The sequence below is a fragment of the Oryctolagus cuniculus genome, chromosome 9, assembly GCF_051225735.1.
Source record: "Oryctolagus cuniculus isolate XC-2025 breed Fujian yellow rabbit chromosome 9, ASM5122573v1, whole genome shotgun sequence".
In the NCBI taxonomy this organism is placed as follows: Eukaryota; Metazoa; Chordata; class Mammalia; order Lagomorpha; family Leporidae; genus Oryctolagus; species Oryctolagus cuniculus.
Genome location: NC_142875.1, coordinates 7,250,739 through 7,394,917, shown reverse-complemented (window position 1 = coordinate 7,394,917; position 144,179 = coordinate 7,250,739).

Here is a 144,179-nt window from a genome sequence, read left to right as displayed (position 1 = left end):
GCAATAGTGAAAAAAATGCCACAAAAAATTTTTCCCTATTACCCATGAAGATTTTTTTTTCCTAATTTTGGGTCCCAGCCTACAGTGATGTGGGAATAAGTCCCATTTATTTCCATTTTAGGCTATTAAACATTATAACTTTGCATTTAGAGTTCCTTCATCAAATATGTATGCTTTTAGCAATCTGATTCTTAATATATACCACAAACATTGTGCACTAACAGCAGTTCTGTTCCTCCTAATGGGTCTGTAACAGTGATACCACCAAGGAGAGGGCTGGAGGAGGTATAGGCTGCTAAAAATAGCAGTGTACCAGATTCTGTGAAGTGAGAGTCTAATAACTTACATGTGGAAAAGCTACTAGAGTTCTAGCATGTGACACTAGATTAGGCAAGCAAGTGAAATGTTGAAATTTATCTTCATTTGAGCACCAAAAAAAGCAGCAAGCTGTAGCAAGATCACTGTATTAGGTCACTGCAATGTCATTGTCCCTGAGACTCCGACTTTTGTCCCACCTGCGGTTATGCTTAGATCTTGATGGTGAACTTGTTCTTTATAGAAATCTATTTTTGTGGAAAATATAATTAACAGGTATGTTCAGTGCAAAAAATGTCGAAATCTTGGAGTTTTTTTCTTATAGTACACATTACATTTTCCATGAACTTTTTGAAGCACATTCATGTAGCTGTCAATGTGTGTATGTGTGTGTTACCGTAAATGCAAATCTCAGGGAAGACATAACTTCCATGCCCCAAATAAGTTTCCCCTGTGTCTGATGCATTTATGTTGACAATAATAACTGCGTGCTACCTACTGTTTTGGGAACCAGGATGTGCAGGTCAAGAAAAACAAGTGCAAGTTTCAGAGGGTTTTGTTAGCTTCCTGCTCTCCTGTCTTTGTATTTGAATCATTGAACTTTTCGACGTGTCACAAGCTGCCAGAAGCTACCTCTCGTGTCAGGATTGATTTTGACAGAATTTCTGCATCATCACGGGCAATACTCTGCGATGTCTAATATACAGTGAGGATTCACATCATCAGTAAATAAAAGGTAAATATATTTCATTAGAATCATAGAAATTACTCACTGGTACTTCAGCATCATGGACAACAGAAACATCATTACACACAAAGCAATTTTTCTCTTTATAAGGAAAAGTTCATTCTGTAGGTCATTGATTTGAAGGAAAATATAAGAAAAGCATAACTGAAACATTTCCATTAGGTCAATTTCTGCATTTGCCTTAAACATTATAGAAAGACCAGTTATTTCAGCCATTTTATTGTTAGCCTTTTAACCTTTAAAAAATGAAATACTGTACAAAAGGGGTCAAGATTCTGATTCTAGTACTTTCATTGACAACACTTGTAACTTTGCACACCTGTATAGCTTGAGTTTCCTACGTACAAAACAAGTGTTTTAAAATTGATTTACCATTTATTCTTTTAAACTGAATAACAAATAACTAAAACGGATGCAGCAAACACATCAAACAATCAGAATCATTTTTTAGAAAGGAAGGCTAGAGGTGTTCATTACCCTGCTAGCGTACTCCATCTCTCATTGTGAGCTGTATGGAGTTCTCATGGATAATTGAAGATCTACAACGCTCTTTCCAGCTCCTCAGTTGTGATTCTCACATTTTTGCACATAGTCCCCGGCCTCCATTAAAGTGCAGAGCTAATTAAAACTATTTTCTGATATATTTATTTTATATATGTAGATGCATTTTATAAACCTGGATTATTTCTAAAAAAAATGAATTAGACAAAAGTATCTGAAATATAATGTGTCATAAAGTATAATTTCTCTTTAAGGAAACCAAGGTTTTAAATGTTTAAATAATTTACCAAAATACTATTTTGCAGTGGTGAGTTATATAATTATATGAATAATTTTATTAAGTCAGCCTATCCAACTATAAACTTATACTACTTTTATTTTTAGGAATTTTATTAATCATTTTATGTTTTCTTAAATTTTCAGCCATATTAAAAAGATGGAACAAATGTAATTAAGATCATACATATCACAAATAATTCATTAATCCAAACACAACAAAGTAGGGAAATATCTAGCTATCATAAAACCTTACTAAAATAAACACTTATGTTATCATCGACAAAGATCTTTTTGAAAGAAGATTGTGTTTCCTTTTATAAATTAACTTTTACTTCATAAAGAATAGTTCTAAATTTATAAAACAAAAATTGTAAGTATTACAAGTTCCCATATAATTCAAATCCAGCTTCCCTTTTATTAGCATTTCATATTATTATGATACACTTATTAATGAACCACCCCCAGAATCTTCTTTTTTAATCCTAATTCTCTCTATTTCTCTCCCCCTTCTCAACCTCTAGTAATTTCCATTTTGTATTTGAAGGAGTTTGTTTTATTTTGTTTTAGAGTTCCTTTAGCTCCCACACACGAGTGAGAAGATGAGCATTTGTCTTTCTGCATCTAGCTGATTTCACTGTACATAATTACTTCCAGTTCCATTGCTTTTGCTGCAAATGGCAGGATTTCATTCTTTTTTTATGGTGAAACATATTCCATTATGTAAGTACATCACATTCTCTTCATCCATTCATCCTCCATGAACACCTTGGTTGATTCCATATGTTGGTCATTGTGTACAATGTTACAAAAAACACAGTGGAGCAAGTATCTTTTGAAACAATGGTTTATTTCATGCTTTTTTCATTAGTACTTAATAGTGAAGACTGCTGGATCACATGGCAATTTTAAAGAAACTTCCATAGTCTTTCCCGCAGTGGCTGTAATAATTTACATCCCCACCAACAGTATATTAAGTTCCCCTTTCTCCACTTCCTTGTCAGCATTTGTCACTCTCTGTCTTTTTGGTCATTGCTATTCTCACATGGGTGAGGGGAAATCTCATAGTGGTTTTGATATGCGTTTCTCTGAAGGCCAGTAATGTTGGGCATTTTTTCACACATTTGTTGATCATTTGGATTTCTGAGAAATTTATATTTAGGTTCTTCTCTCATTTGTTAACTAGATTAGGTTTTTGTTGTTGCTGTTGTTGATTGAGTTTCTGATATATACCAAATATTAATGCTTTGTTAGATAATAGGTTGCAATATTTTTTTTATTTTTTCAAATGTCTTTTTACTTTATTAATTGTTTCCTTTGCTTTGTAGAAGCTGAGTTGACATAACACTATTTGCCTAGTTTTGCTTTTGTTGCCTGTCTTTTGGGGTCTTATTCAAGAAGCTGTTGCATACACCAATGCTTTAAAATAGTCCCCCTATATTTTCTTCAAGTAGTTTCATATTTTAAAGTCTTCATTTAGGTCTTTGATCCACCTTGAGTTGACTTTTACACTAGAATGCAAGAAGATTACTTGTAAAATCGGCTTGATTTTCAATTATTATGGGTCTACTTTTAATAGTTAAACATGCAGTATTTTATTTAAGAAAAAAGAAAATTAAAAAAAAATGGATGCAGTGATTTTCGTGAATTTGGAAATCAGTTGATATCTGAATGAAGAAATTAGGGCAACTTTTGGTTTCCTTAGAAAGTCAAGCAGGCCATCTACTGCACATTACTTGTTCTGTTTTAAATATCTATGTGCTAAAAGAATATATTAGTCCTGCCTGTGAAAGCATATCAGAGAATGTCACCATCATTGCCAACCATAAATCTCTCCTTGCTTCTCAAAAAGCATTATATATGAACCTCTGAATGCTACCAGGAGTCCTGTAACCTATGTATTCATATTATAGCATAACTGCTATGATATTTTTGATGCTTTTGTCCATATGTAAATAAGAACCCAAAGTGAGAAATTTAGAATGTTGGATGTGTGTTATAAAGTGTGTGGATGATAAGGCATAGGGAAATAACACCTGGATTAGATGAGATATTTCCATTTACCTCAATTGCTTTGCATTTCTTTACCACCCTCCCCCCCAAAGGCTTCATATCATCTTTAAACAAGGAAATTTCTCTGTGTGCTCTGTTTCTGGATCTTGTAACACCCTTGAGTGATGCAGCACTGGCAGTGGTCCCTGCACTGCCACACTGTTTACAGTTTAGAACAGATGAGACCCCATGTGTCCCTCTTAGCAATTTAAATTCACAGCCTACCCCTATGTCACACTGACAGCCCATGAAGAGAAACCAAGATGTCTTCTGTTCTTTGGAAAGCTGGAACTCATTTCTGAGAAGGCATATGCTTTGATTGAGAATGTTCTTGCTCTTTTTATTCATAGTGGAAGAAAATGCAGCTTGCTTAGATCATTAAAAATAAAGTAAAACAAAACAAACACAGGAACAATTAAGCCTTTTCAATAGAATAAAGTTGATCAGCATTTCACTCAGAAAGATTGACTCTTCCAAACATGGTTGGTGTGTGGGTGAGCCTACAACTCTGACATTGATTTGGGTATTTAATTTGCCCAGCTGCAGTCCACTTTTGTCACTTTTGGCTATTCAAATAAATATAAAAGTGAAGAATATGCTATGTTTCCACTCTTAGCTGTCACTGTTCCCTCTTTAACCCTCTTGACTTCAGTGAGTGGCTCCTCATAGAAAATGTCACATGTACAACTAAATCCAGTCACATAGATTCATCAATCTTGATTCCATTAACTTAGACAGTCTCTGTCCGTTCTCCTGTAGTTGACTCCTGCGTTGTGGGCACAGTTCTGAAGAAGCTAATTCTCCAGACTCCTCAGAATGCCATACGTTTGTATTTGTTCCTATGGAATCAATTTCCATTACATTGCGTCCCCTGAGCGTCTCTCCATGCGGAGCACCAAGCTCTGTGAGATTCACCGTCTCTCAGCCAATTTGTGCGATTGCTTCAGCTCTTCCGAGTCTCTTGATTATCCAGTTGGGTAGGTTTTCTCTGACCTCTCCTCTCTGTTCACCTCTGGTGGCCTAGATTTTGGTCCATTTTCTGTTTTTGTGTTAATAAAAGGTAGATGAATTCAGTCTGAACCTCTCAGGATCAATTCCATGTCGGTGATCTGACTTTGGATAATTGCATACAGGTCCACAAAGAACTATGCCTAGTTTTACAATTGTGGGTCTTCTTAGACTGTGAAATATCTCATTAATTGACCAACTTCATAACATTCTTCATATCATCTCCCTAGCCTTGTCTAAAGGCTAAGAATTCTAGCTCTCTGCTTGAAAACTAATGCAAGGGGCCAGCACTATGGGTAGTAGGCTAAGCCTCCATCTGCAGCACCAGCATCCCATATAGGTGCCAATTTGCATCCAGCTGCTCTGCTTCTGATCCAGCTCTCTGGTATGGCCTGGGAAAGCAGCAGCAGATGACCCAAGTGCTTAGGTCCCTATACACACATGGGAGACCCAGAAGAAGCTCCTGGCTCCTGACTTCAGATCAGCCCAGCTCTGGCTGTTGCAGCCATTTGGAAACTGAAACAGTGGATGGAAGAGCTTTCTCTCTTTCTCTCTCTGTAAACCTACCTCTCAAGTAAATAAATACAATCTTTAAAAAAAAAGAAAAGTAATACACATTAAAAGCTATAAATTAAATATTGATAATTTTAGTGTGATTAATTAACCAGTAATATATTTAGAAAAAATACACAGCAAGCACATATTGAGAGCTAACCATACTCTAGTCTCTGAACTGCATACTAGAAAGAGACACGATATATAAAAGATAAACAATTCTGTTACACTTTCCTACACATAACTTCATAATTGTTCATGTTTTGCAATGCAAATAATTCACATTTGTAAAGCTTCATAGCTTGTTAAAACATAGAGAATAAGACTTGGTCACTTTCTGCAACTCATCTGTATAATTCCAAGATCTGGCTCGTTGGTATAGTGGATTAAGGCATCTGAGATGACAGCGTCCCACATGAATGCTGATTGGAGTTCTGACTGTTCTATTTCAGATCCAGCTCCTTGCTGATAAGCAGCAGAAGATACCCCGAGTGCTTGAACCCCTGCCACATACTCTATATGGCATTCCAGGCTCCTGTCTTCAGCCTTCCAACTTCCAACAGTGTGGCCATTTGGGGAGCGAACCCGCATATGAAACCTCTCTCTCTTTCTCTCTCTCTCTCTCTCTCTCTCTCTGTCTCTGTGTGCGTGTGTGTTACTCTGCCTTTCAAATAACTAACTAAATAAATAATGCTTTAAATAGAGAATTAACCCCATGGATTGCTGCAGTTGATTTCTCAACAATGTTGCAGTGGATTCGTTTCTGAGAGGAGGAGCGCGATGGGGGCAAGAGGCGCAGTGTCACCACACAGACCCTGGAAGTCAGGTGAAAGCGGGCTTGAGGCAAGCAGCCCACAGGCTCATTTATTTCAGTTAGTACAACAGCTAATATAGCCAAGACCAGCCAATCCGGTCAAGGGGTGGTCTATGCCCTAACCAATTACAGCCTGTTGCCAGGCAGTTTCCAAAGCCATCCAATCACAGCCTGTTGCCAGGCAGGCTCCGTTGCCAGGTGGGTTTCAAAGTCATTCCTGAGTAACTGACCCTTGCTTACCAGCAGCCTTCTTGGTATGGCCTTCTCATTCCGCCACAATGGATGAATGTATATCATATGTTGTCTTTTCATTCTTAAGTGTTTCTAACAGAAATGGAACAGTAGATGTGAAAGATCCCATGTCTTCATTTGGAATCAGCCACTTTTAATTAAAGACACTAAGGCATGATGAAAGACTTATTCAGTCAGTTATATGATGAAGAAAAGATTACACCAAATAATGATGGTGTCATCCAAACATGTGGATTTGGCTCTGTCAATAGTCTATAAAATGTATTGGCACAGTTTCCCTAAAAATAATTCTGCAGTTACTAGGAAATTTTATACTCGTCTTTATGAAACAAATATTTGAAATAAAACAATTATTTAGCTTTGATTTAAGAGCCATTGTTGGATTGTTACCTCTCTGCCTCTTTCATCAAGGCGGCAAACTTTACTGCGTGGTAATGATTTAGGGAGGTGAAGAGAAAGACAAAGTTAAATGGAGAGTAGAGGATTAGTCTCAACAGGCTTTCCAAGAATTTCATATGCTATTTAATGGAAAATGAAAATAATTGAAGACTTGAATAAGGAATTTGTAACAAAAGGAGCTTAGATATAACCACTGTGAGAGGTTTCTATTATCCCTATTTTACTATTTACAATATTAAGGTTTAAGTGTATGTCATATAGCCAAAGTCACACAGACAGTAATTGTAGAGTCAGATTTAAATCTAGGACCATCTGATATTTTTATTCCTCCTGCCCAAAGCTCCAATGGGACACAGATGGTGAGTGATGGACATGGATGAAGAGATATTTTAAAAATATATGTGGATCACCATTGTATTGATACATCACTTAACAAGAAGAGAGGAAAAAATAAAAAAAAATTATATTTTGAAACCAGGGAAATGCATTGTTGATAGGAGTGGGGAGATAAATTATCATTACAGAAACAAAGTCTAAACTGACAATCAATCTTGCACAGAGATATTTTAAATTATTAAACAGGAATGATGCAGAACATAATGTTGACTGAAGATGCTCACTATATTAGAAGAGACTAACCTTTATATTCAACATCTCTTTTCTATAATTTACAAAGTCTTTCATATGCATTATTGTATTTGATTCTTACACTTCCTGAAATAGATTCTACTAGTACAAATGAGAAATTAAGGCTTAGAGAGGATAGAGGACTTCCTCGATGTTAGTGCATGCGTGATGAGGCTGAGGCATAAATTTATGTTTGCTGATTCCAAATCCTGAACACCAGGAGGTTCTTAGAATGTGATAAATAGTCATAAGCACTTTTAACTTCCTCAAATCAAATAGAATACACATAAATTCCAAACTAAATAGAGCTAGTTATCAATCTATTGAAGTGCAGCAAGGGAGACCTAGATAAGCTTCAGGCATGATTTCTAGTTCAGCAGAGACATAAATACCTTCCTAATGCAAAGGTGGAAGCTCTTATCTTCTTAAATATGAATAAGGCAGATAACCCTCTGCCTTGGCAAGATGACCCATGGCCCCTTTGAAAGCTGTGTAGGTGGTCTAATGACCTTGGAGGTCCCATTCCATATTCCAAGGAAGTAACATAAAAGAGAAATTTTAATTATAGTCTTCAAATTGATCATCATTAAAGAAAAAAAGAAGCTTTGATGCTGAAAAAAGTAAAAAGTCTAAATTTTGAAATGCACGAGGGGCTCTTTCCTATGGGTTTCCATTTGATTTGAGATTTGAAGTTTTCCTTGTCCCTGCAATTTCTTATTCCCATCTTATCCTTTCTGATATCTTACTTTTGAGTACCCATGAAACTCTATAAGGACTTTCCCTGTAGCACACATGTAACAATAGGTATCTATTACACCCAGAAAACCCAAGCTTGTGTATGCGTGCACACAACTAGCATTGAAACAGACATGTCTGGGGGAAAAGAAGTTCTGGTTCTCTGAGAGGAAGTTTTTTGAGAATCTCAATTAATTTGATCTTTTACCTTCAAGGTTAATGAATTAAAGACATTTAAAAGTGCAAAAAAATCGCAAAATTTTACTTAACAATTACTCTAATGATAATCACTATTGTTTTATACTAGTGTTTTATTTTTTCATTTCCAAATAAAACAGCAAAAGATATTTTGACAATCAACATTAATAATCTTAGTAGAAAGATAAATCCATACAATCCACTTTATCCTGCATAGGATTTTGTAGAACAAAAAGAGAAATATTCAAATTCCAGGGAATCCATGAGCTTTTCCATGGGCTGTGTGTTGGGAGTGATACTTATTTATGATGGCAGATTACTGAGGATTTAACTCAGTGGTAGTTGTTAAGTATGGAGTTAAAGGGGAAGTGTTCAGCATCACTAACACAGGTATTTTTTTAATTTATTTTTATTATTTATTTGAAAGAGTTACAGTGCAGGGAGGAAGCGGGGGTTGGTCTTCCATTCACTAGTTCACTCCCTAATTGGCTGCAACAGCCAGAGCTGTGCCGATCCAAAGCCAGGAGCCAGGAGTTTCTTCTGGGTCTCTCGTGTGGGTGCAAGGGCCCAAGGACTTGGGCTGTCTTCTACTGCTTTCCCAGGCCATAGCAGAGAGAGAGCTGGATAGGAAGTGGAGCAGCTGGGACTCGAACAGGCACCAGTATGGGATGCCGGCACTGCAGGCAGCGGCTTTACCCGCTATGCCACAGCACCAGCCCCAACACAGGTATTCTTAAAGGAGGAATAGAGCAGTTCATAAAACTTCCTGTCACTTGAATGAGTAGGAATTATTTGCCACGTCAAAGATGACTGGCATCAACTGTCTTTCAGAGAAAAATCGGAGGTGATATACTGATAGTTCAGTATCCCATACATTTGGAGTACCCACTGGAAAAACATGAGACAACTGTTCCTTCCCAGAATTCCAGCAAGTTGCTAAGCAGAGCACAGAAAATGCTTATTCATTCAAGAGTGAATTAGTTACAAATTTAAAATGTAGGTTTCCTCAATAGACATGAGGCCCATGGAAGTTACATACATTATCTCTATTTCTCAAATAATCTGTAATTTGGGACTGTTGTTCCCATTTTAATTATGAGGAATTTGAGAAGTCACATAAGAAATATGCTCATAAATTTTGTTAAAGTCACAGAAAGTGTGCAGAAGACATAAAAACTAATTACTTCAAAATATATTGACAGGTCTTAGTACCTAGATGTAGGAATCAGCAAAATAAATTTACAATAGAGATGGGGAGTCCAAAATTTGTTTGTTTTTAAAAATGCCTGGGGGGCCAGCATTGTGGTGTGGTGGGTAAAGCTGCTGCCTGCAGTGCCAGTATCCCATATGGGCTCCAGTACAAGTCCCGGCAACTCCACTTACAATCCAGCTCTCTGTTTTGTCCTGGGAAAGCAGTGGAAGATGGCCCAAGTTCCTGGAACCCTGCCCCCAGTGGGAGGACCCAGAGGAAGCTCCTGGCTCCTGACTTCAGATTGATGCAGCTCTGGTCATTGCAGGCAACTGGGGAGTGAACCAGTGGATGGAAGACCTCTCTCTCTGCCTCTCCTTCTCTCTCTATGTAACCTGATTTTCAAATAAATAAATAAACTTTTAAAAATAAATAAAAAATTAAAAAATAAAAATTCCTTGTATATCACTTTGTCACATGTATAAATACATGTCTTTCTTTATACATTGCTAACCTGATGAGAAAATCATTGCCTATTAAAAAAAGGAATAAACATCATCAATTCATCATAATTTATAAATATCTAACCATTGATTCCATGGGTCAAATTTTATATATGATTTATTGAAATTTCACTTGTACCCTTAATATGTATGTAGCACAATCATTGTAAATGAATACCAGTCCCTTTAATGTGTGATAATTTAGATTATATACTACTTGTACATTACATGTAAATTGTCCTTAGAGTAAAATGCTGAAAGTATAATTTGGTTTCAAATACACACCTTGTAAAAACTTTTGATGCCAGGTTGGCACTATGGCCTAGTAGGGTAAGCCTCTGCCTGTGGCACTGGCATCCCATAGGGACACTAGTTCAAGTCCTGGCTGCTTCACTTCCAATCCAACTCCCTGCTAATGGCCTGGGAAAGCTGCAGAAGATGACTCAAGTGTTTGGGCCCCTCACCCACACAAGAGACTCGGATGAAGCTCCTGGTTCTTAGTTTTGGACCTTACCAGCTCTGGCCGTTGCAGCCATTTGGGAAGTAAACCCATGGATGGAAGACTTCTCTCTTTCTTTTCTTCTTCTGTCTATAACTCTGCCTCTTAAAAAAAATTTTTTTGATGCATTTGTCAAGTTTCCCATCACAAATAACCAATTTTGCTTTCCTTTTAATATCCTTACATGTTTATTAGAGTTAGAAAGGAGGTGAGGCCAGGCAAGACACAAAGAACATTCACATCCACTCATTCACTAGTTCAGTCCCTCCTCAAACACCAAATGCTCAATTGTCTCAGAATGACTGGGACTCTGGGCTGAAGCCAACACTAGGACCAGCAGAGGAACTCAATCGAGGTATCCCACTTGGGTGGTAGGAACCCCGTCACATGAGCCATCACTGCTGCCTCCCCAGGTCTACATTAGAAGGAAGCTTGAATCAGGAGTTGGAACCAGGAATAGAATCCAGTACTCTTTTGTAGGACATAGGCATCTTAACCTCTAACGTAAGTGCCCACCCTAAGTGCCAATTTAAAACCCAAAATTATATCTTTGCAAAAATTAATGAAAAAAGAGAGGTAAGGAAGAATATTGGGGGAAGCAGATGGGAAGAGGAAGGGAGTATGGCTATCTTCTTAGAACTGTACTCATTTAATACATGAAATCTGTTCTCATTATATTAAGAAAAAAATATGGCTTTAAAAGAGGTTGCATTTAACACCACCGTGTAGGTCATGCAAAATGCATTTAATTTTCCATTTTATAGGTAAAATTAAATTTGATTGTTTATGCGACACTTTTTTTGCTTATTTGTCTGCAATTTCATTTTGTAGATGTTGGCATTTATTCCCTAGTTCTTAGTACCAATTAAGTGCATGTGCATTTTTCCACAGGTGAATTTGATTATTTATTTAAAATTAATATTCAGGTTAAATGGTACAAAATATTTATTTTCCAATAATTTTATTTTTATTCTCTATAGGAAGGTTATGATAAGTAATCAAATTTATTGTTCTTTCTCACATGTCTTTGCCTTTGCCTCCTTGATGCCAACATTTTTTCTTTCAGTAGTTCTGTAGTTCTAGTCTCTACATTTCAAAGCTTAACGCATCTGGATTTTATTAAGGTACACGTTGTGAGGTAGGGGTTTAACCTTATGTTTCTTTTCCAGATGGTGAGACAACTGGCCCAGTATCGTGTATTAAATAACTTATCCTTTCTTTCCTCTGATATTTAATGTCATCTTTATCATGCTCCTTTCAACTAAGTGCACAATAGATATTTGGCCTGCTGATGCGCTTCCTTTCCTGGGTCATTTTTTGGTCTGCATAGTCCTATAAATATGCCTGACATCGTAACCACAGGGGAGGTTGGAAAATGCCTGACACAGGGGTTTCTCAGGAGTTGAGGGCTGTAGGCAGAACAGGAGGAGGCTGGAGATTGATAACAGGAAATACTGCAGGATTTTAGTCTGAAGAGTGAGAATAAGAAAAATCTTGAAGAAGTCCACAAATTTCCCTTCCCCTATACACAAATTTCAACAAAATAAATTCATGGGCAGAAGCGCACACCAGGAGAAAAAAATGATGACCAGAGAAAGAAATAAATTTCTAGCTGCTAACTTCTTTCACCTCCCCATTGTCACCTATACACAATGTGATTTGCAGAGTAAGGGACAGAAGCCAGTACACAGTAAAGCAGACAGTATATCGAGAAGCAGGAAGAGAATTCAGAAGTGCTCCTAGACATGGAGCACATCACACTCAACAGGAAGATTCCTCATTTTCTTTCATCCTCCTCACGGCATGGGAAATAGTTTCCTATTATAGCCACTGAAAATGTGGCTATATTGTTGCATGAACATATCATATAAACATATGTATATTTTAAAATTAATGTCTATGATATATATTGCCAAAAATGTTTGATGATATAATAAGTGCTGTCAAGTTGAAGAATTGTGGGAAAAATAATTTATTTCTATGTAATAAACTTTCTCATCTGTACCTTAAATTAAATTACAAAGCCCATAAGAAAAATTACCTGGACCTTTTAGGCTGTGCTAGTGAGCACGACTCTTTGAAATAGAATTGAATGTGATATAACCCCAAGCATGCTATACCAAGAGCCTAACGCAATGTGGATACTCACTCTAAGGTCAAGATCATCCCAGGTCTTCATAGGTTTACCTTATACCTGAATACCCTACCTGAATCTCTCTACTGCTGTATTACTTGTGTGGTTGGAGCCTTGGAATAGGCTGCCTATGCAAAAATAGAAACACTAAGTGTAAGAAAGAAATAAGAAAGTATAAACAATGTGCACTTTTGTAAAGTATTAGAAGTGGGGTTGTTGTGTATAGGTACCATCTGTTTAGGTAAGTTAAATAAAAATATTATAACACAAGAAGAATGTTGGGGTGAATGTTTATCAGCAACAATGTTGAATCCATAAAGAACTCATAAAAATGAGTGAGGCTTCACACTGCCTCTGAAAGTCATCTTCACAAAGCAGCGCTTATTATTATTGTTACTATTATGTGGTTTTCACATGGGGTACAAAACACTTGGCCTCATGCCAAGGCCTGTCCACAGTTACAAGGGGGAAGAGGCTGGGGCTCAGGGAGCAAGTGCCATACCTTGACTTCACCTAAGCTTCTACAGGGAGAGGTGCAAAGCTGACCCCAGGGCACCTTGCAAGGCACAGTGTGAGGATGGTTTAATTCCTGTGGAGTAAATTACCTCCCCTCTCTCAGGATTTATAGCCTGAAGGTTTGGTTGTCCCCTTAGAAATCTTTTCTTTCTGTGATCAAAACCATAGCTTTGCTTTGTCTTTCTTTTTTTTTTTTTTTTAAAGATTTATTTATTTATTTGGAAAGCCGAGTAACAGAGACAGAAGAAAAAAAAGACCTTTCATATACCAAGTCACACCCCAAATGGTCACAAATGGCCAGGGCTGGGTCAGGCCAAAGCTATGAGCTAGGAGTTTCTTCCTGGTCTCCAACATGGGTGCAGGACCCCAAGTGCTTTGGCTATTCATTGCTGCTTTCGCAGGTGCATATGCAGGATGCTGGATGGGAAGTGGAACAACTGGGATACCCACCTCCAGCTTTGCTTTTCTAGTACTGTTTCTTTGACAAAGTTCCTGACCATGGGGTATATGTTCATGAAATTATTTCAAGAGGGTTATGTACATAAAGTATTACTTATGTATATACTTTTAACTTGATATCTTCCCTCTGAGTTAAATGATGGGATATAGATTTCTAAATAATAATGCAGCAGAATTATTCATTCTTATTCAATTTACAATAAAAACATTTTGATTTATATAATTTCACATTTACTTACTATATGTTTAGTATTCTATTAGAAACATACTACAGAACAGTTAAATGGTTTCACAAGAGAATCATTTAGGTGAGAAAATCATTTTTGACAAACATCCCAGTAGTCCGAAGATATTAGGAAAGATTTCCCCACATTCCACATAATACTGAGTATTATGACTGGAAAAAAGACACAGAAATAAGAAATTTGTTCTTAAGGGTTAGATTGGAAAGATTTAATAGTGTAAAAAACACACACATTGTTTCTCTGGCTGCTTTTTTCACCCCATTAATTTAATGGGCACTCATCTAATTACATTAGAATGAAAGCCTGCGCAAACATATTTTACTGTTTCATGAGCAACTACCTACTAAGACACGTACCTGCATCCCAGGAGACGTACCTGTGTCCCAGCTTCTTCCTGCTCACAGTCAGTGAAGCAGCAGCACCAGCACTAAGAAAAACTTGATCAGGAACAGAATTTGGGAGCCCTGCCCTAAATCAGCTAATTCAAACACTGCATTTTTTACCACATTTCCTATCAGAGAAGCCAGACATTTCATGTTCTCTGTGAAGAATCCCAAAGGAACTGGTGTTGGGATAGCTCATGTAAGTGACATGGAAGACGGGAGCCTGTGAGGGAAGGCAGGGAGGCCTTGTGGCCTGTCCTAGGTTATCCTTCCCCATAAAACCCACATCTGCAGTGAAAACTTCTGCCTCACAGGAAAGCTCTGCATTCTGGGGAATTTAATACAGCAGGAACGCAAGGCTTTAGGTGTGAATTTTAAAGAAAATGAACATTGCGGAAACAGAAAGAGAGTGTGGAGTAGAACTCAAGGTGCCAGGAATGAGATGAGCTAAACTAGGATTGACCTCAGAGTGGAGGTGAACCTGGAGAGAGGTGAGTTCAGAAACATCTGCACTGTGGCAGTTCCAAGGACCCGGTACTTCTGAGTCAGTGTTGGTTAGATCTTAACGGCCAAGGAAACCTCGCTGGGAAATTGGATTTGACATGCATAATTAATATGAACCAAACTTTTATTTTGAATTAAACTTCAAATACAAAAAAAAACCAGCTCTTTAAATATTAGTATTTTTGGAGAGTTAACATTGAATGAAGGCAATTTTCAGAAAGTTTATACCATCATTTGGGGATTTTAAAGTGAGGTTTCGTGATACTTTATTGGTGAAAGGGGAAGTATTAAAAGGAAGGGAAGGGGTGGGCATTTGGCATGGTAAAGACTTGCCTTGGGTTCCCACATCCCTTATTGAAACCTGGTGCTGTTTTTCCATTTTCCTGCTAATGCACACCATGGGAGGCAGCAAGTGACAGAGCCTGTCCTCTTCCCCCTGGATCCTCATTACATGCTATACACATGCCACAACATGTTGAACCTCCTCGAAGTGTTTGCTCACATCTGTCTCTGGCCATTAGGGTAAGGGTCCTTTAATTCACAAACCTCATTTCGTGCCTCCACATGTGAGTGCCTGCCAATGAATGGTGAATGAGTGAGTAAACAGTACCCCTTGCTTAAGAAGGATGTTGTTAGGAGAACAAATCAACAACAGCAAAAGAAGAAAGATGGACTCGCATGCCCTGCATGCTGGGTGTGGAGTCTGACACTAAGTAGTGTTTGATTTTGTCAACTGATTAGTAAAGAGCAGAGGCAAATCCTCTTACAAATATTTAAATTCCATGTGCAAATACCAGGAGACCAGGAGAACACCTTAGGCCAGCATGAGAGTTCTTAACTCATATAACAGGAGGTAGTTAGGAAAATAAACATTTAGGCAAAATGAATAGAGATATTCCAGAAAGACGGACATGTAAGGTCAAGGGCAGACAACTTCAGTTACATATTTTAGCCAGTGTGAATACATTTATTTTACATATACTTTCTGAAGTAAACACCATATGCTAAGCAATGATCTGATTATCTCTAAAGCTGTTGTAATTATGAGAAGGATAATTTTATTCAAAATCACATATATTTCTGTATCTATGTAAATGAGCATGGGTTACAGCTGAGCTTTTTAACAAAATTTCTACACTTTAAGCATCTAAATTGATTCATATCAACTTAGCAACTTGAATTTATAGACCCAGAAACTTTGTCTGAATTTATCAATATTTGTTTTATGTATGTTTTCATGCATTTGTTACATTAAAGATGACTTCAAAAGTTTTGTGGGAACTAAATATAATGGTATGTTCTCCATAAAACTAACATATTATCCTCAAAACCAAAATCGTGCATATACCTCACTCTACTAGTTTTGTTATTGGGTCTCAGTAATTCCATGTCCAACATTTATAGAAAACAAAACATGAAAGACTTCAGTAGCTCTTGATTAATTCAGTTCTTGTTATTTAGATGTCACGTTGTACATACATAGGAAAGACATAATACTTTACAATGAACATGGTTTGTATGATGAAGAATGATTTTGATTAGCAAGACTTTGACTTTATCCCTCCTCTGAAATACTCCCTACTCTGTTCCAGCAAGAACGACTTTCATGATCACAACCTTAACTCACTGTCTCATTCTGCTTCGTTCCACATTAAACGACAAAACAAACTAAAGTAAGAAGGCTTATTCCCACCTGCTGTCTTTCATAAATTCTGCTCATCTTCTACAGCCTTTGACCTCTTCCCTAAGACACCATAGCCTGAGCTGCTTGTCAGGAATTCTCTGTTGAACTAATGCTTGACACCCCCAAACCCAATCTCTAACCATTTCCAGAACAAATCCCTGGGAGACTCTGATCAAGGTGGTAGAATCAATGGAAGAGATCTTTCCAAACTATGGCTGTGATATGTTACGAGTGGGCTTACATTGCTTTAATTCTATATATTCTATTATAAATTCACCTGTGTGATATGAATTTCTTACAATTTGAAGCATTTTGCTGTTTTTACAGTATCTATAGCAACAACCTGATCAGATATTACATTATTGTATAAATTAATGTGAAATTTTGACCATAAGAATTAAATATCATCTATTATATAGCTGATGGTTGTAACCTCATTTTTTAAACAAATGAAAAATGTCTTAAATATTTTGGTCCAAATTTATTCTACTAAAAATTGATATTGTTAGTAGAAGGAAAAAATAATTGAGTTCTATTTTCAATATTGTACTGATTAGTCTCCCAGTATCAAGCTGTAAAGAGAATAGACTATATTCTTGCTGTCGTGAGATTCAGGTTTAGTGGGAAGCAACAGAAATCTAAAAAATAATCAAGTGTGCATCATCTCAAATTATGTTAAGTGCTATGAAGGAAAATACAAGGGAATTTCAAAAAAGTACATGAGAAAAGTAGCTAAAAGCTGCTTCTTTTGGTGTAAAAGTCATTGAAACCCTTGCAGAGTTTTGGCAGAATTAGTATTTTCTGCTAACTTTTTAAAGTATCTTTGAGTAGCAGAGTGAGGGAGAGGGCAAGCAAGTGGTGAGAACGGGAAGGATATTTGAGCGGAAGAGCACATGCTAAGAATGGAGGTGAGCCAGGAACAGCATCCCAATATTCCTGGCAGGCTGGAGGGAGAGAGAGGAGAATGGAAAGTCTCAGGAAAAAAGGTATAGATTAGACAAAGAGGCAAAGGACTTGGCGAAATTTTGTAGGAACTGCCTCTGGGCAAACTGGGTGACCATCTGGAAGTGATGGCCAAAACAGAGATCTACAGCTAAGGAAACTCCCTGGGTTGAGATTATAAGAAATGGCAGAACTGTGATGGGCAAGTGAAGGAAAGGAAAGGAACAAATATAGAGTTTATTCATTGTCAGCATACCATTCAGGGGTATCAGAATTATATCCTACTAGAACCCATGGTTTGTGATATATCCCACCTTCTGAGCAGTCTCAATTTCTCTACGTGGTCAAGGGTATATCGCAGGACATATACTTTTCCTACTCTTCCAGTAGGACCTCTCAGTTCAGAGTTGTTTCTGCAGTCAGAGGAAGTATTCAGGAAAATAACCATGTGTGCTTTCTTTCCTAGATTGAGTTCCCGAGGGAGGGGGTGATAAGGAAATGGGGGCAGAGACTACACCTTGACTTCATCCTGGTAGGAGAGGGGTATGAGAACAGGGGCTGCATAAGCAGATGATTTGCGTTTTTACAGATCACTTCTGCTACTTTGTGAAAACAGATTATAGGCAGATGGGGCGAGGTGACATGAGCAATAAAGAAGAATTCATTAGGAAACTACTGTAGTCATCCTGGTAAGAGAAACTTGGACTTGAAGTGATCAAATAACAATAATGATGGTGCAAAAGGAGCAGGTTGTTAAACAGCAGACAGGATTTGTTGATGGCTTGATTGTGGAGTGTAGAGAATAAAACATTAAAGTTGTCTGTAAGGATTTTAACCAAAGGAAGGAGAACAATGGAGATGTCATTTATTGAGATGAGAAAAACTGCAGTATGATTTTTTGAGGGACAAAGTGTAAAAACAAGAACCTTAAGCCTTAAAATGTCCCTTCAAAGCCAAAAACTATTACCACTTTGGAGATTAGGGAAATGTGCCTAGAATAGCCAAAAGGTACTTGGGAGATCTTAAACATTAGTGCTGCCTAGTGAGGGCAATTATACTTATTTATTAGATGTTGAACAATATATTACATGTCCGGTACATAGTGTGTATACAGTGTGTGGTGGTAATCTTAGGTATAGCAAATTAACTGTGTTATCTATGAATATATACATAGAATGTATGCCCATTTCTAATCACAATGTTTAATACTCAGCAAGTTTCTCAAAGTGAAACAGCATCCAACAAAATGATTGAGATTGACAACTACCAGAAGGATAAGAGATCAGTTACAGTAATTAGAATTTTATATGCGATGAAATAAAATTTCTAATAAGAATATATTTTTGTATTAAAACAAATTAAGTTTCTTGAAGACATTCAACCAAAATATAAATGGGTCACATTTTATAAAGGATACATAAGTAAGTGATTGTTAACCACTTTCCAAGAAAATGAAATTACTGAGTGGTATTAGTAGTTTCAATGTCTTAATAATTCCAAATATATGTAAAATTAATTATTTAGTGCCAGATTAGTCAGAATTTACGTTATTCGGCCTCTCCATTCTCTATTTTATTTTTCTGAGTTCTTAAGCACTAAGTCTATACCTAAAGATTTTACTAGCTGCACGCAGAAGGAGATTGTGTTGAGAAATCTAATTATAATTGATTTATTTAGAAATGTGTAACAACAGAGATGGCACAGGATTGTCATAAGATGGTTGAGGGTATTTTACAAATTATGGACAAACAACAAGCTTTAGTAAAAATATGAATTAAAATACAATGGCATTTCAAAAAGTATGCAGGAAAAACATTAAAAGGATTTTATACACTATATATAAATTACTTTATAAAAATACATGTTCATTTGGGAAAATTTTGTACCAAAATTAACTTTTAATTCAATTTTCCATGAATGTTTTGAAGAAACAATTTTTTGAAGACCAGACACATATGATGAAATGAATTATAAAGTATTCTGTATCTCACTGACTTTACTCAAAATAATTATTTTGAATTATTTTGTGTTAACTTACAGATATCCATTTATTTAAAATCACTTACAGGATAGATATTGTGCAGCTAATTTGTCCTTTGGTTGTGACATGGATTTCTCACTCTCTCTTTCCCTCTCTCCCTCTCTCTCTCTCTCTTCCTGCCTCCCTCATTTCTATTCCCTTTCATTGGTATCTACATTTAACTGAACAGCCATTGATTCCATCCATTCAAACTGTATTTGGTGGGGAAATATTTTTGCCAATAAGTGACTTTGAGGAAACTAGCTGGGTTGGGTATGGTATCTCTTTGGGGGAGTTGCAGTGGCTTGGTCTCTGTGCAGCTAAGTCAATTGAAGCCAACATCAGCAAATACTGTGAAAGCCCTCGCTGGCCAAAGCAGGTGTTTGTGGCAGCTGTAGAATGAGGGGGTTGAAGTTCTTGGAGGTAAAGGCAGCTAGATTTCTCTAGCCCTTCTTTTCGTACATTGGGAAAAGTTCTGGCAGAGAGAATCACTCTTGGCACCAGGTCTAGATGACTAGCATGCACATAGATTCAGTAGTCCTGGAAATCATGGTGCGGGCCAGTTGTCAGTAGCAGCCATGCCAGTGCTCAAAAGGGTATATACCTTTTTGAACAGATAAAAAGCTATCCTCAATGAGTACAGAGGTAAACATTCTAAACAAAATAGTAATAAACTGAAAGAACCATATGCTATGATCAAGTGAAATTTATACCTGGCATGAAGTACAGTTTCACACGCACAAATCAATAAACATATTATACTGCTTGAAAAATATGGGAAAAAACACATAACTTCAATAGATGCATAAAAAGCATTTGAAAAAATTCAACATCCTTTTATGAAAAAATTCGATAGATTATATATAGAAGGAATGTGTTTCAAAAATAAAAGCCATATATGCAAACCCACAGCTAACCTCAAAGTCAGTAATGAAAAGACATGGAATAAGAAAAGAATGCTCAAACTTGTCAATTGTTTCCAACATAGTTCTAGAAATCCTACACAAAAAAATGGGCAAGAAAAATAAAATTTCAAATTTAGAGGAAGCCTCCATTTGCAGATCATGTGATCTTTTAAGAACTACCTAAAGACTTCACCACAAAAAAAATATCTGTTAAAATTAACCAATGCATTCAGGTAAGCTGCAATAAAAGCAAAATAGGCAAATGGGATTATATCAAACTGAGAATCTTCTGCCCTGAGTAAGAGACACTAAGCGAACTGAAGAGGTAAAAAAGGATAAAATATTTGAAAGCCATGAAACTGATAGAGGGTTGATTTCCAGAATCTATAAGGAGCTCAATAAACTCAACAACAACAAAACAAACAATTCAGCTAAAAAATGTGCAAAGGCCTTGAACAGGCATTTTTCAAGAGAGAAAAATCAAACAGCCAACAGACTTTTGAAAAAAGTGCTCAGGATCACTAACCATCAGGGAAATGCAAATCAAAACCACAATGTGGTTTCACCTCACCCCAGTTAGAACCCTTCTCATACAAACACCAGCATACAATAAATTCTGGTGAATGTGGGAAAAAAAGTATCCTAATCCACTGTTAGTGGGAATGTGAACTGGTGCAGCCATTGTGGGAGACAATATGGTGATACCTCAGAAATCTGAATAGCCATCTCACTTTTGGGAATTTATCCAAAAAATTAAATCAGATTATGACAGACGTATCTTTACCTGCATGTTCACTGTAGCTCAATTTACAATAGCTAAGATATGGAATGAATCCAGTTGGCAATCAACTGATGACTGTTAACAGAAGTTGTGGTATAAATATATATATATATATATATATATATATATATATCACAATGAAATCCTGTCTTTTGCAACAAAATGGATGCAACTGGAAATCATTATACTTACTGAAATAAACCAGTCCCAAAAAGAAAAAAAAAATGTTTTTCCTGATCTAATCTTAGGTAACTAATAGAATACCTAAAATATATAATGTATAAGAGTGTAATTGATGTTTTGAATTTTGATGATAGTTCATAATAAACCCTTATCTCTACTGTTAAGAAACAGTGTTTTTTTCTTCATACTATGTGTTGAACTCTTTACTTAGCTTAGGGTTAATCTTATGAGTGTAAAAGAAACAAAATATCTTTGTAAAATTTAGGAGTGGGAACCTGAAAGAGATGAGGAAGAAGGGGTGTGTGTGTGCACAGGAGGGAGGGTAGGGTGGGCAGTATCATTATGTTCCTAAATCTATATGTATGAAATACATGAAATCTGTACCTTAAATAAAATTTTTAAATAATAAATAAACTTGCTCACTAAAAAACTGAAAACCAAACAAAGCAACTAGGTGAAGTGGAAGAAATGTAAACTACCTTGAGTATGTTAATCTATTCTCAATATATATGTAAATCAAATCATTGTGTTGCACACTTTAATTTATACAGTTGCATTTGTCAATTAAACTGCAGTAAAGCTGTGTGACAATACCAAGTATATATACATATATATATATACATATATACATGTCCATATATATAAATCATAAGGAATAAATGATAAATTTTAGAATTCATAGATTTCCCTGAATGTCAAATAGTCAATAGGGTAAAATTAAAATATCTTTAGACTCTCAGATTTCAAAAACGATTTAAATGATTTTCTAGTTAAATAATGGCATTAAACAAGTATTCGCACAGTTGAAGTCCTTAAACAAAAAGCTGTTTTAGCCACCATGTACATTAGAAACTTTCTTAAGCATCTAGCACATGGAGCTACAGCAGAAACTTTGTAAACTTTAATTTACTTACCACTCCTTGTGCTGTGTCCCATTTATCCTTCTCTCCTAATTCACCCACATTTCTTAATAGACTAACTTCCAAATTGCATTTAAATAGAAAACTCAGGTGTATAATTTTCCTTTCACACCAGAACCAGAGAACTCAAATATTAGTGAGATCCTGTATGAGAATTAGTCTTATAAAAATGTTTGCAGTGTCTCCTTCTAAAAATTGAGATGGTATTTTTGTTATCAAAACTTGGGGAAAAATAACTTGAAAATAGTACCTTCACAGGTTCTATAAACACATTTTATTCTATATAACAATTATATAATTTAAATGAAAAGTGTTTCATATTTTCCATTAATATAACAAAGTAATTGAAAACAAGACTTTAATGAATTATATTTTACTGTCATAATTTTCTTGAATCACATGTACATATTCACACATTTGTTTGAAGTAGGTTACATATTAATGGGGCAATTGGCAAGAAACCCGGGTTTTCTAACATTCATTCTCAATGTGCTCAGATAGAATTTTGTTTATGGTCCCTAAACATTTCTACTTAGGAAACGTGGTTTTCAGAGATTTCTCACACACCTCAGTAAGTGTGTCTGAGAAAATGAGAAACACTGGGAGAAAGCAAGTCATCCCCGGTGCCCTAGGTACGTATGTGTGTGAGAGGGCACAAAACGATGAAAGATGCACATCAATTTGATAAATAGACTGTTTATTTTAAATACCTCTCTTATTACCATAAAGTAAATTAGGAAACGTTGAATTGAACTAAGCTAGCTGTTCTAATATCCTGCTCATCTTAATGTATTGTCTCAATATCACTTCCAAATAAAGATGTTTGAAATAGTATCTGCAATCTACATTTTTGATCTGCCTAAATAGCTGCTGGCTTCAGCAGAACATTAATGCAAATCTAATGTACCTGCTGGTATGATTAGCTGAATCAAATGATGGCATTTAAGTAACACCTAAATAATCTTAATTAGGATCTTCAACTCATCTTAGCACTTAGAACTCTACAGATGGATAGTCTTAATTATCAGCCTTTTGATTAGGATAACAGCCCTAATCAAGATGATGTAGGCCTGATAGACAGCGTATCAGTAAATTAATGACTGCTGTTAAGTGGGAGCATAAGCAAAAAAAATATTGAGCTGTTTTGTATAAGAGACAGGATGATCTATGCAAAAATTAATATTGTTTGGAAAAGATTAAAGAATCACAGATTGAGATTAATGCTATTATATCCAGATATATTTAAATACTGATACTCAATATGACTATAGTGCATGATTACATTAGTTAGCATTTACTTGAAGACAACTTAGTAATTCAGGTTATATTACAATTGTTTCTAAATCCTATGTTGATAACTTAGTATAACTTACTATTTGGTTGTATGAATCAAAACAAGTGTAAATGCCTCTATTATGACTAAAATTATGAGATCATAACATAAGATATGAGGGAAATTTAGAATATTTTTGCTTGCTCTTTTCTCCAGAAATGCTATCTTTTCTGAATTTTAACTTACCAAATCACCAACTGCCTGATTAATTACGCATACAGCAATGTGAATACAAGTGTTTTATTGTAGTTGGACATGAACTCCTGGATTCCAAAGCATGCTTATTATTTAATAAAGAGAAAACAACGTAGTGCTGTATTTATATACTTTGTATGGCACCATGAATAAATTTTCAGTTGACTACAGAAGGGCCTTAATTACTCTCATTCTGTACTCACTCTGTATTCCGTGTGATGTGTGCTATGTAATGTTGGCCAGGGCCTGGAAGGCTCCTCAGGACTGTTCCCCAGGCCTCCTTGTCCAGACCCCCACCTAGCTTTCATCTCATATCCCACCTCACCCTCCACTCCCCCCCTTCTTTTGCTGACAGTTCCTCTTTTTTATATTGCATTATCTCTCAATCTAGCCAGGAACCCTATTGGAACACTCACGAATCTTCACGGGCACCCTTGTGGCTTATTCAATAAACATTTGAGTTTAATATCAGAATACATATTTAGGAACTGGAAGTGTTGATGTAGGTAACATCAGAAATCAGGTGCAAGCATGTTCAAAAATTTGTGGAAAATGGAATTTAAAAAACTTTATTTGGGTTCAAAATTTTTGTGAGCCATGCATTATTTTTTAATAATACACCTTTCCATTAAAATTTGAAGACTGTACTCTAGTTTCCTTGATCAAAAGCACATGACCCTGATGATTTGGGTGTGAGTTAGTGGAGATAGCATGAACGATCTTCAGCTAAGAGGAAAATCAAGACATCCATCGCTGTTTGTCATTATAGATGGTAGAAACTCACTGTGTTGTTTGGGCAATTAGGAATTTACCCGGGGTTTGCAAATGATATAAATGATGAAAGTTTCAAAGAATTGTATTTAACGTTTTGTGCTTAAACATCTTACCCTAATAATAATGCTATGTACAATAATTACATGCAGCCCCTCCTCTTCACACAAATATGAACAGTGCGAGACCTCTTCATGCAAAACCAGAAACACCTCCGTTGATAATTTATTCGCTGCTTTATTCCAGCCAGTGGGAGAGCAGAGCTGTGGAAAACCCCTAAAGACACCTGTGTTGCTGCACTGTCTGCACCGACAGTGCAGAGAGCCAGCTGCTCCTCTGACAGTCTCTTCTATTCCACGTGCAGGATTCTCTTCATACTCTAGCCCCTGAATGTACGTCCAACTGTGGTGCAGTGCCATTTTCCCACCAGAACACTCTGCTTTCATAATCTCATCCACTCATGATAGTAAACAATCACTTCTTTGTATCTTGGTATCTTCGAATATGGTTCCTTAAAGTTTTCTTGACCTATAAACCCTAATGTCTTGCAGATATTCCTAGTGGGTGCAGCATCAGGGCTGTAAATAGAAAACACAGGGGCCAGCACTGTGGTGCAGTGGGTTAAAACCCTGGCCTGCAGTGCTGGCATCCCATATGGGTGCTGGTTCAAGTCCCAGCTGCTCCATTTCTTATCCAGCTTTCTGCTACAGTCTGGGAAAACAATGGAATATGGCCCAAGTCCTTGGGTCCCTGCACCCCCGTGGGAGACTCAGAAGAGGCTCCTGGTTTTGGATCAGCTCAGTTCTGGATGTTGTGGCCATCTGGGGAGTGAACCAGCACATGGAAGATCTTTCTCTCTCTTTCTCTACCTCTCTCTGTAACTCTGTCTTTGAAATAAATAAAACAAATAGCTAAAAATAAATAAATAAATAAGTGAATACATGGAAAATGTGCCTGAATCTCAATGGAGTATCTTCCTTCCTGTCTCCAGGTTTCCAGCTCCAAATCTCCCTATCTTGTTTCTGTCTTCCTCTCACTTTGACCTACAGTAATTTATCACCGGCTCCTCAATCTGCTTACAAATGTTTCTAGAGTCTGTTTACTTCACATTGTCCCAGTTGCCGCCGGCTGTACTGAGCCTTTTTTTTTTTTTTTTTTTTTTTTGGACAGGCAGAGAGGCAGAGTGGACAGTGGGGAGAGAGAGAGACAGAGAGAAAGGTCTTCCTTTTTCCATTGGTTCACCCTCCAATGGCGGCAGCAGCTGGCGTGCTGCAGCTGGCGCACAGCACTGATCCGAAGGCAGGAGCCAGGTACTTATCCTGGTCTCCCATGGGGTGCAGTGCCCAAGCACTTGGGCCATCCTCCACTGCACTCCCTGGCCACAGCAGAGAGCTGGCCTGGAAGAGGGGCAACCGGGACAGAATCCGGCGCCCCGACCAGGACTAGAACCCGGTGTGCCAGCGCCGCAAGGCGGAGGATTAGCCTAGTGAGCCGCGGCGCCGACCTGTACTGAGTCTTTTCTCCTGTCTTCTTCATCTCATCTCTGAGCAGCTCTTCCACAATCATTTCTTCCTTAACCCAGCTGTTCTGCATACAAATTCAATTGGCACAAGTTGAAGCCACGAGAAAGAAGGACTGAAGAGACAAATGTAAATTTGACTCAATCCACCTGAGCACTATCTGGAGACACTCAGCCACAATAGGCCTGCCTATTGGGAAAACTTCTCCCCCACTTCCCTGTCCCCACTTCTCTGGCTCGTCCTTGTCCTTTATTCTTACTCAGTTTATGTTCTTCAGTTTGACTCCACTTGGCTGCTTTTTGAAGTCATTCCAATCCGTGCAGTGTTCCCAAGCTTTTAGGCACATTTCTGACCATCCACCGTAACACATGGACTTCATTTGATACTACAAAGTTTCTTCTCAATGCTCTCATTTCTGCCTACTGTCTTTCTCTCAACAAAAGGCAGAAACATTCCCTAATGATATGCTGACTCAATTCTGAGAGTACGTTAGTCATTACGATTGGAGAAGTTGTATGTAATTGTGGTCTAAGTGTTAGGAGATCAAGCTCTGATTTTAACACAGTCATCCATCACTATCCACATGGGACTCAATCCAGTACCCCCACGAGAACAAAATGTTCAAGTGTTTTTATATAAAATGGCATAGTACTTGCATGAAACTTGCTCATTCTCTTGTATACACTTAATTAACCCTATATTACTTATAATACCAATTGTAATATAAATGCTAGAGTTATAGTGTGTCGTTTAGTGAATAGTGGTAACAAGAAGTCTGTATACGTTCAGTGTACACAGCTGGCTAAATCTGCAGGTGCAGAACCATCAGATAAAGAGAACACACCAACATGTTACTGACATGCTTCTTCACTATTGGCATTTATCATCTACTCATGAGTAGTATAAAAGTAATATAAAAATAAAATAATAATGGGTCATCAAAGAAGGAGGTACCTTTCTCTGAAAGGAGGAGAGAACTTCCACTTTGAAAATGGCCTTGTCTAAATATGATCAGAGTCGGTGAACTCAGGGGGCTTCCATAGCCTTGGCAGCTCATGACAAGAGCCTAGGGTGATTACTGAAGCCATAAACAAGAGTGTCAATTTGTTAAGTCAACAACAGGAGTCACTGTGCACTTACTCCTCATGTAGGATCTTTGTCCTTAGTGTGCTGTACATTGAGATTTAATGCTATAACTAGTACTCAAACAGTATTTTTCACTTTATGTTTCTGTGTGGGAGCAAACTGTTGAAATCTTTACTTAATGTATGCTAAACTGATCTTCTGAATATAAAGAGAATTGAAAATGAATCTTGATGTGAATGGAAAGGGAGAGGGAGTGGGAAAGGGGAGGGTTGCGGGTGGGAGGGACGTTATGGGGGGGGAAGCCATTGTAATCCTTAAGCTGTACTTTGGAAATTTATATTCATTAAATAAAAGTTAAAAACAAATAAAATAAAATAATAAATCTTGAGTAATTAACGGGAGGTCAGTATCCTAGTTGGTACCTGCATTTCCTTGGTATTTCTCACTATTACCTATCAGCTATTACATATCCAATCACTAAAGGGTAATTCATATTTTTAGGAAGAGCAATATGACATATAGATCCCTAGCTCACAAAATAATCAAATCGAATACTGCTTTTAGACGTAAGATTAAATTAGGAATAAAAATCACTGCACAACATTTGTGAAATAAACTACTAATTTTTTTTCTGTTAATTGTCTCCTCTTATTTTAGATTCTAAAAAAATCATATATATTCAAAATGATAATCAAATTATGATAGCTCTATTTTTCTTCATTGCATTTGGAAGGCAGAGAAATAGATTCAAGGACAGTCAGAGAGAGATTCTCCATCACTGATTCACTCTCTAAATGCCTATAACAGCCAGTAGTGTGTCGGGTTGAAGTCAGGAACCAGAAACTGAGACTAGTTCTCCCACATAAGTAAGGATCCAAGGGCCTGCACCATCATTTTTGCCTACCAGAGTGCACGCTAGTGGACAGCTGGATTGGAAGCAGATGAACTAAGTTGATCTAAAATCACTCCTTTGTGGAATGCAGACACCTCAACTGCTGTGCCAATTGCCCACCCTAGGATGGCTGTACTTTCAAGGAGGAAATGTGCAATGCTTTTTTGCACTACAATATTTTAGCATCAAAATCTCTTTTGACATTTGTCATGGTTTAAGTCTTAGCTAGTTATTACCACGGTAAACACACTACTTTCAATGTACAATATCCATCTGAGTTATGTGACACATACATCTTCTATATCATAAAAGCATTCATGAGATTATTTGTTATTATTATTGCATTATTTGGTCCAAGATTGATAGCCAATGTGAAAACACTGACTGTTCCATTTTGTTTTTAAATTTTATCTACGAATGTCCTTCACATCTGTTTGGTTTGAATTAAGATACCCATCTCTACTTACAACAAAAAGGACTTATGGTTATTAGCAAACATCCCAAATGTCACATGACACCAGTCCATGTCTTATGATTTCCTAGGAGCCTACATAGGCCTTGTGAGTTACTGAGTGATTGACATCAGTCTTAATTAATAATATGATCATATCAACATCCCTGTCAAAAGCCTTTTATGATTTCCAATTCAGTAATTAATTAAACTTGAGCTCAATCTGGCCTTTGTAATAAGATTCAAAGCTCTGTCCCCAGATTTTCTTTTAAGCTTCCTCTCGTACTGATTCCTCAGAGCACAGACCCCGATTTGCAGTTGTTTGGTTACTAAGAACATATCTGATATTTTCCTTGTTTTCAGTCTTTTATACCATTTTCTTCATCCAGAGGCTCTTCTCTCCTTTGAATTGTCATTTTCTACCTAAATTTCATGATCCACATTAAATATTTTATTAATATGAATCATTTCCTTATGTAATCAAGAAGTATAATTTTCATTGACTCTGAATTTCAATATTAATTATTTATATTGCTCTTGAACTGTTAATGATCCCTTGGCTCATATCAATCAAATGAATATTTGCCTTAGACAATAGAGATCACACTATTCTTATCTGTATGACTCCGTCTTCACCAAGCACAAAGCTTACCATGCTATTTGAGTACAGAAAGCATTCCTTATGTTTATTGGAAAAAAGACTGAATAAACACTACACAGTAAATGTAAAAGAATGCTCTTAATTTTTGGATAGAAAAGTATTCTGAGAAAATTCTTATAAAAACCATATATGAAATTCCAAAAATTATACTATATTCATGATTCTTCCAAAATTCTTTTTTTTTGTTTTGAAGAAAAATATAAATTAATAAAAACCACTGGGTTAGAAATGTAGAACCCCTGCCACTGGGAATATATTTAGGAATACACTCTATTCAAATAATTTCCTATTATTTTAAACTCAGGTATTCTTGGTTTCTGAGCACAAATACTCAGTATCGCCCTAAATTACTTCTTTCACATGCATACTTCAGTTAGCCTGGCTTTGCTTCCTAAAGTAGACTTTCAAAAGCAACGGACACAGGTCCTATTCATGCTCCGTAGTAGCTTTCTTGGGAGAACAATGCATTGGTAATTATACCAATAAGAGAACTTGCAAGAATAAGCTGGTTCAGAATTAGAAATACATTAGCAAACTATTTTTTCCACTGACATTACTAATGTTTGTGCATTCTAAGAAGCACATATGCACAGGCAAAAGCAAACGTTGAAAATATCTCCCTATTTATGCAAAAAGCACAAATATACTATTATTTTTTGTGTTCGGTAGTATTGGAAGTGTCAGAAATGCTTTTATATAAAATCTTTCAAAGATAAGGTCATACGGGGCACATACAAAACCTATTAGCTCAGGGTAAATAAAAACCTTGGTAAAATCTCCCACCCATGTGGAATCCTGAACAGAAATTTTTGTTTTGTTTTCCAGTTTATTTTCTGTAAATATATTTATATTTCTTTGTTCTATTTGTGTCTAATGATGTCTAAGTATAGTTGGCACCAAAAATAAAACTCAGGTCATGAACTTGGAATATAATGGGTCATTATCCCAGTAGCAAAAATAAGGAAAAAAGCCACACTGTCAAGTCCAAGAAGTCTCCACCTTTGTGCAAACTAGAGAATGAGCAAATAAGATGAGAAAAATTTGCTACCCAAATGCACTTAGAAGTCAGCTATTGGTTGGGGTTTGAACGTACAGCATGGTGATTATGGTTAATAGGATTGTACTGTTTACTTGGGATTTGTGACAGAGTGGGTCTGAAAGTTCTCACCCACACCCAACACATACACACATCGCTGTACATACTCAGTAACTGATTATGATGATGGCTGAATTAACTTATTTGATACTGGTAATCATTTCACAAAGTGTGCGTATGTCAAAATAGCACTGCGTGCCTTGAAAATATACAGTAGTTACTTGCCAATGAAGCTTGGAGGCAGACAGCTATTGGGTAGAGTGTTATTGCAACCTTCCTGTCTGCTTTGTGTACATCACTGTGTTCAGTGATGAGAGGGAAGAATGATGGAGAAGAGGATTCCACTCTGAGCTTTGCCTCTGTGATTTCATTAGGTTGTCGCAATCCCCGATATGGGGACATTTGGAGTTTTGGAAAATTAGATGGACTCTGGTATTTTGGTCAAAATCTAAGATTTACTTTACAAAAATAACAAATACAGCAGCAGGGCTGATTATTAGCGCTTCTCACGGTGTGCACACTTAGAAGAAGGTGTCACAGCAGGAGGCAGTTACACTTAACATACAGCTGTGTTCATCACAGTCCTGTGCCCACAGGAAAGAACAAGAACATCCTGTGTAGTCACACAAGTCCTCTGTGTAAATGCTGGGCCTACATACATGTCTTTTTATGTCACCTATGAAAGGGTGAGGCACAAGTTGTAGCTGCATCCAGGCGTGCGTTAGTTCTCTTGAGTAATAGCACTCATGATTACTCAAGGTGGGAACCAAACTAGCAGCTCCTCCTCCTTCTTCACCTCTCCTCCTCCTCCTCCTCCCCCTCCTCCTCCTCCTCCTCCTCTTCCTTCTCTTCCTTCTCTTCCTTCTTACTTTTGAAATCAAATGCCACTTGTACTGGAAAGAGCACCTGAGAGAACCTAAGGTGCGTGACATCTGGGTATGTGGCATTTTCTCACAATTAATGGAGTGAGCCTGTGGACTCAGGAAAGCAACCTCCAATAGCTGCTACCAATGGCGAAGTTCAGCTGTGCACCATCAGTAGGATTTTCACAATTTCTTTCTTTGCATATAAATTTTACAGTTTCTAAATAATTGAATATGTTTTAGTTTTATTTTAAAAAATAAATTATGTCAATGTTTGGAAGATCTATATGTCCTAGAATTAAATTTTTCCAGCTGAGAAATTATGATGTTATAAAATCATTGATGGGTAATAGTTTTATTCAAAATATAAAAATGATCAATATCTTTTTAAATAAATGTAAAAATAAAATCAATACTATTGCTTCACGCACACATAAATACAAACTCAATTTAAAAATCCAATTGCCAAACTTTGGTTTGGCATCAACATAAAATAGTCACAATTATCTGAAAAGTTCTTCTAATTTCCTATCTGTGTGAGGCTAGATTTTTTTTATGCATGTCAAACAAAACAATGGATTATGGCATAGTTAGTACAAAAACAATATAAGACTTCCTTTCATTAAGCAAGTCAACTAAAAAGATTTGCAGAAATGATATTATGTTCACTAAACATTTTTGGTTTTAGAAAATATAGAAATTATTAGTACAACTATATTGCATCACCGTGAATGCATATAGTATTATCATATAACTGAAATAAATAATTGTAATATTTTATGTGTTTTATTTTCTAATATGGTCAGTATTGATAGATAAATGGAAGATATAAGCAACATTATAAAAGAGAGACAAGGACGTGCCTTTTTAGATTTGTGTAACAGGAATAAAAGTATATCTGGTTGAATAAACATTAAGATAAAATTACTCCCTTCCTCTCATTGTAGAGTTAATGCCTAGCTTCCAGGAAACTCACAAAAAGCCAGACTTCCTTCAAGTACCTCCTGAATAAAGAGATACAGGCAGTGTTACCTCTTAGCATTTACAGCTGGTTGTGGGCATTTTGAAAATCCCACATTAATTTCTCTGTGAAGTCTTTCTAAAAGAGAATTTCTCTTTTTGTCAACTATGTGTCTATGTATCTTTAATACTCATCCCATCACTCACTAGGTAAGTTAATTTTCTTTGCTTCTAGCTATTTCCTGGATCTTGTTTCTGAATCCAAATCATAATAAACCCATCAAGCATGAGTGCATGATCTAGTGTCCTTCTCGTCCCCTCTCTACCTTCCACAATATTTTGTTTAGAGGAGACCCTGAGAAAAATATGTTCTTTGATTGTTCATAGAGAAACATCAACGTTACAAACTTTTGTAAACAAAGATATAATTAATATTTGGGTTTTTTTAAGATGCTTGATATTCCCCAAAATATGCCTCCCTTTTGTGTAATGCAGCTCATATTACTCTATGCGTTTATGAACTGCTTGGAAAATCTGAAACTGATTACTTTCACATAATAATATTTGCAGTAGTCACAACCTATGTTACACATCTGCTTTAGTATCCACATTGTGGTTCCAAAATCTTCAGCACATACAGATCTATACATTCTTATGCAGTCACCTGTGGTAGTGCACTCCAAAGATGTGTGTGAATGTTTGAGGTGACTTGATTGATAAGTTAAAAATGAAAGACATATCCCAGACATCTATTATTTTAAGTGCATCAGCCATCTTCATCTTGATCAGAGTGAAATGGATACTCAAAAAAGTGGTATATGCAAGATATATGCATTGCCTAGAAACATTGTCCTGCAACTGAAAACTTTAATAAACTATGTACATGCCATGAATACTGAGCATACGATCATAACACCACTTAACGCTTATGTGTGGGTGATTTTAGAAGTCTAAAACAGTCTTACTTGAAACAGCTCAATAGAGAATTGACATCAGCTAATTAAAGCCACAGCCTGCAGTGCTGGCATCCAAGTGGGTTCAGGTTCCAGTCCCAACTGCTCCATTTCCCATCCAGCTCCCTGCTAATGCACCTGGGACAGCAGCAGAGGATGGCCCAAGCACTTGGGCCCCAAAACCCTTGTGGGAGCCCTGGAAGAAGCTCCTGGCTCCTGGCTGTAGCCTGGTGCAGCCCTGTTTGTTGTGATCATTTGGGAGTGAAATACTGGATGCAAGACTTCTCCCTCTGTATCTACCTCTCTCTATAAATCTGCCTTTCAAATAAATTAATTAAATATTTAAAAATAGTAAATCTGACTTGAATTAGAAGATTTGATGAATTTTGTTGCTGGAAGATCATTGTCTTTTCTGCACATGTCATACCAAGTGCTTTCCTTCCATGTGAAGATTTCACTATTTTACTGTAAAGGCAGAGTAAGAAGTTCCCTGAGGTTATGTTAGTAAACATTTGCATGTGTTGCAGACTTTGTCTGAAATTAGCGTTTGCTGTAACATCTTGCCAGCTATAGACTTTCTGAAGATCTGTAACCTAACCAACAGAAGGCTACTGTTTCCCAGAGAAGCAGAATAATTTCAATGGTCACAGCAATTTACACCAGTTTACAAGATACCAAGTCTTCCAGCAAAAATTTAAGTAAATTTACTTGAACAAATAAAAACCTGGAAAAAAAATAAATAGAGCAAAGTTAGTACCTGGAAAATCACTGAGCAAAAATGATAAAGTGAAGATAAAAGTAATAACTAAAAGGGCAATATGTGAATTCACATTGCCATGTATTTATATATATTTACATTTAAAAGGTGTGTGCCATAGTCTATTTAATCACATTTATTATTTGGCTTAGTTTTATAGACAGTACTTTCATTTAACACTGAAGGAATTTTTTTGGTATTTTTCAAGAACATGCTGTTGCATTTGATGGGTAATTAAATCACAATTATAAAACTATGCGTTTATAAGTAGTCTTTATGCGCATTATAATTTCTTCATGTATTACTGAGAAGATGAGTTAATTTCAAGTGAAATAGATGGGCTAAATCACAACTTTTTTAAGTGTTATTGTAGAAATAACTTATAATTAACTTTATATCATATTTAACCCAAAAAAGCTTTTCTTAGAAAGATATTGAGTTGTTAGTTAAGTAATTATACATTTATAGTCTGTGAAATCAGTAATTAAATGGTAACTAAGATGTACTTACATGTTTACACACCATAAAATTACAGTATTTTTAACATACAGTAATTAATTTATATTTAACATACACTCATGAAAGCTTGATTAAATGTCAATTAGGTGCCTATTTGTGAAAAATTAACCCTTACTAATTCATGGAAATATTAAAATAAAGATATCTATTTTGTTCCTTTTGAAATATTTTATCTTAGTCAAAATGTCACTAAATACCAATTCATATTTTTAGCATTAATTAACAGGTGGTTTCTTTTTTATTAAAAAACACTGAGTAACTCATTACATGATTCAAGATAAATGTTAAATCAAGTATTGAAATAAAATGAAAAATAAAAATTCTATAACTACTGAGGATTATTTTTCATATGAATTAATATGGATATTCATTCTGCTTCTTGTACCTTTCACTATATTCTCACCCTCATTATTTTCTCCATATTTTTCCTTCTTAATTATCAACAAGTTTGGAAATACGGAAATTTTTCTTAAATTTAAGGTACACAAAAATTACATAACCTGTTTTTAATAATACAACTAGTTTAATAATACATATTCTCAAAATTAGTACTGCCTGCAGATAAATATGAATTCACCTGGATTACATAGAGTTTGAATTATACATGTCTTTCTGAATAATAATGTATATGAGTGTATGTGTGTGACATTAAAAGACCAGTTAAGAAAAAAATTAGAATGGCAGAGACATAAGGGAACCCTTGATGGCATTTTGATTATGAAATTGCTTCTCATTTGCCCAAGTACTAATTGGTCTCTAGCTAAGATTTTCCTATTAAAATTACATGACTTTCCATGACTAATTATAAGCTATTATTTAACTATTACAATGGCATTTTCTGAGGGAAATAATACCAGTCCAAACATCTAGAAAAATCTAAAATCTAAAAAAAAATGGGAAATTCTGAGAATTATGAAAAAACATGCAAACACACATGAACCCGTGGAAACAAATCTCATGTATTTCACATAGACGTTTTGAAAGTATAATGATTTTTACCACTCTATCATCCCTCCTTCCCTGATCACAGCTTTCTTCACCCTTCCTTTATTTTATTTTAATTGTTACAATAATATACTTTCAATTTACTTTATAATCACAAACTTAACCCTCCTCTAAGTAAAGAATTCAAGATTGGTATATAGAAATACTCCTTGGCCAGCACCGCAGCTCACTAGGCTAATCCTCTGCCTGCAGCACTGGCACCCCGGGTTCTAGTCCTGGTTGAGGTGCCGGATTCTGTCCAGGTTGCTCCTCTTCCCGTCCAGCTCTCTGCTGTGGCCCGGGAAGACAGTGGAGGATGGCCCAAGTGCTTGGGCCCTGCACCCACATGGGAGACCAGGAGAAGCACCTGGCTCCTGGCTTCAGATCGGCGCAGGGTGTGCCCGCCGCAGCGTGCTGACTGTAGTGTCCATTTGGGCGGTAAAACAACGGAAGGAAGACCTTTCTCTCTGTTTCTCTCTCTCTCACTGTCTAACTCTGCCTGTCAAAAAAAAAAAAAGAAAGAAAGAAAAACTCCTATCCTCAAGAGTATAAAAAACGGCTAAAAATATAATCAAACCTCAAAATGTAAACTTTGCTTACATACATTACATTATTGTATTCTGTATATTAATTACCAAAATGAGGGAAAAGATGATATTTGCATTTTTGTGACTGACTTTTAATACTGTAAGGTCTGTATAAAGTATAACAAATTCCATTGTTATAGGTGACCCTTGGTATGGGATCAATTGTGTCTTTCTTCAATTCTGTGAAAATAAATAGCATTGTCATTGAAGACAAAAAATTTGTTGCATTGGCTATCATGAAGTACTCCAAGTGGTTTTTGGAAAATTGGATTAAAAATAAGTTTATTTGGATAGAGTTTTTAAACCACATATTTGCTTATTTGTTGCTAGGGAACTCTGATAAACTGATAGCTACAAAGAGTCTTATTGACAAGTGGTTATCTAAGCATCAGTTTTATTAATTAAAGAATGTTGCAACCTAATATATTGTAATGCTCTCTATTTAGCTACTATGTATCAATAAGCACAAAGATTAGCAAAAATGTGGTAAACAAGCCTTTGACATCATATAGCTAAATAGCTATTTAGTTATAAAACTTAAATTCCTTGGAATCATGTGTGCATTTGCAGCTAGCATCTTTTTTATTTAATGTACTACGAGAGACCAAATCACTAGGTCATTAGTATTAACTTTTAGTATTTACACTTTGTCCTTAGTATTTACCTGAATGAGGAACCTCAATGTCCTAATAGCAGAGTCCAAGGACACATCAGGGATGTTCTTCACAATGGCATGTACTATGAGAGACTGAAGTCAAGCTGACCACTACTCCGACTGACCCACTGGATATCGGATTCTTCTCACTGACCCAAAGCACGTAAGTGCAGAGATCCATGCCCAGTCGGAGCAATGCTGTTGTGTGCACTCACGATTACCTCTCAAAGTCCCATTCACTGGTGACACAATTAAATATGAAATCATTCCAACATGGAACAGCATCAGAAGCAGTGATTTATCACTACTCTTGCTAATTCTTTAATTTTTTGACAGCAGCCCATCACAGAGGATGCTCATCAATCCTGACATACTATCTCATTTGAATAGAAATGGGAAACATAACAGGGAGGCTCATGTGAAAATAATTGTACTGTTGTCTTCAGAAAATAATTTTTAAGCAGGGTTGATAAATTATCCAAAATGTGTCCCTGCTTTCAATTATTCTTCATCTTCTAGCAAATACTCCCCATCTTCCAATTGCTCAAAATGCATTTGAAGGAAGGCTTCCCATAAACAAAGATTTGCATAGTAGTTATGGAAACAAGTCAATTATACTCTAGCATTTATAATCAAGATCCTGCCTCTTCACACTATACAGTAACAAAGTAAGTCAAGAAAACACAAACTACAATAATATATTCAATTGTCAGAAAATTAAAACCAGTAGAGTGATAATTGAGGTGCACAGAATGTAAGACATGTCCTTAACTTCATACAATAAGATATTTTTATTTTTTGTCAAAAACACAACATGAAAGATACTGTAATACATTTTTATGAAAAAAATCTTATGTAGCTTTAATGCTTGTTTAAGAGGTATATCAGGTTCACCCACATGTGTACAGACACACACACACACATACAACACTATATCCATATCTTCTACACTATATTCATATTCTTCAACACTGTATCCATATTTTCTACATATATTTTAATATAAATGTATGAAGTTATTTTTTCTCCAGAATCTCCCAAATATACAAAGCATTTGTCCAACTCAGTTGGTCCATAGGATAATTAGAAAAAACTCAGAATACACATTTAGCAGGGTTAAAACACTGTATCACATAAGGGAATGTGTGGGTTTTATATCCATATCAGGTTCCTGACTCCATCTTACTTTTCATGGAGACCCTGAAAGACAGTAGTGATGACTCAAATAATTGGATACCTATGGTCCATGTGGGAGACATAGATTAAATTATCTGCTCTCAGTTTTGGTCTACTCCTGGTTATTGCAAGTTATAGGTGCTTGAGGAGTAAACTAGCAGAAAGGACCCCTACACTCTTTCCCTTTCCCTCTTCCTCTCCATCTCCCTCTTCCTCTCTGAAATGAGAAAATTTTTAAAGATTTATTTGTTTTTAAAGATAGAGTTACAATGAGAAAGAGAGACAGAGACAGAGACAGAGACAAAGATTGATCTTCTATCTCCAGTTTCACTCCCCAGATGGATGCAACAGTCAGGGCTGGGCCAGGAGGAAGCCAGAGTCAGGAGCTCCATCCAGGTCTCCCATGTAAGTGGCAGGGGCCAAAACACTGGGCCACATTCTACTGCTTTTCCCAGGACATTAAAAAGGGAGATAGATCAGAACTGGTGTACCTGATACACAAACTGGCACCTATATGACATGTTCGCTTCACAGGAAGCAACTTTACCCTCTATACCATAATGTCCATTCCTGAAATATGTGATTTTTGTTTTATCAAGAACTTATGAACATTTTAAGGACCTTCTTATTTATAATTATATTATTCATAGAAGTGTTGGTTCTGTTTTTAAGCAGGAAAATCTTTAGAAACGATGTTTCTAGCTTCTCTTTAATTATTTCTATTAAGGCTTTAAGGGAGACATATACTCTAAAACTATATATATATATATGTATATATATATATATATTTATATAGGACTACAACACACTTTCATCAATGGACAGATCAACTAGAAAGAAAATCAACAAACAGCAGAGTTGATCAACACTATTGGCAAAATGAACCTAACTGATTTCTATAGTACCTTTCGTCCCACAGTTGCAGAATACACACTCTTTCCATTAGTGCATGGAACTTTTTGCAAGATAGAACATATGCTAGGCCATAAAGCAAGTCTCAGAAATTTAAAAAAATTGAAATCATAGCATACATCTTTCTGACCACAGTGGAATGAAGCTGGGAATTAACAATTCAAGAATCTGTAGAACATTTGAAAACACATGGAGACTGAAAACATGCTTCTCAATGAACAGCAGATCATAGAAGAAATCAAAAATGAAATAACTTCCACTTTGACTATGACCTTTTCTAAATAAGATTGGAGTCAGCAAACTCAAAAGGCTTCCATAGCCTTGGCAACTCATGACTAGAGCCTAGGGTGATTACTGACGCCATAAACAAGAGTGTCAATTGTTAAGTCAACAACAGGAGACACTGTGCACTTACTCCTCATATAGGATCTCTGGCCTTAATGTGTTGCACATTGTGAATTAATGCTATAACTACTACTCAAACAATATTTTACACTTTGTGTTTCTGTGTGGGTTCAAACTGTTGAAATCTTTACTTAATATATGCTAAATCGACTTCTGTATATAAAGATAATTGAAAATGAATCTTGATGTGAATGGAATGGGAGAGGGAGCAGTAGAGGGGAGGGTTGCTGGTGGGAGGGAAGTTATGGAGGGGTGGAAGCCATTGTAATCCATAAGCTGTGCTTTGGAAATTTCTATTTATTAAATAAAAGTTAAAAAATTGCTAAAAAAAAGTGAAATAAATCTGGAAATTAATGAAGATGACAATACAATCTATCAAAACTTAAGGGGGGGGAGTGCCTGTACTGTGGCGTAGCAAGTACAACCACTGCCTACGGTGCCAGTATCCCATATGGGTGCAGGTTCTAGTCCTGGCAGCTCTACTTCTGATTCAGCTCTCTGAAATGGCCTGGGAAAGCAGTAGAAGATGGCCCAAGTTCTTGAACCTCTACATTCCCGTGGGAGATCAAGAAGAAGCTCCAGGCTCCTAGCTTCACATCAGTGCCATTCCAGCCATTGTGGCCATATGAGGAGTGAATCAGAGGATGAAAGACACACACACTCTCTCTCTCTCTCTCTCTCTTTCTCTCCCTGCCTTTCTGTAACTCTTCCTTTCAAATAAATAAATAAACCTTTAAAAATAAATAAACCCATTTAAAAATGCTATAGGATACAGGGAAAGCAGCATTAAGAAGGTTTATAGCAATTGGTGCCTACATCACTAAATCAGAAAGGCATTAAATAAAATGAGCTATCAATGCATCTAAATAAAGGACCTAGAAAAACAACAACAAACCATACCCCAAATTAGTAGGAGGAAAGAAATGATTGAAATTAAAGAAGAAATAAACAAAATTGAAACCAAAAAACTACTAAGATCAGTGAAATGAAGAGCTGTTTTTTAAAGAATAAGCAGGCCGGCACCGCGGCTCACTAGGCTAATCCTCCGCCTTGTGGCACCGGCACACTGGGTACTAGTCCCAGTTGGGGCGCCGGATTCTGTCCCGGTTGCCCCTCTTCCAGGCCAGATCTCTGCTGTGGCCAGGGAGTGCAGTGGAGGATGGCCCAAGTGCTTGGGCCCTGCACCCCATGAGAGACCAGGAGAAGCAACTGGCTCCTGGCTTTGGATCAGCGCGGTGCGCCGGCTGCAGCGCGCCAGCTGTGGTGGCCATTGGAGGTTGAACCAACAGTAAAGGAAGACCTTTCTCTCTGTCTCTCTCCCTCACTGTCCACTCTGCCTGATAAAAATAAAATAAAAATAAAAATAAAAAATAAGCAAAATTGATATGGCTATGGCTCACCTAACCAAAAAGTGGGGGGAGGACCAAAATTAATGAAATCAGAGACAAAAAAGAATATGTAACAACAGATACCATAGAAACAAAAAGACATTGGAATTACTACAAAGAGCTATATACCAACAAATTGAAAAATCTAGAAGTAATGGATAGATTCAATCTATCAAAATTTGGTCATGAGAATATAAAAATGCTAAAGAGATCAATAACGAAGTCAAAGATTGAATCAGTAATAAAAACCCTCCCAAAAAAGAGAAGTCCAGGACCTGATGGCTTCCCTGATGAATTCTACATTTAGAGAAGTGCTAATTCCAATTCTTCTCAAGATATTCAAAATTATTGACAGGAGAAGAATCCTCTGAAACTCTTTCTTTGAGGCCAGTATCAACTTAATTCCTGAAATAGAAAAAAAGATACAACATAGACAAAGAACTATAGATAAATATCCCTGATGTACATAGATGCAAAAATTCTCAACAAAATACTAGCCAATTGAATCCATCAACATAACAGAGATCATTCACTCAGACAAAGTAGGATTTATCTCTGGTATGCAGGGACAAATGGCTCAATATTTGCAAATCATTAAATGTGCCACATTGTATTAACAAACAGAAGAACAAAAATCATATAATTAACTCAATAGAGGCAGAGAAAGCATTTGATAAAATACAACATACTTTCATAATGAAAACCTTAAGCAAATTGGGTACAGAAGAATCACTCCTCAACACAATCAAAGAAATTATGACAAACCAATTGCCAGCATTTTACTGAATGGGAAACACTTGGAAGCACTTTCACTAAGACTCTGAACTAGACAAATATGCCCATGTTCATCATCGCTCTTCCATATAGTTTGGGAACAATTAACCAGAGGCATTATAAGAAAAATAAATCAAAGGGATACAAATTGGAAAAGAAGAAGTCGAATAATCTCTATTTGCAGATGACATGGTTCTATATACAGAAGACAAAAAGATTCTACTAAGTGATGATTGGAGCTCAATAAAGAGTTTGTAAATTGGTGGATTGTAAAATCAATAGCCTATATATACACAGATAATGCCACATCTAGAACTTCTAAGGCAATTCATTTCATAACAGCTACAAAAAATTAAATACCTTGTTAAAAACTTAACCAAAGATGTGAAAGATCTCTATGAAGAGAATTATAAAATGTTAAATAGAGAAATAGAATAAGACACACAAAATGGAAAAATCTTCCATGTCTGTGGATTGGAAAAATTAATATCATCAAAATGTCCATACTACCAATATAAATTTACACATTCAATGGGATCCCAGTCAAACTACCCAGAACATTCTTATCATATCTGGAACAAAGGATCCTAAAATTGGTATGGAAATACAAGAGACCCTAAAGAGTTAACCAATATTATGCAATAAAAGAAAGACCAAAAGAATCACAATACCAGATTTAAAGATACACTACCGCACATTTATAATCCATACAGTCTGGTTCTGGCACAAAAATAGATGTGTAGATGGATGTAACAGAAAAGAATCCCAGGAATCAATCCACACATCTACAACCAATTTATCTTTGACAAAGGAGCTAAAATCAATCCCTGCAGCAAGGACAGTCTCTTCAACAAATGGTGCCGGGAAAATTGGATCTCTGCAGGCAAAAGTATGAAACAAGACCCTTACATAAAAATCCACTCAAAATGGATCAAGAATCTGAATCAACAATCCGGTACTATCAAATTACTAGAGGAGACCATTCGGGAAACTCCAACAGACATTGGCATAGGCAAAGACTTTTGGAAATGACCCCAGAAGCACAAGCAATAAAAGTCAAAAATGAGAAATGGTGTTACAGCAAATAACTATGCTACTGATAAAGAATTAATATCCAGAATTTATAAGGAACTCTAGAAACTCAACAACAGGGAAACAATCCGGTTAAGAAATGGGCAAAGGGCTTAAACAGGGGTATTTTCAAGTGATGACATTCAAATTGCCAACAGACACATGAAAAAATTCTCAGGACTACTAGCCATCAAGAAAATTCAAATAAAAACCACAATATGTTTCACCACAACCCAGTTAGGATAGTTGTCATACAGAAATAAACAAACACTAAATGCTGACAAGAATGTGGGGGTAAATGTACCCTAATCCACTGTTGGTGTGACTGTAAAAATGATTCAGTCACTGTGGAAGACAGTGTGCAGGTACCTCGAATATCTGAAACTAGACCTGCTGTATGACCCAGCAACCCCACGCCTGACAATTACCCAAAGGAAATGAAATCGGCGTATGACAGAGTTATCTCTCCTCCTTGTTCACTTCAGCTCAGTTCACAAGAGCTAAGTCATGGAATCAACCTGTATCTCTATTTACTGCTGACTGAATAAGGAAATTATGGTATATATGCATTTTGGAGTACTATTCAGCTGTTAAAAAGAAAAGAAATTCTGTCTTTTGCACAAAATATATGCAGCTGGAAACCATTTTACTTAGTGAAACAAGCCAATCCCAAAGAGACAAATACTGTATATGTTCCCTGATCCAAGGTAACTAATAGAGTACTAAAAATGTATAGGAGTGTAATTGACTTGTTGGGCTTTGATGAATGTTTACAGCCCTTGTCTCTAATGTTGAGGAACCCTGGTTTTTTTTTTTCTTCATACTATTTGTTGAACTCATTACTTAGTATAGGGATAATTCTATGACTATAAAGTAAACTGGAAATACATCATTGCAAAAATTAAAAGAAGGAATAAGAGAGGAAAGAGAAGGAAAGTTGCGGCAGTGGCAGGAGGGAGGGTAGCATAGGAAGTATCATTATGTCCCTATATCTTTATAAATGAAATCTATATACCTTAAACAACTAAAAATAAATGGAAAGTTCACATCAAAATGTTTACAGCAGTAGTTAATTGCTATTAGTTTAACTCCCATATATTTTGAACCTATGGCCCTTAAGCACAGAGATTAAAAATTATGATAACAGAGAATAAATGATAAGGAAATATTAAAGAGGAATTCATGTTACTATCAGACAAATATATTAACAGATGACCATCAGGGTGTGGAAGATCATCATTGAGCTTATATGAAATGTTATCCTAAATCTCAGTGGTGAAAAACTCCTGAGATGTGTGTCTTTATTACCTCAACCAGGAATAGAACACAAAGTCTTTTCCAGGGCAGTTAGATTCACTGCTTTTCTTCTCAATCACCACCCAAGCAAGTCTTCTATACTAAACTTAGCCGTTTGTTTAAACAAATCTAAATAACAAAGATAAAAATTAAACAACGCATAATTGAAATCTGAAACACTACTTCACTACATAGGAGCAGAGGTAGAAAAATTTTTGGATTCATCAGTACCAAAGATTATTGCTTTTCTTGTTTTTCATTTGTCAATAAAAGCAAAAATGAGAGACTATTTCTATATATACTTTTTATTAATATGAAGAGAATGGATCATGTATTTCAAAGGTAAAATTCTAAGAAGATAACCATAATGTCCACCATCCTTATCCCCCTCCCTTTATTCTCCATCATTCAATCCTTCTTTTTTCTTTAATATTTGCAAAAACATATTTTTAATCCAATATGTTATCATAGGCTGAATGTACCACTAACCATATTCTTCAACAAACTACACAGGAATATAAACAAGGGCTAAAAACAACAATAAAATCACAAGATGTCTTGTGTTCCTATACACTGTTTGTATTTTACATTAATTACTATATATCACAGAAAATATTCGATATTTGACTTTTGGGGCCTGGCTCATTTAACTAAGCATAATGGTTTCCGTTTACATTCGTTTTGCTGCAAAAGAGAATTCCATTCTTTTTTATGGCTGAAATATTCCAAGAACCACATTTTCTTTATGGAGTTATTAGTTGGTGGACATTCGGCTGATTCCATATCTTAGCTAGTGTGAAATGAGCTGCAATAACCCTGTGGGTACAAACAACTCATTCATATGCTGATTCATTTAGGTTACCTGGAGTGGGATGGCTGAGGCATTTTGTAGGTCTATTTTTATATTTCTAAGGAATTTCTATATTGTCTCCCATAATGGTTGTACTAGTTTACATTCCCTCCAACACAGTATTAAGGTAGATTTTCCCCCAAATCCTCATCAGGATTAATTTTTTTTTTTTTTAATTTTGGGATGGAAGACATTCTAATTGGAATGAAGTGAAATTTCATTGCGGTTTTTATTTGCATTTCCCTGATGATTTTTTTTCCTGAGAATATTTTCATGTATTTTTTTTTTGCCTTTTGAAATTTATCCTTTGAAAAATGGCTGTTCATGGTCCAGCGCTGTGGCTCAATAGGGTAATCCTCCACCTTGCGGCACTGGCACACCGGGTTCTAGTCCTAGTCGGGGCGCCGGATTCTGTCCCAGTTGCCCCTCTTCCAGGCCAGCTCTCTGCTATGGTCTGGGAGTGCAGTGGAGGATGGCCCAAGTGCTTGGGCCCTGCATCCCATGGGAGACCAGGAGAAGCACCTGGCTCCTGCCATCAGATCAGCATGGTGCGCTGGCCGTAGCGCACCAGCCGCGGCGGCCATTCGGGGGTGAACCAACGGCAAAGGAAGACCTTTCTCTCTGTCTCTCTCTCTCACTGTCCACTCTGCCTGTCAAAAAAAAAAAAAAAAAAAAAGAAAAAGAAAAATGGCTGTTCATGTCCTTTGTCAATTTCTTATTTTATTATTATTTTCTCTTTTATTAATACAAATAGAACATATTTCATATTTCATATTTCAATATGGGAGGGGAGAGAAAACTGGAGAATCTCCCATGGATCTTCTATGGCCACAGCCAATATTTCTCCCTTAGTAACAAAGATAAACACAAAATTGTGTGCACCAAAAATCAAACCAGAAATAGATGTTAGTAACTAGTAGTAATGTATACCAAACAACTTGAGAAGAATCTGCTATTTGTTCTTTTATATTATTTTTCTATATGAGATACCTTTCTAAAATTTACATTAAAGTCAAAGGCCTGATATTACACTAAATAAAGAGTTTCACAAATAAAAAATCAAAAGTCCATAGTTCAGAGGTAACATAAGCAACGATTTTAATCAATAAATAATTGAAAAGATGTCAATTTTGTTCATATGCAACATATAAAAGTCACAGATCACTAAAATTATAGGAGTACACAATTCTTAAAAATTTAACAAATATTTAAGACAATATATTATATTTGCAGCAAAATTGGTAGAGGCACTTACTTTCTTTTGAATTTTAACTCCTATACACAAGGCAGACTATGCGGTGCTTCTCTTTCTGTGCCCAGCTTATTTCACTTAACATAGTGTCCTCTACCTACAACCATTTTGATTCAAATGAGAGAATTTATTTGAAGAAGAAATTCACCTTTCACCTCAAAAGAGGCAGCAATTAGGATAGATACTCATTTGGAAAACATTGAGATATTTATAAATATTGTCTTCAATCAGTTATGCCATTCTTTCCTCACTTTATCATCCTTGTCATAAATCCCACATTCTGTGGTATTTGTATTCTTGCTTTGAAGTAAAACGATATGTATGTGTATGCATATATTTACATATGAAGCAAATATGGAACATGTTTAAAATTATTAAATATATGTATGTGTTCATTGAGTGCTTCTTTATTTTCTTCTGTGTTATTTGAAGTATTTTAAAATAAAATTTAGAAAAGCAAAAAAGCAGAAAGCATCCATAAATGCCACTATGAATAAGAATTTTTTATCTATATTCAGTACATGGGGGAATGACTAACATTTCTAAAATGGTAAAGTAAAAAATTTGAGACAAATAACTATAAAACATTCAAAGAGAGTCAATGAAGAAATGGAAAGAGAGACAAAGGAAATAAAATATAAACTATCAAGACCCAGAAAAAATTAACAGACATTATCAAGAGATGATATCTACTTTGAAAGTGCCATTAAGAATAACAGAATGTAATTTAGAATAAAATGGAAAAAAATGAGAAATGAAACAAAAGAAATGGAAAAAGAATTAGAAGGAACAGTGAAATATTGATTGTTGAAGGAGAACAACAAATGAAATCCAATTTACATGCTAATGTCTGTGGATAACTACAGTAATGCAGGAGAAAATATATTTAAACATTAAAGTCCCCAAGGACAGGCCAACATACAGGAAAATTTGGGCACCTAGTGACAGCCGCCACTGAGATCCCAGCGCACAATGCACACCAATGGGACACATCAGGAGCCAGCTTGCAACTGGAAATGCAATCCCAGGCAAGCTCTCCCAACTGAAGCCTGGGAAGCAGAGAGGAACCATCTCTGCTAAGCCCTATACAACATCTGACATAATAATAAAATAAGCTGTCAGTATTTCAAGTCAGTAAAGGTTGGGATGATCTGCTGTAGATTAACGAGTAGCCATATCTTTAACATTATATGTTAGAACAGAAATAGGAAACCCTTCAGTAAAATGTGCTTTAAACCTTGAAATTCCATATATGAGTGTCCTTTCCCTGGGACTCCCTGCTTGATGGTAAGAATTAACAGAGCATGTTTAATGCACTAAGCTACAAGATCTACCTGCTTATTTTACAGTTTTAAGATACGAGAATTGTGACTTGGATATACACATTGTTGAAATAACTGATCAATTTATATAGCTAAACCATTAAATACTTTTATTATTCTTTGCATAGGTTATTGTTGGTAATTAATGGGAAGCTTAAGCATGTTAGGTCAAAATGAAGACACTATGGAAGTAGAAGAGGAAAACTGAAGTTCTTGAATATCAAGAAAATCATCTTGTGAAAGTTTAAGACATATTATATGTTTTACTCAAAGGAATGTGATATTATTGCTCTACAGTTTTCATGAGCATTTATCAATCAAAATAACTATTTTTTTCAAAAAGCAATATAAAATAATGATTACAAAATAAAATAAAATGATAAATATTTTCCTAGTAGGACCACTCTGCTACTTTTATATAGAGAAAAATATGAAAATTTATACATGAACATAAGCTAATGGGAAATCTGCACTTAGAAAAAAAACTATGAGATATCCATGATTTTACACACAACTGACATTTATACTAGACTATCTAATAGCATGGTTCTCTTAAAAGTCAGAACTCTCAAAATCTGTACCAGGGAAATTGTTAGATGTAATTGGTAATTCATCTGCTTATATTTTCATATTACTTACTGATTTCTAAGATAGCTTGCATGCCATCATACTCAAGACTTTCTTTATATTTTAATGGATATAAAGTATTTCATTGATTCTCAAAAATTAAATCAAGCAGAATCACATATTTTACTTGACATTCAGACAGAAATATTGAAAAATTTGATGTCTTATCAATTATAATTTCTCTTAAAGATATCCCTTCCAAATTTTCTGTTGTTAATATTACCTGTGTACAAAACTATCTGCAGAGGAAGCAGGTTTTAAACACTAGGGGCAACGCCACTGTGACATAGCAGGTAAATTTGCCACCTGCAGTGACAGCATCCCATATGGGCGCAGGTTCAAGTCCCCACTGCTCCACTTACAATCCAGCTCTCTGCTGTGGTCTGGGAAAGCAGTAGAGGGTGGCCCAAGTCCTTGGGCCCCTGCACCTGCATGGAAGACCCAGAAGCTGCTCCTGGCTCCTGGCTTGGGATCAGCACAACTCCAGTGGTTGCGGCCATCTGCTGCGTAGACGAGCAGATGGAAGACCACTGCCTCCCTCTCAATGCCTCTGCTTCTCTGTAATTCTGCCTTTCAGATAAAAAATAAATCTTTAAAAAATAAAAAAAATGCTAGAAAACATCATTTTTTTCAGTTGCTAATGCTTTTTCATTTAAATGGAAAAGCAAGCTGTTATTAAAATCATATGTAAATTGTGAATTATCCACATCATGGAAGTATATTAACTTTTAAATATTCAATTGACATTACTGACTTCAGTGTATTTCTTAGCTCCACAAAAAAATGGAAAAACTGGCAATTTAATTCTTCTTGCCTTGATGTTGGGCATGATTGCATCAATTGTCAAAATTAAAACACAAATAACTAATTTGAAAGTTTATGAGTAAGCAAGGGTCAAAACATATTTTCATTGTATTTTCTAAATCCAGACATTTAGTGTAATACCAAAGTAATCCAGTTTCCTCAGATTTATTTCAAAGTTTGTGTTTGCAACAGGGATATAGTGGAATTCAGAAAGTAAGTCATTAAAACTGCTAATTTCACTATCAAAGAGATTCAGAAAACTTCAACAACTTATGAAAAGTTATTAAGTCTATTGTCACAATCCCACATTCCCATCATTTTTGTGCATGTAGAGCTTACCACCTTCTGTCTTTCAATTCCTTATGTAATATATAATACATTTTTGTGACCCATAATTGTTCTACTATGGAACACCAGAAATTGTTACTTCTCTCTCACTGTGTTTTGGTACCTGTTATCTAAGATTCCTCTATGCCCTTACATCTCTTTCCAAACTTCAGTAATCATTGTTTTAACTTCAAAGTGTACTTTCATATTCATAGCAGCATTATTCAAATGAGCCAAAATATAGAATTCATCTAGTTGCCCATCGATGGATAAATAAATAAATAAAAGGTGGTACACATACAGAATCAAATGTTAATTACCCATCCACAAAAATTGAAATCTTAATATTTGCTGCAAAATGAAAGAAACTAGAGATTAATATATTAAGTGAAATAAGTTAGGCACAAAGAGACAGATACCATATTTTCCCTCACATATATGGAAATTATAAAAAAAGGCATGGTGAACTTAGATCTTTGGGAAGATCTAGTCTTTCAAATCAATAGGAAGAAAAAGATATACATTTCTCTAGCCTTTTCTTCAGCTATATACCAGAACTCTGAGACAATTCAGGAAATGAAAAAATGTAAAAATAATATTTGGAAAGAGCTAACTATACATAATTAATCAACTTAAAATGCATAAATGCTACAGGAAAATCCTTCCAATGTGTCCCCATTAAAATAAATAAAAATGTATTTGAATTAATTTATTTTATTTTATTTGCAAAGCTGGATTACAGAGAGAGGGAAACACAGACAGAGATCTTTCCATCCAGTGTTTCATTTCCCAAATGGAATCAACAATTGAGGATGGCCAGGACTAAATCCAGGAAGCAGAAGTTCATTCAGTCTCCATGTCAGTGGTAGGAGCCCAAGCACCTGGTCTGTCCTCTCCTGCTCTCACAGGCACATCAGCAGGAACTGGATCAGAAGTGGAAAACAGGGAGTTGAATTATCCATCATTACTGTATGCTGGCATTTCAGGCACCACAATGCTGGCCCCTGTATTTTAATTTCTGAGATACATTGTGCTTCCTATAGCTCTAGTATGTGTTCCTAATGTATATCTTTAATTTTCAATTCCTATAAAATATGAATATTTTTAGCAAATATATCTTCAAACATTTACCCTCCTTCATTTTTATTGTCACCATTACTTATTTTATTTTATTTTATTTATCTACTATCAAAGAAAATCTCAGGATCAGATGGCTTCATTGATGAATTCTACCAGAAACTTAAAGAAGAAAGAACTCAAATTCTTCTCAAGCTAATCAAAACAATTGAAAGAGAGGAAATACTAAGTTCATTCTATGAAGCCAGCATCACCTTAATTCTTTTTTTTTCATAGAGAGAGAAAGAGAGGAAGAACAAGGGAAGGGTCTTCCATCCACTGGTTCTCTCCCCAGATGACGCAACGGCCAGAAGTGCACCGATCCAAAGCCAGGGGCCAGGAGCTTCCTCTGGGTCTCCCACCTAAGTGCAGGGGCCCAAGTACTTGGGCCATCTTCTACTGCTTTCCCAGGCCACAGCAGAGAGCTGGATCAGAAGAGGAGCAGCCAGGACTAGAACCATCGCCCCTATGGGATGCCAGCGCTTCAGGCCAAGGCTTTAACCCACTGTGCCACAGCACTGGCCTCACACCTTAATTCCTCTTTAGAGATCTCTGTCTCTAAAGAGAACCAAAGAAATATCATTGATGAAAATTGATGCAAAAATTCTCAACACAATAATAGCCAATTGAATCCAACAATATAGCAGAAAGATCATTGACACTGACCAAGTGGGATTTATCCCTGGTGTGCAGGGATGGTTCAACATTCACAGATCAATCAATGTGATATATAACATCAACAAATGGAAGAAATAAAAGCTAGATGTAGAGAATGCATTTGGCAAAATGCAACATCTTTCATGATGAAAACCTTAGGCAAAATGGATATACAAGGAACATTCCTCAACACAGTCAAGACAATTTATGACAAACCCATGGGCAGCTCCTTATTGAGTGGGGAAAAGTTGGAAGCATTCCTACCAAGAGATCCAGAGAAAAAGATGCCTACACTCCTGTAAATGTTATCCAGAACAATCAGGCAAGAAAAGAAATCAAAAGGGATACAAATTGGGAAGGAGGAAGTCAAACTACCCCTATCTGCAGATGATGTGATTCTTCATATAGGGGAATCAAAAGAATCCATTAATAAGCTATTTGTCATTTTAAGTGCTCTGGTTTTAAACAGTATTTTGCATTTTGTTTGTGGGTGTAGGTGCAAATTGTTGAAATCTTTACTTAGTATAGAATTGGTCTTCTGTGTATAAAGTTAATTAAAATGAATCTTATTGAAGAATGGGATGGGAGAGCGAGTAGGATTTGGGACAGGAGTGGGAGTGGGAGGGTGGGTATGTAAGGAAGAACCATTACATTCCTAAAGCTGTACCTATGAAATTTGTATTCATAAATAAAAGCTTTATTTAAAACAAAGAGGCTATTGGAACTCATAAAAGAGGTTGGTAAAGTGGCAGGATATAAAATCAACACACAAAAAACAACAGCCTTTATATACAAAGACAATTCCACAGCTAAGAAAGAACTTATAAGATCAATCCCATTCAAAATAGATGGAAAAAAATTAAATAGCTTAGAATAAATTTAACCAAGGATATCAAATAGGTGTATAATGAGAACTACAAAATATTAAGTAATAGAAGAAGACACAAAAAGAGGAAAAATCTTCCATGTTCATGGATTAAAAGAATCAATATCATCAAAATGTACATTTTTCCAAATGCAATTTACAGATTCAATACAACGTCAATCAAAATACCAGGGAAAGTATTCTCAGATATGAAAAAAAATGATGCTGAAATTCATATGGAAACACAGGAGAACCTGAACAGCTAAAGCAATCTTATACAACAAATACAACGCCGGAGGCATCACAATACCAGATTTCAAGATATACTACAGGTTAATTATAATAAAAACAATATGTTACTGGCATGAAAACAGATGTGTAAACTAATGGAACATGATAGAAACTCCAAAAATCAACCCACACATATAAAACCAACTTATCTTTGACAAAGCAGCTGAAACCATCCCTGGAGAAAGGACAGTCTCTTCAACAAATGGTCCTGGGAAAATTGTATTTCCACATGAAGAAATATGAAATAAGATCCTGACCATAAATGTTACATAAAAATCCACTCAAAATGGAATAAAAACCTAAATCTGCAATCTGATACCATCAAATTATTAGAAAACATTGGGGAAATCCTGCTAGACATTGGCATAGAAAAGAGTTCTTAGAAAAGAACCCAGAGGGATGGGCAATCAATGCCAAAATTGACAAATGGGATTACAACAAATTGAGAAGCTTCGGCACTGCAAAAGAAACACTCAGCAAAGTGAAGAGGCAACTGACAGAAGGGGAGAATTTATTTGCAAAGTGTGCAACTGATAAAGGATTCATATCCAGAATACATAGAGAGTTCAAGAAAATCCAAATGTCTGTCAACTGAAGACTGAATCAAGAAATTATGGGATAAGTAGAACATGGGCTACTACATGCCATAAAAATGAAATTCTGTCATTTGTAATGAAATAGACACAACTAGAAAACGTCATACTTAGTGGAATAAGCCAGTCCCAAAAGGACAAATACTGCGTGCTCTCCTTGATCTATGCTAACTAATAGAGCACCTAAAAGGTATAGAAGTAAAATTGACATGTCAAGTTGCAAGGACTTTGAACAGACTTTACTCGACTATTGAAGAGCAATTTTCTTTCCAAACTATATGTTGAATTCTTTACTTTGTATATTGTTATTCTTATGAGTATAAAGTTAATCAAATATAGATATTGTTGAAAATGAGAATTGGGATAGGAGACAGAATCATAGTGAGAGTCTGGCTGGAAGGACTGGCAGGTGGAAAGAATCACTATGTTCCTAAAGCTGTATTTATGAAATGTGTGAACTTTGTATTCCTTAAAAAGTATAAAAGTTTTCTGGGAAAAATTAAGAAACAATTTAATAAGTAAATAAATAAAATTAAAATAGTTTGGTTGTATGCTACATATTCATACAGAGTGTTTGCTATTGTGCCATACCCAATCAATCATGAAATGCTACTTAAAAACTGTATTTAAGCCTTTTATCAATTTAAAGGCAAGGAAAATTCATGGATTGGATATTTACAAGTTGTAATGAAAAGATAGTATTTTTATATTATCATGTTTATTCTTTTACCCTTTAACGGGTCAAGCAAAAGCAAGTAGAGACATAACTCTATATAATTAGGATAATGATGGGCAATGCAGTCAGCAATAATTTATACTCTGGTGTCAGTTTTTTGCATGGGCAGTTAAATATTATTTTTTCATTTTCAACGATGTTTACATAATATATTGGTTTTTCAAATTTGATACCAACAGAGAAAGCAAATATAAAAACTGTATGTATATTGCTAGGTTTTGTTGTTGTTGTTGTGCCTTCCTATCAAAAGTTACGTATAATTGAATCACTTAGGAAACTAAATTTTCAGGACTGGAGTTGTGGTTTAGTACTTCAAGCAATAACCTGGGTTACTAGTATCCCATATGGGCATGAGTCTGTGTCCTTGGTGCTCCCTACCCATGCCCTTGGAATCAGTTAGAGTTCACCAAGGTGTTCGGACTGCTCCCATCCACAAGGGAGATCCTGAAGAAGCTCCTGGCTCCTCGATTCTCCCTCTCCCAGCCCTGGCCCTCACGACCATCTGGGGAGTGAACCAGTGGATAGAAGAGTCTCTTTCTGTCCCTCCCTCTCTCTCTAACTCTTTCAAATAAATAATTTTTAAAAAATTTAAATCTCCTTCATTTAATCTTTTTAGTAGGTGTAACTGATACGATAGGCTGTCTCAGGGGCACTGATTCTCTACAACTGATTTATTAAGGAATAAAGTTTATTTTAAATTTTGTTAACATTACATTTTTTATTTATATAAAGGGAGCAAATTCTATGCATTTCATATAAGCAGTTTTAAGAGCATAATGATGCTTCTCAGCCTATCTTCCCTCCATCTCTCATTCCCACTCTTCCTTTTCTTATTTTAGTTGTTTGTTAGTGAAGATTGCATCTGGACGTAACAATAACCATTTGGGGCCCAATGGCGATATGTAATCAACGATCTTGAGATGTTTGCCATTAATAATTCAATCAGTGTATTTACCTTATTTATTTAGAAGATAGCATGCATAAATATTTGGATTTTAATAAATAATTGAGTGAAAAGAAATGTTTTAAGTAAAACATTTTGTGGAATTAAAGAATGTACTTATTATCTAACTAGTTTATAATATGACTAAAATGTTTCTGTATGTTTTGGAAAGAAGGTTTTCTTATAGTATCTTTTTAAAAATTGATACTACTCTGAATCAAATTTGTTATTTCATCTTTTATGTGCTGTAAGGAACTGAACCAAAAATCTGTATGAACTTTGCATTCACTTCCATACTAATTTTAAGCTAATATTGCAGAACTAATGACAGCCTTGAGAAATGCTATTATCAATTCCAGCTGTCTCTTGTATCAAGACACCCTGAATTATAGCAACATTTTAAGAAATGAAGCTCTGAATAAAACCCATTACAGATGAGCTTCTGTTTTTGTATTTTGCAGACTCTTTCATGTGGTGGCTATCTTCTTTCAGCACAGAAAGTAAATTAATGACAACCTGAATTATTTTACTTTTTCTTTGTCTCATTCATTCCTACACTCTGCACTGAAGCATTGGTCTTACCTGCGATGTCATGAGTTGGACTATCTTCATACTGTTAAATATTAGAATATTTGCTTATGCCACCTATTCTATCCCCTGTCTGCTTGACAAATGATGTACATCATCTCCTCTGGAATTTCTATTTTCTTGACTATGACATTGTAACCCTTAGGCTCTATTTATACAATATATTTATAATTTTAATAAAAATATTCCTCTACCAAAATGACACATTTATCTAGCTGAGGATAATACTGATGATCTAGTAATATTTGTATCACCACTATTTTAATTTACTTATGTCTCCCAATGTCTATATTACACTATTAAAGGTATTCTAGGCATAGAGTAAGATGTGAATACTAATTTACAAACATTAAGCATTTATTAGTATATTTGTTTAGATATATAATCTTTCTATTTATTTCTAAAAGTTATTTATTATATAAAGATAACAGATTTCCCATATTCATGTATACAATGGTAGGAACATAAAAATATCTACTGTGTTCCAAAGTAAATTTATCTGTTGAAAATACTGGAGATAAAATGTTGTCTTGGAATTTTTGGTACTCACATTATAAAAGGAGTGAGCAATTGACCAACAAATTGGCCAAGAATCCATTCAGTAACTTCAGTGCAGATAAACTCAGTGTACAGAGGAGGAGGCATTTAAATCTACATGGCAGTGAAAGAAACTACACTTCAGACATCAGATGGAAGCTGAATGTAATGAGTGAGCCTCTCTACAAAGAAAAAGTGTGGATAAATTGGGTTTAGAAACACGTCTCTAAAACTGCAAAGAATGGAAGGTCAGGAAGATGCTTTGTGTACAATATATGCAAGCAATTGGAATGTCTGCAGTTTTAAGGGATAAAAAGACACACGCAATGTAACAAAACTAGAAATTTTGGCAAAAGCTACATTCAACAGGGTTTTTGTATATAATACTAAGATTGCTGTGATGGAAAGCAAATAAAGAATTCTATGCAATGGAGTAACATGGGAAAACTGTTTAATTTTTGAGTGGTGATTCTGAAGCAATGCTTTATATCAATTAAATGCAAGTAAGGATGCAAGTAGATCTCAAATATGATTAACAACATTTATTCTTCACAAGTTATTCACAACTAAAAGAGGGAATCCTCCCAAAATTCTTTCTATGAAGATAGCATCTCCTTCATTCATAAACCTGGAAAAGATACAACACAGAAAGAGAATTACAGAAAAATTTCCTTATGAACATAGATGCAAAAATCCTCGACAAATTCTGGCCAGTTGAATGCAACAACCTATCAGAAAGTTCATCACCCAGACCAGGTGGGATTTATCCCTGGTATGCAGGGATGGTTCAACAATGTGATGCATCACATTAACAAACTGCAGAACAAAAACCATATGATTATCTCAATAGATGCAGAGAAAGCATTTGACAAAATATAACACCCTTTCATGATGAAACTCTGAGCAAATTGGGTTTAGAAGGAACATTCCTCAGCACATTTAAGGCAATTTACAACAAACCCGCAGCAAATGCCCTATTGAATGGAAGCATTCCCACTGGGATCCAGTACCAGACAAGGATGCCCACTCTCAGAAATGCTATTCAATATAGTCCCAGAAGTTTTAAACAGAGCCATTAGACAAGAAAATAAATCAAAGGATTCAAAATGGGAAAGAGGAAGTCAAATTATTCCTGTTTGCAGCTGACATGATTCTGTAAATAGGGGATCCAAAGGACTCCACCAAAAGACTATTGGAATTCATAGAAGAATTTGGTAAAACAGCAGGATGTAAAATCAACACACACACAAAAATCAGCCATGGATGAAAAAGAACTTCTAAGATCAACTCCATTCACAATATGAATAAAAAATCAAATACCTTGGAATAAATTTAACCAAAGATGTCAAAGATCTCTGATACAAATTACAAAACATAAAAGAAGAAATAGAAGAAGACACAAAACAAATAAAAAAAATCTTCCCTGTTCATGGATTGAAAGAATCAATATCATCAAAATGTCCATTCTTGCAAGGGAATTTACAGATTCAATGCAATACCAAACAAAATCTCAAAGACATTCCTCTCAGCTCTAAAAATAAATGATACTGAAATTCATTCGGAAACACAGGAGACTTCGAATAGCTAAAGCAATCTTATACAACAAAAAGCCAGAGGCATCACAATACCAGATTTCAAGACGTACTATGATGCAGTTATAATCAAAATAGCCTGGCACTGGTACAAAAACAGATGGACAGACCAATGGAACAGAATAGAAATGCCAGAAATCAATGCAAGCATTTATGACAAACTTCTATTCAACCAAGGAGCTAAAACCACTCTGAACAACAAATGGTGCTGGGAAAACTGGATTTCCACATGCAGGAGTATGAAGCAGGACCCTTATCACACACCATACACAAAAATCCATTCAAAATGGATTAAAGACCTAAATTTATGACCCAATGCCATCAAATTATTAGAGAACATTGTGGAAACCGTGCCAGACACTGGTATAGCCACCGGGTTCCTGGAAAAGACTCCAGAGGCACAGGCAATAAAAGCCAAAATTAACAATTTAAGAAAACGTCTACACTGCAAAAGAAGCAGTCAGGAAAGTGAAGCAACCAACAGATTGGGAGAAATTATTTGCAAACGATGCAATTGATAAAGTATTAGTAACCAGAATGACGATAGATAGATAGATAGATAGATAGATGAAGAAATTCCACAACAACAAAACAAAAAATTAGTTAAGAAATGGGCCAAGGACTTAGACATTTTTCGAAAGTGGAGATCCAAATGGCCAACAGACACATGAAAAAATGCTCAGGATCACTAGGCTGTCAGGGAAATGCAAATCAAAACCACAATGGTGCTTTACCTCAGCCCAGTTAGCCTGGATTTCATGCAGAAATAAATAAACAAATGCTGGAGAAGATGTGGGGAAAAATCTAAATTTCCATTGTTGGTAGAAATATAAACTGGTAAAACAACAATTGTAGACAGTTTTGAGATACCTCATAAATGTGAATATAGACCTACCATATGATCCAGCTTTCCCATTCCTGGGAATTTACCACAGGGAATTGAAATAATCAAATAAAATAATTATCTGAGGGCTGGTGCTGTGGCACAGTGGTTAATGCCCTGGCCTGAAGCACCGGCATCCCATATGGGCACCGATTCTAGTCCCATCTGCCCCAATTCCCATCCAGCTCTCTGCTATGCCCTGGGAAAGCAGTGGAAGATAGCCCTAGTCCTTGGGCCCTTGCACCCACATGGGAGAACTGGAGGAGGCTCCTTGCTCCTGGCTTCTGTTCGGCACAGCTCTGGCCATTGTGAACAATTGAAGAACGAACCAGCCAATGGAAGACCCCTCTCTCTCCCTCTCTCTGCCTCTCTCTCTGTGTAACTCTTTTAAATAAATAAATAAATATTAAAAAAAAGAATTATCTGCACCTCCAAATTTATTTCAACTCAAAAATAAATAGCTACAACATGGGATCAACCAATTGCCCATCAAATGAAGACTGGGTAAAGAAATCATGGGATATGTACTTTATGGAATACTACACAATGGATAAATAAATGAAATCCAGTCATTTGCATCAAAATGGAAGAATCTGGAAAACATCATACTTAGTAAAATAAGCCTGTCCCAAATGAACAAATACCATATTTTCTCCCTGATCTGTGCTAACAGAGCACCTAAAGGAAACCTCTAGAAGTGAAATTAACACTATGAGAAGCAATGACTTGAATAGCCTTTGTCTTGACTGTAGAGGAAGTTTTTTTTTTTCTTCTTAATACAATTTGTTGAATCTTTACTTAATATAGAATTAATAATACATGTATAAAGTTAATTGAAAATAGATCCCACTAAAAAGTAAGAGTGGGGATAAGAGAGGAGGGAGCTGTATAGCTCGCGTAAATTTCTATGGACTTACTTCTAAGGGTAAATATAAAAATTTGCCATGGGACTCCAAATCACATTAACCTGTATGGTAATAATGCCATTTTAAGTGTTACAGTGATATTAAGTCTTGAATTGATCATATAGCTAGGACTAAGTGATCATGTAAATAAGATCAAGTGTCTGGTCAAAACAATAGATAGAATTAAAATGGAGAGAATGTTCCAACATGGGAAGCAGCCCGCATAGCAGACTCATAGAATGACGAATGCTCTAAACAGCACTCTGACCTCAGAAGCAGCCCTTCAGGCATTCTGGTCTGGCTGAAAGCCCTTGAGAACATTTCAGGCATCAAAAGCCAAGATAGTGTGGCAAAAAAAATGATCTACATGAAAGATCTCTGTGAGTGAGATCCCAGTGGAAAGAAGGAGCCATCAAAGAAGGATGTACTTTTCTCTGAAGGGAGGAGAGAACTTCCACTTTGCCTATGGCCTTGTCTAAATACTGATGGAGTTTGTGGACTCAAAAGGCTTCCATAGCCTTGAGAGCTCATGTCAAGAGCCTCGCATGATCACTGAGGTCATACATAAGATTGTTAATTGTTAAATTTACAACAGGATTCTCTGTGCATTTACTCCCCATGCAGAACCACTGTCCTTAATGATTTGTACTCTGAAAAATTAAATGTAAAATATTTTCTCAGTTTTTTTTTGTATTTTTTGTGTGTGGATACAAATTCTTGAAATCGTTACTTAATATAGAGTTAGTCTTCTGTGTATAAAGTTCATTAAAAATGATTCTTAATGGAGAATGGGACTGAAGTGGGAGAAAAAACCAATAATGATTCTATCTACTGAGCATTTAGAATATAGCAATAATTGTTCTTATTTCTTTAAAAGCATTAACTTATTTTATCACTCATGAGTTAGTTAAAACTAATCACATTGCACTTCAAAGATACTGTGATAAAATTCATAAATAATGTGTGCCTGGCTGGGGCTTAGGACACAGGGCAAGTGGATTTAGATTCAGAGAGATCAGAAAACAACTCGGAGTGGTGTGTAGGATTATATCTCCTCTGTTCACAATGGCTCTGAGAAGTGCACAAGAACAGCCACATGTCCCCTACAACAGTGGGACCATGGGATATATTGGCCTTTTTCTGTGTGGCAGTTACACACACACACACACACACACACAGATGCATCAACATACATCCACACATAACCACATGCAGCTGCACATTCACACATGCACCAGTAGCTGCATCCACCAGTAGCCACAGAGGGTCACAAAGCTAGCCACGGGCAGCTGCAACTAAACGCTTCCCACCCACCCACTCAGTTTCTTATATGGAATTACAGACAGAAGTGATCCAGAGTCAAACGCTTTTATAAAACAGTCTTGTATGCAGCTAGTTAGGCAGGTGGATTTTTCAGTTACCAAGACACCAGTTAGCATAGAAAGACTGAGATAAATAAGCAAAGGATATTGGAGCAAGGGCAAAAGTTGTGGGAACTTGATATCGTCACCTTCCCAAGTTCATCTCCTCAACAAGCACTTTGCTTGCAGTTAGAAAATCCTGTCCCTAAAGTGAGAATCAGTAAGTATACTGGGAAACACTTAATGTCATTCCACCAACTTATCACAAATAAGCATTTAAGTCTCCTTTTCCTCTGCATGCATGCCTCAAGCTCCTTCCCTAATTATATAAACCTTGCATATTCATATATGTCTTAAGTATTGCTGCTTATGTAGCTTCAAACAGGCAATAGACATAAAAGCAATTCACCCTTCATCATGCACATTTTTTTAATTCTGTTCAAAGTTCTCACTTAGTTTCTCCACCTCTATTTCCCATAGTATTTTTATCACATGCTATTACATTTTCCTTTGAACAAGTTTCCCTTATTATGATTTGTTAGCTGAATACCTCTTAAACCTTACCTGGTAGGGAATTCACATCAAGTCTGTGAATTCTGTGTTTTCCCCTTGGCCCACAGTGTAGGTCCTTCAATACAGCTGTGTTTAATAAATCCTGTTTACTGACCTATTAGCAGCTCATGATGCAAAAAGTATTCCATATGTGCCTCTTTTTCAAATCTCCTAGCAGGTGCTAGCATGACTGAGAAGGTGACAGGTACACAGAGCCCCACTGCACTTGTCTCTCTCCTTCATGGAACATGAAGAATTTAGGAGATTCCAGTTAACCTGGAGGTTGTTACGTGGTGGAGAAGCGATTGGCAGCAGAAAAAAATACCCTCTGTTCTAGCAGTCTTTGTTTTATTAGTAAAGTCAGAGAAGAGGAATATTAACTGGTAAAAATGGCATAAGAGTGACTTAGCCAAATTAACATTATTTATAGCTCATGTGCTAAGAAATAATATGCAAAGAAGAGAGCCAATGCTTTCTGTCTTTTGGGAAAATCAGTGAGCTCTCAAGGCTCCTTTTTGCTTTCTTATACTAATTCTGTCCTCTTCCACACCCAGCATGTTCTTTCCCATTTTCTCCTAACCTCTCAAGGCCACACTTATATCTGTTCTTTGTTAGCTATGTGCTTCCTATTAAAAAAAAAAAAAAGATAAAATAATTTCGTCTTTCTGCCTCCAGATAATCCTCTGTCTTCTGAGCCCTGGACTTCCACACTCTGCCCTTTTTTATAACTTTTAAATCCAAATTATTTCCTACTTCAAGGCCTGGTCATTTGCTTCCATCTCTACTCCAGAGGTCTTGCATTTCCATTTGCCTTTTTCTTTATCCTCTTCTGATAAGATTTATGTCATTATTTATAGTTTAACTTAAATATTTATTATCCAGTACTTTATATAAAAAGTAACAATTGAAGAAGAGTTAGATAGTATCCATTTTAAAGAAAAATAGGCAAAAATATCAGTGGAATGGAATACAAAGCCCTAAAATAGATCCAGATAAATACAGTGAATTAGGGCAGGTGTCATGGCATAGTTGGTTAAGTCTCCCATGCCCGCATCTCATATCAGAGTTCTGGTTGGAGTTTCAGCTATTACACTCCTAATGCACCTGGGAATGCGACAGATGATGGTCCAAGAACTTAGATCCCTACCATCCACATGGGAGACCATATGCAATTCGTTGTCCTTAGTTTCAATTTGGTCCGGTCATGACACGCTTTCTCTCCCCCTCCCCTCTCTGTCTCTCTTTGTCTCTCTCTCACCCTCTCTCTTCTTCTCTCACTCTCTCTTTCAAATAAATAAACAAATCAAAGCTTTGAAAAATATAGTCAACAGTTCTCTGGCAAAGGAGAAAAAGCAATATAATCAAGTAAAGACAAAGTTAACAAATGGTGCTGAAACAACTTCTACATGGGACAAAATGATTCTAGACACAGAATTTATATCCTTAAAATAAATAAACCCAAAATTTATCATAATTCTACATTTGAAATAAGATGTTTTAGGTGGCCGGTGCTGTGGCGCAGTGGGTTAACGCCTGGCCTGAAGTGCCAACATCCCATATGGGTGCCAGTTCAAGTCCTGGCTGCTCCACTTCCAATCCAGCTCTCTGCTGTGGCCTGGGAAAGCAGTAGAAGATGGCCCAAGTACCTGGGCCCCTGCACCTGCATATGAGACCCAGAAGAAACTCCTGGCTCCTGATTTTGGATCAGTGCAGCTCTGCCCATTGTGGCCAGCTGGGGAGTGAACCAGTGGATGGAAGACCTCTCTCTCTGCTTCTCCTCTCTCTGTGTAATTCTGACTTTCATATAAATAAATAAATCTAAAAAAAAGAAATAAGATGTTTTAGGTTTTATAGTTTTCCATAATCTTTAATGCAAGACCATAAACTTATATAAGATACGATAGGAGAAACCTTAGATTATCTTCAGTGAAATGATGACTTTTAAGGTACATTGCCAATGGTAAGATTTAAGAAAGAAGCAATTTATAAGCTACACTAATTTAAAATATCAGGTTTTAAAAGAAGAAAATGCCAAGTGAATGAAATGACAAGCCACAACCTGGGAGATAATTTGCAAAAGAAGCTTCTAATAAAAGATTGTTATTTGTAACATACAAAGAACTCTTAAAACAATTAAACAACAAAAATTATTTTTAAAAAATAGTTATTCCTTTATGTGAAAGTAGAGTTACGCAGAGAGAGGAGATGCAGAGAGAGAGACATTGAGAGAGAGAGAGAGAGATCTTCCATCTGATGGTTCACTCCCCAACTGGCCACAACGGCTGGAGCTGCGCCGATCCAAAGCCAGGAGCCAGGAGCTTCTTCTGTGTCTCCCACGCAGGTCGAGGGGCCCAAAGACCTGGACCATCTTCTACTGCTCTCCCAGGCCACAGCAGAGAGTTGGATTTGAAGTGGAGCAGCCGGGTCTCAAACCGGCACCCATATGGGATGCCAGAGCTTCAGGCCAGGGCGTTAACCCACTGCACCACAGTGCCAGCCCCCTAATTTTTTCTTTAATTGATCAAAGATTTTACCAAAAAAAACTGTAGGGTACCTTATGGAAAAGACTCATTGATAAATAATCAAAAGAAAAGATGTTCCACGTCATGTCATGAGGGAAATGCAAGTGAAAAGAGTGGGATCCCACTACTCACCTATGGACAGGAACATCACATCTCTATCCACAACAGGCCCTGCACCAAACCTCTTATTCAGTGCTGCTGGGAAGGCAAAATGACCCAGTCATTTTGGAAGAAAGCTTGGCAATTTCTTACAAAATGAAACATTCTCTCACCATATAATACAGCAATTGTGCCCCTTGGTATCTACCCAGTCTGGTTGAGAACTTGTGTCCACACAAAAACCTGCTCATGGACATTTATAAAAGTTTGAGTATAGTTGTCAAATCTTGGAAGCAACAAGGACGGTTTTAAGTAGGAATGGATGCATAAGCGGTATATTCAGACAAGGGAACATGAGAGCATTTTTCAACACTGAAATGCAATGGACTGTTGGCAATGGAAAGACTTGAAAGAAACTTGAATGTGTATTACCAAGTGGAAAAAGTGTAGTGAGAAAGTTTACATACTACATGACTTCAACTGCTTGCCATTCTAGAAAAATAGATGAAACTATGTAGCAGTGAAAATATCATTGGTTGTCAATGATGGGAGATGGATGAAAAGTCAGCACAGAGAATTTTTAGGTTTTGAGAACAATGTACATAGTAATGTTGGATTCATGTCCTTATATATTTGTCAAACATAAAACAAACAAGAGAACTTCAAAACATTTGTGGAAACAGATTTAAAATATAAGTTCATTGAGGTGACACAAACATTTGAAATACATGAATAGCTTTTTTGATAACAAGCATTTTTAATTCTTAATATATGTATATTTGAAAATATTGTACCAAAATATTCTTACTTTAAATTCCATTTTTCATTAACATCTTGAATAGTTTAACAAATGCCACAAACTTTTGGGAGTTATAATGCTTTAAAGTAGGCTCATCAATTGTAGCAAATCCACCACTCTAGTGGAAGATATTGAAAATAGGGAACACTAATGTGTTTGGGCAGGATTATGGGATGGCCCAATCCTCTGTTAAATTTTGGTTCTATTTAAAACTGTTTTAAGAAAATAGTCTTTTGAAAAAGACATAGTTACATCTAGCATAAAGAGCACTTTTTATGCAAATCTCTGTTTCATTATATATATGAAGTTATTCAATACATAAACACCTTATATTAAAATTAATATAGACTTGAGTTTATTCAGTATAGACCCAACTAACCTTCATCCAAAATTTGTATATCAGTAATTATAAGAATATTTTTAAAGAAGGAAAGCAAAGGATAGAAATGTGAAGTAATTAGCCCACAGCCACATTGTTACTATGTAGAAGAACAGTTTGTTTTTTTCTTTTTTTAGATTTATTTATTTATTTGAAAGGAAGAGTTACAGAGAGGCAATGGCAGAGAGAGATCTTCCATCCACTGCTTCACTCCCCAAATGGCCACAACAAATGGATCTGGGGCGATCAGAAGCCAGGAGCCAGGAGGTTCTTCCAGATCTCCCACGTGCGTGCAGAGACCCCAGGATGTAAGACTTCTTCCACTGCTTTCCCAGGTGCATTCGCAGGGAGCTGATTCAGAAATGCAACAGCCAGGACTTGAACCAGCACATGTATGGGATGCCAGCACTGCAGGCAGCAGATCTGTCCACTATGCCATAGAGCCAGCCCCAAGAGCTTGGTTTTGCAACTTGGCAATTTATGAATCAGGATGCCAGCCACTGTCCTGAGTCCCTCAGGCTAGGTTAGATCTCTGATAAACAGTCCCACAGAATCCTATACATTTCTACTCAATTTTCTTTAAATATGCATTTAGTCAAATCATGATGCTTATAATGCTTTTATGTTTGTATCCTGAGCTGGGTTGTAGGCTCAGTGAGGACATGATGGTGTCTTTTTGGTTCCCACCACTGTCCATCTCCTGGTATGGGCTCTGACCTGGAGTGAGCAACAGAAAATGCTTATGAACAGATTATCTGGGGGACAAATGAATTATACAAATTCACAACAAGAAGGAACCCAATTTCTATAGGTGTCGGGGGCAAATACTTCTGTACTATGTTGAATTTTACTTAAGAAAAAATAGAGAATTTTATTATACATGACTAAATATACAGTAATATTTAGTAAAAAATATCTCTTATTTAAGAAAGTCACCTTGTGTTTAAGACATCACACAGTATCTCACATTACAGGGCACTTTTCAATGATTTTATTTTCAACCACAAAGTCTTGTTTTGAGGAAAGTGTATGGCCTGCAACCACCACAATCAATACTAGCTCAAAATGCTTATGGAGGAGGCCACAAAAGTAACAGGGGAAAGTGACAAGGAAATTGAGTATATGTTTATGCATTTCTTCTTGGAAATGACCGCACAATGTTAAAAGTTGTTTAACATTAAAACAAGTATTTTAATGTGGGTTAAAATGTCACACAGTTCATATTTTACTCACATCACCGAGTATATGATTTACATTCATTGAGTAAGTAAAAATGACGATTAGCTTAATGTTACACAAGTGAATATTTGCAGATTCCAATACTATTTCCAGTAACAGTAGGATGCAAGGATCCCAAAAATGTACTAATCTCCTACAATGTGATGCAAGTCAGAATGCGGTGTTGTGGAGGGCAGTGTATGTATGACTTGTGGAAAGTACATGTGATGACAAACTGGTTGCTATCCCTGAATTGTGTACAGGGTTTGACTTAAAACTCTTTCAATATGACAGTATAAGGACTGCATAGTTTTATGTTGGTAGTTTGTAATACATAGGTAAGATAATACACACATGTGTGTGAATTTATAACACTATGGGATGAACAGCTCTCCAAAATCATGAAGGCATTTAATCTCCAAAGCCTTATTTTTTTTTTTTTTTTTTGACAGAGTTAGACAGTGAGAGAGAAAGATACAAAGAGAAAGGTCTTCCTTCCATTGGTTCACCCCCCAAACAGCCTCTGCGGCCAACGCGCTTTGCCAATCCAAAGCCAGGAGCGAGGTGCTTCTCCTAGTCTCCCATGTGGGTGCAGGGCCCAAGCACTTGGGCCATCCTCCACTGCCTTCCTGGGCACAGCAGAGAGCTGGACTGGAAGAGAAGCAAACGGGACAGAATCCGGAGCCACAACCGGGACTAGAACCCTGGGTGCTGGCACCACAAGCGGAGGATTAGCCTAGTGAGCCACAATACCAGCTTCCAACGTCTTATGTTAACAATTGGTGGATTAAGTGTGGGGACTTGCCCTAATCACAGCCCTGGTGTGAGATCTTTAAGTCACTCAGGGCTCGCCCTGGGAAAGTGGTTCTCATGAGAAATGTGAGCCCAGGGTGCTCACTGTGTCTCTCTGCTTGCACATGACCCATCCTCAGCACATGCTGAACCACTGGGGTCTTCTACCAGACAGCAGACTAATGAACCTGCCCCATCTTCAACTCTGAACCAAAATAACCCATTAATTCCTAAGAAGTTCTTTCTTCAGTTAAAATAATGAACAGCTAACATTTTTATATAATTTAATTACATAAATATAAAATGTATTTATATAACTATTAATTTATATAATTATAATATGATGAAATATTTATCATGTAGTTATATACCTATATATAAGTAAGTACATAAATAATATATAATACCATATGTGATGGAAAATACAATTATAAGGGCATATGTGTATAAATAATTTAATTTATTTATTGCTTAAATATCCATACTGACCAAATATTTTTGGAGGACAAAGCTTTATGAATAATTCAATCATACAAAATAAAGATAAAATAATTGAAAATATTGAAGAAAGGCTATGTGAAATATGACATCCCATTTAAGCAACTAAATATTCATGCTAGAGGGATTCCTAAAGGAAACGTGTTGCGAACTTATTCATTGAAACAATCATTGAAAACTTCCGAAATTGTGAAAGAGACACAGACATCAAGATTCAAGAAGCTCAATGTGTCCCTACTAGACTCAACCACAAAAGGTCTTCTCTAAGGCAACCTGTGGGGACATTGTCAAAAGTTAACGACAAGGAGAGAATCCTAGAGACAGTAAGAGAAAAGGAGCAAGTTACATATAATGGCAAACCATTTAGAGCAACAGACTTCTCAGCAGAAACCTCTTAGACAAGAAGAGAATGGTATGATGCATTCAAAATCTTTTTTTTATTTTTTTTCAACTTTTATTTAATAAATATAAATTTCCAAAGTACAACTTTTGGATTATAGCAGCTTTTCCACCCATAATCTCCCTCCCACCTACAACCATCCCATCTCCACTCTCTCTTACATCCCATTCTTCATCAAGATTCATTTTCAATTATATTTATGTACAGATCAACTCAGTATATACTAAGACTTCAACAAACTGCACCCGTACAGACACACAAAGTATAGAGTACTGTTTGAGTAGTAGTTTTACTGTTAATTCTCATAGTACAACACATTAAGGACAGAGGTCCTATATGGGGAGCAGGTGCACAGTGACTTCCATTATTGATTTAACAATTGACACTCTTATTTATGACATTAGTAATCACCTGAGGCTCTTGTCCTGAGCTGCCAAGGCTATGGAAGCCTCTTGACTTCAGCAACTTCGATCTTATTTAGACAAGGCCATATTCAAAGTGGAAGTTCTCTCCTCCCTTCAGAGAAAGGTCCTCCTTTGATAGCCTGTTCCTTCTACTGGGAACCCACTCAGAGAACTTTCATTTAGGTCATTTTTTTTTTCCAGAGTGTCTTGGCTTTCCATGCCTGCGAAACTCAAATGGGCTTTTAGCCAGATCCAAATGCCTTATGGGCTGATTCTGAGGCCAGAATGCTATTTAGGGAATTTGCCATTCTATGAGTCTGCTGTGTATCCTGCTTCCCATGTTGGATCCTTCTCTGCTTTTAATTCTATCAATTATTATTTGTAGACACTGGTCTTATCTATGTAATGCCTTTGACACTTAATCCTATCTTTTGATCAATTATGAACTTAAACTCATCACCTTAACAAGTAAGATGGCATTGGTACATGCCACCTTGATGGGATTGAATTGGAATCCCCTGGCACATTTCTAGCTCTGACATTAGGGGTAAGTCCAAGTGAGCATGTGCTGAACTGTACATCTCCTCCCTTTCTTATTCCCACTCTTATATTTAACAGGGATCATTTTCAATGAAATTTAAACGACTAAGAATAAGTGTGTGTTAATTAAAGAGTTCAACCAATGGTATTACATAGAACAAAAAATACTAAAAGGAATTTTTATTGTAATATATATAGTATACTTATTTGGTATATGTGTATATATATATATATATGTATAGTAAGTTGTTCCTTGACATTCAAAATTTTAAAAGAAAAAAAAATAGCTTCCAACCAACCAAGAATGTTGCATCCAACTAAGCTGATCACCACCACCAGACCAACCTTACAGCACATTTTGAATGGAGACATAAAATAGAATAAACATTGTGAAAACGAATGACACTACTAACTTTGGGATTTTTTTCTTGGAACATTAAAGGAGTGCTTTTATATCTTTTCACCTCATGTTTATCAATACATGGGATTTTCTGCTAGCCTTTTTCCCTCATCCTAACTCCAGCCCAGCAGAATTAAATACATGGATCTTAGCCTCCAGGGAGAGAGGCACCTTGAACTACATGAAGGTTGCATTAGGGCGCAGAGACTTCCTTCCTCACCAAGTAGATGAAGGTGACAAGTAAGAAATAAGCCTTATAATTCTTATTCATAGAAAACAAGAGAGCCATATACACTTTGTAACTCTCACAACTTCAATCTTTTTCTTCCCCATGTCTTCATTTAATCTAAAGCTTAAAATATCAAAGATATGAAAACTACTATTGTAAACATAAAAAGGGATGTAGCCTCTAGGAATATAACTTAAAAACAACAAACAGTATAAACATACTCTCCTTTCAGTTCAGATCATATTATTTTTCTACTTTCTATATAATGATATATTTCTTGTGCTATGCTCTGTTATGTTTGAAACAAACAAAACATTTATAACATCTGTTATGTAGGTGTATTCCAGAGATTTCATCTATAATTCCAAATCTATAAATATGTTAAATTCCCATTGGGATATTTAATGTAGGACATTTTCTTCTTTTCTCTGAATCTTCATGTTTAGCTTTGATTGAAAAAATGTTTGATGTTCTTAAATTCATATATATTTTATTAGGAATAAAAATAACTTGAGTGATCATATATTCAAGAAATTATGTCCAATAAAAGTTGCATTTTAAACATCCATATCGTATTCAAGAATATCTGTAGAATATATTTGTTCAATTCCCAGATAGCTGTTTCTGAAAACTAAGGATAATCTCAGGGTAGAACTGATGAGATAATGTCCATGTGTTGCACATTCCTTCTCTGCTGGGCACCATGCAAAATGCATCCCCAGCAAAAGTGCATCCCTCAGTGTGTTTTAAATTGAGTCTGTCTCTCTTGATACCTATGTAAGAAAGCAACATGGACTATGTGGCTATGTTTCCCATTTCAACCTCAGCCTGAGCTTGTTTCCTTGGAAATAGCAAGCATTATAGAGAGTAGACAAATACAAGCTGTGTAAATTCACAAATGTTTTTAATTCTTGCCAGGTGGGATATCCATTATACTAACTACAAAATTTATAGATACAAGCCTCTTTTCTCTGTTTACTATTTAAACTCCTGTGATGCTATCGTGTTCTCTAACTGATCAGTTTCCATTTATCATCTCATTTCTGGTAGTATAATTTGCCTACATTTACTGGGACCTTCGATCTCTAAAAAGACAGTGTACCCAACTGGATAAGAGATGGAATCATGGTCAGTCGTCCAAGTTTGATGCTGGACTTCTCTACTTAGCAGTTATTGTCTTGGACAAGTTGTTTAATGTGCTTCTGCAGATGGAAAATGAGCAAAATAATAGTTCCTATCCCTAGAGAGTGATTTATAAAATTTAATGAGTTACTCTAAGAATGCATAGACCAATTTCTTACACATAATGAGAATTATGAGTTTGCTTAAAAGTCATGGTTAAAATGACTTAAGATATAAAGCTCCGGTGTTGTTGCCTCTGTTCAGGGAAGATATGTATAGCAGCAAACACAGCCTGTTTTCTTTGATCTTCAGTGAGATGCATGCTACATATATTTCTTATCCTTCTTTTATAAGTACTTATTGAGCATACCGTGTACCAGTCTGTATATTAAATGGCAATGTCCAAATCTGATTCCAAGCTTCAGGAACTTGTAGCTTAGAGGAGGGAATGTCACCTGAACAAGAAGACCAAGGATGCTAAGCACAGCAGGTAAACATCTTTGCAAGGTGAAAAGAAATGCAGAGTTCTAAATTAAGGTCACCCTGGTGTGACCACAGCCAGTATCTGTAGTCAGCACACCTTAGTTTAACACTAGATCTGATAATTACCAGACTTATGAACAAAATAAACTGCCTTCTCCTTTAAAACTCCATTCGCTCTCTGAAAAATGTGTGGGTAGCTCTTGCCTCAAGATGTTGTAAGTAGTTTTACCATAATAACTAATATTGATAGAAAGTCATGATTCAGAAAATTTGCTGCTGACTTTATGTGGACTCTCAAACATTCATAAAGTAGTCAAAAATGCTTGTCATATTAGTAGGCATTTTAAAACAGCTGTTAGGGTGTGTTTTATTTTCTTGAAAGCACTATGACGCTGTTACTGAGATGAAGGGGTAACTGCGTTCCAATGGTGGATTGTTCCTTGAATTGATTTTAGTTTCCTATTCATTTTCTAAAGAGTCTGACAGTCTGTTATTAGATGAAGACAGAATGGGGGCCAGCAGCCTTCTGTCTGAAGTGGGCCGGGTAGTCATGGATAAGGGCCAATGGAATGTTTGTGTGCTACAGTAAATGAGTGCAAATTATTAATTCTGAAAGGTCACGGTGTCTGACATCGTCTGAACACCTAAGGCTGGATGAGGATGGGTTGAACACAGCCTCTTGTCATCTCCACAGACAAAGACTAAGTGGACACTCAGGTCTGCATCTGTGGAATTCTCCAGAGGACTGCAGACTCAGACTGTCCCTAATTCATATTCATTAGCGCTTGGATAGCTTCGGAAAACCCAGTTACACAATAATTTGACTTGATAGATTCATTTCACTGTTACGTTCAGAAGGCAAAAACAGGGAGTGTTCTGAGATGGGGTCAGAGCACACAGTTTTTCAAAAGCAAGAAGAAGGAATTTTATGTTTCTGAGACTAAGACTTGCAACCCGAAGGGTTAAGAATGAGAATGTCACACTCTGTGTGGTTTAAAAGTTCATTTGGCTGCCAAGTTGAGCTCCCTGAGAAGGAGGTCAGAGCTAAGGTGGAAGACCCCATGAGAAGGTCTTTTCATGGCCCAGGTAAAATAAGGAAGTGTGTTGGTTGAGGTGACAGTGTTGAAATGGAAATAACTTGAATAGGATATATTTTTGTAAGACAGCTGTTTGTTTTTTAATCCCACCTTGGGAATGGCAAATGTCAAGGTGTAAGTAAGAGAATAAACAATGGAAAAAAAAAAACCTTGATTTTTAGGCTTTTGTGATTGCACAATCTTTTTCTTTTGTGGTGCATTGTAATTAAACCCATAAATCTGGCTCCATCTTCAATGTCTTTTTCTCTCCCCACACATACATCAATGGTGCTTACTTTAAAAGCAAACTAAAGAAAATTATTTTAAAATTTGCTACGAATTAAAAATAGGAAGTACATGCACAAAGGTGCTTTTAAAAAAGATTTATTTATTTTTATTTGAAAATCAAAGTTACAGAGAGAGAGGTAGAGATAGAGAGGCTGCAATTGCCAGAGCTGAGCCACGCCAAAGCCAGGAGCTTCATGAGGGTCTCCATGTGGATGTAGGGGCCCAAGGACTTGGGCCAGCTCCTGCTGCTTATTCTATACCATTAGCAAGGAGTTGGATCAGAAGTGGAGCATCTGGGACAAGAATCAGTACACATAAGGGATGATGGCATCTCAGGTGGCAGCTTTACCCAATATGCCACAAAACAGGCCTCACAATATGCTGTTTGTATAGACTTCAAATAAGTGGAAAAATATGCTGAAATAGAATAGTATACTCTTTTGTAGAAGGAAAATTACTTTTACACAGAGATCAGCTAATACTAATTACAATTTTGGAAGTCAAAGAACAATATAAAAGAAAAGCAAAGCAAACATCCACGTTGCAATTAAAAAAATCATGAAATGTTAAAAAGTAGATAGTTGGAGAAACAACAAACTACTATCATAAGAGCAATTTTGTGTTCTTTCAGAATTTTTGTAGTTTAAAAGTTGTGTTTAGCTCTGTGAAATTGGTGGTGTTTCAGCAGTACAGCCTGTTTGTAAACGGTACTGGGCCAGCTCTGTGGCATAGTAGACTAAGCCTCTGCCAGCATCCCATATGGGCACCGGTTCTAGTCCTGACTGCACCTCTTCTGATCCAGCTTCTGCTATGGCCTGGGAAGGAGCAGAAAATGGCCCAAGTAATTGGGTCCCTGCACCTGCCTGGGGGACACGGAGGAAGCTCCTGGCTCCTGATTGGCCCAGCCATTTGGGGAGTGAACCAGCAGAGAGAATACCTTTTTCTCTGTCTCTCTCTGTCTATAACTCTACTTCTCAAATAAATAAATAAACATCGTTAAAAAAGGTACTATGAATATGTGTTTCATATTCAAATAAGAGTTAATATATTACGATTTTATTCACCTCATGATTTCATATCAATGACCCAAATAAATTCACATCCACAGTATTAGTAAAATATTTAGTTACATTCATTATTTCAGTGTACTACAAATCAAATCTATTGAGAAAACTATTTTAACTTCATCAGCATATTGATTAAAATAATGTGCACACCCTAATTATATAATAAATGTCACCTTATTAACTATTAAGGCCAATGCAAGATTTCAAAAGTAATTTTCATTTTTATAAATAATATTAATAAATATTTCACTGAATATATTGTTAGCATAGCTTACAAATTTGTATTGAATTTTTATACTCTCTTAGCAGAAGTTTACTGCTTCCTGGAACTAAGTGCTAGCTAAGGATAGAAAGCTTATCTCTAGCTGAAGATCTGAATGATATTAATTTGGATATGAAAGGACTCAGTAGAAAACAGCACCTTCATTAAAATCATATGTTAAGCAAATCAGTCAAGCACCAATGGGATATATGCTGAGAAACCCCCAGGAGTCCTCGCCACTGCGTGATGATGTCTTCTGATACTGCTGAAATCACTTGATACTTTTGCCATATAAATTGATCCTCTTTACTGTTCAAATATTTATTGTTTACTTAAGGGTATGAAAGAGAAAGACAAAAAAGTCCCATCCACTTATTTTCTCTTCAAATATATATAAAACCGGGATTGTGCCAGAAGAAAGCTGGGAGCTAGGAACCCAATCTGGGTCTCCTACATGGTGGCAATGGCTAAACAACCTGAGCAATCACCCGCCATGATGTGCGTTAACAGGATGTTGGGGTTGGGAACAAAGCCTGGACTTGAACCCCTGTTTTCCAATTTAGGATGCAGAGGTCTCAACCTCCGTCGTAACTGAAGGGCACATGCATGCCTCAAACTCATCATCTTGTGATATGCTGCCCATATCACAGTCATAGGTTTCCATAATGATGGTCATTCCAGGAGGGCAGAAGAAATGGATGAGTCTGTGGTCTATGTTTATTTTCTTATAACATTTTAAACCCATGTTCCTGATTGTAACTTTGAATAACAATGCCCAAGTGCTGAAGAGAGTGGGCTGAGATGGATTTCCTTGTGTGCGGCTTGGGGAAAGATAAGCTAGTCCAACCTTCCTGGAAAATATTTTGGCAGGATTTATGAATAGTCTTAAATGTGTCCACATATTTAACATAAATTTAATCCATTATTTAAGTCCTAGGATTTTATTCTAGGCACTAAAAGTGCATGTAGAAAGCATTCAACTTTCTAACTAAGACCAATTTATGGCTCTCAATTGAAATTGCCCTTGTAAAGTATAGGTATTATTTTCTCCTTTTCTAACATATTTATTACATTGCTGTAAAAGTAACAAATACAATAATATATGTTCAGTAATTCAAAATATAAATATATTTCCCAAAAAATATTTTAGGAGACAGATTCTGAACTTCAATGCACTAATTATATATGTATTACTATTCATTTCCATTCTTTGATTTATTGTATAGTAAATGCAGTGGTTTCTATGGCATTATGATAAATACTATATATTTTATACATTTTCAGAAAATTAAAGCATTTAGTAAATATCACAGTTCCATGACTCAATATTCTTATTGAATGCATTTAAATACTTTGAAGCATTAATTTTGCAATGGGTGGAAGAAATCCCGGCAACATATTTTCCTCAATGTTTTGCATCTCTATGCAGTCCTGGTGTATAGGAAACAGAAATAGACAAGGGCATAGAAATACATATTCAAGAAGCTAGCTTGTTTTGAAGAAAGCACAGAGTAGCTCTGAAAACACAACTACAAAGGTTTTATTTGCCACATGCCGTATGTAATTTTAAGGCCATGTAAATACTGTGGAGATTTATTTATAATATGAATGGTGGCATCCTGTTTATGTTCAATGCTGGGTTAGGTAGTTCTTTAACCAATATAGAAAGGTGTCTGGAAAATTGAAAATGAATCTTGATAAGAATGGAAGGGAAGAGAGTGCGGGAAAGGGGAGGGTTGCGGGTGTGAGGGAAGTCATTGGGAGGGGGGAAAGCCAATGTAATCTATAAGCTGTACTTTGGAAATCTATATTCATTAAATAAAAGTTAAAAAAAAAGAAAGATGCAGTGATTTTAAATAGGCTCTGGAAGCCTGAAAATGTTAAAGATAGATGCTCCTGAAAGTTCTCTCTTCAGAAAAATAAAATTAAATGAGGAAAAATCTGATGACAATTGTAATTGAACTGATTAGAAATCAGTGAAAGTTTTGAAGAACTGAAACCACAGGAATGGTATTTTGGGGCATTCCACAGTAAAGTGGAGACTCCATATGAGAATAGTGGGGAGATTTTCTGACGTTTAAGTGGACGTAGTTAGCAAGAGGAATTCTTGTAAATAGTTGTTTATTTATTTACTTATTTAAAAGGCAGAGAGAGCAAGAAGAAGAGGCAGAGCTGATAGGGAAATAAAAAGGTCTTCTCTGTTATTTCAGTCTCTAATTGCCCAAAACATCCAGGTGTGGGCCAGGCCAAACCCTGAAACCAGGAATTTCATCCAAGTCTCCCCCAGGGGTAGCAGGGGCCCAAGCACTTCCATCATGCTCCAGTGCCTTCCCAGAAGTGAGGGAACAATTCTCAAACTGATGCTTCAATATGGGATGCCAACATGACAGGCAGTGAATTAACCAGCTGCTCCCAACACCAGTCACAGAAGAAGGACTTGTACAGGAGGTGGGAAAATTAAGTCTGCTTACTAAAGAATGGAACATGTGCAACCTACGCTTCCCATTTATGCTTGTGGAAGCTCCTGACACAAGGTATTTAATAGTTGATTCATGAGTTAGAGAATATCACTAAACAGTTTGCAATTCGCAGGAATACACAAATTATAAGTGTTCACCCTGTAGTGTCTGCCTGTTCCTCCACCTCTCCTGCTGCTGGTGCCCCCGTTTCTAGCCTCTGCAACACTGTCTACCCTAGCACAATGACATCCTAATGAATTTCCAGTTTTTCACTCTTGAGGTCCCTTCTTATGTGAGTTGTCTATGTTATTTTACCATCTCCAAAATATGGAAAATCATGTTTCAGCTTACTGCGTTTATCTAAACCAACTTATTAAAATCAAGCTGTTTTTATCCAATATCGATGACTCAGTTGCTAAGGGGACACTCTGCTGCCCATGTAATGTCTCCAGACAGGAGGAAATGACTCAGAAAAACCAGACACACAATGATCTGCTCACACACTCAGAATAAGCAGAGGCTGCATTAGTGCACCCTTGAGAAGGGTAGGCAAATGGCAGCAGTCTTTTCTCTGTGGTAATAGCTGCGAGAGTCTTTTTTTTAGCATTTGGAATGACATTGATAACAATGCCAGATAGATTTCATTGAGCATTATATACCATCAGGAATTTCATTGATTGTTTTCTGTATTTCATTTAATTCTAACCAACATCTCATGAGATACGTGCCAATAGTCCCCCATTTAACAAACCAGAACACCAAGGCATGTGATTCTAAGAGACTTTCTCAAAGTCAAGTGCCAAGCAAGCATTGGATCCTGGATGTGAAATAAGCAATTCTGGCCCCAGAATATGTACATCACCTTCCAATCCATCTACCTTCAAAGATTCAATCTAGTTGTAGCCTGCCTTTCTTTCTTTCCTCCTCCCTGCCGCCCTCCCTCCTTTCCTTCCTTCCTTCCTTCCTTCCTTCCTTCCTTCCTTCCTTCCTTCCTCCCCCCTCCCTCCCTCCCTCCTTCCCTCCTTCCTTCCTTCTCTTCCTTCCTCCCTCTCTTCCTTCCTTCCCTCCTTCCCTTCCTTCCTTCCTTCCTTCCTTCCTTCCTTCCTTCCTTCCTTCCTTCCTTCCTTCCTCCCTTCCTTCCTCACTGAACCCTTCCAGCTCTTCAGTCTCCTCACTCATAAAAAAAACATTTTTGCTTATTTTCCTGTGGCTGCTCAAAGTCTGTTAGGTGACTCCTACATATACACATGCATCATCTCACAGTTTGTGGCTAGAAGCCCAAAGCCAACATCTTCAGAATTGGTTCCTTCTAAATTCTGTAAGAAAGAATCTACTCTATACCTACTGCTAGCTTCTGCTTATTTTCTGGAACCTTCAGTGTTGCTTCTTGGATAGACTCATCTCTGCCTTAATCTTCATGGGACAGTTTCCTGGTGGGTTTCCCTATTTCCCAAAATATACTGATTTTATTGGATTAAGGATCCACTCTAATGCAAAATGACCTCCTTAAGTTAAGTATTTATACCAACAAAGATATAGTCTCAAATAATGTTACATTCTGGAATATAGTGGGTTAGGACTATAACATATGATATTTGGACAGAATTCACTTCCTAATAATAATGTAAAAATAATTTCTCAGAGGTTTAATGAGGCAAAGTACACAATGTTCTTGGCACAGTTTACAAAATATTGTCAAAGGTGCGGATACCCTTCTAGCATTTATCTGTGAAATGGAGCCAAAGACAGATTGCTCAGTGTTTCATGAAAAATAACATCCTGACGGCTTATAAAACACATCATAGTGTGTCATACCATTAGTGCTTTAGAAGTGGCAGCTTTAGAGAGCTAACAAATACAAAAATGTCCCTTGTTTCAGTATCAGCACCTTGGCCAGTGTCAAATGGAGAAAAACATAAAGGAGTCCAAATGCAAAGAAAGTGTTTTTTTAAGAATCCTACCTTGTGGCAGCCCTGAAGGTATGGAGCAAAGGGAAGTACAATTCCAGCATTAAAAAAAAAAGAATCTGGCCTAAATAATTGGGAATATTTTATAATTTACCAATATTAGACATCTTTATATTCTGATTATAATCTACTATCCTAAAAATTTCTTTCTAACATGCCAGAACTCTCACAGTGATATTAATGCTAGACTTCACTGGGGCAATAGAAATTGTTTTCAATTTTCTTTCTAGTATTGCAGGTATGGTTTTCATTAATGAGCCAAAGACTTCAACTACCTATGTAAATCGTGCCCCAAGCCAAACCCAGCTTAATTCTAAGCATGTTACTATGCATGTACTGGCTTTAGGAGGCATATTTTAATTAAAAGTCTAGATTTATATTCTAGATGGATGAACTAAAAGTACCACGTAGCTCAAAGAGCCTGTCCACTTTTATCAAAATTCCATTCACTGACTTGGCAGTATATGCTTTAAATCCTTCTCCTGATGTAAAAATGTCTGCTTCATAAGCTCATTTATTTATTCTCTTTGATGATCACTTTGCTCAATGCATCCCATATGCTTACTACACAGTATATGAAAATGCTATGTTTAAATTCTTTACATAGTTTGAATCTTGTACCATGGATTTACAGTTTTGTATTCATCTAAAAAAACTAGTCACATACTTGCACTTTGAAATAAACTACTTTTTCTTAATAAAGTCTCATTTTTCCCAAAGTATAGTAACCAAAGCAAGGTATTCATTCCTCTTATAAAGCTTAAAAGGTTCTTTTGTAACTAATATTCCCAGGAGCATACATCATTCTTGCTGGCTGAAGTTATGACTGAAGAAGTGGATCAGAACTAGGAAAACAATAAAAAAGGCAGAACTAAGCCTGTCTGTAGGCATAGAGCAGCAGAAAACCATTTACACAAAAAAATCCTCCAGTTCTACACTTAATACCACCCTGGGTCACATAAACATAACATCAAAAGAAGTTGGTGTTCACATCTCTACCGATTGCTCAAATTAGAATGTGTTTTTAGGAATGATTTTTCTTTTGCACAATAAAACAAATAAGTTTAAGTCATCACATGAAGCCAATGAAAACAATTTTGGTTTTTGGTATCTGTCTTGATATTTTCATAATATTAATACTGATGAGGGTGTTATTTTAATTGATTTTTTCTGGTTATATTATTTTTCTCTCTTTTTTATTATATTTTTAAACTTTATTTAATGAATATAAATTTCCAAAGTACAGCTTATGGATTACAATGGCTTCCCCCCCCCCATAACGTCCCTCCCACCCGCAACCCTCCCCTTTCCCACTCCCTCTCCCCTTCCATTCACATCAAGATTCATTTTCAATTCTCTTTATATTCAGAAGATCAGTTTAGCATACATTAAGTAAAGATTTCAACAGTTTGCTCCCACACAGAAACATAAAGTGAAAAATACTGTTTGAGTACTAGTTATAGCATTAAATCTCAATGTACAGCACACTAAGGACAGAGATCCTACATGAGGAGTAAGTGCACAGTGACTCCTGTTGTTGACTTAACAAATTGACACTCTTGTTTATGGCCTCAGTAGTCACCCTAGGCTCTTGTCATGAGCTGCCAAGGCTATGGAAGCCCCCTGAGTTCACTGACTCTGATCATATTTAGACAAGGCCATGGTCAAAGTGGAAGTGCTCTCCTCCCTTCAGAGAAAGGTACCTACTTCTTTGATGACCCGTTCTTTTTTTTTTTTTTTTTTTTTTTTTTTTTTTTGACAGGCAGAGTGGACAGTGAGAGAGAGAGACAGAGAGAAAGGTCTTCCTTTGCCGTTGGTTCACCCTCCAATGGCCGCCGCGGCCGGCGCGCTGCGGCCGGCGCACCGCGCTGATCCGATGGCAGGAGCCAGGAGCCAGGTGCTTTTCCTGGTCTCCCATGGGGTGCAGGGCCCAAGCACCTGGGCCATCCTCCACTGCACTCCCTGGCCACAGCAGAGGGCTGGCCTGGAAGAGGAGCAACCGAGACAGAATCCGGCGCCCCAACCGGAACTAGAACCCGGTCTGCCGGCGCCGCTAGGCGGAGGATTAGCCTAGTGAGCCGCGGCGCCGGCCTGATGACCCGTTCTTTCCAATGGGATCTCACTCGTGGAGATCTTTCATTTAGGTGTTTTTTTTTTTTTTTTTTCCCCCCCAGAGTGTCTTGGCCTTCCATGCCTGAAATACTCTCATGGGCATTTAAGCCGGATCCACATGCCTTAAGGGCTGATTCTGAGGCCAGAGTGCTGTTTAGGACATCTGCCATTCTATGGGTCTGCTGTGTATCTCACTTCCCATGTTGGATCGTTCTCTCCCTTTTTTATTCTATCAGCTAGTATTTGCAGACACTATTCTTGTGTATGTGATCTCTTTGGTTCTTAGTCCTATTATTATGATCAATTGTGAACAGAAATTGATCACTGGGACTAGTGAGATGGCATTGGTACATGCCACCTTGATGGGATTGAATTGGAATCCCCTGGTATGTTTCTAACTCTACCGTTTGAGGTAAGTCAGCTTGAGCATGTCCCGAGTTGCACATCTCTTCCCTCTCTTATTCCCACTCTTATATTTAACAGCGATCACTTTTCAGTTAAGTTTCAGCACTTAAGAAGAATTGTGTATTGATTACAGTATTCAACCAAAAGTATCAAGTAAAACAAATAAAAAAAATACTAAGAGGGATAACATATTAAGTTGCTCATCAACAGTCAGGGTGAGGGCTGATCAAGTCACCGTTTCTCATAGTGTTCATTTCACTTTAACAGGTTTCCTTTTTGGTGCTCAGTTAGTTGTCACCTATCAGGTAGAACAGGTGGTATTTGTCCCTTTGGGATTGGCTTATTTCACTCAGCATAATATTTTCCAAATTGCTAACAGGGATCACTTTTCAGTTAAAATTTAAACACCTAAGAATAATTGTGTGTTAATTACAGAGTTCAACCAATGGTACTAGAACAAAAAAAAATACTAAAATGGATAAAGTATTACATTGTACATCAACCGTCAGGACAAGAGCTGATCAAGTCACTGTTTCTCATAGTGTCCATTTCACTTCAACAAGTTTCCCCTTTGGTACTCAGTTAGTTGTCGCTGATCAGGGAGAACATATGATATTTGTCCCTTTGGGACTGGCTTAATTCACTCAGCATGATGTTTTCCAAATTCATCCATCTTGTTGCAAATGACCGGGTTTCGTTGTTTTTGACTGCTGTATAGTATTCTATAGAGTAATTTTTAAAAGTTAATATTTAGTAAAATGGGACTGGCACTGTGGCATAGCAGGTTAAACCACCATCTGCAGTGCCAGCATCCCTTATAGACGCCAGTTGGAGTCCTGCCTGCTTGCTTCCCATCCAGCTCTCTGCTAATGCACCTGGGAAAGTGGTAGGGGATGGATGGCCCAAGTCCTTCAGCCCCTCAACCCATATGTGAGACCCAGGTGAAGTTCCTGGCTCCTGGCTTCAGCATGGAGCAGCCTTGGCCATTGTGGCCATTTGGGGAGTGAACCAGTGGGTGGAAGATGTATCTCTCTGCCTCTCCCTCTCTGTAACTGACCTTCAAGTAAATAAATAATTCTTTCCAAAAAAATTCAGTAAGGCTTTCACATTGCCAGTCTGCTATCTCAAAAATGCTTTTAATTAAAAGTCATATTTAACATAAATAAATTCTTTTTTTTTTTTTTTTTTTTGACAGGCAGAGTGGACAGTGAGAGAGAGAGACAGAGAGAAAGGTCTTCCTTTGCCGTTGGTTCACCCTCCAATGGCCGCCGCGGCCGGCGCGCTGCGGCCGGCGCACCGCGCTGATCCGATGGCAGGAGCCAGGAGCCAGGTGCTTTTCCTGGTCTCCCATGGGGTGCAGGGCCCAAGCACCTGGGCCATCCTCCACTGCACTCCCTGGCCACAGCAGAGGGCTGGCCTGGAAGGGGGGCAACCGGGACAGAATCCGGCGCCCCAACCGGGACTAGAACCCGGTGTGCCGGCGCCGCTAGGCGGAGGATTAGCCTAGTGAGCCGCGGCGCCGGCCAACATAAATAAATTCTAACAAGTTGGGAAATTTCTTTGCTTAAAATTAGTTGAAATTGTTGATAAAATTCCAGATAAATTATTTAGATCTCTTAATGATACCAGATGTTTCATTAAATTTAATTTTTTTCAGATAATTACTGTTTGGTTAATTGAGAAAAGTGATGATAACCTATTTAGTATATGATTTTTTATCTTTTACAAATGAAGTCAAAATACAAATGCAGAATTAGACAAATTTGCATCTACTAGCTTCACTTTATGTTAATAATCCAGGAATTATAACATGTAAACATTCACTTAAAGAAATAAAGCTTCTGAATACCCCAGTCTGGGGACACTGACTTACAGATCACCACTTCATCTTTGAGTATTACTATTGTAGATTCACACTGGAAGAGATACCGGACAGCTTTCATTTGTCTTCTCTGTACCCATATCTCAAATGATTTCAGAATACTCATTCTAAATGATTCACATAATTTCTGCCCTTAGTGATATAGGATCATATGTCCTATCAAATGATAGGACAGTTGGCCAAAGTTTCATTTGAACAAGGTATGCCATAGGATTTGGCTTTCTAAGGTATACGGGCCTATGCATGTCTTCCTCAAATGTTTTCCCTTTGGGGAACCTTTGCCAATGTCTGGAAACAGTTGCTACTGGATAGCAGCTAGAGATGCTGTCAAACATCCTACAACGCACAGGACAATTCATGAAAAAAAAAAAAATTATCTGGCCCCAAACACCAAGAATGTCAGTCAGAACAGTCTATCACAAATATTCTTAAAATGTCATTTAAAATTATAAGTACATTGCATTGACTTCAGTATTCCTCCCTCATACCTAGGCACATCTTCTATTCCTTTAGGAATTGGATCTATCGCTTTTCGATCTTTTGGCTAAGATCAAGTGTAGGAATCAGATCTAAATTAGTATTTTATAGAGCATGGGGTGCTCATCAATTCAAAAAAAGAAACAGGAAAATTACTTATTTAAAATAGTCTAGATATCAATATTCTAAGTGTAACATTAAAATCAATCTTAGCTAGTAGCAATTTTCAACCTCAATTTGCATTTTCTTGGCACCTTATACTTTTCTATTATTTTCATCTTTCCCCCCTGATTATTAATAACATTATTCCAAAATATGTAGCAAGAAGTAGTAGTAGTAGATATCCTCCCTCATTTTGTGGTCGTTTCAACCACCTTGTTTCATCCAAGTATAGAATGGTAGAAGTATAGCTGTGTGCTAAAAAAAGACAATAGGAATTGTGTAACATTAGCAATGGCAATAATGATGATAACAATGGCAACTTTTTTTTTCCCATTTCAATCCACATTCCCTCCAGGCTGATATAAGTACTTAATAGATATCATGTGGGTGAATGAATCTGATACCCCATTTCAGTGATTTAGAATACACCAAATAATCTTGCTTATTTTCTGGGACATTGATGGATTTGACATAGAGACCAAGTCATCTTTTTCACCACTAACCCTAATAACAGTGGTAAGTATTTGTCAGTGTCATAAGAAATACTTTAAATAAATACATAAAGCAATACTTTGACCAATGATGTCACAGTTTTCTCATTTTAACAGTAGCAATAACATTGAAGATAAAAGGAAACCATTGAACAATGAAATGATGTGCTTCCTGGTCAATAACTGAGAAATCGTTGAGGGTATGTATGGTGCTGTGGCACAGCAGGTTAACTCAATGCCTGCAATGCTGGCATCCCATATGAGCACCAGCTCAAGTCCGGCTGCTCTGCATGCATGCCATCTCCCTGTTAACACACCTGGGAAGGCAGTGGAAGATGGCCCAAACAGTTGGACCCTTGTCACCCCTGTAGGACACAGGATGCAGTCTCACCCAGCCCCAACCTTTGTGGAGAGTGAACCTGTGGATGGAAGACCTCTTTCTGTCTCTCAGTCTCTCCTAATCTGTCTGTAACTCTGCTTTCCAATAAACAGTAGCACTAACCTTTTTAAAAAAATATGAAAATGAATATGTCATTCAGAAAAAAGCTCATCACATGTACACCTCTATTTATGTATCAATCTATGTATTATTGATCACTTCTATCTAGCTAGCTAGCTAGCTACATCACAACCTTCCTACCTATCTGTCCCTATCTTACCCATCTCTCTCTCTCTACACTAATAAAACAAGTGAAAGACTGTGAGCTGTTTCATCTTCATTCAAAAATGTTATCAAATCCAGATCTCTTTCTAGTGAAGTGGAAGTGCCACCAAATTTAACAAGTACTAGGTATTATCATTTATAAGAAGGAGAGTCAAATTCCATTTCTCTTTACTTGTTAGAACAACAGATTCCCATCAACAATTTCTTATTATTATACACCATCTGTGTGATGGCTTTACATAATTGCTTGCATACCACGTCTTTGGTAGGCCTTATTTCTGATATACAGAAAATAACATTAAAATCTCATATGAGATCCATTACAGAGGAAGCTTGGAATAAATATAGTAGATTTAATTTTTCCCTTTCACAAACCTGACAAGGCAGCTGCTTAAAGGCTTACTTATGAATCTTTGTTTAGAATGAAATTTAGAATGATGAAGCTTCAGCCTTTAATGACAAAATGTGCTATATGGTCAATGGGAAAGGAAGTGTTTCTCAGGCTTCTGTCTTAGATATATCAAGAATTAAAAGAATATGAGATAATTTAGAATGATAGATAATCGCTTTGTGCCACTGAATTTTAAATCAACACCTGGGTTAGGCATGGTGAGTAGAATATGAAGCCAAGTACATTCAAGGAAGCAATAGCATTTGCTTTTAATATTCATAAAGTTTTAAAATGGAAGCTGTACAATATGTTGTATCACAGGTGGCACTTTAGGAAATTATGTCACATGATGGCAAATCAGCAGGTGTATGAGTCTATACATGCCAAATGAGGTTGGACACAGATAAGATGCTAATCTCTGAAAGATGAAAAGCAGAAAAATACTCATATTAAAACTGGATGCATAAAAACTTGTCCCAGAATGAGAAATGGGTAACACATTATTCCTCAACACTTAAATGTCAGTGAATAAGTTCCTGATGTTTAACAATAGTGAAAAACCAACAAAGAAAAAACATAAACATCCTTTATACGAAAGAAAGCATACAAATCCTAAGTATCCAGTCTTACTCGATTTGTATACTCCGGCAACTAAGACCAAAAATGTTATTGAACAACCATTCTCCTTATAGAAATAAAATAAATGGATTTGATGAATTTGTTAATATCTGTGTCCAGTTTCTCTTATTTACAGTATACTTGTTAGATACTCATGCTGCTTTTTCATTCAGTAGTTTTCATTTTTATTACTGAACTAATGAGGTGGACCAACCACAGTGATTTGGCTTGTCTGTTTTATATATTGATAGATAGTTGTATTATGTCTGATTTGGGGCTCTTACAAATTCAATTGTTACGAATTTTCTTGAACAAGTCACACTAAACATATGCTTTCATTTATCTTTGTCATCATACAGTCTTTCTTCACTTGACTTTATGAGAAAGTACCAACTTATTCTTCAAAGTGGTTGAGCCATTTGACACTTGCATGAGTGCGTTATGAAACTGTCAGTTCATTTTATCCCAACAGCTAATGTTTTCAATATTTGCTGTTTTTCTTTATTTCAGACATTTCAATAGCTATTAAATGATATATTTTTAAGACTTTAATTTCTATTTCCCTGATAACTAGCGATGTTGATCAAGCTGTCATATGTTCATTGGTTGTATATTATATATGATCTTTGATGAAATATCCCAGTCTTTTTGATCATCCACTTTTTTTTGACAGGCAGAGTGGACAGTGAGAGAGAGAGACAGAGAGAAAGGTCTTCCTTTTGCCATTGGTTCAGCCTCCAGTGGCCGCCGCGGCCAGCGCGTGGCAGCCAGCTCACCACGCTGATCCGAAGCCAGGAGCCAGGTGCTTCTCCTGGTCTCCCATGGAGTGCAGAACCCAAGCACTTGGGCCATCCTCCACTGCACTCCTGGGCCACAGCAGAGAGCTGGCCTGGAAGAGCTGCAACTGGGACAGAATCCGGCATCCTGACCGAGACTAGAACCCGGTGTGCCAGCACCGCATGGCAGAGGGTTAGCCTATTGAGCCGTGGCACTGGCCAGATCATCCACTTTTTAAAAGCCAAGACACTCTGGAGAAATAAAAAAAAAAAAAACTAAATGAAAGATCTCCGTGAGTGAGATCCCAGTGGAAAGAACGGGTCATCAAAGAAGTAGGTACCTTTCTCTGAAGGGAGGAGAGAACTTCCACTTTGACCATGGCCTTGTCTAAATATGATCAGAGTCAGTGAACTCAGGGGGCTTCCATAGCCTTGGCAGCTCATGACAAGAGCCTAGGGTGACTACTGATGCCATAAACAAGAGTGTCAATTTGTTAAGTCAACAACAGGAGTCACTGTGCACTTACTCCTCATGTAGGATCTTTGTCATTAGTGTGCTGTACATTGAGATTTAATGCTATAACTAGTACTCAAACAGTATTTTTCACTTTATGTTTCTGTGTGGGAGCAAACTGTTGAAATCTTTACTTAATGTATGCTAAACTGATCTTCTGTATATAAAGAGAATCGAAAATGAATCTTGATGTGAATGGAAGGGGAGAGGGAGTGGGAAAGGGGAGGGTTGCGGGTGGGAGGGGCGTTATGGGGGGGAAGCCATTGTAATCCATATTCTGTACTTTGGAAATTTATATTCATTAAATAAAAGTTAAAAAAAAAGAAATTTGAAGTGAAATTCACATAACCATAAATGAGCCATTTTAAATAAACAATTGTATATACTCTGTGTTATATAACCACCACCTCTTTCTGGTTCCAAAACATTTCCAGTTCTCCAAATTGAAACCTCTTACTTTTAAGCAATTTCTCTTTGCTGCCTCACATCATCTAGTCCTGACCAATCAATTGCAAATCTTCCTTGTGTCTCTACGATTTATCTACTCTAGATATTTATATAAATGAAATTGTAGAATATGTGACTTTTTTAATGAGATGTATTTATTTATTTGAAAATCAATGTTACTGTGACAGAAGGAGAGACAGAGACAGGAAGAGAGAGATCTTGTATCTGCTGGGTCACTCTCTAGATGGCCACAATGGCCATGTTTGAGCCAAGCTTAGGCCAAGCTAAAACCAAAAGCCAGAAGCTTCATCTGAGTCTCTCACACGGGTAATAGTGTAGAAACCCTCACGCTGGGACCATCTTCCGCTGCTTTTCCCAGGCTGTTAGCAAGGAACTGTATTGGAAGTGAAAAAGCCAGGACACTGGTGGCCATAACACCAACTACGACTCCACATCACCAACCCCCATTCCACATCACCAACCCCAGAAAATGTGGTCCTTTTTTCCTGATTTTTTTGCTTAGTATGTTTTGAAGTTTCATCCACAATATAGGTTGCATAAGTAGCTCATTCATTTTTTATGATTAAGTAATATTTCATTGTATTCCTTATGCTTATTCTATAATTTGCATATTGTTTTATCTATTGGTGGATTTTTTTTTTGTTTCCCACTCAAGGGTATTGTTTACAATGTTACAGTGAACACTTGTGTTCATGTACTTCTTTCAAATTCTTTTGATTATATATTGTGTAGTAAAATGGTTGGATTGAATGATAATTTTATGTTTGACTTTCCATGTGTTGTATCCTAATAAGTTATTATTTATAAGAATTTCTTATATCTTATATAAACAGTTCTTTATCAATTAAGCTGTAAATATATATTTTTAGCTTGTGGTTAAATATCTTTTCTATAAGTATATATTTTGAACTTGGGAAAAGTTCAATGTCTCCCTTCCCCCTCTTTAAATAATGGGTGACTTGAGTAAGAAAGCTCTTTGTAAGCTTCATTGTGCTTGCAGCAGTAATGAAGGTGTTGGGGTTCTGGGTATGGTGGTTCTACATTCCCTTATCAGAAGTGGCATAAGTACAGAGGAAGGGACAAAGCTTTTCTCTTTCCTTGCATGGGTAGGTAACAGGTACAATGATTTTCTTCTTAGAGAAAACATTTTAATTGTTTTCATTTGAGAATCAGTGAAGAGAGTGAAGGTAAAGGTTCACACTCACTGGTTCACTTGAAAATATTGCAGGGGTTGGGCCAAGAGCGAAGCTGGAATTTGGAATTCAATGTATGTCTTTCATGTAAGCGATAGAGATCCAACTCTTTGAGCCAACACTGCTGCTTCCCAAGGTCTGCACTAGCAGGAATCTGGAATGAGGGGCAGAGATGGGCATTGAACCCAGATGCTCTGATGACATAACATCCTAGCTGAAGCCTTAATGCTAGACTAGACACCTGCCCAGAGATTCTTAAGCACATTTTGGGGTAATGCTTTAGAAGCTTAGATTTAGTCCTTACTCTACAATACTTGCTCCCACACACAAGAGCTCATTATCTTGAATAATAAATTCATAAAGTCAGAATACTTCTTTTGTTTGTTTTTTCCCCAGAAAAAAATTACTTCATGTGACAATTCTTTCTGGTGCCTTTCCTTCTTTTTTTAAAAAAAAATTATTTGTTTATTTGAAAGTCAGGTTACACAGAGAGTGGAGAGGCAGAGAAAGAGAAGTCTTCCATCTGTTGGTCCACTCACCAATTGGCCTCAGATGCCGGAGCGGTGCTGATCTGAAACCAGGAGCCAGGAGCTTCTTTTGGTCTCCTGTGCAGGTACAGGGGCCCAATGACTTGGGCCATCTTCTACTGCTTTCCCAGGCCACAGCAGAGAACTGGATCAGAGGTGGAGCAGCCGGGTCTCGAACCAGCACCCATATGGGATGCCGGTGTTTCCAGCCAGGGTGTTATCCCGCTGAGCCATAGCATAAGTCCCTCTGGTGCATTTCTTAAAATTATCAGGAAGGGAGCCCACAATTTAGGATGGGTAATATTTTTTCTTTACAACATCTCCAACTCTGCTATCACAAGATCACTTTAAAACAGACTGATGAAAAGTATGAAGTCTTAGTGTCCATCCAAAAAAAAAAAATAAGTGCAAAAAATAAATTGCAGAAAAATTCAGAATGTAAATATTAAGCTCATTTTCATGCTAAATCTTTTTATATTGCTATTTCTAGTTTTACGTACTTAACATGGCCTTAAAATAGTTTTGTGGAGTGCACAAATATCATTTAAAATACTTAACATGTAAAAAATGCTTAAAGTATATCATGAAACATGCTTAAAATGAAAAATTTTGTTTTGGTCTATTTGCAACTGAACAAAATACAAAATTTTATTATATGTAATGAAATATTATATTTTGCCTTAATTTCCTGCTTTCAGTCTCTTTTGGCTGTTTGTGTGTTTAATGAGTTTAAGAACAGCTAGTATGTGACATAAAGCCTATGGTCACATAGGGCAAACAGTACATCCTGACTTAATTGCACAATAAACTTATTCTAATGAAAAAATCTTACTTTTAAGAGAAATATAATTGCACTGCATTTTCCTCTGGGAAACAGGTTAGTAACCAACACAGGACATTTTGAAATTCAGATTTGCATTTTTAGAAACCCCATCCAGGTTGCTAGTTAGGGTTGAGCTTGACCATTCTAGGCAGGTGATGGAGCTCAATTTCACTACCTCGCCTTTGCAGGCAATGAGAAGTAGGGGAAAGTAGATCTCCTTGCTCCTTACTAATTAGAATAAAAGAGAAGGCTTCCTTTCTCCATTTCAAATGACACCATCTTCAAGCTACTGAATAAATGCCTTATTGTTAACATTCAATGGAGGAGGAATTCAATTCCATACTATCAAGAGGGAGTCAAGGACATTGTAACTGATACTCAGAATAACAAGGTAACCTATTTTCACAAGAAAGGTCATGAGAATCACAAACAAGACTGAAATATAGCTTCAGAGACTGTGAACAAGGGCCACACAGTTAGATGGTATTAAGTATGGTTTCGTCCTTTATTTTCTGAAGGAAAAGAAATATTTCTAAGAAGTTTAGGTACATTGCATTTCAGATTCTATGAGAAAAATACATATTTTCAATTAGAAAAGATTAGGAAATAAAATATCATTACAAATTTGTTTCTGAATAGGAAATAAATAGACTTATTTGCAACAGTCCAGGTAATAAATAATTCTGTGCAATATAAAGTAAATGAATGTAAGTTACATAAAACACACAAATAGCTATTGAAAGACATTAGTAAAAGGAATTTGTGCAAACATGAATATTTTCCACAAGTGTATGTAATGCTAAAATCATGACACTAATTTTGATTATTTTCTTTGTTCTGAATCTCGAAAGATGGGTATAGAGAGGGCAAAGAGGGTATGTAAAGTACAAATAGAAACTCCAATCAACCAATTTCCTTCCTAGAGGAATTTCCACAGTTGTGTGTGTTTAGGTTTCATGACAAGAAGTATAAAATGTGAGAATAAAATGAGACTTCAAATTAAATAAATGTTAGTTGCCTCAATTTAGACTAAAACACTTGGAGCAGCATTAAAGACAGAGCTTAATACATAGGAATTGGTCCACTTCATTTAGGTAATATAACAGAGATGGGAATTTGGTATAATGGTTAAGCCATTCCTTGGGACACACACATCCCATATCTGAGTTCTTGGGTTCAAACACTGGTTCTACTCCTGTTTAGAACACTAGAAAAGAGATTACCATGCCTTGGGCTTAGTCATTTTGTTGGCAACATCTAAAAATAAATGAATAGCTGGGGGGTTCCATAATGGCAGAATAACAAAAGGATGGTCTGATTTAGGCTGGGCAAAATTAATATTAAAAAGAGGAAAAAGTACACTGTTAAGGTAAAGCTGCAGGAGAACTGCGATGGGAGACTCTGAGAAAAAGGAGGAACAGCTCCAACCTGTGTGGAAAGAGCAGACATGCAACAAAAGACCCAGCAGCTTGAATCTGGAGAAGAAAGCACCTGCCCTGACAAACCAGGAAGGATCAGACTCCATGGGCCCACACTACTGTTGATACAGCAGGAGGAAGAGCTTCGTAAACCCCACCTTTGCAAGTCTGACCCAGATCCCTCAGAACAGCAGCATGTGTGTGGGAGAAGGGGCACCTTTCTCCCTCTCTCCCTCCCGGCTACAACAGAGACTTACAGACAGCAGTGGGAAGACTGGCACAATCTTTGGATGCAGGCAGGTAATGGCCACCGCAAATCTTGTGAGTACACACAACAAGTATTGGGGTCACCTTCACCTGCTCAGTGGGGGCAACCACAGCAGTATTAGAGTAACTGAGGGAGACAGTCTCCACTGTGCCAGCTGCACCCACACAGCAATGGGAGTGGAGGGGAAACCATCCCTTCGGAGGGAAAGTGCCGCCTGTAGGACTTCCCTAGGTGCCCAGCAGAATTGTGAAGGAAGCAGGACTGGTGGGTATCTTGAGCCTTTGAACCAGAAATCTCACCAGAGAGAAAAACCTGGATTACCCACTGACATGGAAACTGGGCAGACTGGACCACACATAGACAATGGCTCTGGGAACACCTTAGTTTCCTTGCAGATAGGGTGGGCTAGCAGGGCAGAATGGGCCAACAAGCACACCTTTGTCCTTACAGACCTGGGAGCTGAGACAGAAAACACTGTGACTGTGTGAGAGGAGTCAGAGTGTATCTCAATTCTGTACAATCAAAGACGGCTTTTACACACTCAAAGCTCCTTAGGTACCTAGAGCAGCTCATGGCAGAAGGAACCGTGCACACAGGAAGGTCTGTGCAGATTATATGTCTGGTTCATATAGCAGCGTGGATGAATGTTGAACACACTGGAGACTAACACCTGGGAATGCTTCAGCTTGTTGAGAAGGGATGGTCACATCAACAGAGGTGCCCACTCCTCTCCATCTAGTTAACCAGAAGAGAGCTACCACGCCCAACTTTGGTGTTACATGGATACTCACTCCATCCTGGAGTGCTGAACAGAGCTCCCAGCCACACCCACCATATATTTCCTAGTATTCAATGAAAGTGTAGATGTTCCACTAAGCCAGAGACATAGTAAAAAGATAAAAGCCATCAGATGAAAAAAAAAAAAACTACAGATGCCTAAATATAAAAGCAGAAATTCAAGAAACAAGAATAGGGAAGACATTAGGAGCTCCTCAAAGGAACATTGCAACATTTCATATTAGAATGTGAAGATGAAGAGATTGAGGAAATACCAGAAATGGAATTTAAAAAGTTAATCATAAAATTACTCAAAAACAATCAGAAGCAAATCCACAAACCAAAGAAAACCACATATAATATGAATGAAAAATTTTCCCATGAAATTCATATTTTAAAGGGAAATCGAAATGAAACACTAGAAATGAAGAATTCAATAGGTCAAATAAAAATGCAGTGGGGATCCTTAACAGTAGAGTTGGTGAGGCAGAAGAAAGAATATCTGAACTAGAAAACAATACTCTGAAAATTTTACAGTCAGACCAAAAACAACAAGAGGAAATTAGACAGTTTACAAACAGTGTTGGAGATATATGGTTACCTCAAATGATCCAACACAGGGGTCTTGGGAGTGCCTGAAAGTGTAAAAAGAGAGAAGGAACTAGAAGGGTTACTTGGTGAATTAATTACTGAAAAATTCCCTAATTTAGATAAAGAAAGGAATGTCCAGGTACAGGAAACACATACAACTCCTAACTGATATGATCAGAAAAGATCTTTACAACAAAACACTGTAGTCAAACTTTCCACAGTAAAACATAAAGAAAAGATGTGCATGTGAGAAATGCCAGACTACTTTCAGATGACCTCCAATTAGAATCAAAACTGACTTCTCATCAGAAACCCTATATGTTAGAATACAATAGCAAGATATAATACAAATCTTAAGTGGAAAAAAAAGCTGTTAACCCAGAAAATTGTACCCTGCAAAGCTCTCATTTATAAATAAAGGTGAAATAAAGACCTTCCATAACAAACAGAAAGCAAAATAATTTGTCACCATGTGTCCATCCTTACAAAAGATAGTAAAGGATGTGCTACACACAGAAACACCAAAAGAAAGGCATCACCATGAAAGAATGTTAAGACAGAAAATCCTCCAGTAAAAATATAAAAGAAATCCAAAGTATACAATAGAAATGCTCAAGTAAACAGGACCAAGCAGTTAGTAATCAATAGTTACCTTAAATGTAAATTGCCTAACTCTTCAGTTAAAAGATACAGACTAGTCAAATGGATTAAACAATACCCATCTATTTGCTGCCTACCAGAAACACATCTCACCAGCAAAGATTTGTGTAGACTGGAAGTGAAAGGATGGAAAAAGTTATTCCATTCCAATGAGGGAAAAAGGGAAGTTGTAGCCATCCTAATATCAGACAAAATAGACTTTGAAGCAAAAACTGTTAAAATAGAAAAATAAGGACACTATGTAATGATTAAGGGATCACTACATCAGGAAAACATGTTTATAATAAATGTATATGGACCCAATTACTGGGTACCTGATTATCAAAAAAAAAAAAAAAAAACTGTTAATGGATTTAAAGGGAGACATAGACTCAAATACAAAAGTAATTGGGGACTTCAACACCCCACTTTCATCAATGGATAGATCAATCGGACAGAAAATCAACAAAGAAACAAAAGAGCTAATTGACACTATGGACAAAATGGACCTATTTGACATCTACAGAACTTTTCACTCCAAATTATCAGAATACACATTCTTCTCAGCAGTGCACAGAACTTTCTCTAGGAAAGACCACATACTAGGCCATCAAGCAAGTCTCAGAAAATTCAAAAAAATCAAAACTATACCATGCATCTTCTGTGAACACAATGGGTTGAAGCTTGAAACCAACAACTCAAGAAGTCAAGAACATATGAAAATGCATGGAGATTGAAACAAATGCTCCTAAATGAAGAGTGGGTCATAAAATACATCAAAATAGTCAGTTGAATCCAACAACACATCACAAAGATCATTCACCTGGACCAAATGAGATTTATCCCTGCTATGTAGGGATGGTTCATCATCCAAAAATCAATGAATGATAAACCACATTAACAAACTGAAGCCCAAAAACCATACAATAATCTCAATAGATTCAGAGAAAGCGTTGACAAAATTCAACACCATTTATGATGAAAACTTTAAGCAAATTGGGTATAGAAAGAACATTCCTCAACATAATCAAAGCAACTTATAACAAACCCACAGGCAGTATCCTAGTGAATGGGGGAAAATTGAACGCAATTCCATTAAGATCTGGAACAAGACAAGTATGCCCACTCTCACTGTTGTTATTTAATATAGTCCTGAAAGTTTTAGCCAGAGGTATCAGGCAAGAAAAATAAATCAAAGGGATTCAAACAGGGAACAAAGAAATCAGACTATCTCTATTTGCTGATGACATGATGATGGTATGATTCTCTATATAGGGAACCCAAAAGACTCCATGAAAACATTATTGGAACTCATAAAAGAGTTTAGATAATAGCAAGATATAAAATCAACACATCAAAGTCAATAGCCTTTGTATGTAGAAAATGCCATAGCTGAGAAAGATTTAAATCATCCCATTCACAATAGCTACAAAAATTTACATACCTTGGAATAAATTTAACTAAGGATGTCAAAGATCTCTATGATGAAAATGATAAAACATTAAAGAAAGAAATAGAAGAAGACATTAAAAAGTGGAAAAATCTTCCATGTTCATGGCTTGGAAGAATCAACATCTTCAAAATATCCATACTACTGAAAACAATTTATAGATTCAATGTGATATCATTCAAAATACTACAAAATTATTCTGATATAAAAAATGCTAAAATTCATATGGAAACACAGAGACTGTAAATAGCTAAAGCAATTTAGACAATAAAAACAAAGTTGGAGGCACCACAATTTTAGACCTTAAGATATACTGTAGAGCATTTATAATCAAAACAACCTGGTACTGGCACATAAACAGATGTGTAGACCAATGGAATAGAACAGAAACTACAGAAATTAATCCACGCATCTACAACCAATTTATATTTGACAAAGGAATCAAAAAATCAATCCTTGGAGCAATGACAGTCTTTTCAACAAATGTTGCTGGAAAAAACTGGAGCACACATGCACAAGAATGAAACTAGACCCCACTTCCTACACCTTACACAAAAATCTCTGAAAATGCATCAGAGACCTAGATCTTTGACGTGATACCATCAAAGTACTATGGAACATTGGGTAAACCCTACAAGGCCTTGGCACAGGGAAAGAATTCTTGGAAAAGACCCCAAAAGCAGAGGCGATCAAATCCAAAATTGACAAATGGGATTACATCAAACTGAAAAAGCTTTGCACTGCAAGAGAAACACTCAGCAAAATGAAGAGTCAACCAACAGAATTGAAGAAAATTTTTGCAAACTCTGAAACTAAAAAAGGATTAACTTCCAGGATCTATAAGGAGCTCAAGAAACTAAACAACAACAAAACAAACAACCTAGTTAAGAAATGGGCAAAGGACCTGAACAGACATTTTAGAATAGAAGAAATTCAAACAGCAAATGGACACATGAAATGCTCAGGATCTCTAGCCATCAGAGAAATGGAAGTCAAAACCACAATGAGGCTTCACCTCATCCCCATTAGACATACAGACACCAACAATCAACAAATGCTGGCAAGGATGTGGGGAGAAGGGTACTTAATCCACTATTGGTGAGGATCGAAGGTGGTACAACCACTGTGGAAGACAGTATGGAGATATCCCAGAAAGCTGAATACATACTTAGAATATGACCCAGCCATCTCATTCCTAGGAATTTATCCAAAGGAAATAAAATCATCATAAGAAAGATTGATCTTTACCCCCATGTTTATTGCAGCTCAATTTAAAATAGCTAAGATATGGAATCAACCCGGATGTCCATCAACTGAAGACTGGATAAAGAAATCATTGTATATATAAAATGAAATACTACAAAGTTGTCAAAAATGAAATCTTGTCATTTGCAACAAAAGGGGTACAACTGGAACCCATTATACTTAGTAAAATAAGCCAATCGCAAAATGACAAATACCATGTGGTCTCTCTGATGTGTGATAACTAATAGAGTACCTAAAATGTAACCTATAGGAGTGAAACTGACACTTCGAGATGTGATGATTTTTAGAACCCTTGCCTTGACTTTTGAGGAGCAATATTTGCTTGTTTGTGTGTTTGTTTGGTATTGTTTCTTTCTTAATTTGTTCTTCATACTAATCAGTGAACTCTCTGCTTAGGATAGGGTTAATCTTATGAATATAAAAATAAATTTAAAATTGATATCTGTAAAAATAAGAACAGGAAAGGAAGAGGGAGGAGGAAAAAGGGAGGAGTATGAATGGGAAGGAGGTAGAGTGGGAAGAATCATCATGTTCCCAAATCTGTATTTATTAAGTGCATAAAGTTGTATTCCTTAAACAAACAAAATAAATGAATGGAGAAATATTAAGAGACAAGAACTATTGGTTGAATAAAGTTCAAGTTCTTGAACTTGTTTATTGTATCCACTGACAGTCTTGATACACACATGATACAAATGTTCCCGTTCACATGAGGGGAGATCCTTCCCCCCTATAAACACACACATGCTAGTTCACTGTTTCATCTTTGTCTTGCTCAAAGTAGTTACCTAACCCACTCATCAAAAATTCTATGGGAAAGTCTCCTGAAAAATATATTGGAGGAACTGCAAATCTGGCCTATGTGTATAATGCCTGCTGATCTGATTTGAAATGTAAGGATAAAATGCAATGAAAGATTGTTCTTCACATGGGATGTGCTATTTTGACTTTGAAAATAAGGCCTCCAACATGGCCCTCATCATGTAGGCTTCTCCCTAGCTGTGGATTGCCTTTAAGAGCAATGTGAAATGTTTCTGTAATTTTTTTCTTTAATATATCCATTGAAAATGCATCTTCCTTTGTAATTCTATTGCATGACAAGCACACAAAAACTAAATGACAAATGTTAATATTTTTAAAGAAATGTGCAATAGCTGAATTACATACCCTTGCCTCTCCTTGGAACCCTAGGTACTGTATCCATTTGCTAAGAGAGAATTGTATAGCTGTTTTTATTGCCCCTGTAAATGTACCCAGAGACCATTATGAGATGGGTACATCCACTGAAAAGGATAAATAAGTGCGTTTATAGTACAGCTATTTCAGGAAACTTAAAAAGGCCATGCAGCTGAACAATCACATGATAGCTAGATTCAGAACAGCCCCGAAACTGAGCGAGTATTCCCATGTAATGAAACCACCATTGCTCACACAGTTGTGACTGGAAAATGTGAGTTGTTCATCTTCCTTTAGGGCTCCTATTTCCTTTAAAACCCGATTGCATCTGACAGAAGGTCTCAAACGTATCCTTTCACAGAGAAATCCATACCAAGATTTTATGTTTTACTTAAGAACACCAAACAAACATGTCTATAAGAAAGGGCCAGAGGATGTCATTATACAATATAAGCTCAGATGTTCTGTGTTGTTGTGCTAGCATTAAAACGAAAGAATAACTTTGATGCTGCTGTTTGAAACTTCAGCTTGTTTTGAACTTCTAAACCAGAAACAGTTTCCTAAAATGTGTAGACAAATATACAATGAAGTACTGCAAAATGTGCCACCACTGTAGCTTTGCTCCCTTGCCTTTAAAGCATAAACATTAAGTGTGGATTCTCAGTTCTCTTGGAATGCCATTTAAGTTACTAACAATAGGCTTCAAATGTACAGCTTCCTCACTCTTCTGACCACCACAGGAAATAACAAAAGTAGTACTGCCTGATTGGAATCCATTTGATGAAACCTCTAGGACAAGAACTCCCCACTGTATGCTTTGCTAAGTTCATGGTCCAAAATGGATGCTTTCTTTTATATGAATTAATGTTTCATACATGCATGACAACTGAAGAAAATCTAATATTAACTAAACATGTAATGTACCCCAAGCACTGTGTCAAGAAATTTCACAGCCTATACAACATTCCAACTTTCAATTTGAGGAGATTATTATTCCCACCATAGAGGTGTTTGGTGGTTTGAGTTGTAGAGAGTGCCCTGGCTTGTGGAATGTGAGAAACATTTTCAGGTCTTATTCTGGTTTGGAAGTAGTCCTCTACAGGGCATAGGTTTAGTCATTCTCAACAAAATCCCTTTTAAGCAACAGCAAACAATTATCCTCTATTTATCAAGAAACCCTCACTACATTGCTTTATATAATTTGACCCTGATCTGGGTCCACACTGCTTGAGATTTAGACTAAACGTACCGATACTCAGGAGAGGTTAACGATGTGACTTCTTTGTCCAAAGTGTTTGTAACTAGCCTCATTTTTTGTGTGTTGTTAGTGCATTGCACAGGCAGTTCATAAATTTCTCTATAGAACATCATTACCTAAAGACCTTTTACAAGTACAGATGTGGGCTCTTCCTTAGACTTGAGAGAATTCAAAGTCTTCTACGAAGCCAATTGTGAAATTTTGCAGTTGACTTTAACAAATATAATACTTAGAAATTTATTGATGCAGTGTTTTTGTAGTTTTACAGAGTAGGAATTAGGCTAAGTCATTAATTATAATAATAGATCCTGTAATAATATGTTTATAATTGCACCTGATACAGAATAACATTTTAACCCAGGTAATTCTTAGACTTATTCTCTATATCATGCTGATTTATCAGAAAAAAATAAAGACGGAAACTATTTTAGGCAATGAATGAAAAAAAAATACCTTCTGGATTGGGATCTTGGGAGAGCCAAGACAAATAATTATCAAGGAATCTCCATGGTTTCTTTCAATATAATATTAGTCAATAAATCGATTAACCCATACCAGAGGCAATTATTTGTTGTCAACCATGTGTCAAGTACTGCTAATGAGTCAAATGAAATTGAAGAAATCTGAATAATCTCAAAATATTCACAAGCAAATTACAATAAAAGAAAGGTTAAGGAGTTTAAAGCTAACGAGTCCCAGTGATAAGCTAGATTTTAATAATTCCTGCAAAATATATATTAAGGTCCTCATTCCTGGGGTGTGTGTAGATGTAAGCTTTCTTGGAAATAGCCTTTTCATATGTAATTAAGGTTACATTAGATGTAGCCATACTGGAGTAGGGTAGGTTATAAATCTAACATGACTGCTGTCCTGATAGGAACAGAACACACACACACACACACACAAACACACACACACATACACACACACGGGGGGGGGGGGGCACCATGAAGACACAGGCACACAGAAGGCACAAAATTGGATTCAAACCACTGCCATCCAAGAAATGCCAAGGAGTTCTAACAACACCACAGCTAAGAGAGAGGTATGGGATAGATTTTTTCCTAGAGATTTCAGAGAGGCCAGGACTTGCCAGAAACTTGAATGCAGACTTCTAGTCTTGGGACTAATGTGAAAATACATTTCTATTGTTTTAAACATCAGTTTGCGGTACTTTCTTATGGCACCCGTAGGGAAATAATACTCAAGGGTTCTCAAAATTTGGAGTCAGACCTCTTTATATTCTCAAAAACTTTTGAAGACTCCAAAGAGGTTCCTGTTTTGGTTTTTTGGTCTCTATCAAATTAATTGTTTAATAAACTAAATCTGGTACTTTAAAATATCAATTAATCCATTCAAGATAATAGCATATTTATTATATGTTAACATAAATTATATATTTTAAAATAAGTATATTTTTCAAAACATGCTCTTACCTCAAAAGGAATTCAGTTAGAAGAGTGGTGTTATTTTACATTTTTGCAAATCTCTTTAATGTCTATCTTAATAGAAGACAGCTGGGTGCTCCTATCGGCTTCTGCTTTTAATCTGTTTCAATATGTTGTTCCGGGTGAAGTATATTAAGGAAATATGGTCTTGTGCAGATATAAATTGAAAGAGAGGAATATTTATCTCAGAGCCCTCCTGAGTGATTATGGATATTCTTTCATGAGACTCCACCTAAAATCATTAGGTGGTCATATCTTCAAGTTAGTTGCCACATAGATTCTGTAATTTCATCAATAATTTTTTAAACTCTAATATTAAGTCCATCATTCTATTTAACCATATGTCTTACACTTTATACATGCATGATTTTATAACATCATGTATTAATTCTTTGGAAATGTTACTTTGTTTAGTTATACTACTCTTCCAGATCCATTTTCTTATATCATATATCAAATAAAAAGTCTAAATTTTGGGGAAGTATCAAGCTTTATGGTGCCCAATAAATTTTTTTCCGAAATTCTAATTTTGAATGGAATCTCAAGGTTTATAATCAACAGTTAATACTCTCAGTAATTATACATGAAGTGACATACTCATTATACTCAGCTAGCGCCTGACACACCCACACCTGGATAAGCACACTTTGTCCTCTGTCCTGGCCAGTGAACTTCGTGTTCTGGGCAGAAAGCTGCCTGTACTGCTTGCTCTCAACAAATGTCCTTACCCCAAGACAGCCACTGGACTTCGGGATAAAGCCCAAGTGCTTCTTGTGTATTTGTCATTTTTTTACAGATAAAATTTAAGTGTCAGAATGTAATAATATAAATATTTTACTGCTTCCAAGGTGGCATGAAGAGAAAAGGAAGAGAATTGAGTACAATGTGTTAGAAAAGAAATACGATGCTGCCTCTGGCTTGGGAGATGTCCAATAACTGGAAAAAAATCTTTCCAAATCATGTGATAATTGTATGACCTTAAGTATTTCATAAACTTACTTAACAAGGATCTCAATTTCCTTTCTGATAAATTAAAGAGTAGTTTATATAGTGTTGTTATATGCTTAATTAGATTATTTATAAAGATCCAAGCATGGTGCCTGGTAATTTATGGGAATGAAAACAATGCACTCCTTCCTTACACCATCACTCTGCTGCCAGGCCTGGGGGTTTTAACTTCTCAAGAACTCTTGGTCAAGGGTATGAGAAAGCTGACATTGACCTTCACCTGTCATACAATTGACACACAGCTGCATTGATGCGTCCTCCATAGAGAGTTGCTGGTGCACAAAACAGAATTACTGAAGCATGTTTAATTACTGAGGAGAGAGAGCGACATTTGTGGACATGACAGGAGGTTGGAGCACAATGACAAAATTCTCAGGAAATTATAGGAAGTCATCCCAGATGCTCATATGAGGCTTGAGCAAAAAGGCCAACAAAGGAACAAGAAGAAAGAGAGAAATAGACAGAAGTCAATGCAAGCAAGTTCTCTAGTCGTTGTCCCTGAACAGAAACATACTTGTTATGATTTCTCATCTATCCCGGGCGTTTTCCAAGGTCTCTGAGCTTCCTGCACGTAATGAGGATTGTAAAGTTTCAGGGGAGTTCAGACTGAGCAACGTTCTGGAGAACTATCTGCTGGGGAGGTCGTGAGGCTGAAGGGCAGAGTGCTGGTCCCTGACATAATGGGGACAAAAGCTCTTGTCAAGGAAATCATCTGAAGCTCTGGAGGACGCCGCACTTCCACCTTGGGATCCTGACTCTTCCATCTTCTGAAAGGTTTTATAGTATTTTTTTTTTTTTTTTTTTTTTTTTTTTTGCTAATGGAATTGAAAGCACCACGTCTGCTTATTTCCTTCCCATGCTAAATCTGAGGAAGGTTTGCTAAATCAGTCCCAGTTAACTTTCTTGCTGCATGCACTACCTTTAAAGACTCAGAAAAAGAGATGTGACAGCTCACTGGCCTCTAACTCTAAAAGAGATGTATGTGGTGTCATATTCATAGAGTCTGGAACCCCAAGGTTTATCACACTGCAGAATTACCTGTGGAGACAAAGCAATCAAAATCTATTTTTGTACCAGTATTTGCTAGAGTGATGAGAGTTTTTACAAAATTTCTTTTTGGATTTAAAGAAAGTTCTAAGAAAGTGTATATATTAAAATGTTGATTTTCAGATAAGCTGTCAAAAGTAAATGTGTATGGCTTCCTAAGCCTGTTTTTACTTTTTTGGTCATTGAAAGAATCCATCTTATTATAAACTTTTTTCCACTATATTGTCTTATAAATGTTTTAAGGAATTATTTTTTGCTACTTTTAGATAATGATATTCTCCTTGGCTCAAGGATCCTAAAACAAAATTCCTCTATGATTGAAATAATATTTCAAATAATTTAAAATACTTAGTTTTTTCTCATGTGCTCATTGCCCCAGGTATAGAAACCTGTTTATAGTATCAGGAACAAAGACACACACTACTTTGTGGGCTCTCTCTCGCTCTCTCTCTCCATATATATATATGTGTGTGTGTGTGTGTGTGTGTATACATATATATTTGAATGATTTCTTCACTTACATATAAATTGACTAGATTTTGTTGAAATATTCTGTAAGTTCCATAATGAGTTTGATTTAATTTGATTTCATTTCTGCCACACGAATTGCCTCAGAGCCTAAGACAGCTGAAATTTATCAGATTGGCTAATTAGTGGTTAATTTGTTTTTCACACAGAAATGATCAAATATGAATTTATCACTTTTATTTGAATATTGGGGACAAATAGCCCCCCTGTCTGTACGTGCAATTCTCCCTTTGCTATGAGGAAAACATCTCATCCATGCCTCGATACCTACAATCTGCCTTGTTATTAATGTTTTTTTAAGAATTAGCTCCTTTGTTGCATCTTCGTACAGCATTTACCTTGCTGTGCTTTATAAGCACCTTATTTTTTGGTAGCATTCATCTCCCACATAACATCAGAGTGCTCAAAGCATACCATCACTGAATTATAACTGTGCGTACTTAACTACCTTTTTCAAAAGTTGATGAAGGGTTTAAGATAAAGGACACACTTCTTTTGAAATATTGTATGCAAAAAATGGGGCTTTTATTGAACAGGTATTTGAAAAAAGAGCAATTATGAAACAATTGAGTGATGATGTATCTTATTGCATTTCCAATAGATGATGGTTATTAATAGAGTCAGAACACATTTTGTCTCCTCATACATAGGATTTAGCTCCAGTCTGTGTTCCTTACATGGATACAATCAATCCCTGTGTCCCATGAAGGCACAAAATCTTCAATATCAATTCTAATTGCCGTTCCTCTAACCACACCCGCCAAATGTTTTGACGTTTAAGAAAGTATTTAGGCCGGTGCCACGGCTCAATAGGCTAATTCTCCGCCTGCGGCGCCAGCAAACCGGGTTCTAGTCCCGGTTGGGGCGCTGGATTCTGTCCCGGTTGCTCCTCTTCCTGTCCAGCTCTCTTCTATGGCCCCGGAGTTCAGTGGAGGATGGCCCAATTGGGCCCTGCACCTGCATGGGAGACCAGGAGAAGCACCTGGCTGCTGGCTTCAGATCAGCGTGGTGCGCAGGCTGCAGCGCAGGGGCCGCAGCGGCCATTGGGGAGTGGCAAAGAAAGACCTTTCTCTCTGTCTCTCTCTCTCACTGTCCACTCTGCCTGTCAAAAAAAAAAAAAAAGTATTTATAAATTTGCCCAGGTCACAGGAGGAATGAAATATATGTTTTTGTTGTAAGTCTGTATTAGGAAAGACAATACCAGGGGCAATAAGAAGCTTTCCTATTGCCCTTGAGAGCAGAAACTTTGCAAGAGGAGCACAATGAGCCTTAGCTGCCCCCTCCTCTTGAGGCCATTGTTTATTTGAACTATCAGAGAGAAAGCTGATGGGCAGGTAGGGTTTTATGGACCAGGAAAATAGTTCCCATTCTGGACAACAGGAAATAATACACATACCCCCCATGGCAAAAAGTTATAAGAGCCAAGTAGCCTATCGATTTATTATACATTTCCTATTTTTAAAAAAGAGAAGAAAATGACATTACACAGATCTTAGATTTTCTTTTTCTAAATCAACTAGCTTTTATGACTCTAAGATTTGCTTTGCCCCTTCACTCTTAAACATCAGCACTGTTAGAACTACTTCAAGTGCAGTTCTGCCTGTAGGTTGAGTGTGAACATGTGAACTCTGGGATTTCCTCTTCCCACTTCTTTGATGCAGGAAGGGTCCTCCTAGTTCATCTTTGTAATCACAATACTTACAGACTTAATTAATAGATGTAACATTTAATTTGAAATGAGTAAGGGCCGTGTTTGGGTTAAGCATTTATTCTCATTATAAACTACTATTCCTGTGCTTGGTACTGCATAAATAACAATATTGAGAATAGATGCATCTCTCTAGACTAAATAAGACAGCTATTGAAGGTTTAATTAAAAATGAAATGAATGATAATAAGGACATATTTTCAGAGATTCAATCAAATTGCAACACATATACAATCTACCAACTAAGCTATTATAAGATAATTAAAAATTTAAATAATTATCTATTGTAATAATAGAATATTTAAGCTGATTTAATATTATCTGATTCCCTGAAGGATATCTTTGGGTTATAGTATTATGCACACAATTGATGGCATCATTTTTTCGTGTATAAATTCTGCAAGCATGAGAAAGCAGTCTACTTACCTAAAGGATGCCCAATATTTAATTTTTAAAATCTTCACTCATATGCTTTGCACAACTTGAAATGGCACTAAGTTCTGGGTTTAGGGGCAAAGAGTTTAAAAAACATCTGGAGATGCTGAAATAACCTGCATTCATTTATGTTATTTAGGTTGTAAAATCATATTCAATCTTGACCCACTCAGGAAATCTAACATAAATGTCCTGCTGATTTTGACAGTCATACAGCAAAAACACCCTCTAATGAGCATTTAATAGTCACCAAAAGTTTTGCATTAAGTACAAAGCCCTTTTGATTACTTATTCCACTAATTTAAAGTAAATGCTTTTACAGATGGCATCTGTTAGGCCACAGAACGTGCGCTGCATTCATATGTAGTCGTCGAAAATAGATTCCAGCTTTAGCATAAAGATTGTACCAGGAGATCAAACATGAGGCACTAAGTAAACATTTACCAGTTATACATTTTCTTTAAATCTCTTCATAAATACTTATCCAATAAGAGAGTACAATGCTTCAGATCTGAGCAATAATTGAGAAATATCTTGGCAAATTAACACCTATAACCAAATGATGGAGACAAATAAGTCAAGTTCTTCATGCTACTTCTCATCTGCCTAAGTGAAGAAGTCTGCCTTCAAACTGTGTGAAAAACTCCATGAAATGCTTTCTTGTGGGAAAATAACAATAACGCATAGCAAAGTACAACGAAGGAAGCCAAAGATTGCCTTACAGACTGATGAATGAATGAAGTCCTGATCTACTTTTCACTAATAGACTACTGTTGTTATTAGTTCTTTCAGACATCGCAAGATATAACAAAGGTCTAATTTATTCATAAGACTTAACATATAATGCAAAAACATGAAATGAATTGGATTACACTGGTGCACCAGTAAGGGTTTTTCAGTGCCCTGGGAATCAGGAGAACTCTCGCCAGCCCACAGAGCAGACAGAGCGTGGTGGGACTGCCAGTGACTCCTCCATAAGCTAATTGAGAGAACCTGCCCTCATCTGCTAGTAACAGAAGGATCTGCTTAGTAAAGACTAAGAAAACTGGCCATTCCACACATGAAGGGGCTCTCTAAATTTTTTATTCTAATAAAATTCTAAATTCATGGAACTTCAAAAGTTGAAAAAATTTCAATATTTTGTGAGTACCAGCACTTCGTCATTTAGAATTATTATGGAAATTGAGTAAAATAATACATTCATTTTAAGATGTTCTTGTAAATATTTTCATTTGCTAATATGATAAAATATATGTTTGAGAGACATACCGCAATGCAAATATCTCAGGGTTTGGCTAGCTGGGCACTATGACATTTCAGGCTGGGTAATACTTTGCTGTAGAGGATTGTCAAGGATAATGTGGGCTGTTTAGCTGGATTCTGGCTCCTTCCTACTAAATGACAGTAGCATCCCTAAAACCAGTTCTGACAAGCAAAGTTGTCTCTAAACATCACCAAAGGTCTCCTGGGAATCAAAGCATCTACTGGTTGAAAAATAAGTGGAATAAATGAGGCTAGCTGAAATACTGGGATAAGCATTTCACTGATGTTAAATATGAGTTCTTAAAACTGAAAATTTATATGCTACTTAGTATGATCTTGTGATTTTCATACCATGCTAAAAGCCCAATTCTTCATCATTTTAACTACTGTGAAGCCTGTTAGAATTAACATGGATGGGGCTGGCGCTATGGTGCAGCAGGTTAAAGCCCCTGTTTGCAGTGCCGCCATCCCATATGGACACTTGTTCGAGTCCCGGCTCCTCCTCTTCCAATCCAGCTCTCTGCTATAGCCTGGGAAAGCGGTAGAAAGTAGCCCAAGGCCTTGAGCCCCTGCACTCACATGAGAGACTGGGAAGAAGCACCTGGCTCCTGGCTTCAGGTCAACTAAACTCCGACCATTGCAGTCATTTGGGGAGTGAGTCAGGGGAATGGAAGACCTCTATCTCTCTCTCACTCTCTCTCTGTCTCTCTGGCTTTACCTCTTTCTATAACTCCATCTTTCAAAATAAATAAAATAAATCTTTTTTTAAAGAAATAACATGAATGATTTATCCTGGAATATGATCCCCTATATAAAAATGTGGTGTTGTACGTCTTCTGGGAGACAGAACGGCACTTGATTTCTTAGAAGTTTTTGAGAACTGAAGATTAAAATGAGCAGGTATGAGATCAACAAATGCCTTCTTGGATAATGATAGTTGAAGAAACCGGGATGATTATCAGCAAAGAGAAAGAACAACAATTTAATTCAAAGTTGACATGCAGTCATCCCTCAGTGTCTGTGAAGGATTGGTTCCAGTACTCTTTCAGATATTAAAATCTTCAATGCTCAAGTCCTGCTATAAATTGGTAAAATATTTGCAACTAACATACACACATTCTTCCATATATTTCAAATCATATCTAGATTGCTTAAAATTTCAAACACACTGTAAATATTATGTAAGTAGTTGCTCTACTGTATTGTTTACAGAATGATGGCAAGAAAAATGTATATTTTAACAGATTTTTTTTGTTTTTAAATTTTTTATATGTATGGTTGGCTAAACCCTTGGATATGGAGGACTGAATGTATAAGCTGCATAATATTTAATGCAACACTAATATGTAGAAGTTGAGATCCTGTAATTTATATTATTTGAAAATATGTATTCAACATATAAAATGTGAAAATCAACTTTTCTATGTTCTAGTTGTAAATAAATTAATAATGTAAATAATAATTTAACACAAACCCAACTAAGACAAGAAAATATTCATGGCCTTCATTTAATTCTTGTTTATTAAAAAATGCATATATAAATTCAAAGTGTTTAGCAGCATCCTGGCTCTTCCCTACTAAATGACAGTAGCATCATTAACACCAATTGTGACAATTAAAATTGTCTCCAAACATCACAAAATGTAGGCAATAAAATTAGAGAGGAGAGGAGAGGAGAGGAGAGTATATGTGAGTGTGTGTGTGTGTGTGTATATATATATATATATATAATCACCCATGTGATATATGTATATCTCTACATATCTATATAGATAATGAAGGAATGTATGTATGCAAAAATACATATTTGAAAATATTAATAGCCCATGTAATATTGCTCCTTTATAAATAAAACTCACATAATTTTCAATTAATTGTTAATCCAATTTATAGATAAGATACTTTATAAGGTTTTAAAGGATATATCTGATATAGGTTTCTGCTCTATAGATTTAAGTGTACATACCAAGATCTATTTCAACTAACCCAGCATTTAGATTGAAGATGGAGTCTGGAAGGCAGTTGCCATTGCTCAAGTAATTGTATTCCTGCCACAGTAGGAGATGTGGATTGACCTATTGGCCCCTGGCTTTGGCACTGCTCTAGTCCCAGCCATTGCAGGCATTTGGGGAATGTACCAGAAGATGCATGCTCTCTTTCTGTCTCTGTCTCTTTTTATTTCTCAAATAAATAATAAAAAATATGTTTATTATTCTGAGTGGTTCAATATGATAACAAGCCTTTACCATTTTTATTTAGTTTTTACTGTTTTAATAAAAAAAGAAATGAGTGAAGACTAGATTCTGAGAAAAATAGCACAATACTTCCATTCATGAGTATTAAGAGTTATTTTCCATACAAACTATGCCAAAGATATATACAAACTATGGGCCTTTCTCTATTTGTTCTTATTCATCAATACTCTATAATATAAAAATTCCTGAAAAAGAAGTTCTAGTCTATAGGTCTCATATAGGACACATGTGTTTGGGAGGTAGAATCACATTTCTTAGCACTGTACTTGTCCAAGTGAAGTATCTAATTCACTAGAGATGAATCGTATTCAACTCCAGGAAACAGTGCCATTTGTCTCTGACTTTTCCTGAGCTTGCTGTCTGTACTCTATTGGCACTCCTAGTTTGTAACTAGGTATAGAATGTCCTTGGCCAGCTACCCTCATGTGAATATAAAAAATAAAGATCTCTTTGATTCCAAAGTACATGTAATATAAAATAATTGAATCTCAAATCAAATCAAAATAAAAATAAAATTATATGAAAAGTTGAGGAAAACAATACAAACACTTAAGGACCCTATATGTAATATTCCACAGATAGAAGAGAAGCCATTGGGTAAGACATATTTATATTTTTATCCACCCTGAGCACCACTCTAATTAAACCCCAGTGGTAAAATAATAAACTGAGATTGATTAATTTAACCAACAGTTATAGTTGAACTCATTTTTTGATCCCTAATTTAACATATCACACTTTCCCTAAGGAAAAAAAAAAGGTAATAAGAATTAGAAAATATTTATTACCTCATCATTTTCCTTTATTTTCCTAATGTTTTATGACCTCAATATAAATATTTCACAATTATAAATATGGATATTAGGAAATATTGACATTTCTGCTACCTTTTCATGGAGGAATTGATTAGCTCTAATAAGTTAGTTATAAAACTATGTTTTTAATTTATTCTCATTCCTTCTCCTTACAAATGGTTTGAAAAATACCTTCAGTGATAATTAAAAAGTATAGCTACCACACCTAGAGTAAAAAATGAATCTTTAAAGTTAAAATTGTGAAGAGAAAATAAATAGTTACAAGTAAGGATTTCAGAATGTTATACTAGGGACCCGTGTTGCAGTGTAATGGGTTAACTCGCAACTTGAGACACTGACATCCCATCTGGGTGCCTGTTGAGTCCCGGGTGCTTCACTTCCAATCCAGGTCCCTGCTTATGTGCCTGAGAGAGTGGCAGTGGATGGCAAAAGTACTTGGACTCCTACCACCCATCTGAAAGACCCAGATAAACTTTCTGACTCCTGGCTTCAGCCTGGCCATTTAGGGAATGAACCAGTGGATGGAAGATCTCTCTGTTGGTCTCTCCCTCTCTCTCTGTAACACTACTTCTCAGATAAAAAAAAAAAAAAAAAAAAACCTTATAATAATAATATTATATTAATTAACTTTAAAACTTAATTCTAGTTTTCCTAAATTCTGTAGAAAATAGAAAAAAAAATGCATATATCCTATTGTCTACCAAGAGAAAGCAAACCAGGTCACAAAAAGAAACAGTTTTCTGTCTGGCCCTATACTTATGCAGGTGCATGTTTTGAGACTTTGTACATGTGACAAATACATGGAACAACATAAGTGACAAAACCAATCCTATGTGTTCAAAATTCGGGTGGACTTTACACAGCCCTTGATTGTGGATTCCTATTGTGTCTTAACAACTTGCCACAAATCTCCTTAGTCAAAACATCCTGGGCCTCAGGCAAAGCATCAGCAGGACTGCATTCCTTCCTGGAGGCTTGGGTAGAGTGGGGAGGCAGGGGGAGGCGTGTGTGTATCTTATCCTTTTCCAGTTTCCAGAAGCCATCTACATCCCTTGGCTTCTGGCCCCCTTCTTCTCTGCACAGCTAATTAACTACTTCCATTGTATATGCAATCTTAAATTTTCATTTCTGTGAGACATAATGTATGCACAGGTTCTAGGAACAAATGTGGAGATCTCTAGGAAGTTATCATACTGCTATATATTTAATATTTAATATCAGTCATCTGGGAAATCTCAAGTTAATCATTCTTTGTGTTGGAGAAGGAGTGAGGTATGGGTTTAAAGGGAGATGAGTGTATGACTTTTCATAGAAAATTAATAAACTACACACCAATAAATAAAAATTTAAAAGAAAAAAAATTGTTGCATACATTCCCTGAAAAATTGCTCACCTTTGAGAGATGATAGGAAATCTATTATCTTATAAATATGTAAATAAATGTAAATAATCAAGCAAAGAATAAAAATAGAGCTTAGAGTATTCTGAATATAATTTTCACAAATATGAATGAGCAACTCTGCAGCACAGAGTACATACATTGGAATGCCATAAATCTGTGAAAGAGAAATATTGACAGCTATTATCCGTACTGAAGTTGTTCAGTTATAGAGTGTCCATATTATTAGTCATAAAAACCTGAACTCTTTTGAAAGTAAAAATGGGTGTTAGCTAATAGCAGGTATAATTCAGGTTTATCTCCTGTAATCCAGGGTTTACAGTTCCTATGTGCATAAGCCTGGGATATGTCTCACATGGTCGGGAATAGTTATGAATAGACAGTACAATTTGGAATATATGAACATTATTACAGAAAGAGTGATACAACTGAGAGAGATGGTTTATAAAACAGCCTTGACTACCCATCCCAAACACCACCTTTCCCATGTGCTATCTCAGTAACACCGAAAAGCAGAAAAACTCACAGTCAGACCACTATAAGACACCACAATTAGGTGCTTGTTCACGTTAATTGAATGCTATAATTAAATATTTCTAATATTTAGTTATATAAACATTTGGGAAACATAGGCAAGGACAGTGTGCCAAGGGTAAATTGAAACACATTCTTGAATTTCTAGGAAACATGAAGCTCTGTCTATTCCTGGACCTGTCTCGAATTGTTACTTGCCATAACTCTTCTATTTGCTATAGTGAAATCACAGATTAGTGTCACCCATTGGTGTTCACTTATCTGCCTTTTGTAAGAGCAGGTTATTACTCATCCAATCACAGACATCTCTCCACACTTTGCAACAGTTTACTCAGTTCTTACCATTCTCCTTCCAAGCTAACACCATCTTTGAATACTTGAAATAACTTTCTACTCAGAAACTATCAATGACTTTCCATTTACTAGAGGATCAAATCCAAAATCCTCAGCTTGACATTCGGTGGATAATACTGCCTCCCCTAGCCTACATTTAAAGTCATAGCTATAGATTTTTCAAACCTCAAAGATAATCAAACTAAATCCTTCATTTCATTGAAGGAGAAAACACAGCTCAGAAAGATTAAGTGACTCAACCTTGGCCATGCTACTACTGATAGGTAAAGAATAAGAAAAAAGGTCATCTGACAGCCAGTCTGTTCCCAACAAATTCCCAATCCTATTTTCTGTTGACATTGGTATTCCATTAGTCTGATCTCCATGGTTATTGAGTATGACAACCTCGTTCTTTACAACTGTGCAGATGACAGAAACTTAACTAGTGTTATATTAACTAAAGTACTTAACAATATTATTTTTTAAATTTAAGTCAACAATAAAAATATCTTTTTATTGTTCTTCTTTCCTTTTATATATTTTAGAATTTTAAGATCTCTATTAAAATTGTACTTCATAATGATTTCCTTTTGAGTCAAATAATTTATATCAATTTCCTAAAATACAATTACATACTGCTTTTCTTATGCTTCCATTTCTATTATTTTCTTCCTTCTTTCTTCTTTTCTTATAGAAAATGTCCTTAAAACTCCTTATATCCAATGATATTTGAAAATATTTTAAGATTGCACTTGAGAATCAATGGAGCATAGTGAAACAGAATAATAACAAGTGAAAACATGGATGGGAACAAACTAAAGCAGCAAGAATGGTAAGAAAGCAAAATAGGAGCAGCTGTTGTGTGTTGGGACAACCAGATCCAATATCAGAATGCCAGTTGGAGTCCTGGCTACTCTGTGCTTCTAATCCAGCTTCTTGTGAATGCACCCAAAAGTCAGAGGATCATGGCCCAAGTACCTGGTTTATTGACATGCATATGGGAGACACAGATGGAGTTCAATCCTGGCTTTGGTTTGCCCCACTCTGGCTATTGTGAACCAGTGGATGGAATATATATATATATATATATATATATGTCATCTGTGTATATCTATATCACTAACTTTCCAATAAATAACTAAAAATGAATCTTAAAAACAGAATGCAATCTACAGTGACTAACATGTGAACATAGGATGTAACACAACTCTGACTCTGAGCTTTGTAGCAAGTAAAGAAGACATAACAGTTAATAAACTTCATAAGTATGATATTATTTGTATATTGAAAGGCAAGATATTCCAATTATTTTGGGAAATTACAAATACCCTAATAAGATTTTGGAATTCTTTCTAAAGAAGACATTTTATAAGTAGTGAACTATGTTGGACAGCATAGATACAAATGTTTATTTGTTAAATACTGACAATCAATTTCAACTGATGACCTCACAGCAATAAATTCAACTTCAGAATGAAGAACAAAAAAAAATCTTAATCCTGAGTGTAGAAGCCTTTGCAAATGAAAGAACTGAGCAAAAGAGAAAAAGCTGTAGACGTGGGAGAGGGCAGAAGTCCCTGATAGGGTTTGCACTACCGGAGGAAGAACGTCAGGAATACTTTGAAGTCCACATCTCCAGATCTAGTTTACAGAGAACTTTCCTAAAACTGAAACCCATTCAGAAGATCATACCCTCTGTGTCTCACTATCCAGCCCCTCATCCTTGACAAGCATTGAGTAATATAACTTTGGGATACAAGAGTTGCAAGAGACAAACTATCTAGAGAGCAGAGCAAAGGAAAGATCAAAAGCCAAGGGAGATGAGACAAATGGGCAGCACCATCAAACGTACTTCAATTTCTTTTTTTTAACTTATATTTAAAAAAATACAAATTTCATAAGTAAAACCTTAAGAATACAGTTATTTTCCCACCATATCCACCTTCCAACCCACACTTTCACCCCTACTTCTTCTCCCTTTCCAATTCCCAGTCCTAGACTCATTAAGATTCATTTTCAATTAACTTTGTACACAGAAACCAACTTTATACTCTATAAAAGATTTCAACAATTTGCACACACACACACACAAGGAAAAAATGAGAACTAGTTTTACAGTTAACTTTCATAATACAACAGAGATCCTGCATGGGGAGATAGTACACGGTGACTTCTGTTGTTAATTTCACAATTAACATTCTTATGTATGATGTCAGTAACCACCCGAGGCTCTTGACATGAGCTGCCAAGGCTATGGAAGCCTTTTGAGTCCACAAACTCTGTTATTATTTGGACAAGTTCATAAGCAAAGTGGAAGTTTTCTCCCCAGTTTATATAAGAGTACATCCTTCTTTGATGGTCACTTCTTTCGCTGGGATCTCACTCACAGAGATCCTTCATGTAGAACTTTTTTTTTTTTTTTGCCATAGTGTCTTGGCTTTAGATGCATGAAATGCTCTCATAGGCTTTTCAGCCAGACCAGGAAGCCTTAAGGGCTGATTCTGAGGCCAGAGTGTTACTTAAAGCAAGTGGCATTCTTTCACTTTCAGTAACGCACAGATCAGACAGAAAATCAGTGAGGAAACAGAAGAGTTAAATGACACCATAGACCAAATGGACCTAACAGATATCTACAGAAGTTTTCATCCTACACTTGAAGAATACACATTCTTCTCAACAGTAAATGGAACTTACTCTAGGATTGACCACATACTAGGCCATAAAGCAAGTGTCAGCAGATTCAAAAAAATCAAAATCATACCATGAACCTTCTCAGACCTCAACGAAATGAAGCTGGAAATCAGCAATCTAGAAATAGCTAGAACATATGCAAACACATGGATACTGAACAACACACTGCAAAATGAACAGTGGGTCACAGAAGAACTCAAAAGAGAAATCAAAAAATTTCTGGAAACAAAAGAAAATGACAGCACAACATAAGAAAACTTATAGAATACATCAAAAGCAGCATTAAGAAGAAAGTTCATGGCAATTGGTGCCTACATCAAGAAATTGGAAAGGAACCAAATAAATGAGTGTTGCTGAGGATTCATTCTGAGAGGAGAAGTACGGTGGGGGCAAGAGGCATGGAGTCATGACACAGACACCAGGAGTCAGGTGAAAGCGGGACAGAGGCAAGCAGCTAACAGACTCATTTATTTCAGTTACTGAAGCAGCTTAGATAGCCGAGGCAGCCAATCTGGCCAAGGGGCAGCTTATGCCATAACCAATTACTGCCTGTTGCTAGGCAGGCTCCTTTGCCAGATGGGTTCTTCTGCCATTTCCTGAGTAACTGATGCTCGTTCACCAGTGCCATCTTGGCACGGCTTTCTCATTCCATCAAATTTCCCCCTTTTCATTTGTTTTTGAGCAATGGGAGGCATGATCCTCGGCCATACCATTGTTGACCCTGTTTCCATGTGAACTCTGTACATGGCTATGCCTGTTTTAGGTTGTCTCCCAGGGGATCTTGCCCATCATTGACTAACCAGCCCTCAAAATGAGAGAACACTGGAGCACTTTCTCAGATGGGGGTAGAAATGAAGAAAAATGGTAATCAGAACGTTGTGACCACACACAGGCTGTGGGCCATTTGAGTTGTTGACCGGAGCTAGTGGCATATAAATCAGTAGCAGATGGGACTGTGGGCAATTCCTTAGTGCATGATGATAGGGCAGCAGCTTGACAATCTGTAGCAGGTGTCTCTGCTAACAAGGCGAACTCTCAGTCTTGTTCAGCTGGTTCTGGCTGACTGTCAGTTGCAGGCTTTATTTTGCTGGCTGGTACCAAAATGGGCTGTTCCACATTCTCTGGAAAGACACAAGCATATCCTTGGCCCTTGATTAGCAGAAGCCTTTTTACAGGCATTGGAATCCAGGGCCTGAATTCTGTGTCCGATTCGACATTAACAGCAAACATGAAGGTGGGATGGTGTCTAGCAGCTGCCCTGAGAGCCTAGGTTGCCTGGGGACTGCCACAAACATGGGGATCCCCACTAGTTGCAGATGGGATGACCTCAATGGGTTATCACCTCAAGGACATCTAAGTTCCTCCCACAGATATATGGGGAGTGGATGACTAGGCATTTCTGCATTGTTTGCTCTCATGTCATGTTCACTATCGGAGCTCTCTCACCAAGTCATCAACTATTACCTGTGAGGCAGTGGCCTGGAGTGACAGGCTCTTATCACTCACAGATTCATTATGTTTGGTAATCTCTGTGGGCTTCAGAGAGGGGGGTATGTTTCCCATGTTTGAGCACTTAAGAGTAGTGCACCATATCATCTCCAGTCAAAGGAAAGACACCCACAGCACTGCTGCCATACAAAACAAATTCCTAGCACCTCAGTGGCTGTTGGCATTATGAAGGGGGTTCCCTACATTAGATGAACAGAGATTGGAGTATCAGATCGTAAGTATGTCCTGTACTTAGAGGGGACTTCCTTGATTCGTTAGGTCAAGGCCATATGCCCACACGGTGTCTCCAAGCATCACCTCTCTTGAGTGAGGGAAGATGACTTGGTTCAGAATTCTGGGATGATCAGTCCCTTATGTGAATTTTCCGGATGAACTGGAAGTAAAACGAGGGGCCAAGAAGCAGTGTTACACTTCTGGGCAGTGTGTGCCTAAAACTTTTTCACTTCGACTGAGGACAAGGACAAGGAAACGAGCATAGGAGGGAGTTCTGTGCTCACCCTCACAGAACCATCAGCACACAAAACACTGAGGGGCCTAGTTGTTGAAATCAAGGGGGACCTCGCCAAGTCCGTCACACTGTCTCTCTCTCAGCCAAGCTGGGCATGAGATGTTGCTGTGGATTTGTTTTGAGAAGAGAAGCACAGTGGGTACAAGAGATGTGGAGTCATGACAGACACTGAGAATTGGGTGAAGGCAGGCTAGAACCGAGCAGCTCGCAGACTCATTTATTTCAGTTAGTGCAGCAGCTTATATACCTGAGGCAGCCAATTCAGTCAATGGGCCAGTTTATGCCATAATCAATCACTGCCTGTTGCTAGGCAGGTTCCTTTGCCAAGTAGGTTCTGCTACCATTTCCTGAGTAACTGACACTTGTTCCCAGTGTGATCTTGGCACAACCTTCTCATTCCACCACAAATGAGCTATCAATGCATCTCAAGGATCTAGGAAAACAATAGCAAACAAACCCAAAAAATTGGAGAAAAGAAATAATTAATATTAGAGCAGAAATCAAGAACATTGGAACCAAAAAAAATAATACAAAAGACCAGCAAAATGAAGAGCTGTTTTTTTAAAAAAAATAAACAAAATTGACACACCATTGTCTCAACTAACCAAAAAAAAAGAGAGAAGACTCAAATTAATAAAATTAGAGATGAAAAAGGAAATGTAACAAGACACCATAGAAATAAAAAGAATCATCAGAAATTACTACAAAGAGCTGTATGCCAACTAACTTGGAAACCTAGAAGAAATGGATAGATTCCTGGAAACATACAAAATACCTAAATGGAGGCATGAAGACATAGAAAACCTTCATGGAACCATAACCAAGACAGAAAATGAATCAGTAAAAAAAGCCAGCCCAACAAAGAAAAGCCCAAGAATAAATGGCTTAACTGCTGAACTCTATCAGACATTTAAAGAAGAACTCTACTCCAATTCTTCTCAGGATATTCAAAAAAACTGAAAGGGAGGAAACCCTCCCAAATTCTTTCTATGAAACCAGAATCACCTTAATTCCTAAACCTGAAAAAAATGCAACAAATAAAGAGAACTACAGACCAATTTCCCTGTTGATGAAAAAAATCCTTAACAAAATTCTAGCCTATCGAATCTAACAACACATCAGAAAGATTATGCACCCAGAACAAGTAGAATTTATCCCTAGTATACAGGGATGGTTCAACATTTGCAAATCAATCAATGTGATGCTTCACATTAACAAACTGCAGAAGAAAAACAATATGATTATCTCAATAGATACAGAGAAAGCATTTGACAAAATACAACACCCTTTCATGATGGAAACTCTAAATAATTGGGTATAGAAGGAACATTCCTCAACTCAGTCAAGGCAGTTTATGACAAATCCATGGCAAGTGTCATATAGAATGGAGAAAAGGCAGCATTCCCACTGAGATCTGGTACCAGACAAAGATGCCAACTGTCACCAATTTTATTCAATTTAGTCCTGGAAGTTTTAGCCAGATCCATTAGGCAAGAAAAAGAAATAAAAAGGATACAAACTGAGAATGAGGAAGTCAAACTGTCCCTATTTGAAAATTACAGGATTCTATATACAGAGGATCCAAAAAACTCCATTAAGAGACTGTTGGAACTCATAGAAGATTTGGTAAAGCAGCAGGATATAAAGTCAATACACAAAAATCAAAGGCTTTGTATACAAAAACAATGTCATAGCTGAGATTAAGCTTCTAAGATCAATTCCATTCACAATAGCTACAAAAAGAAATCAAATACCTTGGAATAAATTTAACAAGGGAAGTGAAAGATCTCTGAGAATTACAAAATATTAAAGAAAGAAATAGAAGATATCATAAAGAAATGGAAAAATCTTCCCTGTTCATGGATGGAAGAATCAATATCATTGAAATGTTCAATCTTCCAAAAGCAATTTATAGATTCAATGTGATACCAATCAAAATAACAGAGACATTCTTCTTAATCTGGAAAAAATGATGCTGAAATTTGCAAGAGGCTCAGGAGACCTCAAATACTAAGGCAGTCTTATACAATGAAATCAAAAGCAGGGAAACAACAATACCAGATTTCAAAAATCTACAAGGCAGTTATAATCCAAACAGTTTGGTACTGGTACAAAAATAGATGACAACACACTAGAACAGAATAGAAACACCAGGAATCAATCCAAACATCTACAGCCAACATATATTTGATCAAGGATCTAAAACCAATTCCTAGACCAAGGACAGTCTTTTCAACAAATGATGCTGGGAAAACTGGATTTCCATGTGCAGAAGTATGAAGGAAGACTCCTACCTTAAACCTTACACAAAAATCCACTCGACATGGATGACAGATCTAAACATTTGACATGACACCATCAAATTACAAGAGAACATAGGAGAAACCCTGCAAGATATAGGCACAGACAAAGACTTCTGGAAAAGATGCCAGAGGCATAGGAATACAAAACCAATATTGTCAACTGGGATCTGTCCATAACGTGTTGCACTATGCAAATTAATGCTAAAACTAGTATTCAAACAGTACTTTATACTTGTGTGTCTGTAGGTGCAAACTGTTGAAATCTTTACTTAGTATATACTAAGTTGATCTTCTGTATATAAAGATAATTAAAATGAATCTTAATGAAGAATGGGATGGGAGAGGGAGTAGGAGAAGGGATGGTTTGCGGGTCTCAGGGTGTTTATTTTGGGGAAAAACCATTATAATCCAAAAGTTGCACTCTCAAAATTTATATTTATTAAATAAAAGTTTTAAAAAATTTAAAATGAAAACTGGGATTACATCAAATTGAGAAGTTTCTGTACTGCAAAAAAAAAAAAAAAACAGGAAAGTGAAAAAGCAACCAACAGAATGAGAGAAAATATTTGCAAATTATGTAACTGATAAAGGATTAATAATCAGAATCTACAAAAAAAAAAAAAAACAACCCACTTAAGTGATGGGCCAAGGACCTAAATAGACATTTTTCAAAAGAGAAATCTAAACATCCAACAGAAACTTGAAAAATGTTCAGGATCACTAGCTATCAGGGAAATGCAAATCAAAACCACAATGAGGTTTCATTTCACCATGGTTACAATGGCTTTCATATAGAAATCAAAAACTTCAGATCCTGGTGAGGATATGGGGAAAAAGGCACACTAATCCAGTTTTTGGGAATCAAAACTGGTAAAGCCACTATGGAAGACAGTTTGGAGTTACCTCAGGAATCTGAATATAGCCCTACCATATGATCCAGCCATCCCAATCCTTGGAATTTACCTCAGGGAAATGAAATTGGCAAATAAAAGAACTATCTGCACCTCAGTGTTTATTGCAACTCAATTCACAATAGCTAAGATATGGAATCCATCTAAATGAACATCAATGGAAGACTGTATAATGAAATTTTGGGATATGTACTCTGTGGAATACTACCATGTGGTAAAAAAAAAAAAAAATCTGGATAGATGCAACAAAATGATGAATCTGGAAAACATCATGCTGAGTGAAATAAGCCAGTCCCAAAGGGACAAATATCATATATTCTCCCTGATCTGTGAGAACTATCAGAGCACCTAAAATGAAATCTGTAGACGTGAAATTGATACTTCAATAAGGAATGATTTCAGCTACCCTTGTCTGGACTGCTGAAGAACAGTTTTGGGTTTTTTTGTTGTTGTTGTTTTGTTTCATTTTTTTTCTTCATACTATTTATTGAACTCTTTACTTAACATAGATTAAATCACATGTTCATAAAGTCAATTGAAAATAGATCTCAGTAAAAAAATAAGAGTGGGAATAAGAAGGAGGAGAGAAGCTGTAAAGCTGTATAGTACTGCATACATTCCTATGGAGTTACTTTAAGGATACAGTTATAAAATCTTGTCAAGGGACTCCAAATCCCATTATACTTACTGGTAAAAATGTCATTGTAATTGTTAAAGTGATCATATTAAGTGTTAAAATGAACATATAGATATGATTAATGTTAAAGTTCAATTTCTGACTATTTAACAGAAAACTAACAACAAAGACCAAGCAAAAGGAGATGTGTACTCAATGCCAGTTATTATGTATTGTAAAATCCCTACACAACATATTCATCTTTCAGTGAAAGGATTTGTGACAAAAATGGGAGGAGAAAATACAGTCTAAAGATTCAAAACAATCATCTAAATGAGACCCAGGTATGATGGATGTTGAAATCATCAAAAGAAGAAGAAGAAGAGAAGAACAAGGAAAAGAATAATATTTAAAATTACTGCAATAATACGTTAAAGGCTGTCATGATGGAAAAAGTAGACAGCATGCAAGCTCAGAGAGATAATTCCATTAATAAATGAAAAGCATAACAGACAATCAATAAATGTGAAAATAGAAATACATCAAAAACCAGAAGAGTATTTTTACTTGCTCATGGTTAGGCAAAACTCAGCCAACAGAACAATCATCGAGCAAGAAGATAAGTAAAAACACATTTCCTGGCCGGCGCCGCAACTCAATAGGCTAATCCTCCACCTGCGGAGCCGTCACACCATGTTCTAGGCCCCAGTCGGGGCTCCGGATTCTGTCCCCCCCCCCCGCCCCGTTGCTCCTCTTCCAGTCCAGCTCTCTGCTGTGGCCCGGGAAGGCAGTGGAGGATGGCCCAAGTCCTTGGGCCCTGCACCCACATGGGAAACCAGGAGAAGCACCTGGCTCGTGGCTTCGGATTAGCGCAGTGTCCCGGCTGCAACGCGCTGGCCACAGTGGCCATTGAGGGGTGAACCAACTAAAGGAAGACCTTTCTCTCTGTCTCTCTCTCTCTCTCTCTCACTGTCTGCTCTGCTTGTCAAAAAATAAAATAAAAAATAAAAAAGGTTGGGAATTTATTAAAAAAAACACACATTTCCTAATGAAAAAATAAAGATAAAATGGTGAAACTAAAATACCAACTCCAGCGCTGTTGTACAATATCTAATGTATATTTTAATTGAATCCTAAGAAGGAGAAAATAAGAACAGCAAAGAAGAAATATCAGACATAATGAAGCTTAAAATTTTACAAATTATTAATGAATAGCATAGTCAAGACCAAAGGATCACAGAAAACACCAAACTCAGTAAATATCAAAATAGACCAAAACACAAAATGGCAAACATATGTAAGCATTCACACTGGTGAATATGAAAAACAAGAGAATACTTGTAATGTGGACAGAGGGAAAAAAAAAAACACACTGTCCACAGAATTTACACACCAATACTGGTCTTACTGAGAAAGAACTTATAATAACAATCCCATTGACAATAACAGAAGACATACTCCACCTCCTTCTCTACCATGTTCAGGGATTGAAAGAATTAATATAATCAAAATGGCCATATTACCCAAAGCAATTTAAAAATCCAATACAATTCCTGTTCATACACCAAGGACATTCTTTATAGAACTAGTGAAAAAATCCCAAATTTCATACAAAAACACAAAAGACTCCAAATAGCCAAAAAAAGATTGAAAAATAAAATGAAAAGTGGAGGCATCACAATACCAAATTTCAAGACATAGTAGAAGGTATTTTAATGTCATAAAAATAGACATATAGACCAATGGAAGAGAATAGAAACCTAGAAACCTCAGAAATAATTTCACAAATGTACAACTAGAGTGTCTTTAATAAATGTCATAAAACATTTCCTGGTGAAAGGGTAGTCTCTTCAATATGTTGTAATAAGAAAATTTGATTCCCATATGCAGAAGTTTGAAATAAGACTGCCACCTTATACCTATACAAAAAAACAAATCCAATGTTGCTGTCGTTGTTGTTATATATGTTGTATGTATTTTTTCTTTATTTTTAAACTTTTATTTAATAATTATACATTTTGAAAATCCAACTTTTGGATTACAACAACTTTTCAACTCATAACCTCCCTCCCACCTGCAACCATCCCATCTCCCACTCCCTCTCTCACCCCATTCTTCATCAAGATTCATTTTCAATTATCTTTATATACCAAAGATCCACTTAGTATATACTAAGTAAAGATTTCAATAGTTTGCACCCACACAGATACACAAAGTATAAAGTACTATTTGAATACTAATTTTACCATTAATTTGCATGGTACAACACATTAAGGACAGAGACCCTACATGGGGAGTAAGCGCCCAGTGACTCCCGTTTTCAATTTAACAGTTCACATTCTTATTTATGAGATCAGTAATCACCCAAGTCTCTTGTTATGAGCTGCCAAGGCTATGGAAGCCTCTTGAGTTCACAAACTCTGATCTTATTTAGGCAAGGCCATAGTAAAAGTGGAAGTTCTCTCCTCCCTTCAGGAAAAGGTACATCCTTCTTTGATGGCCCATTCTTTCTGCTGGGAACTTGCAGATCTTTCATTTAGGTGTTTGTTTTTGTTTTTGTTTTTTTTTTTTTTGCCATGGTGTCTTGGATTTCCATGCCTGAGAAACTCTCATGGGCTTTTTAGCAGGATCCGAATGCCTGAAGGGCTGGTTCTGAGGCCAGTGTGCTTTTTAGGACATCTGCCATTCTATGAGTCTGCTGTGTATCCTGCTTCCCATGTTGGATTGTTCTCTCCTTTTTAATTTTATCAGTTATTAGCAGACACTAGTCTTGTTTATGTGATCCCTTTGATACTTACTCCTATCATTATGATCAATTATAAACTGAAACTGATCACTTTGACTTGTAAGATGGCATTGGTACCACCTTGGTGGGATAGATTTGGAATCTCCTGGCATGTTTCCAGCTCTACCATTAGGGGTAAGTCTGCGTGAGCATGTACCATACTTTACATCTCCTCCTTCTCCTATTCCCACTCTTATATCTAACAGGGATTACTTTTCAGTTAAATTTAAACACTTAAGAATAATTGTGTGTTAATTAAAGAGTTCAACCAATGGTATTATGTAGAACAAAAGAAAATACTAAAAAGAATAAAATACTAAGCTGTTCCTCAACAGTCAGGACAGGGGCTGATCAAGTTATTGTTTAGCTCATAGTGTCCATTTCACTTCGACAGGTTTCCTTTCAGGTGCCCAGTTAGTTGTCACAGATCAGGGATAACATATTATATTTGTCCCTTTGTGACTGGCTTATTTCACTCAGCATGATGTTTTCCAAATTCCTCCATTTTGCTGCATAAGACCGATATTTTTTTACTGCTGTGTAGTATTCTATAGAATACATATCCCATAATTTCTTTATCCAGTCTTCTGTTGATGGGCATTTGGGTTGGTTCCAGGTCTTAGATATTGTGAATTGAGCTGCAATAAACACTGAGGTGCAGACAGCTCTTTAGTTTCCTTTGGGTAAATCCAAAGGAGTGGGATGGCTGGGTCATGTGGTAGGGCTATATTCAGGTTTCTGAGGTAACTCCAAACAGGCTTCCATAGAGGCTTTACCAGTTTTCATTCCCCAAAGCAGTGGATTAGTGTGCCTTTTTCTCCACATCCTCCCCAACATCTGTTGTTAGTTGATCTCTGTATGTAAGGGATCCCAACCGTGGTAAAACAAAACCTCATTGTGGTTTTGATTTGCATTTCACTGATGGCTAGTGACCCTGAACATACTTTCATGTGTCTGTTTGCCATTTGTATTTCCTCTTTTGAAAAATATTTATTGAGGTCCTTGGCCCATCTCCTAACTGGGTTGTTTGTTTTGTTGTTGTGGAGTTTCTTGATCTCTTTGTAGATTCTGGTTATTAACCCTTTATCGGTTGCATAACTTGCAAATGTTTTTTCTCCTTCTATCAGTTGCCTCTTCACTTTCCTTACTGTTTCTTTTGCAGTACAGAAACTTCTCAATTTGTTGTAATCCAATTGTTAATTCTGGCTTTGACTGCCTGTGCCTCTGGGGTTTTTCCCAAGAAATCTTTACCTGTGCCTATGTCTTGCAGGGCTTCTCCGATGTTCTCTAATAACTTGATGGTGTCAGATCATAGGCTTAGATCTGTAATCCATGTTGAGTGAATTTTTGTGTAAGGTGTAAGGTAGGCATCTTGCTTCATACTTCTGCACATGGAAATCCAGTTTTCCCAGCACCATTTGTTGAAAAGACTGTCCTTGGTCTAGGAATTGGTTTTAGATCCTTGATCAAATATATGTTGGCTGTAGATGTTTGAATTGATTTCTGGTGTTTCTAGTCTGTTCCATTGGTCTATATATCTGTTTCTGTACCAGTACCATGCTGTTTTGTTTATAACTGCCTTGTATATATCTTGAAATCTGGTATTGTGATGCCTCCAGCTTTGTTTTGGTTGTACAGTATTGCTTTAGCTCTTTGAGGTCTCCTGTGCCTCCATATGAATTTCAGCATCATTTTTTTCCAGATCTGAGAAAAATATCTTTGGTATTTTGATTGGTATCACATTGAATCTATAAATTGCTTTAGGGAGAATGGACATTTTAATGATATTGATTCTTCTAATCCATGAGCATGGATGATTTTTCCATTTTTTGGTATCCTCTTTTGTGGTGGAATGAGAAGGCCATGCCAAGATGGCCACTGGCAAGCGAGCATCGGTTACTCGGGAATGGCTTTGAAACCCACCTGGCAATGGAGCCTGCCTGGCAACAGGTTGTGATTGGATGACTTTGCAACCCACACGGCAAACAGCGCCTGCCTGGCAACAGGCTGTGATTGGATGGCTTTGGAAACTGCCTGGCAACAGGCTGTGATTGGTTGGGGCATAGACTGCCCCTTGACCAGATTGGCTGCCTTGCCTATATAAGCTGTTGTACCAACTGAAATAAACGAGTCTGCAGGTTGCTTTCCTCAATCCCGCTTTCACCAGACTCCCAGGGTCTGTGTGGTGACTCTGTGCCTCTTGCCCCCACCACACTCCTCCTCTCATAAACGAATCCACTGCAACATTGTTGAGAAATCAACTGCAACACTTTAATTTTTTTCTTTTAGGTTTTGTAATTCTCATCATAGAGACCTTTAACATCCTTGGTTAAGTTTATTCAGAGATATTTGATTGTTTTTGTAGTTATTGTGAATGGGATTGATCTTAGAAGTTCTTCCTCAGCCATGGCATTGTCTGTGTATACAAAGGCTGTTGATTTTTGTGCATTGATTTTATATCCTGCTACTTTGCCAAACTCCTCTATGAGTTCCAATAGTCTCTTAGTAGAGTTCTTTGGATTCCCTAAAATAAAGAACCATATCATCTGCAAAGAGGGATAGTTTGACTTCTTCTTTCCCAATTTGTATCCCTTTAATTTCTTTTTCTTGCCTAATGGCTCTGGCTAAAACTTCCAGTACTATATTGAATAGCAATGGTGAGACTGGGCATCCCTATCAGGTACCAAATCTCAGTGGGAATGCTTCCAACTTTTCTCCATTCAATATGCCTCTTGCCATATTTCATAAATTGCCTTGATTTTGTTGAGTAATGTTCCTTCTATATCCAATTTGCTCAGCGTTTTATCATGAAAGGCTGTTGTATTTCATCAAGTGCTTTCTCTGCATCTATTGAGATTATAGAATGGATTTTCTTCTGCAGTTTGTTAATGTGGTGTATCACATTGATTGATTTGCGAACACTGAACCATCCCTGCATACCAGGGATAAATCCCACTTGGTCTGGGTGGATGATTTTTCTTTTTTTCTTTTTATTTTTTTAATTTGACAGGTAGAGTTATAGACAGTGAGGAAGAGAGACAGAGAGAAAGGTCCTCCTTCCATTGGTTCACTCCCCAGATGTCCAATATGGCCAGCACTGTGCCAATCTGAAGCTAGGAACAAGGCACTTATTCCTGGTCTCCCATGAAGGTGCAGGGCCCAAGCAATTGGGCCATCTTTCACTGCTTTCCCAGTCCACAGCAGAGAGCTGGACTGGAAGAGGAGCAAGTGGGACTAGAACTTGGTGCCCATACGGGATGCCTGCAATGCAAGGATTAATCAAGTGAGCCACGGCGTTGGCCCCTGGATGATCTTTCTGATGTGTTGTTGAATTCTATTGGTCAGAATTTTCTTGAGGATTTTTTCGTCTATGTTCATCAGGGAAATTGGTCTGTAATTTTCTTTCTTTCCTGCATCTTTTTCAGTTTTAAGAATTAAAGTGATGCTGGCTTCACAGAAAGAATTTGGGAGGATTCTCTCTCCTTCAATTGTTTTGAAAGGTTTGAAAAAATTGGTGTTAATTCTTTAAATGTCTGGTAGAATTCAGTACTGAATGCATCCAGTCCTGGGCTTTTCTTTGTTGGGAAGGCCTTTATTACTGATTCAATTTCTGACTCGCTATGAGTCTGGTTAGGTTTTCTAGGTCTTCAAGGTTCAATTTAGGTAGGTTGTATGTGTCTAGGAATCTATCCATTTCTGATAGATTTCCCAGTTTGTTGGCATACAACTCTTTTTTTTTTTATTTTTTTTTTTTTATTTTTTGACAGGCAGAGTGGACAGTGAGAGAGAGAGACAGAGAGAAAGGTCTTCCTTTGCCGTTGGTTCACCCTCCAATGGCCACCGCGGCCGGCGCGCTGCGGCCGGCGCACCGCGCTGATCCGATGGCAGGAGCCAGGAGCCAGGTGCTTTTCCTGGTCTCCCATGGGGTGCAGGGCCCAAGCACCTGGGCCATCCTCCACTGCACTCCCTAGCCACAGCAGAGGGCTGGCCTGGAAGAGGGGCAACCGGGACAGAATCCGGCGCCCCGACCGGGACTAGAACCCGGTGTGCTGGCGCCGCTAGGCGGAGGATTAGCCTAGTGAGCCGCGGCGCCGGCCGGCATACAACTCTTTGTAATAATATCTGATGACTCTTTTTACTTCTGTGGTGTCTGTTTTCAATTCATTTTTTCATCTCTGATTTTATTGATTTGGGTCTTCTTTTCCTTCTTTTAATTAGTTGGGCCAATGTGTGTCAATTTTGTTTATTTTTTCAAAAAACCAGCTCTTCATTTTGCTGATCTTTTGCACTTTTTTGATTCAATTCTGTTGTTTTCTTCTCTAATTTTAATTATTTCTCTTCACTTACTAGTTTTGAGTTTAGTTTGCTGTAGTTTTTCTAGATACTTGAGATGCATTTATAGCTCAATTATTTGTTGCCTTTCCAATTTCTTGATTTAGGCATCAATTGTTATAAACTTTCTTCTTAACACTGCTTTTTCTGTATCCCAGAGGTTTTGATATGTTCTGTTGTTATCTTCATTTGCTTCTAGAAAGTTTTTGATTTCTCTTTCAAGTTCTTCCATGACCCACTGATCATTCAGGAGCATGTTATTCAGTCTCCATATGTTTGCATTTGCTCTTGGGATTCCTAAGTTGTTAATTTCCAGCTTCATTCCATGGTGGTTTGAGAAAATGCATGATATGAATTTGATTCTTTTTAATTTGATGAGATTTGCTTTATGGCTGTTATGTGGTCAATCCTAGATTAAGTTCCATGTACTGCTGAGAAGAATGTGTATTATTCAAGTGTAGGATGAAAAGTTCTGTAGATATCTGTTAGACCATTTGGTCTATAATGTTGATTAAATCTCCTGTTTCCTTGTTGATCTTCTGTTTGGTTGTTCTGTCCATTGCTCTAAGTGGAGTATTGAGGTCGCCCAATACTATTGTATTAGAGTCCATGTCTCCCTTTAAGATCGTTAACATATCTTTTAAATAACTTGGTGCCCTGTTAATTAGGTGCATGTATGTTTATAATAGTTACATCTTCCTGTTGAATTGATCCCTTAATCATTATATAGTTCCCCTCTTTGTCTCCATAGTTTTTATGTTAAAGTCTATTTTTTCTGATATTAATATGGGTACACAAGCTCTTTTTTGGTTTCTGTTGACATGGAATATCTTTTTCCAACCTTTCACTTTCAGTCTGCTTGCAACTTTGTTGGAGACATGTGTTTCTTGTAAGCAGCAAATAGATGGGTTTTGTTTTTAATCCGTTCAGCCAGTCTGTGTCTTTTAACTGGAGAGTTGAGGCCATTTATATTTAATGTGACTTTGCCCTGTCATTTTGCCAAAGATATTATAATATGTGCATTGAACTTCCTGTGATCTTTTACTGAGAGAATTTCTTCCTTTACCTTCTTTTGTACTGATGGTTGTGTTTCTGTGTGTAACACTTCTGTAAGCATCTTTTGCAGGGCTGGACAAGTGGTGACAAATTGTTTCAATTTCTGTTTGCTATGAAAGGTCTTTATTTCACTTTCATTCACAAATGAGACCTTTGCAGGATATAATATTCTGGGATGGCAGTTTTTTTTTCTCTTAGTACTTTGGTTATATCTTGCCATTCCTCCTAGCCCGTAGGGTTTCTGATGAGAAGTCAACTGTGAGTCTAATTGGAGATCCTCTGAGAATAATCTGGTGTTTCTCTCTTGCACATTTTAGAATCTTTTCTTTATGTTTCACTGTGGTGAGTTTGATTACAGTGTGTCGTAGTGAGGATCTCTTCTGGTCATGTTTATTGGGAGTTCTGTGTGCTTCCTGTACTTAGATGTCTCTTTCTTTCTCCAAACTCGGGAAGTTTTTTGCTAGTATCTCACTGAAAGGGCATTCTATTCCTTTACCTCTCTCCATGCCTTCAGGAACTCATAGAACCCAAATGTTGGGTTTTTAATAGTATCCTGTAGATTCCCAACAATATATTTTAGATTCTTAATTTCCTCTTCTTGCCTTTGGTTTGACTGTATACTTTCCTGTGCTCTGTCTTCCAAGTCCAATATTCTGTCTTCTGCCTCATTGATTCTGTTTTTAAGGCTCTCAACTTTTTTTTATTTGTTTTATTGAACTCTTCATTTCATTTGGATTTCTCTTCAATATCTCAAATCATGTTCTATTAGATTCCTCATTTAATTTTGATTCCTCCTTAAAACTTCATTTTCATAGAGAGATTTTCTTTCATGTCCTACATGGATTTCAGTAGTTCATGCATTTGTTTTTGATTACTTCTAAATATTATTATCATAAATTATTTGAGTTCCATTTCTTGCATTTTTTCTATCTCGTCATCTTCATAAACTTGTATTGAAGTATCATGTTCTTTTGGAAGCATATTGTTGTCTTTCTTGTTCTTGTTTCCTCAGTTGTTGCATTTGTTGTTCAGCATTTGTGGAGATATTCTTTGGTTTCTTCAATTTTTTTTTTCTGCTGTGATGGCTTTTCTTGCTATACTATGACTCTGTAGATAAGTAGACTGTCTGCTTTCAGTGAATCTCTAGAGGCTTGTGGAAGGTGTGGCCAGAGAGCTCTGTTCAGTTCTTCAAGGTTAAGGGTGTGCCTAAAGTGACATAGCCAGGTTTGACATGGTAAATCTTCTCTTTCTCTCATTTTTTTTAATCAGATGGGAAATAATTCCACTCAGCTGGGCTCTTCTCTTGACGGTTATCAGTGTCTGAGCACTAGCCCTAGTTGTATAATATTTGTCTGCTCTGTCCCAAGGACCACACAAAGGATCTGTGCAGTACTCACTGTAAGCTCTGATTCCTCTGTGGTGTCTCTCACTGGGTAGCCAGGGCTGCCAGAGCTCATGGCATCTCCCGCTGAGACTACTCTCGTCTCAGCCACACAGTGAGTTCTCCCACACACCCTGTTTTTGTTTGTTTGTTTGTTTTGTTTTGTTTTGTTTTGTTTTGTTTTGTTTTTTTATTCCCACAGTCCCAGTTCATAAGGTCCACACATTCAGTAGGTTTAGTCTTCTCTTATTAATCCCCACCAGAGTCAGGTTTTTCTACTCAGCTGATTGCCTGGTGCAGCCCTGAGCGGGCACAGCTGTTACCTATGACCAAAATGGCACCCACTCAATCAGCTCATAGGCTTTTGTAAGGTGATTGGAGATAGAGAATTGTGTCTGTACCATCCCTTTATTTTTTTCTCTCCTCTAGTTACGCTGGTGCACTTTCCCCCACAGGGCTTCAAGCCTTGTTCCCTCTAGACTCTTCCTGCTGCCTTTCCACTAGTGTCTCAGGCTACTGTGGTTTCATCTCAGCTCATCTTCCAGTGCTGGTGTGGAGGCTCTCGGAAGCTGGAGTCTCAAGCTGTGGGCACCCATGCTCTCCACATAGGACCGCCGTGTCCCTCTAATTACGGGATAGTTTCTTCTGCCGTTTTTTTCCCTAACTCTTCTCTGAGACTACACCATCTCTACTTTTATTAATCTGTCTTCTCCCAGACTATCAGTAAGCTCCCTCCCTATTCTGCCATCTTAGAACCTCTGGATAAAGGTTTTAAATGTTAGAACTGAAGCTACTAGAGGAGAACATGGAGAAAACACTCTAAGCTATCAATAAACAATATTTTTTGGATAATATCCCAAAATCACATATAATAAAAGCAAAAATAGGCAAACAGGGTTGTATCATACTAAGAAGTTTCTGCACAACAAAGACAACAAAATGAAAAGGCAATGGCTAGAACTCAAGAATATATTCACAAACTATAATATCCAGAATATTTTGGAGCACAAGAAATTTAACAACACCAAAACAATATAGTTAGAAATTAGCAAAGGATATGAACAGGAATTTTTTCAAAGAAGAAATACAGATGGCCAACCAACACATGTAAAAGTGTACATGATCAGTAACCTTTGTAGAAAAAAAAAAGATCTGACATTTGATACAAAGTAGATGGAATTGGGAATCAAGATGCTAACTGAGAGGCCAGTGCTATGGTATAGTGGGTAAAGCCACTACCCACAGTGCTGGCATTTCATATGGGCACCAGTTCAAATCTGGCTGCCCCACTTCTGATCCAGCTCTCTGCTATGACTTGGGGAAGCAGTATAGGATGGCTCAGGTCCTTGGGTCCCTGCGCCAGTATGGGAGGGCTGGAGGAACTCCTGGCTCAAGGCTTCAGATCAATGTAGCTCTGACCATTGTGACCAGCTGGGAAGTGAACCAGCAAATGGTTCTCTCTCTCTCTCTGCCTCTCCTTTCTGTGTAACTCTGACTTTCAAATAAATAAATAAATTTTTGTAAAAAAAGATGCTAAGTGAAATAAGCCAGATACAGAAAACAAATATCACATGTTTCCTCTCATATGAGGAAGTTAAAGTATACAATGAGGATATTAAAAACAAGTAAATGCCATAATATTTGGTATATACATAATATTACATACATAATATTTGGTATATATAAATGTTGTCTTCACTGAGTTATATACTCTAGATAATAATATGCTCTTATTTCCTCACTTTATATGGTCCTTGTCACAAATTCATGTGAAGTAAATGCAATATCCTTGCTTTCAAGTAAAACAATATCCCTTGAGAATATATATATATATATATATATACACTTATAGATATAATATTGTTATGTTAAAAATAGCTAAATATATTATATGTGAAATATAAATATAAGAATGTGAAATGTCTTGTCATCCCCACACAAATAAGAAGTATAGGGAGTAAGATTTTTAAGTGACAAATGTAAAGCAAAACTCTCAACCTAGGATTCTTTATATACACTAAAAATAAACTAAAAATTTTTTTGCTTCAAATATGAAAGAATAATCAGAATTTTTATAGACAGAAACTGAGGGAATTCATTCACAGGAAATCTTCTCTCTAAGGAAAGTTAGTGAGAATTTTAAAGGAATTCATCAGAAAATTTGACACATTCAATAAGATAGAGAACTAAATGAAATAAACATAATGTACATTGTGTCATATTTATTATTCTAATAATAACTGCTCTTTAAAGCATATTTTTTATCAAAGTATTTTTTCTTTTACAGAATATGTAAAGCTGAAATATATCTCAAAGTGGCACAATGAATAGAAGACAGAAATTGGTAATTTTATGAGATTTTAATATACATGTGATACTGTATAATATTGTTTGAATTTAGACAGCAATTATTTAAAAATTATATGCTATAAACCCAAGGATAACAACTAAAATACATTTTGAAGGAAATAATAGCCAATAGTTAATGTAAAATTAATACATGATTAATTACCATTTAATTAAAATGGATATAATTTAATTATTATATACAAACTGGGATATAATATTAATTGAGTAATTTTGACACAATGTTCACATGTGGTGGGATAAATTACATTAAGTGGATGTTCCTGATTTTTTTCCTAGAGTCTTCAGTTTTAAACTGTGAATGAATGTATTTTTAAAACTTGGTTTTTGGTCATATCAGTTTTTTTTTGTTTGGTCACTACTGTGTCGTAAAAATTAACTGAGATGAAATATCAACCACAATAGTTTTTTATAACTGGATATTTTCTGTCATTAAAATGATGCATGAAAAAAATTCAAAATCACTCAATCTCACCTTCAGAATGAACATAGTATGTGTATGAATATATATATAAATAAAATTTCAACTATGCCATTAGGAAGACTCTAATACTGAACAAATTTATGGAAACTAACAGCTAAATTAATAAAATTGTCTTTGAGTCTAGAATATTAAATGAAACAATAAGCCAAAGACCAAGTAAGTGGGATAAATAACTAGATTGAATCAGTAACAACTTGAAGAATGATCTTTAATTACAATCTCTAAACTATTTACTAGAAAATCCATATTCAGGTTTTCTAGGAAGAGAATTATTTTGGTTGACTTTTCCTTAAATTGATAGTCTTGTTTTCCACTCTTGTTATCATTAGGTATTCTTTCCTTGAACACACACATTGTCAAATGCTAATCAGGTTGGAAACATCTTCCAAGGTTACGGAATCCTATTAATAGGAGCATGATATAATAAAGGGCAGAATTTTCAAATCACAATCTTTAAAGTCTTGAGTGAGCAACTAGAGCATGAAACAATTGTCACAATTGAAGACGATGATGAATCAAAATGGTTGATGCCAACTTTAAAATGCTCAAACCATGTTTAGGACATTAGAAAGTTTTGCTAACCAAGTATCGCATTTTTATGGATAATACAAAACACACATGAATTGACCATTGCATCAGCAAGTTTCTTTCTTTCTTTCTTTCTTTTTTTTTTTTTTTTTTTTTTTTTGACAGGCAGAGTTAGACAGTGAGAGAGAGACAGAAAGAGAGAAAGGTCTTCCTTTTTCCCTTTGGTTCACCCCCCCAAGTAGCTGCTATGGCTGGCGTGTTGCAGCCAGCACGCTGCGCTGATCCAAAGCCAGGAGCCAGCTGCTTCCTCCTGGTCTCCCATGTGGGTGCAGGGCCCAAGCACCTGGGCCATCCTCCACTGCACTCCCGGGCCACAGCAGAGACCTGGACTGGAAGAGGAGCAAATAGGACAGAATCTGGCGCCCAACCGGGACTAGAACCCAGTGTGCTGGCACGCTGCAGGCGGAGGATTAGCTTAGTGAGCTGCGGCGCCAGCCAGGCCAGCAAGTTTCTTTAAGAAGCAAATGTTACATTGGTGTGAGTGACTAATGAAAATAAATAGTATATATGTCCTTTCTTGACATGGAATGTGCATTGTATTTGAAGAAAAAATATATGAATAAAACTAGGTTGTAAATACAAGGAAGTATTTAGTAAGTGCCAGATATAACTTTAATGAACTAAGAGAGGAAATATTACATTTGCCTAAGATAATTTTACTCTGCAGGATTTTTATCCATCCTACTCCATGAAAAAAAGATGTAGATAACATGCAAAGAAAACCCAGTCTTTGGACAAGATATTAAGTGTCATTGTCATGATATAGTCTTTTTGGTCCTATAATTGCCTTTCTTTTTCAACTCTGGGCAATCAAATCAAATCAGAATTGAAAGCACCAATTCAATTCTATCATCCTGTTGCATTGTATGGGGCTGTTCCTATTGTGAATCGAGTCTAAGCAGCCTGTAAATGACAGAAACTTAAATTATTTCAATTGCTTAAAGTCCCAATTACTGAGGAAATAACCTTATACAGATAAGTAGAGTGAAGTAATATGGTTAGAACAAATTGAAATATTCTCATCAAAGTAGCACAGAACCAAATATGTCACCATACCAAAGGAAATAGAGTAGGCAAAATCCAATAGTATTTATCCTCTTACATTTACATATTGGTTCCTTTTTTCCATTTTCTATCTAGTGCATTCATTTGAGAAGGAATTAGGTATTATTACTGTCAACTCCAGAATTTTAAATAAGTCAACCGAATAACCCTTTATTAAGCACCTACAGCTCTACTGTAGGATATGGAAGCCCACAGGCTCTACTGAGGATATGGAAAAAAAAAACTAAAAAGAATATCTTGCTGCCAACAACTCAGAGTCGAAAACAAGAAATAGAATAACAAGTACAAAACAGTATGTGAGTTTTATAGTAATAAAGACTAGAAAAAGGGAGTTGGAAAAAATATGAGAGAAGCTGGCTGGAGCAGCACTGGGAAGTTAAAGAAGACATAAGATAGCCTACCGAGAGAAACCAGGTTGGAGAAGTTTTCTTACACAGAGGACAGTCCTTCCCAAAGACTGAAGAAATCCAGGCAGGGTAATGGAGGAAGGACAGAAGGACCACTGGTATGAGAGGGAACCAGGCAGGGGCCACATGGTGAAGACATTTCTGTGCCATATGAAATAAATCTCAGTTTAGCTTCTGAGAAATTAGGAGCTATTGATGAGAGAAACTTCCTGTTCAAGGCCACCACAGGAGTACCAAGATGAGTTTGCCAGGGAATGCGCAAATGGAGACTGAAGAAGCCCTCATGCTGCCCAGAACTGAGCTCTCTGCCTGGGCTGGCCCCTGCATGGAGGAAAGCACACATAACTGGTCATCTGTCTGCAAGGAATGCCTTTTTGGAGTGAATGTAGAGATTTGAGAAATTTGACTTTCCCAACCAATCTGTGAAGAAAGCATTTTCTCCAGTTTAAAATTGAAATAGCTGAAGCCCAAAGGGGTCAGTACTCCTGAAGGGTAACAAACAAGGGCTCTGGGTTTGACACTAAGGGCAGCCCTTGCTGACTCTCAGGTCTCCACCTCCAGCAAATTAATCCACAACTCTGCATCTCAGTTTTATTATGTGTTAAATAGGGATTATAATATCATCTACCACAGATAGTTGGCATGACTAATAATTCACTGTTAATGAATGATATCATTAATGCAAATTAGTAGAACAGCGCTTAGTTCTTCTTAACTGCTAAATACTCAATAAATGCTTCCCAGATCAACTAGGTCAGAAGAGATAGATTGAGGCCAGTGCTGTGGAGTAGGGGGTAGCACCGCCACCTGTGATGTTGACATCCTATATGGACATGGGTTCATGTCCAGCTGCTCCATTTCTGATCCAGAACCCTGCTAATGCACCTGGTAAAGCAGCAGTACATAGTCCAAGTATGTAGGTCCTTGAACCCACATGGCAGATATAGAAGAATCTCCTGTCTCTTGGCTTCAGCCAGGCCTAGCCCCAGCTGTTGTGGCCATCTGGAGAGTGAACTGTGGATGGAAGGTCTCTCTCTCTCTCTGTAACTCTGCCTTTTAAATAAATAAATCTAAAAAATGAAAAGATGAATTAAGATACCCAACAACTCTAACACACACACATATGCATGCATGTGTATATATAAGTACTTCAAAAATGTATAAAAATTTATTTAAAAACAAACTCTAGTGCAAAATTATTTGAAATACATGCATATTTTTAATAATACACATTTCCAATAGCATTTTTGAAGATATGTATATATGATCTCAAAAATATTTTTTTGCACAAAATGTGCTTTCTTTTCATTTGACTGCATTTTCCATGAACTTTTTGAGGTATCTTCATGAAAGTGTGCATGTATGTTTGATATTTAAGTTTCATTAATAAAATTTTGTAACTTCAAAATGCAATTTGATTGGAGTACAAATCCCTTTCTATACAACAACAATGGACGGCTGACTGAGCATGGGCATGGAAGAGGGCAGAGGCTGTTACCTGATAATCCACATTTCCTATGATCTGACTGTTTTCAATATTCATGTGAAATTCAGCCCACATTCTCTGCTGATTGAACTATCTGGATATGGTTTGTAGATCTCACTTTGTCCCTCTCTCATTCAGATGGCCCAAATTTGCTTTTCCAAAGAAAAAAAGTAAAAACAAAATTAGAACAGAAAACAGAACGCTGCCTTTGTAGTTCAAGACTGAAATGAGGAAGTGCTAAAGCCACATAACTTGGCTAAGCTTCCCATGCAACATCTCCTTAATATCCTCTCCTACTTGCCAGAACACCTGGTGAGAGCCTCTGGGGAACTGAATAGACCACCAGGGGCTGGAGTCACTAGTTAAACTTAAAATTCACTCATTTTATACTCTATATTAATGCTATTGTCTTTGAAAAATAGGTTGGCTAGTTGCTTTTATATTGGAGTTTCAGTTTCCTAGGTCTTCCTCTTTTAGTGCCGAGGCCTGTGATACCATGGGTCACCAATTCACTCTTCTCCAGTAACTCCTGCTCACCTTGTGGTAAAAGACATTGAAACAGTAAACCATGTGTTTTTGTTCTTTTTTTTTTTTTACTTGAGAATGACTTATTAGCTCCATTTCAACTGTATTAACTGTCAAAGTTAAAAAAGTGAAATCCACTTCTGGTTTCTACAGAAAACTTCCTACAAAATCTGACTTCACTCTTGGTAAAAATGCAACTCTCATTATCTGTTCTCATTGATTTCCCTTGTTGGTTAGTTCAGCGGCTCAGAAAATTCTGAATACCCCAGACAGAATATTTCTGTTGCTGTATGTCAAGAGATTTTTGTAGAACTTCTAACAAATGAGAAAATTAGATTAAATTAGGAATAGAGCCATCCATCATAGAAGATGATAGTCCCTCTATCCAGACATGGTAATCTAGTGTAATAAAACCACACAGAAACATGATATACAGGAAAAATTTAGAAGATTATTTTTAAGATGAATTGTCACATTCTACCATGGGCTCATTACTCTAATCATAAGTCAACAGTACATGTTGATAAGTCATCTATAAAGATCAAGAAGCTTTTTAAATGAAATGGACAGAAAGTGTAGCTCCCATCAATCAGAGTAGCTATGGAGGAAATAGAATTATGGGAATTATGATCAAACTGTCCAAGTACTGCAAGATAAGAAGAAAGTATACAGCCTCTGGCAGTCTTGGTGGGTGGACAATATCCTGGCCAAATGAAGCTACTCATTGTTCACCGACATGGCCACATTTTTTTTCTGGTCTCAGTTCTTTCTCTCAGGTTTTGAATGATGTCAGTCATGTCTATGAATCAAAGTATTTCCTGTCTTTTGAGAATGTCAACAGCTCTAAGAAGCCAAGCTCCAGAGCATATTGATAATTATTATGATTTATTTGATTGGAGATAAAATTCATAAAGGAAAAGTTAATCAATGCATCCTTAAGTGAATGGATGCTTTCTTTGTTTTTTATTTAATCAAGACTCACGCACACACACACACACAGAGAGAAAGAGAGAGAGGGACAGAGAGAGAGAGACAGAGAGAGAGAGAGACAGAGAGAGAGATACTCCAGTGCACTGGTTCACTCCACAAATCGAATGTCCACCTTGGCCAGGAATGGGTCAGCTGAAACTGAAGGCAGGAAGCCAGTGACTTACCTCATCCATGCTGCCTCCCAGGATCTGCATCAGCAGGCAGCTGGAGTTAACAGCCAGAGAGAGATATTGAACTCAGGTTCTACCATTTGGGATGCAGAGGTCTAAACTGCTGGTGCAAGCACTGATCCCTGATCAGAGTTATTTTATGATATGAAGCACATTATCTCAGAAAAGATCAAAGCAAATAATATATTTTAAAACCAAAGTTGTAAACATGTAAAACCCTGTATAATAATGAGTCAACATAGAGACAGGTTGAGGATAAACTTAAATTCCTATGGGTGCTGAAACAATTATAAAGAACATGATACAGATATTTTCGTGTTACTCACAATATTTGTGATTCAGCTGATATTTGAGATATTGCAGACTTTTTAAAAATTTCAAAATTTTACCATGGCACTACCATCAAAAACTAAATATCTCCTACATTTTTTTCTCACTACATTTCTTTCAAATGTGATGCACTTTTATAGGTGTGCCCATGTTAGAATTACTACAATTTCTTAAATTTAACCCATATTATATTAATGAATGTATTATAATAAGCAATGTTTTATGTGTTAAATATTTTGTTCATCTCAACTAGCCATGTAATAATCTGCAACATAGGAAACATAAGTTGATTTTGTTGTTTTTATACTTTCATTATTTCTTTTCAATAATAATAGCTTCAAATTTTAAAATATTAGCAAACACAGAAATGACTTAAGCAATGCTAAAGAGACTGTCATTTACCATCACTATGTATTTCATGAGGTAAATGGCATGAGAGTCATATCAGATAAGCTTCTGAACCATCATACATATGGTTAAATTCATGACAGGTGTAATGTGAACTATTAATCTGTATGGAGTTTGTCTCCAATTACCAATTGGGATTAATCTCAGCAGCTTCAAGGGCATTCCAACCTTCCAGGACCACTGATGCATTATATAATTTGTAGCTCCATCTTCAGTAGTTTCCCAACAGCACCTAGACTGATATTACTGAACATCAATACTTTAAAAAAAGTGTTATTTTATTGCTGACTTGGTTCCTTCAAAATAAGATGCAGACCTGGTAGCATAATGCTTAAAAATATAAATATTTTCATCTAATTTTTAAATTTCATTTTTCAGGCTTCCTGAAAAATCAAATATTCTCATCACACTGGAAGCATCTTTGGGAGAGACTGAGCAAGAAAGCCCTCCCCGTTCTCTGTGAAATGCATGAAATTACCCTCCAGGGACTCTTCCCGCAAAAATCCTAAGGAGGGTTTTCATGAGAGAGAGTATAGGACTGTTTTGTGGCCATTTGCAGAATCACAGGTTATGTGTTCAGAACCACAGAACAGACCAAAAAAAAAAAAAAAAATCCGCAGTGGCACTCAGAGACAAGAAGGCCGATGAGGCGGAGTAACGAGAAGACAGGGTTCCCCAGTGCCCTGGGCAGGCATTGACTCAGTGATCTTAGGTCTCATTGATAGACCGATAGTTTCACAGATCTACACTTTAATGTCAGGTAATATCCTAGAAGTTGTCTACACCTATACCTAAGATCTAGTTAATCCTCCCCACAGCATGATGCACGGTTGTAGAATGAAGAGGGTATTCCCAAGCACAGCATGGAGAATTTGACAAACTCTAAATCAATCTCTGAATCGGTCTGCAGTCCCATGCCAGTCATTTTACCAGGCACTGGCTTTTCTCATTGAATTTTACACTGAGATTAGACTCAGAAGTGAAATGAGATCATGAGAATTGCAAGAACTGAAAATCACCAATTAAAGTTCTTCAAATCATTTTATCATCTTTAGGACTTACATAATCATAATTATGCTAAAATTATTTTTTGTTTGTTTTTCTTAATACTTTTTTTCTTTTCTATGCTCCGTGGGTATATTAGCAAGAACTGGAGAAGAGCAAAGAAATAATGGGCAAAGAATCTCTTTCTTTCTCCCTGACCCTGTCTCCTGACTGCTAGATAATTCTCCATTTAGTCACAGACATCTTCTACCAAGTCTTCTTAGTCCACTCATTGAGTCAAAACTTAAAGGTGTAAGAATAAAGCCTTGGTCTATACTCTTGAAGAACAGTGGCTTTTCTACTTACTGCTTGTTGAATTTTTATCTAATAGAAGGTTAAGCTTGTGATTATAAAATAAACTGCAAGTATCTCATTGTAAAAATTAAACTGAAAAATAAGAAAGGAAGGAGAAGGGAGGGTGGGAATATGGGTTAAAAGAAGTGTAAGCTAGGAAGTATCATTATGCTCTTAAATCTATCTATCTATTTCTATATATATGAAATACATAAATATGTGTTGATCTTATATAAGTAAAAAAAGTTAAAAAATCTTGATCCTCAAGAAAAAACCTAGGGTGGGAAGTATCACTATGTTTCCAAATGTGCATATATGAAATACATGAAAATCGTGTAATTTAAATATTTTTTTTTAAATTCAAAAAGGAAAATCCTTCCAATAACTGGTCTTATAACTGCTTTGTGACTGTACAAAGAGTGAAGGATAGGTATAGTTATTTTAGATTCTTGAAGATTAAATTACTCCTGACACTTACTGTATCTGTCCCATCGTCAATGGCAGTGTCAGAACATCCTTCTTTGCTGATTCTTCATTCTAAAATCTCTTAATCAAATGCCATAAGTTTTATTTTTTTAAAAAGAAAATAAATATATCACAATCTAATCCTTGCTGTTGTCAAATGCAAAATGAAACAAGTATCAGACAAAACATCATTCCCTTTCTCCACATGTCCGTGTGTCTAGTATGGTAACACATACAATAACAACACTAGGAATAGTGGTGTGGCCCAGTAGTCAAGTCACTGCTTGGGACTCCCATACTGAAGTGCCTGCGTCAAGAACAGGATCTTTTGCTTCTTTCCAACTTCCTGCTTGTGTGCGCTCTGGGGGGCACCAGATGATGGCTTAAGTCCTTGGATGCCTGCCACCAACATAGGAAACTCAGATTGAGCTCCAGGCTCCTGGCTTCTGCCCAGCCAAAGCTGTTGCGGGCTTTCTGGAACTGAACTACTGGATAGAACGTATCTCCTTGGTTATATTTTAGATAAAAAAAATAAGTAAATAAAAATTAACAACAACCCTAAATTCCTCATGGCAGCAATCTATAATTCTTAGAAAAAGGTTACCGAATTGGGTTTTGCTGCACTATCACTTTTAAAGCAAATCTCAAATTCTTTATCTTCATCCACCAAAAATGATTGGCAGTCATAGAACCTTCTTATATATACTTACATATATGTTCAGCTATCATAAAATTGAATGTATTCCAAATGATTTCTTCTTGAGACACTATTGCTATTGCCATGTCGTGTTGCCATGTTTGATGATTTTTTAAGATTTATTTATTTATTTGAAAGTCAGAAGGCTGGTGCCATGTCTCAATAGGCTAATCCTCTGCTTGCAGCACTGGCACACCGGGTTCTAGTCCCGGTCGGGGTGCTGGACTCTGTGCCGGTTGCCCCTCTTCCAGTCCAGCTCTCTGCTGTGGCTAGGGAGTGCAGTGGAGGATGGCCCTATAAATGTGGTCATTTCTATGCAGATGGAGATAAATGAGCACATCCCTAACAATTTATTTGATTTCACAGCTTAACAATTTTTCATATGTTATTGTCTCAAAAGCTGAGATGTATCTTTTGATTGATGACAAAACACTTTGGCAACATATGGTATCTAAGATGAAAAGAATATGGAACTATGAGTGGTCGAGGATATCTGTAGTCAGTATTAGACAATGTTTGTTGAACGGAATGATAGCCAGCTGGATTTGCATCTTTTCCCCAGTTGTAATTTGTTTTGAAGGCTTTATACAGAGAGAAACACATTATGCAATGGGTGAGCTGAAAAATGTCAAGGATTTGATATCAAATGACCAGATATGGTCGTAATAATTTGAGACATGCCTTAGTATTGTTATTTTTCAGTTTGAGTCATTCCGGTCCAAAGTGTGAAAACATAATTTAATTATTCTTTATAACAAATCCCTTTCCTAAATGGGTAGAAACTGGCCCCTACCTGTGTTTTCTTCTCCATGCAGATTTTGAGGGGTAGTCACTCAGGAGGATAGGCTGTACAGGGTAAAAGTGAGATTGGGCACTGCCTTCGTGCTTCATTCTCGTCTCACCAGTTTTCAGCCTCAGTTTTGCTAATCGCCTACTTTTCCACTGGTCACCAATGTGTCAGATATCAAGTCTCCTTTCTAGCAATAAGCAGTCTTCCTAAAAAAAGTCTTAATGTAGAACCATTTAAAAGGAGAAATACCTTAAAAGAAGGTTAGAAAAACCTTACTTTCTCTAATAGTCATCTGTACTCCCAGAAATTTGTGGAAATAGAATTAAAACCGGAAGATTATTCAGGCACAAAAAATAGAATCAAAATCAGTGAAAATAAGGTGTTCAAAAAGTTCATAGAAAACATGATTTATGAAAAAACTATACATGGATTACTTTTGGATTCTCATCATACTTATTTTTTCATGGGAAATACAATGGCATTAATGTTATGATCAAAGTTACACAAGCTATAGCATTTCACTACTTTAATAAGTATGTTTTATGTCCAGGACATCCCTTGAATGGAGTAAACAGTTTATGTCAAGCCGGCGCCGCGGCTCACTAGGCTAATCCTCCTTCTAGCGGCGCCGGCACACCGGGTTCTAGTCCCGGTCGGGGCGCCGGATTCTGTCCCGGTTGCCCCTCTTCCAGGCCAGCCCTCTGCTGTGGCCAGGGAGTGCAGTGGAGGATGGCCCAAGTGCTTGGGCCCTGCACCCCATGGGAGACCAGGAAAAGCGCCTGGCTCCTGGCTCCTGCCATCGGCCATTGGAGGGTGAACCAACGGCAAAGGAAGACTTTTCTCTCTGTCTCTCTCTCTCACTGTCCACTCTGCCTGTCAAAAAAAAAAAAAAAAAAAAAGAAAAAAAAACAGTTTATGTCAGGTCATAGCAGTCACCATGAAGCTGGCTCACACGGGCTCAACACTAACTAAGAGTTATGCTGGAAACCTTTCAGGGCCCTGGTACTTGGAAGCTTGTGCTGTTAATTAAAGCCATATACGCCTCTGACGGTAACTAGGAAAGGCGAGGTGCTGTGGATGTTGTTGGTGACTTCACCAAATAGCATTCTATGCATGTATAGTTCAGATCTTACTTGAACTGTTTCCAAAGAAATAGAGTTTTTAACTTCAAAAGTTTCTGAGCCTACATCAGTAAGATGCACACTTACTACATTTTTCCCTGGTGGAGGGGACGAGTTCCCTGTTATCAAACCACATTCCCTCACCCTATCATTCTTATGATCACTGGCATTTGGCACTGCAGCTAGCAGTAGTAAATGAAACAGCACAAAGCTAACCAGCCCATGCAGGAGGTGGACCTGTGATCTTGGCCTCATTACCCAGTGGTCTCCACGAATCCCTGCAACCAAATCACTGCTGTTTACACCCCTGCTGCAGCACACTGGTAAATGAAGAGCAAGGGCCCTGGGAGCTGGAATTAACTGCTCCTTTTGAAGTGCATCCACCTAAAATCACAGCGTAGCTCTGACAAGCTGTTTGACCTCTCCAGCTAAACCACCAGGATAATGACAAGTCTGATCCTCAGCCCTGTGGATTTCCTCACAGGCAGGGTAGTTCTGTCACCACACAGGAAAACGAGGGAGCTTTGCATCACCACAGCCTTACACACTCTGCCCTTTGCAGTGCACTTTGAGGTCACTGTTGCGAGCGAAATTTACTGTAGAGCTGTTGGGGCAGTTATAATACAGTTTCTTGCTTATCATAAACCAAGTGAAAGAAATAGTTCCTCAAATGTGCGCAGAAATCATCTAATCATTTTAGTTTCTCTTTATATGCAATATTTTTTTAAAAAAAGTAATGACACAGTAAAATTCTTTAAATTTTGTCCTGTTGGTGTGATGTGTCATCATAATGAATAAATACTGGACTTCCATGGCATAGAGAATTCAGGTCTGAGTGAATCTGCTGTGATATGATTTGAGGCCTAACAAAAATTTAATTCTAGTTACCTTTGGAAATACATATAAATGAAATCTTATGTTGTGCACTTATTACTCAAAGTAAATAGAATGATGCAGGTTATTTACTCAGATTTCCTGAAGAGAGCAATTCAAGGAAGAAACCCAACAGTTGATTCTATAAGGTTTCCTTACTTGTTTCATCTTAATATGCATAATTATTTTCCCATGAACCAAATATAATTTACATTTTAGAACTTTCTTGGGGCCAGCATTGTGGTGCGGTAGATTGGGGAGACACTTGTGATCCTGGCATCCCATATCAGAGGTCTGCTTCAATCCAGCCTCCTTCTAATGGGCCTGGGAAAGCAGCAGAAGATGGTGCAAATGCCTGGAACCCTGCAATCCATGTGGGAAACCCAGCTGAAGCTTCTGGCAGCTCCTGACTCCAGCCTGACCCAGTCTCTGCTGTTGCAGCCAGTTAAGGAGTAAACCAGAGGATGGAAAATCTGTCCCTCTTTTTCTGTGACTCTCTGTGGCTCTACCTTTCAAATAAATAAGCAAAATCTTAAGGGAAAAAAAAATTAGAGATTTCTGGATTTGAAAACCCTGTACATGTACTCCATGTCATTATTTATCATGTGTGAACAATGTATTTTTTTTTAATTTTTTTTTATTTATTTGAGAGGCAGAGTTACAAACAGAGGTTCACTGCTGGTTCACTCCCCAACAGTGGCCCCAACTGCTGGGGCTGGGTCAATCCGATGTCAGGAGCCTGGAGCCTCCTCCAGGTCTCCCACTTAGATGCAAGGACCCAAATAGTTGGGCCATCTGCTTCTTGATCGGAAGAGAAGCAGCTGGGACATGAACCAGCGCTCACATGGGATGTCGGCAAGGCAGTCAAAGGCTTAGCCCACTACACCACAGCGCCAGCCCCGACCATGTGATTTTTTAATGCATGTGCCCTAGCAATTTTCATAGTAAGTCTCTTTTATTGATGAAGGGCAGCTCTCTTGTACGTGGGCATGAATAGGAAGGTGGCAAACTACATTCACTGCATTCAAGGAGAAAAAACGATGGTGCAATACAGAAGTTCAATAACACGACAGCTGTCTGAACAGTGGCAGACGGTGTCTGAGGTAACCTTCAACAGGAAATTACATCATAACCAAAGTGCCACAGCATAGAGAATAAAATTCATTTCTCAGTATTTGTGAGAAACCACAGCAGGGTTTTTAAACTTTTGATCTGTGTGGCGCCAGCTAGTGAGAATAAAAATAACCAGTTAGTGAAGATTTTTCACTCTAAATTACAGATAGCGAATCTGCAGACCCTCGGCAGCGTCTTCAGATCTGCAATTAGAATGTCAAAGCTGATCCATCTCACCGTGCTGCTGCCCAGCACAGAGGAGCTTCCCCATCGCAGGCTCACTAGGGCTTTCCT